Consider the following 121,896-nt stretch of genomic DNA (forward strand, 5'->3'; position numbering starts at 1 on the left):
ATTACTTGCAATGTGGGTGGAAGACCAGATGCAGAAGTGCATGCAATATAGTCTCTTGATGACACAGTCTTGGGTAAGATATCTTTCCCATGAGCATGCTGGAGACCCTACAAGTTTGCCAATATTTGTAGAAAGTGACAAATGATACCAACACTTCAGAAGGCATCAGTTTAATTTTCTTAACGTGAAGGTCAGCAGCAAGCAGCAAGGTGCTAGTCCTGAAGGTGTTAAGGGAGAGCTGCATGGGACAATTGTGTATGAGAAATATTTGCAAGACAAAATATTTAATATGGATGAAATGAGCCTGTTCTGGAGACACATGATGAAGCATACATATATTCATCAAGAGTCCCAGACGATGTCAGATGTCTAAACATTCAAAGACTGTGTGATGCTGCTTTGGGGGAGAAATGTTGCAGAGTTCACATTAAAGTCATTCCTCATCTACCACTGAGAACCCTAGAGCATTCAAGAATATGAGTCATTTCGTATTTTTTATGACCACACAATAAAGCCTGAATGACATCAGCATCGTTCTTGAATTGGTTTTTGGACTATTTCATTATACAGGTGAAACCATAGGCAAAACAAACAGCTATTCAATCAGCAGGGCATCTGCAGCACAGGGCAATGTGCATCCTAATGCAAAGGCTCTGTATTTGTCCCTGGACACGATGGCACTCATTCAGCCAATGGGTCAAGTTGTGATAGCAGAGTTCAAAGCATACTATTTATGCCTAATGTTTGCTTGAGTTAGTTGTCAAAGTGACTGATTCTGGCTGAAAGCTCACAGTTTTGGAAAGTTTTTAACATTCTAAAGGCTAACCAAAATATTGCCGAAGCCTAGGGAGAAGTCATACAGCGATGCATGAAGGGCATTTGGGAAAAAAATTTAAAACATGAATGCATTCAAAAGTTTTGACAGATATTCTGCTGTTAATGAAATAGTAACAAGGTATTAGAGCTTGGGAGATAATTAGGATTGCAAGTTGATGAAGAGGAGACTCATGAACTTATTACAGTGGAGGCCAAAGAGCTTTTCCATGAGTAATTGATCAAACTGGAAGAAGAAGTAAGTAAAAAAGTTGAAGCAGAAGAAAAGTACCCAAGGAATCAAGAGTATTCATGGCAAAGAAACTTTGTATATTATTGAGAGACAGGGTCTCACTGAATTGCTTAGCACCTCACTTTTGCTCAGACTGGCTTTGAACTTGCAACACTCCTGCCTCAGCCTCCTGAGCCACTGGGATTACAGGCATGCACCACAGTGCCCAACTCTACTTCCTATTCTTGAGCCTCATCAAGAGAGAAGTGGATACCCTGTCACTGAAACATCCCCATCAACCAGCAATGGATTTTAATTTAATGACTTAAACTTCCTTCAGGCTCAGTTATGCTTTCAGTTAATGTATGTTAATAAATTATATGAGTTATTTAACACTTTATTATAATATAAGGCTGTGTCAAACAATTTTGGCTAATGTGAGTATTCTAAGCATGTTTGAGGCTAAGCTATGATGAGTGACAGGCTACTTGTATTTAAATGCATGTTTAACTTACAATTTTTTCAACATAGATTGGCATATCAGGTTGCAATGCATCAGAAGTTAAGGATCATTTGTAGTTTGTCATACTTACTAACACTAGAAACCCTTATTTCTGCAAAAGAAATTTTCCAAAAGGACCTCAAGAGCTTTTTAAAAATTGAACTTTTGTGACATCTAGTGGTAGTATAAATTATTACAATTTAAAACAATTAGAAACAAACTTGGCTCAATGTAATATTAATATCTGAATTTTTGGTTTAATTGGGTTTTCATGGAAATTTAATATGAATTTTAAAAGCTTGTGCTTTTGTTTTTTATTTGCTATTTCGGGTGGTACACACCTGAAGGTTTTTATGAATGTGAGACTTTAAAAATAAGCTAATTTTCTTGTATACATTAACTAATGTGGTTAGACACTGGCTTCTTAGAAAATTTATCAATTATATACAGATGAACCCCTGCTGTCCAACTCTCTAGGTCATAGATAGCAACAGGAAGAAGTTTTTCCCATTATACCTGCTACACACCAGCTGGGACAGGTGTCCCTCCCAACCCAGACCTGCAAATCTGCCTCACCTCCTGAGCTCTCAAAGCCCACCACTGTTCCAGAAACCAGGCTTTTCTTTGTCCTTCACTTCCATCCAGTAAGCTGCCAAGCCCATCTTTGAAATGTATCTTACCCACTACTGGTTTTCTTTATATCTTCTACAAATTTTTAATTACTTGAGAGCAGGGAACATGTCTTGCACACATGCTCCCCACAAGAACCTAATACAGTGCATTTTCACCACCATCACCTGGGTTCAGGCCTTCACTACCTCAACCCTGGATCTCTACTTTTTAATGCTCTTGGTATATCCAAATACATTTAGTAGTTATATGTCAAACAATACTAGGTAACAAGACCAGTTCCCACCCTTAGTAGTCATATGACTCTTAACATTAATTTCTACCACCATAACCTAGGTTCAGACCTTTACTACATCAGTCCTGGACCTTGACAGACAACAGCTTCCTAATCTCTAAATACACCATTTGAGCTTCTTAAAACATCTTTTTGCTCTGCCTCCCCTGAGCCACATCTCCAGTCCCTACCTCTTGACTTGCCTACTTTCTTATTACCAGAACACTAAAAAACAACTTTCTCCACACAAGGAGAATATCTTCCAACCTTGCTACAGCCTCAAGCCACTCACTCTTCATCACCAAACTTCTCCACATAACAGCTTTACCATTCATTCCCTTCTTTCAGAATTCATGACCTTAAACCCACATGATGTGAATTTCACCCCCCGAAAATAGTGAAAAGTCACCAAAGGACATCATGGGTCTCTGCACACACCCCTCCTATTCTTCTTGCCCTCTGCGACATGTGTCGCTCTCACTAACACTTTTATAGGGAGGTTGAGAGTCTCCTTTTGTCCATCCACTTGAGGCTTCTTTTCCACTAACTCCCCTTTAACCTGTTTGCTGCTCCACTGCCCCCACCCTACCCCTCCAAATTCAAATAGGCATAATTCCCTTCAGTGATCTCTGCAAGTAGCTCCCACACCATTACACCCATTCTCAACTTTCTCCTGAGTTACATTCTGCCTTTCTAACAGCTTACTAAATGAGTTTACATACATGTCAAGATGACTCATTAAACTTAGTAAATCTAAACTGAAACTTTAGCCTCAATATCCCATTTTTCCATAACAATTCTAAAGTGAATATTTCTGGCTGGTCTCTTTCAGTACACTGTTTCATTCCCCTGTATATCTTTGCCAAAAGAAAATTTAATTCTTATTCTCCAAGTCACCAGGGTTCCAATGAGAGTCGGCAATGATTGCTCTCCTTGGCCTCCTTGCTGAATCCTCAAGTTCTGACTATTCATCCTTTATGGGAACACGGGCATCTGACTCTTCCTTTCCATTTGCATTGCCACATCAAAAATCATTTATTGAACAAAAGAAGATTCTGTCCTAAGTCTCTAATCCATCTGACTCACTCCCTAAGGATTTGGTTTTCCTATAAAACCAGTTTGATCCTATGGACAAAACTTTCAGTGCCAGGACAACACGCCTTCACTCAAGCCAAGACCTTTGGAGCTCGTGTTCTGATCCGCCATGATCTGTTGCTAACAGCCTGTCTATTCCTCTTTTGCCACTCCTCCTCATCCCCATAGGTTTCATAATACTGTGAAACCATGTCTAAAGAAATAAAGGGAAGTATGTTGATGATGTGTTATCAGAAGAAAAATGTCAACAAAGAGAATCATAAAAATGCAAATCAAAATTCTAGAACTGGGTTCAATCCTCAGCACAACATAAAAATAAATGAAATAATGATTTTGTGTTACCAATAAAAAAAAGATTTTGTGTTCATCTACAGCTAAAAGAAATCCTAGAACTGAAAAATTTACAAGTGGGACTCAACAGCTGGTCTGAGCTGGCAGAAGAATCAATCAGTGACTTCAGAGACAGGTCAAATGAGATTATCCTTCTGAGAACAAATGAAAGAGTAAAGATTTAAAAAAAAAAAATCTCAGAGCCCAGTGGGACACTATCAAGTGTAACAAACATATGCATAATAGTTACAAGAGAGAGAAAAGAGTAAAAAGAACATTTGAGAAGACCCAAAACATCCTCAATTTGATCAAAAACAAGGTACAGCTGCACAAGGAGACAAATCATATTCGATCTTCCTGAAGAAAAAAACAAAGACTGAATTTGACTAAGTAAAGAAGAGACAAGACTCAAATTACTAATGAAAGAAATGGACATTACTACTGAATTTACAGAAATACAAAGGATTACAAAGGAATATTATGATCATTGCATGCTAACAAGTGAGGTCTCCTAGATGAAATAGACTAACTGCTAGGATGATACAAACTACCAAAACTGACTCAATAATAAAAGAAACCCTGAAAGTAAAGAAAATTAATTAGTAAATCAAAAAGCTTCCAAAGAAGAAAACTCAAGCCCATATGGCATCAGAGGTGAATTCTATAATTTTTTTTTATATTTTCAACTTTATTTTATTCTTGGCTGTCATGAAACCATTGTCTGGGATTCTAGTTTCTATTCGTCATCTGTGTTCGGTTTTATTATATCCTGTTAGCATTGAGAGCCAGAAGAGAGCATCCAACTATGCCATGTGAGCCCACCATTTTTTTTTACTTTTTTTTATTGGTTGTTCAAAACATTACAAAATTCTTGATGTCTCATATTTCATACATTAGATTCAAGTTGGTTATGAACTCCCATTTTTACCCCAAATACAGATTGCAGAATCACATCAATTACACATCCACATTTTTACATAATGCCATATTAGTAACTGTTGTATTCTGCTACCTTTCCTATCCTCTACTATCCCCCCTCCCCTCCCCTCCCATCTTTTCTCTCTACCCCATCTGTTGTAATTTAATTCTTTCCCTTGTTTTTTTTCCCTTCCCCCTCACAACCTCTTATATGTAATTTTGTATAACAATGAGGGTCTCCTTCCATTTCCATGCAATTTCCCTTTTCTCTCCCTTTCCCTCCCACCTCATGTCTCTATTTAATGTTGATCTTTTCCTCCTGCTCTTCCTCCCTGCTTTGTTCTTAGTTGCTCTCATTATATCAAAGAAGACATTTGGCATTTGTTTTTTAGGGATTGGCTAGCTTCACTTAGCATAATCTGCTCTAATGCCATCCATTTCCCTGCAAATTCCATGATTTTGTCATTTTTTAGTGCTGCATAGTACTCCATTGTGTATAAATGCCACATTTTTTTATCCATTCATCTATTGAAGGGCATCTAGGTTGGTTCCACAGTCTAGCTACTGTGAATTGTGCTGCTATGAACATCAATGTGGCAGTATCCCTGTAGTACGCTCTTTTAAGGTCTTCAGGGAATAGTCCGAGAAGGGCAATAGCTGGGTCAAATGGTGGTTCCATTCCCAGCTTTCCCAGGAATCTCCATACTGCTTTCCAAATTGGCTGCACTAATTTGCAGTACCACCAGCAATGTACAAGAGTACCCATTTCCCCACGTCCTCTCCAGCACTTGTTGTTGTTTGACTTCATAATGGCTGCCAATCTTACTGGAGTGAGATGGTATCTTAGGGTGGTTTTGATTTGCATTTCTCTGACTGCTAGAGATGGTGAGCATTTTTTCATGTACTTGTTGATTGATTGTATGTCCTCCTCTGAGAAGTGTCTGTTCAGGTCTTTGGCCCATTTGTTGATTGGGTTATTTGTTATCTTATTGTTTAATTTTTTGGGTTCTTTGTATATTCTGGATATTAGGGCTCTATCTGAAGTGTGAGGAGTAAAGATTTGTTCCCAGGATGTAGGCTCCCTATTTACCTCTCTTATTGTTTCTCTCGCTGAGAAAAAACTTTTTAGTTTGATTAAGTCCCATTTGTTGATTCTAATTATTAACTCTTGTGCTATGGGTCCTATTAAGGAATTTGGAGCCCGACCCCACAATATGTAGATCAGAGCCAACTTTTTCTTCTATCAGGTGCAGAGTCTCTGATTTGATATCAAGCTCTTTGATTCATTTTGAGTTAACTTTTGTGCATGGCTAGAGAAAGGTATTCAGTTTCATTTTGTTGCATATGGATTTCCAGTTTTCCCAGCACCATTTGTTGAAGATGCTATCCTTCCTCCATTGTATACTTTTAGCCCCTTTATCAAATATAAGAAAGTTGTAATTTTGTGGATTGGTCTCTGTGTCCTCTATTCTGTACCATTGGTCCACCTGCCTGTTTTGGTACCAGTACCATGCTGTTTTTGTTACTATTGCTCTGTAGTACAGTTTGAAATCTGGTATCACTATACCTCCTGATTCACACTTCCTGCTTAGAATTGCTTTTGCTATTCTGGGTCTTTTGTTTTTCCATATGAATTTCATGATTGCTTTATCTATTTCTACAAGAAATGCCGTTGGGATTTTGATTGGCATTGCATTAAACCTATAGAGAACTTTGGGTAATATCGTCATTTTGATGATGTTAGTTCTTCCTATCCATGAACAGGGTATATTTTTCCATCTTCTAAGGTCTTCTTCTATTTCTCTCTTTAGGGTTCTGTAGTTTTCATTGTATAAATCTTTCACCCCTTTTGTTAGGTTGATTCCCAAGTATTTTATTTTTTTTTTGAGGATATTGTGAATGGGGTGGTTGTCCTCATTTCCATTTCAGATTTATCACTGATATACAGGAATGCCTTTGATTTATGCGTGTTGATTTTATATCCTGCCACTTTGCTGAATTCACTTATTAGCTCTAGTAGTTTCTTTGTAGACCCTTTTGGGTCTGTTAGATATAGTATCATATCATCCACATATAGTGATAATTTAAGTTCTTCTTTTCCTATTTTTATGCCTTTAATTTCTTTTGTCTGTCTAATTGCTCTGGCTAGTATTTCGAGGACTAAATTGAATAGAAGTGTTGATAGAGGGCATCCCTGTCTTGTTCCAGATTTTAGAGGGAATGCCTTCAGTTTTTCTCCATTCAGAATGATGCTGTCCTGAGGCTTAGCATATATAGCTTTTACAATGTTGAGGTAAGTTCCTGTTATCCCTAGTTTTTCTAGTGTTTCGAACATAAAGGGATGCTGAACTTTGTCAAATGCTTTTTCTGCATCTATTAAGATGATCATGTGGTTCTTATGGTTAAGTCTATTGGTGTGGTGAATAACATTTATTGATTTCCTTATATTGAACCAGCCTTGCATCCCAGGGATGAATCCTACTTGATCATGGTGCACAATTTTTTTGATATGCTTTAGTATTCGATTCGCCAAGATTTTATTGAGGATTTTTGCATCTAAGTTCATTAGAGATATTGGTCTGTAGTTTTCTTTCTTTGAAGTGTCTTTGTCTGGTTTCGGGATCAGGGTGATATTGGCCTCATAGAATGAATTTGGAAGAGCTCCTTCTTTTTCTATTTCTTGAAATAACTTGAAAAGTATTGGTAATAATTCTTCTTTGAAAGTTTTGTAAAACTCTGCTGTATATCCATCCGGTCCAGGGTTTTCTTGGTTGGTACTCTTTTGATGGCTTCTTCTATTTCCTTCTTTGTTATTGGTCTGTTTAAATTGTGTGTATCTTCCTGACTCAATCTGGGAAAATCATATGACTTAGGAAATTTATCGATATCTTCACCATCTTCTATTTTATTGGAATATAGGGTTTCAAAATAATTTCTAATTATCTTCTGTATTCTGTAGTGTCCATTGTAATATTGCCTTTTTCATCCCGTATGTTAATAATTTGAGCTCTCTCTCTCTCTTCTTCTCTTTGTTAGCATGGCTAAGGGTCTGTCGATCTTATTTATTTTTTCAAAGAACCAACTTTTAGTTTTATCAATTTTTTCAATGTTTTTTGTTGTTGTTGTTTCAATTCCGTTGATTTCTGCTCTGATTTTAATTATTTCTTGCCTTCTACTACATTTGCTGTTGTTTTGCTCTTCCTTTTCTAGGGTTTGAGATGAAGTATGAGTTCATTTATTTGTTGGTTTTTTCTTTTTTTGAGGAATGAACTCCAGGAAATGAATTTCCCTCTTAAAACTGCTTTCATTGTGTCCCATAGATTCTGATATGTTGTGTCTGTATTTTCATTTATCTCCAAGAATTTTTTGATTTCCTCCTTTATGTCTTCTGTAACCCATTGATCATTCAGTAACATATTATTCATTTTCCAGGTGATGCAGGATTTTTCCTTCCTTCTTTTATCATTGATTTCCAGTTTCATTCCATTATGATCAGATAAGATGCATGGTATTATCTCCACACCTTTATATTTACTAAGAGTTGCCCTATGGCATAACATATGGTCTATCTTTGAGAAGGATCCATGTGCTACTGAGAAGAAAGTGTATCCACTTGATGATGGTTGATATATTCTATATATGTCAGTTAAGTCTAGGTTATTGATTGTGATATTGAGTTCTATAGTTTCTTTATTCAGCTTTTGTCTGGAGGATCTGTCCAATGGAGAGAGCAGTGTGTTGAAGTCACCCATAATTATTGTGTTGTGGTCTATTTGACACTTGAACTTGAGGAGAGTTTGTTTTATGAATGTTGCAGCACCATTGTTTGGTGCATACATATTGATAATTGTTATGTCTTGTTGGTGGATGGTTCCTTTAAACAGTATATAGTGTCCTTCTTTATCCCTTTTGATTAACTTAGGTTTAAAGTTGATTTTATTCGTTATGAGTATGGCCACTCCTGCTTGCTTCCAAAGACCATGTGAGTGGTATGATTTTTCCCAACCTTTCACCTTCAGCCTGTGTATGTCTTTTCCTATCATATGAGTCTCCTGAAGGCAGCATATTGTTGGATTTGTTTTTTGAATCCAGGTTACTAGCCTATGTCTCTTGATTGGTGAATTTAAGCCATTAACGTTTAAGGTTACTATTGATATATGGTTTGTACTTCCCATCATGCTTGTTTATTTATTTATTTTAATATGGCTAGTTTTTCCTTCCCTTTACTGAGTTACCTCCCACTGTTAGTTTTGGGTGCTGTTTTTCAATTCCCCTTCTTGTAGTGTTTTGCTCAAAATGCCTTGCAGTGCTGGTTTTCTGGCTGCGAATTCTTTTAACTTTTGTTTATCGTGAAATATTTTAATTTCATTGTCAAATCTGAAGTTTAATTTTGCTGGATAGCATTGATCCTTCACTACCTGCTTCAAAAGTAAAAGAAGGAATACTTCCCACTTATTATATAAAACCAGTATTACTGTGATACCAAAGCCAGACAAGAAAACAATTCCAACATGTTTTGAATATAGGTGAAAAAATCCTCAACAAATCACAATTAAACTGACTCAAGCCATATATAAAAGGATCAGATATCAAGAACAAGCAAAACTCTCTAGCTGCCATCTTGCATCCTCGCATGTGTATGCCTAATCTCAGCTGGTCTGCCTGAGACCCCTTGAGTGCCAACTCTAGTCCACCCCCAACCAAAGTATTGAAGAAGTGAATATGTTTACATGTGATGTATGTACAGTGATTCACCTTAACAACCCTAAAGTTCAGGCATCCCTGACAGCAAACACTTTCACCATTACAGGCCATGCTGAGACAAAGCAACTGACAGAAATGCTACCCAGCATCTTAAACCAGCTTGGTGAAGACCATCTGATTAGTTTAAGGAGACTGGCTGAAGCTCTGCTCAAACAATCTGTAGACGGAAAAGCATTAATTGCTATTGAAGAGGATGATGATGATCAAGTTCCAGATTTTGTGGAGAATTTTGATGAGCCTTCTAAGATGCGGTAAACTGAACTGATCTACTTCTGAAGAAGATAAACTTGAAGAAGTTACTTTGAGCTGCTATTTTATATTATGACTGATATTTAAAATTGTTTTTGTTTCTGGAACTCATAAAATTGAGATCTCTAATATTTTTAAGCCCAAGCTCCTTGAACACTGCAGCTCTTTTCAGTTTTTGCTTATATACAATTGACTCTTTGAAGCTAATTAAGCTGAAGAAGCCTGGGAATAAAGTTTGAAACAAAGTTTAAAAAATAACAAGCAGAACTTACCCCCAAGACATCAAGATTTGTTCAAAAACTAGAAATCAATCAATGTAATACATCATACTGATAGAATAAAGGACAAAAATAAATAATCCTCTTAGGGCTGGGGATGTGACTTAGTGCTTTCCTGGCAGGTGTGAGGCCTTGGGTGTGATCCGTAGCATCACACACACTAAGAAAAATGATCATCTCAGTAGATACAGAAAATGGATTTTGTCAAAACCCAACATCTGGACTGGGAATGCAGCTCACTGGTAGAGCACATGCCTAGCAAGTGTGGGGCCCTGGGTTCCATCCCCCGTGCATGTGCACACACACAAACAAAAATGAATTTTGTATGCAAACCAACTACCTCAATTTGCTTAAAAGCATCTATAAAAATATATATATAGTAACATCACACTAAATGGTCAAAGACTTAAAGCTTTTTCTATTAAGTCCCTCAAATCAGAAACAAAACAAGGATGTGCACTTTCAACACTTTTATTCAACATCATGCTGGAAGTTCCATCCAGATCAATTAAGAAAAACTGTGTGGGGAGGAGAGAGGCAGGGCATACAAAGTGGAAAAGAATCAGGAATGTATAAAAATAAAGAATAAAATATAAAAATAAAGAATCACATATTTTTAATATTTATAAAGGACATGAACTTGAATATAGAGAATCCTAAATCCTACAGAGAGAGAGAGAGAGAGAGAGCGAGAGAGAGAGAGAAATAGAGATACACACAATTAGATCTAATAAATGAATTCAACAAAGTTGCAGAATACAAAACTAGTTTTATTTCTACACACTAACAATGAATGATCTGAAAAGAAAATTTTAGAAAGTTTCATTTATAAAAGCATCAAAAAATACCAATAATTTAGGAAAAAAATTAATCAAGGAGGAGCCCAAATTTGTACACTAAAAACTACAAATACTGCTGACAAAATGGAAAAAAAAAACCTAAATAAATGAAAAAACATCCTATGTTCATGGATTGGAAAAACTTAATATTGCGCAACTACCAACTACTCAAAGCAGTCTAGAGATTCAATGTAAGCCCCATCAAAATTCCAATCACTTTTTTTTACAGAAATGAAAAAAAAAGCAATTCTAAGATTCATGTGTAATGGCAAGTGAGTCCCAATAGCTAACAACTTTTTATTGTTGGAAGAACAAAACTGGGGGACTCACAGTTCTCAATTTCAAAATTAACTACAAGCTACAGTACTTAAATTATGTGGTGCTTGCATAGGAATAAACATACAGGTCAATGAATGGAACTGAAAATCCTAAAATAAATTCATTTGTCTATGGTCAAATGATTTTCAGTAAGAATGCCAAGATTATTCAATGGAGGAAGAATAATCTCTTCTAACAAATGATGCTGGGAAAACTAGATAGTCATTTGATTACCTCACATAATATGTACAATTACTTTCTGCTATAGATAGAAATTAACTAAAAGTAATCAAAGAGCTAAATAAAAGCTAAGATGTATAAAACACTTAAAACAAACCATAATGTAAATCTTTATGACTTTGGATTTGGCAATGCTTTCTTAGAGATAATGTCAAAAACATAAGCAACAAAAAAAAATGTAGATAAGTTGAAACTGATCAAAATCAAAACCATTGAGCCACAAAAGATCACTATCCAGAGTGTGAAATGACAGATCATAGAACAGGAGAAAATATTTGTAAATCATGTAACTGATGATGGTCTATTATCAGAATGTATAACTGAATAACTCTTATAATTCAAAAACAAAAAGAGAAACAAATTTAAAAAATAAACAATAAACTGACTCTCCAAAGAAGATACAGAAATGGCCAAAAAGCACATGAAAATATGCTTAGCCATTAATCATTAGGGAAATGCGAATCAAACCACAAAGAGATACCATCTAACAGAAAGTCTATCAGAATAAAAGCCATATCCCTCTGTACCCTTGGGTGGGTCCATAATGAATCTTCCTGACATCAGCAATAAGTCCTAGGATACTGAAAGACAGCTCAGGGTAGCCAATCTAACTGTGACTCATCTCCTTCAGAGACAGGAGTCTCTTCCACCTTCTGCCTCTTGTGTCTGGCTATGGCCAGGAGGGCTTTAAATAATAGACTATAATACCCAAACTAAGCTCAGATTCTCTTGCTGCCACATCCCAGACCCTAACCCATACCCCAAAGATGACCCTCCCAAGACTGCGTCCTCCTCCCAGCCTTTCATAATGGGCCCCTTGTAGGCTGAGGCTGAGGTCTGGAAGGAAAAGATGCTCTCAGACTCTCATGCCTGAGCAGATATGAATGTAGGTCATCCATGGGTCACAGTGCCTTGCAGCCAGACTGTCATAGAAGTCATTTCTCCAAGGTCCATGGGACTTTATTCTGAAAAATGTACATGGAACTGATACAGGATAACATGTATTTTTAACAAAAATGAACATTTCTCCTATTTTTTTCTTTTAGTCTTTCCATTTAAGCAGTGGGCTGTTCAGTTGTAATTGTCTCAGGAAAAGCAAATTATAAGGAAAAAACACAATTGAAAAAAAATCTCTGAAATGGGTGTTTTCAAACCAGTGTCCTTGAGAAAACACTCATCCCATAGGCTTGGATTTGGAAGAATTTTGTAAAGGAAGTAAAGTTCTCTCCAGAGTCTCAAACTAGGCCTGGAGTTGAAGGAGCCAAGAGCGCAGTGCATAGTCTGAACCCAGGGAGACCCGCCCTTCAGCAGTTGCTCTCATACCTGAGCCTACTGATGGGTCCAGAAGAAATGATACCTTCTAGCACCCTAAGACTTTGCCTAGACTCCACTCAATTCTTTCCATACGGACATTCTATACAAGGTCCCTGGACTTCATAAACCCCAAAGAGGAAGGCAGGATCCTGGACATCCCACTGGGCAAAGAAGTGAGGAAGGAGAAGTTCCTATGCCTGTTCTTGAGGGGGCTGAGCAAGCTAAGCTTGAGAAAATTCCCCAGCAGGACAGTGGAGAATGTTCCTTCCCCAGACCAGTCACAACATGGAAGTGGGGATTCAGAATTCCCAGCTCCCAGCAAACTGGAGAAAGCCCTACAGTTCCCTCCCAGGAAGAAAGCCATATCTAAGGCATGCTGAACTGTGCTGAGCTCTCCTCAGTGGCTTCCTCCATTTCCTGCAGACAGCTCATCTTTTTGCCTGTTTTTGGTTGTTTCAGCAAACTCCATCCATCCTGTTCTCTCAAAGTAATCACACAAATAACCAGATGCATTGGAATATCCAAACAATATTTTAAGGTACCCCTTTGAAGCCCATTTATAAAGTTGTCCTTAGAGGGAAAAAAAATGTAGAGTTCAAGATTGAAGGTAAAAAAAAAAAATTCTTACAAATCAAGAACTCATAATTTGGAACTTAAAATAAGCAAACAATTTTTATTGTTCTTAGATTTATTGATCCTGCAAATCTTGATCAATGTTTAATGCGACCTAGAAGCAAAATAAAAGCAAACAGACTTTAAAACAATGAGAACTGTGAAAAGGTACAAGACAAGGAAATAGAGCTTACATAATTGCTATGTAAATGAAGCTTTTTTGTGAATTTCAGATGATTTAGAAGAGTATCCAAATAGAACATGATAATGAATGTGTTCTCCAGGTGGTTTATCTCCCTTCCTTTCTTCTACTTTTCTTGCTTCCTTTCTCACTCTCTTTGTGAGGTCCTCTTTCTGTGGCCCACCCCTAAAATTCTGGAATTTCCCGAGCTTTTCCCCTGAGCCCTCAGGCTTACAAACACTCACAGCACACTCTCCCGGGTGCCTTGCTCACTCTCCTTGCTCACTTGGCACCTCTGCCCATGGCTGCTGAATTTGAATCTCCTGCCTGGACTCTTCCCTGTTCTTCAGACCCATACCCTACATCACATCCAGTGGCCATTTTCACCTGCATATCTCAGAGCTGCCAGAAAGTCAACCTCTCCACACTGAAGCCCTCTTGTTAAAAAACCTTCCTTTTCTTATACTCATCAACTCATTAGATGGTAACACTCAGCTGAGTTGCCTGAGGATAAGAGTTTGGCTTTCTTCTGGGATCCCTCTTCCCTTGTCCACTCAGCCAATCTCGAATTCTATCAGGACTCAGCTCTACCTAATCCTGGTTGCTTTGCATCTGGATAATCATAATAGCCTCCTAAATGGTCACCCTTATCCACTGCTGCCCATTGCAAACCTCTCTGCAGTTTATAAAAAAAACAGATCTAATCCCTAAATCCTTTGAATAACTCCCACTGCATTTAAGATCAAAATCCCTTACATGAACACACAGAACCCAGTATCATCTGACCTTTACCACCTCTCCAGCTTTAAATCTTCCCATCCTCCTAGCTTCATGCAACTCAGCCACAGTACTGAACTGTTTCAGTCCATTCTCAACATCTTGTGCGCCGGAGCACTCTCTCTCTCTCTCTCTCTCTCTCTCTCTCTCTCTCTCTCTCTCTCTCTCTCTCTCTCCCTCCCTCCCTCCCTCCCTCTCTCTCTCTCCATCCTCTGGCTCATCTCAGGCTGAGGCTTGATCTTCATTTCCTCAAGAAGACTCATCCAGCCAGGTCTTGTGGCACATGCCTATAATCTCAACAACCCGGGAAGCCGAGACAGGAGAATTGCAAGTTCAAGGCCAGCCTCGGCAACTTAGTGAGAGCCTAGGCAACTTAGCGAGACCCTGTCTCAAAAATAAAAAATAAAAAGGGCTAGAGATGTCTCTCAGTGGCAAAATGTCCTAGGTTCAATCTCTAGTACCAAAAAAATAAAAATAAAAAAATTTAAAAATCTCTGCCTAGTCCCTCAGAGCACCTTACTCACTGGCCCAAGGCCCACAAAGGGCAAGTACATTGTTCAATCGTGTTTTCTAGCTCCCACCATGGTGTCAAATAATAGCAGATATCCAATAAAAATATAGCCATAAATTGACAAGCACTGAGTCTTTCTAGCCTAACTCTTTGAACAGCTCTTGAAAACAACATTCATGTCCAGCCACGGCTGCCTGTCTCTAGACTACTCGCAAAGCTCCTAACAGGTATCGCACATTCCTTCCCCACAAGATAGCCAGCCTGGCCTTTCTGAAATGCAGCTCTGGATATGTCAGCCTCCACTACATCAAACTCCACTGCCTGTAAGGAAATCTGATTCTCTGGGCAGCTATTATAGTCCTTTCAGGGCCTGGCCCCTGCTTTGTCCCCTGCCTCATCCCTTACCCGCCCCCGCTAAATCACTCCACTCCATACTGTCTCCTGCCTGGATCTTCACACTTATTGTGCTATCTGGAACTCCTCATCCTCCACCTTACCACTGAGTAACAAGTAGGTGACTTCCTTCTGGCAACTTCCCTGACCAAGGTTCCCAATCTGTGCTGGCAATTCCATCTCATCAAACTAAAGTGCTCCAATGTGCCCTTCTACCAGTACCGTCCAGGTCCACACCTGCTAATCTAGCTCAGTTACTGAAAGCTCCTCCTTTCATTCTCAAAAGCATACTAGTTTGGACAATAAATTACCTGGTCATTCTACCAAATTTTGGCCTATTTCCCCTCTAGAGAGTAACCTTGTGGACAAGGTCAGAACTCTGTCTTATTCACAAGTGCATCTGGCACAGAGCCTGGCACACAGAAGACATGATATGTTTGCTAAACAAACAAATGTATTTATATACTGAAAAACTATGCACTCTCATTAGGATGTGTATGTGGTTCCAGGGCTTGTTAAAGAGAAGCAAAATGGTGTGCCTTCCCAAATATAAAGATTATATATTACCCATGTGCACGCATGCGCGCGCACACACACACACACACACACACACACACACCTTTTGAAGAGATTTTGTTATTTTCAAAGTCTAACTCCAAAATAGACAGATGACATATAAAGATAGGCATAGGCAGATACAGATATAAGTATGGATTTTCCAATGACACACTTCATTAAGTAAGATAGTGCCAATTATGCAAATGGTCAGCAATCAGGGAATTGACTTTCTATGAAGGAAAAACAGCCTATTTGCCAACCAATTCTGGACTCATATGTATTAGGCTTTATCAAAGTAAAGAAAAAAAAAGAAATAATCTGCTTTTTAAAAAAATATTTGGGGGCTGGGGTTGTGGCTCAGTGGTACAGTACTTGCCTACCATGTGTGAGGCACTTGGGTTTGATTCTCAGCACCACATATAAATAAATAAATAGAATAAAGGTCCATCAACAACTAAAATATATGTGTGTATATAATATATATATATATATATGTATATATATAGTAAAAAATTTTGATACTTACATCAGAAAACATTGATTCATCAAGTTCTTCTACTCTGCTCAAGTTAGGTGCTCCATATCTATCACTAATTTCAGCAAGTGTTTTGCTTGTGTCTAGAAATCCTTCCTATAATCACAAAATTCACTTTCACTTTTAAGTGACTTGAAACTAATATCTTTCATTGTTAATTAGTGGAATTAACTAAATACCTGCTGAGGACAAGAAAAAATAGAAAAACTACATTCAGAAACTTAAAATATGTAATTCTATGGCCAATATTTCAAGATATTCTAGTTTTTAAGTATATAAACACACTCTGAATGCACAATTTTTGTTTGCTTTGAGATTTAGCTTCAAAGTGCATCACACTTGTGATCTATAACAAGAACATATATTTGTACTATTAGTTTTGATAATACCCCTTTAGCTAATGATGCATCAAAATTAAGATTTACATCCTAGCATAGTCATTCATTTCACATAACATAGATAACTTTTTCTTCTCACCTCTGAATAAAAAGTATCCTCACTCTTAGGCATACTTTCCACACTTGTTCTCATCTCCTAGAATATATAAAAGTTAATAAAATAATTTAAATATAGCCCATTTGATTTCATGTTTAATTTTCAAGCATTTTTATTTTTACATAATGCTCTAATCAAACTAAGAGTAAAAACCCATCACTCTCTAAGGTGTGGTCTCTACATACTTCACACTCAACTGCAGATCACAGTTTAATTGAAATACTAGCAGAAGACAGCTATGCTTTATTTATAATTAAGTAAAACTTTTTTAAAACTAAATGAGCTAAAACATTAAATCTGAAGCCAAGTTATTAGCAAATGTAAAGAGTGACAACATAAAAGTTCTAATAAAATCTTAAGAAATTTTAAAGAGAACTTGCAGGTAAGTAGAGTTTTACACATAGTATGAAAGAAATAAGTGGGGAAAACACAAACACTTATTTCTTTCATACTATGTGTAAAACTCTAAGTAAGTATGTAAGTATGCACTAAGTAAGTATGTAAGTATGCACGAGTCTTCCTCATAGTGTGTAGGCAACATTCTCCATAAGTCTACAATAGAAATGTATTGCCTAACAGGGGAGGCCTTTTCCTGAATGACAAAGTGTTCTCCCAACCAAGCCAAACTTTGCTTACCAGCCACCTTTTCATTCTAAAACAGCAGGGTGACCTGACAGATCATTTGCTATTGTTGCTATTGGAAGACAATAACCTTGTACTCATAGTCACCCTAATTATAGGAACATATGTGATACTATTTTCCAAAGACAACTCCATTTTCCTATGTTCTTATAGGACTATAGCCCCCAACCACAGAAATAGATATTTAAAACAAACAAAACCAGTCAGAACTTTCCCCCAAATTCTTTTCTTAACTGAAACCAAAAGAGAAATCCATTCCTCACCAATGGTGTGAGCTACACACACATAAAACCCAGGAACCATTAAAGACCACATTTCTCAAGTGCTGCAAACCAGACCATCAAGAGAGAGACTGGAAATAGCAACCAAAGAACAGCAGAGGTGAGAGCCCTGGCAGCAATTGATTCTCTTGCTCTCAACAGTCTGGAAGGCCCAAATGTACCAGAGTTCTTCACAGTTTAAGTGTTCAATACTTTCTCCAACTGGCAATCCTTCCTATAAACTTCCTTTGAGAATGATAGTTTAAATTGTGTGTCTGCAGCCACAATAAGGCCAGAATAAAGAACATGAATGGACTAGTCTCTGAACAAGGGAGAGGCAGAGGTACTTTGCAGGGGAGAGATAAAGGATGATAATCCAGAGGAGAGATTATTAAAATTACCATCACTCTGGTCACACAGAATGCTGATACCAGAACAGAGTGAAATAACATGGGTGTGAGGCTTTGGAGCCATAAAATGATCCCTCCTATTTTTAGGCACTCAAACAGAACCATCATTTCACCTCAATAAAAGATATTTTAAATCCCTGATTTTGATTGTTATCTTCTTGATATGATCCTGTTTTTCTCCTTTCATTCTGCGTCACTAACTCAACTAAAGAGAAAGGGTGTGCTTGCATGTATGTGTACATATGTGCATATCCAGGCACTCCTCCTACATAGACTAACTTAACACCCGCATCTATATTTTATAAAACTACGTAGAGGGGGTTTAAATTTATACATCAAAATCTCATCTTTTTGATTAAATTCATTCTTGACACTTTTAAAAACACCCTTTAAATAGCGATGCTCTCATCTGAGCCATTAATAAACATTGGACATATTCTATAAAACCTCCTTCTGACCTTATTTTTAATTATGGAATCAACATGGGAGTAACATGTGAGTATGAGATAGTAGCCACAAATTCAGTCATTCATAAGTTTGGTCTGTATGATACATACTTTTCTGATACCAGGAAATATTAGTAAACTGGACATTTGACATTCTATAGACACAATCAATGAAGACGGGCTTTTAAAAAATCAATTGTGCACAATTTACCTTTGTAAAAGTCATGAAAATCTATATAAATGTATTTCAAAATGCAAATTATTGTTAATCCATTTAACCTGAAGAAAACAGACATGCTGTTTTCTTCAACAAACTTAACTTTCAACAGTATCTACCACCATCAGAAATGGTAAACTCTTTTTTTTTCCCCTTTTCCTACATTTAGGTTTGTTTGTTTTTAGAGCATTGTAGTTATACACAGTATTTGGGTTCTTTTTTTTTAGGATCATAATCCACATGTTTATTAGTGCATTACAGTTGATAATATTTGGTTTAATTTTGACATAATTATGGAAGCATGGAATATAATTTTTTTCACAGAATACAATTTGCTTCAATTCAGTCCCCAGTATTTCCCTTTGCCCTCTGTTCTTCCCTACCCGTTTCTTTTCCACTACTCTGTCTTCCTATAATTTATTGATAGTTTGTTTAAAATTAGTGCTTAATATACATAATATACATATAAGGGTGAAAATCACTGTCACATATTCATATGTATACAGAGGAAAGTTTTGACAATTTCATTCCATCATTCCTCTCATCTCTCTTTCTTCTTTTTTTTGTATTTTTTTTAGAGCATTGTAATTATACCCAGTATTTGGGTTCCTTTTGACAAAATTATATATACAAGGAATTTGATTTCAATCCCCACCCCCTCTTTTCCTCCCTTCCTCCCTCCTCCTCTTTTCCCTTCTCTATTGATCTTCCTTTCACTCCTTTATTTATTTATTTTTGATTGGTACTTTCTACATACATATAAAGGTGAAATTCCCTTTGGTGTGTTTTTATATGTATATAATATGATTCTGTTAGATTCCTTCCATATTTCTTCCCCTTTCCCTCCCTCCTTCCTTCCTCTCATTCTCTGCTTCTACTCCACTGATCTTCCCTTTATCTTCATGATATTCGATACCCTCCCACACCACCTTCTTTCCCTTATTTTGCTTTAGCCTCCGCATGAGAGAAAACATCTGACCCTTGATTTTTTGAGTCTGACATATTTCATATAGCATGATTTTCTCCATTTCCATTCACTTACCAGCAAATGCCATATTTCTTTCTTCTTTATGACTCAGTAAGACTCCATTGGGAATAGCTAGCTCTTGACAAAAATGTTGACAGAGAAACTTGCTGCTCACAAAGCGGTTTCACATACATGACTGTATTTGATCCTCACAATAATCCAGTGAGATATTACCCATAATATTATGTTTCTATCCATATATTTTGAAACAGGTAAACTGAGATGGAAAAGGTGATGATATACTTAAGTCACCCAGCTAAAGTCTGACAGGTCTTTAGACAAACCCTTGATCTTTTTGCTATGATATCAGTTTGAGGATTCCAGAATATTTTAAATAAACATATTTATAAAACTTAAAATTACCTTCTCTAATTGTTCTTGAGTTCTCTGAAGTTCTTCTAGTCTCTCTTTCTCTTTTTTTTGCATTTCCAACTCCATTTGTAATGCCAGTTGTTGCTGAATTTTCAGAAATATGTAAGCCATATTACAGTCTGATTAATCACCAGGAAAATACTCTATCACTCTTAAATGCCCCAGGCTAATTTCATTTATACCTACCTGAATTTTAGAAACTTATAGAAATAAATGATCACAGCCACATAATATTTAGTTTCTACAAATATTTCCTGAAGGACAAAAAAGAGGGAAGATTTCTAATTGCTAGTTGTAGGAAGAACAGTTTGTACAAAAATCAAGTCATTTTCTGTTTATCTTGGAGCTACAAATGCAATAGTGATAATTTTTTCAGATAAAACCTCTTTAAGCATAAATGGATCTTCAAGTAGTCAAAACTTGGATGCAAAACAATGGGTGAGAAAAATCTTAAGATTATCTGAAACCATGAATAATCATCAGTATATTTGCTCCCAACCCAACACGTATACACTAGAATCTGGGTCGGCTATAAGGATGGTTGGGCTAATTTGATGCCACTCATTCTTTTTATAGCTTGGAAGGTAAGAATGCTTTTTACATCTTTAAATAATTGGTAAGGAAATCAAAATAATGAAATTTCATCACACCTGAAAGTTATATTCAATTCAAATCTCAGCATCCATAAATAAAGTTTTATTGAAACACAGCTGTGCTCATTCACTTATGTACTGTCTGTGACTGATTTTACCCTGCAACAGCAAAGCAGAGTAGCTGCAACAGAGACCATGTGTGGGCCTCAGAGTGCTATGAATCACAGTGACAACGTTATAACTTAACAGGGTTTGGAGTGTCACGGTATCACAGTAACATAACATTTAAAAAAAATTATTTCATCTATCATGTCAAAACAAGAGAAGAAATGAACTTCAGATGTTGTGCTTTTAAGGTACAATGGACTGTGGATTCTTTTGTTATCAAATTGAATGGCAAAATATGGTTTGTATTATACAATGACGTTATGCTAAAAAAAATACACTTAAGCATCAACATTACCACTCTAAGCCTTCACCATGATATTCTTGATTAACATGAAAGCAAAGTTCAGATAAAATAAAATAGAAAATTTAAAACAGAATTATCACAGCAGAATTTTTTCACCAAAATTATAAATGAAAGCAAGACTACAACAAATGTAAGTTCCCAACTAGTTCATATCTTATAAAAGCAAGGAGTTATTAAAACTCATTTAATTTCAGTGGACAAAAGATGTGTCCAGGAAAAAAAAAAAAACTTGTTGGATTATTAGTCTTTTGGTGAGGACAGTTGTGAAAAGAGTTGATGTTGGGAACAACATCCACAGTCAATTAAAAAACAGGCAAATGACTTTGTTTTTCCTTAATGTTTGATGTTAGTCACATGTTCCTAAGGCTGCCCAGTTGTTATTCTAAGAGTCAATTCTGGGTTGGGAACAAATTAGTCTCCATGAACAGTATTCATGGAAGAATTATAGGTAAGAATATTTCCAAAAAGTTGAGAACATAAACACATATACAACCTGAAGTGAAGTCTGATATGTTACAACTGATAATGATTAAAATATGTGTTGTATAGAAAAAGGCTTAGTTGAAAATGCTGGTTAGACACATAGGTGTGTAAAGCTACTACAGAAAATACTTGTATCTCTCATGTGTAATTGAGCCAGCATTGATAATGGTGACTCATCCATTCCTATAAACTTTTTTTTTCTTTACTACTAGAGATTGACCCAGGGACTGTTTATCACTTAGTTACATCCTTAGCCTTTTTTTGTTTTTTTCTGACTTTTGATTTTTTAACAGGGTCTTGCTAAGTTGCTGAAGCTGGCCTCAAACTTGTGATCCTCCTGCTTCAGCCTCCTGAGTACCCTGGATTATAGGCATATGCCACAGTGATGGGCCCAATCTTATATACTTAACCATCATGGGTTCTATAATTTTTGTCAGAAATAAAGCTAAATATATCTTGATTTGTCCCAAGTCAAAGCAGTTCTGCAGCTTAACAGTGCTAACATGTTATTGTGAATTTTTAGCTTGGAGCCAAGATTTAAATGTTTTACTATATAAATTTAAGGTATACAACATGATGTTTTCATATACATATACATTCAGAAGTGATTACTAATGGTAGAGAACTTAATATATCCATCTGGTTGCTGTTTGTGTGGGGGGGAGGGGAGATAAGAGTACCTGAAATCTACCATCTTAGAAAATTTTCCATATACAATACAATATCATTAACTACAGTCCTCATCCAGGACCTTAGATCTCTAAATTAGTTCATCTTACCTGACTTCAGTTTTGGACTCTTTGACCTACATCCTCCCATTTTCCCCTCCCACCTCATGTATCCCACCTCTGGTAACCACTTTTTCATTTAAGAAAAAAAAAAGATTCCATAAATAAGCCACCTACCCCAGGGCTGTTCTTTTAGTGGGTATAATATAGGAATATCAAGGAATTGCCTTTAAAAGTCTTTTGTAGATAAAATATAACTATTAGTTACCTTTGTAAACATGTTGTTTTGCTAAATATGTTATTAAAATGTATCTGTAAAATGTTCTGAATGTGAGGAGCTTAACTTTACTAGACAGTGCTGGGCTGGTGGTGAGAAGTTACTTTCTGGCTTAGGAATGGGTAAACTTATTTTGTAAAGGGTCAGATGGTAGATAGTTTTGCTTCACAGGCCTAGAGGCAAAATTGAGGATATTATAGTATCTTACACAGTTATAGAAAGAGAGAAAAAAATTCCACAATATTTTATTGATGAAATTTAAGTAATAATAATTCTTGAATAGATTTTTTATAATACCAGCTTACTATTAAGAATTTTAAAAATTTAAAGGTAACATTCCACTTAGTTGTATTTAAAACTTAGTGTTCCTTATCATCAAAATTGAAAATGTTAATGCTAATCTTTCATCTTTCAAACTGTCTTTTCACACAGATAGTTACTGTCAAATAGTGATATAATCCTGTGTGCCTGTAGTTTAAATTGAGCATATTTATCTCTTAGAAGGCATTTACAGAATTCTATTAGATTTTTCTCCTGATATTTGCCAGCTGAAGTCTGGTAGAAGCTTCTTAATGGCATAGTTAAGTGAATTTTGAAATATGAGAATTTTCTTTGAACCTACAATGTGGTCTAATGAACACTCTGGAACTATAATTTGAGGGTGGAAAATACATCTAAGCCAATCATCTGGGATAAAGATGTGATTTCTCATTTCAGTTTCTGGAGGCACTGGGAAGTACATAATGCTGGTTGACATTTCTTGTGATTCACGTAACATGAGTTGTTGAAATGATATTACTACAGTGTAAGATTCATATATGAGTGTTGTTTGTTTTATAATTCTTAGGTTGAATTAAGAAACATAATCAAGAAATTCAAAATCATTTAACATTTGAAGTAATGGTTGAGTGTGATTCTTCTTATTCCAAAAACTTACAACTTGTATACCAATAACCTATCTACAAAAGAAATGTCATTTATGATAGCCTCAAAAAGAACAAAGTACTTAGGAATAAATTTAACCAAGGAAGTGAAAGATCATACACTGAAAATTGTAAAACTCCTTTAAAAAATGAGGATGGCACAAATAAATGGAAAGATAACCTTGTGTTCATGGATTGGAACAATTGATAATATTAAAATGTCCATACTGCCTAAAGTAATCTATAGTTTAAACTTAATACATATTTGGAACCTATCAAAATTCCAAAAAAAAAAAAAAAATATATATATATATATATATATATATATATATATATATATATATATATATTACAGAACTAGAAACAAAATGTACTAAAATTCCTGTGGAATCATAAAAGATCCCAAATAGTGTAAGTAATCCTGAGAAAGAAAACAAAGTTGAAGACATTATACTCCTTGATTCCAAATTATGTTACAATGTTATGGTAATTAACAGTGTAAAAACAGACATGTAGATGACCAATGGAATGGAATAGATGGCCCCCAGATAAGCCCAAGTATATATGGTCAACAAGTCCTGCAAGATACACACAGGGGAGGGATAGTCACTAGAGTCCAACATGCAGAAGAATGAAGCTGGACCCTTCCTTTTCTTGCACAATACTAGAAAGTCAACTAAAAATGGATTAAAGATCTGAACTTAAGACTGAAACCATAAAACTCAGAAAATATAGTACTAGAAAATCTCTTTAAAATGCATCTGGCTATGACATTTTGGATAGAGCACTGAAAGCACAGATAACAAAAGCAAAAATAAACAAGTGGAACTAGATCAAATTAAAATTCTTCTTTCTTCATAGTGAGGGAAACAGTCAACAAGAGAAAAGGAAGCCTGAGGATCGGGAGAAAATATTTGTGAATTATACAGCTGATAAATAGTTCATAACCAAAATATATAGGAAGCTTAACTCAATAGCAAAAAAAAAAAAAAAAAAAGTAGCTGAATTTAAAAATGTGCCAAGGTCCTGAAACAGTCGGCCACAGTGTAAAAACAGACGTTTCTCCAAGGAAGCCATAAAAATGTTGAAGAGGAATATGAAAGCTGTTCAACATCACTAGCATCAGGGAAATGGAAAAAGGAACCATTTTGTACACTGCTTGTGAGAGTATAAATTAGTAGAGTCAATATGGAAAAAAAAGAGTATGGACATTCTTCAAAAAAATTAAAATATGAATCTAACAATCCCTCTTCTGGGTAAATATCCAAAGGAAATGAAATCAGTATCTCAAAGAGATGACCTGAACTCCCATAATCATTGCAGCATTGTTTAGAATAGGGCAAAATGTGGAAGCCAATGTCTACCGGTAGATGGCTAGATAAAGAAATTCATATAATATCCCAGGGTGACCAGCACCTCACCAGGGAACTTTTGCCTGCTCAGAGGGATAAGCCTCCAAAGAACTTAAAGTCTGAAATCATAAGTAAAGAACAAAAGACAGAGACAGAATCCCTGTCATTCTGACAGGGGGCAGATTCTAAGCATAGGAGCAGTCAGAGGAGGACAGATCCCCCAAAGTTGCGGCTGCTGGAGAGATGGCTGGCCTGTTTGGATGAATGGTTTGACATCCAGCTCAACATGCTGCCACTTCCCCTCAAGAATAAGCCAAGTAACTGAGGGTGAAGACTCAGAGCAGCAATGTTCTCAACAGCCCTATTCATCTGGACACCTTGGCACCCAGACACTTCTCAGCATCGAGGGAGATTCCGGCAGAAAAGCTGTTTGTTAGTCTGTATTTTTCTTTTTATCCACACATCCAAGTAGTGAGCTTCTTTCCCTTTTTTAGGTGTGTAGATCTGAGACTCTAAAGTGAAGTCTTCTGTGGTGGAACTACAGAGGTGGCTTACATTTAGTTCAGAAGTTCTCTATAAATTGTTAGTTCAGAGGCCACCCTAGAGCTGTCCATTTGAGACTCCTTGACCTCTCCCATCACTCATTCCCTTACCAGCATGTTCAGCCCCCAGTCCTGCTATCCCAGTCCTGCTAGGTCAATTTTAGTCAAGGAGTCTGCCTCCTCTACACTTGCACTAAGTAGGGAAATCACATGATCACACAACCAAACCAAAGGGCACCACTATGAATGTGTGATCATCCATCAACTGCTATCAAGTACCAGCTGAGTATCCCTTATCAGAAATGTTTGGGACCAGGATTATATCAAATTTCAGAGGTTTTTTTTTTTTTCAATTTTGACATATTTGCATATGGATAATAATATATTTTGGGGACAAATCCTAAATCTTAACACAAAATTCATGTATGTTTCATATACACCCAAGTAATTTCATATAATATTGGACAAGAAACAAAATTTCATGATGTGGTATCATGTTGCCACTTAAAAATCTTTCGGGTTTGGAGAATTTCAGATTTAGGATTTTTTTTTTTTTTTAGTTAGGAATTTAGGAATACTCCATCTATAATGCTAAGTTTCCTTGGTCAACTCTCTCTTCCATTCCCCAAAGCCACCTGCAACCCTTCACATTCCCACTTGCCAATTCATTCTTGGCAGATGGTCATGGTCCCTACTTCACAGAGATGGAAACAATCACACAGAAACTGCTTCCAACATGTGCCATGGAAAACCACATGTGCCTCTCCTCTCTTCTGTCCTTCCATTATAATCAAAGAAGTGCCTTCCACTTGCCTCACCATCTTATAGACCTCATCTCCTCGGTCTCCAAGGGAAGCTGACTCTGAATCATCCAGTTTCGTAATGTCACCCACTCCCCGTACTGTGTTCCTAAATCAAAACAAAAAACCCATCTCCACTGAAAATCTCCTTGAAAATATTATGTTCACTCGCCATCTCCTACTTTACTCCACCCTGAATGAACACTCTTCAGTTCAGCAGAGACATGGTAGACCATTTAGATCCTGCTCTCTCTCCTGTTCTTCCACGATAGCGAGCTCTCTGGGTTTTCCCAGCTGCACTGCTACTGTTTCTGCAACAAAGAGGATGCACAGGGGCAGCAAGATGGATCTATCAGGAAGCCACATCCATGTGGCCAGAGCTGAGGAGTTTGCCAGTGTTTGGGTTGTGGCAGAGGAACTGAAGTTGACATCACTAATTCCTGTCACCACCGAGCTCCCTTTCTTGCTTACCTGCTGCAACAAGAGCTCCTCTGCCTTGAGCCGCTCCATAATTTCCTGCTCCCTCCGAGCCAATTCTCTTTCATGCTCCAAGTCCACCATTTCTTGTTGCCTCTAGCATGATTAAAAGCAATAGTATGTGACTCATTAGAAACCAAACAATTAAAAAATGATCTGGAAAACTTCACCAACAATAGGAAAACGGGCAAGCAAATTATAGTCCATCCATTTAGAAACGATATAGTAATTTGGGGAGATGTGTGTTTTATTTGAACAAAGAGCACAAAATTAAAATTATACATTGAGAATGACCACAGGTATGTAAAAAGAAAATCTACAGGCAAACGTAGAAAAAAGACTACCTGTAGAAGAAAATACCTAAAAAATGTAAACAGAAATCTTATTTGGGTATTTTTTCTCCTGTTTTCACATGTTATTTTTTATAATACATACTATTTTTTACAATAGAAATAACATGTATGAGAAATAGTCTGGTGGTCCATTTTCAGAATAAAGTATTCAGTCTCAATTGGATCAAATTATAGTCCTTCCCTTTTGCCCACCTGAATTTTAAAATTAGCCAATAGCATAGGTTGTACCCTGGAGTCCTCCAATCAAGGTGAAGGGCAGTGCTGCATTAGGTATATAAACCTACAGAGCCAGCCCAGGTGCTCTTGCTAGCCAGGTTCCTGTAGCAAGCCCTTTTGGCAGAAATAAAGGTTTGCCTTTCCCACCCAGTTTGAGCATATATTTGATTTCTTATTGCTAACACATGGAATCTTTAAAAAAAAATTATTTTACATTTCTTATTTCCTAAAAGGAGATTCATACTTACCAGTTGTTCCATGGTTAAATTTTCCTTATACTTGTAAATCCACAATGCTAAATATTCTATTGGATCCGCTGGGCGAACTCTTGCTACTTCTGCAAGACCTAGAGTTAGACACATTCCAAGGTGCTTTTGAAGATATGACGACTCCATTTCTAACTCCTAAATGAAAACCTCTAAAAAATAAACATTTTGCATTAGTGCAGGCTTTCAGTTACAATGCAATAGGAGTAAAGTCAAATAGGCCAACAAAGCACTCTACCTTACCATGGGTACTTCCCAGTATGGGTGGCATAAGCAAACTGCCCCGAGGAAACTTCTAACAGCTTCCAAAAGGGCTATTCTAAAATCACTAAAGCTAAAATAGTTAAAAATCCTGAAGGGCTTTTAAGTCCAGTGCATGAGACAGAAAGGGATTATTGACTTCAAGTTGACTTTATGCCAAGCAATACCTGATTCATTTAATCCTCACAACATACCTAAAACTTTGGGTATCATGATTCCCCACTGAGCAGATTAAGGAAGTCCAGGCAAAAAGAGCATAAGTGGACAGTTCAGATTGAAGAGTTGGTACCCACCTCTCGATTCTAGGACTTCACCCTACACTCTACTAAGATGTTCCTCCTACACCATGTATGCCATCTTTACAAAAAGTCTCAACATTAAAATTCCATGTATTTCCAAGGTTAAGAGTATAAAAGAATAGAATATGAGGCTCTATTATGGTTTAGATATCAGATGTCCCCAAAAGCTGGTGTTTGTGAGAAAATGCAAGAATAATCAGTGGCAAAATTACTACATTATTAGAGATTTAACCTAATCAGTGGATTAATCCATGGATGCTGATTAACTGGGTGGTAACTGTAGGCAGGTAGGTCACTGGAGGTGTGCTTTTGTGGTATATATTTTGTCCTTGGTGAGCGGAGCTCTCTCTCTCTGTTTCCTGGTTGCCATGTCTTGAACTGCTTTCCTTTTCCTTTTTACCACACCTTTCTGCCATGATGTTCTGCCTCACCTCAGAGCTACGGAGTAGGCTGACCACAGATTAAACCTTGAAACCCTGAGCCCAAATAAACTTTCGTCCTCTACTTTGTTCTTGTCAGGTCCTTTAGTCACAGCAACACCAAGCTGACAAAAAAAAAAAAAAAAAAAAGGCTCCTCACAACCTGGCCCCAAATTTCTAATTTCTTTTCAGGTTTGATTCCAGGCAACTCTCCTGCCCACAACACACCCTGGGCTTTTGCTCCATTGAACATCCTGCCACTCTGCTGATAACACTTTGTGCTTTTCCATCATTGTGATTTTTGTACACAAAGATGATCCCTTTCTCTCAACAGGAAAAAGTATCTCCTCACCTGCAGGACAGAGATAATTTCTCATTCCCTGAGCTTTCCCATGCAACTCAAGGCAGTTGCTCCTTCTCCAAGCAGCTCACACGGTCACAGAAGAAGTTCTCTTAGGGGTAACATCTCAGCTAAATTTGAAGTTAGCTGAGATGTCACCCTAGGAGAACCTTTCCTAAAGGGACAATAAACTTCACAAGGCAACAAAGAGAAGGAAGAGCCTTGGTAATGACAGTAGACAAAATGCCAATGTGTCTGGATCCATCCCTGGACAACTGCACCTAGCATTTTGCATAAAATTTCAGAAACACTGACATCTTGAGGTCCATCTATAGGCCTCAAGGCTTTTCTTCTGTCATGAGATGTTGGTCCAAGAGCAAAATACAATCCTACAGACGGGAATTGGCAAAAATCTAGAAAATCACAGGTTTGATCCACCAATCTCACTTCTTGAATACAATCTCAATGATATACTAGCAAAAATATAAATGGCATATGTACATAGTTACTTGTACTTTCATTTACCATAGTCAAACTGGAATACCATTCAGATGTTCATATAATAGGGATCAATGAGATACAGCACCCTGGATTCTTGTGCAGGCATAAAAGAGAAGGACAATGCTCTCTAAAACAAGAAATGTTCTCTAGGACCTAAAATGAAGTGAAAAAAAAAACAAGGTCCAGAAATGACATATGTTATCTTTTGCATTCGCAACAGCAGTGGGAAAAGAAGGAGTATGTGTGTATGCATAAACATAGTCCTAAAAACTCAAAATTGAAAACAGAAAAGTGACTCAAAAATGGACCTAATTTCCTAATAAGTTGGCATTAGTGTCCTAATTATTGCTACTGACTTGGAACAGTCTTCACTGTGCTTCTTCAGTGGGATCCACTCAAAAAACAGTGCTACACAGACGTCTCAGGTCATTTGAAGTGAGTAACATGAAAAAGGGAAGGGAGTCCTGCTGCTGCTCCAGAAGGATAACACGTGGGAAGGGGAGGACCTCTGGCCTTAGAGTATGCCAAGTTCATTGTGTGTCCGGAATCGCTAGAAGTTGCATAGCCTTATCAGTGGAACCTAAGGGTGACATCTCAGCTAAATTTGAAGTTAACTGAGATGTCACCCTAGGAGAACCTTTCCTAAAGGGACAATAAAATTCACAAGGCAACAAAGAGAAGGAAGAACCTTGGTAATGACACTAGACAAAATGTCTTCTTGGGCCTCTCATTTAACATGTGGTCCCTGTCCATGAACCTACAATAGTGCCCATCTCTCCTGCACTAAGTAATGTTGTTTTTATATGCACCACTAGGGACCTAGGCCACTAAAGCCCCTTCTAGAGAAAGAGCTAATTCTGGCCTGAAGAAGCTTCTGCAGCCATTAAAAGGTGGGAGAACCAGCCTGGGGAGAACCAGCAGCTGAATAAGAAGGGAAAGTACTCAGGCAGAGGTACCAAAGTTAAATTAAAAAAGAGCTGGTTCAATTAAATTTGAACTTCAGAGAAACAATAAATAACTTTTATACCATTTTCCTACTAGAAAGTAATCCGTCTATCTGAAATTCAAATTTACATAGCCTTGCAGTATTTTATCAGTATTTTATCTGGCAACCATCAACCTGGGGCTTTTAGGTCACTTTTCCTATTCGGGTCTGCAGAAGAGTCTCTTCCCTTCCCGGGACCCAGGGATCCTGCTAGGAAGCGGGGAGGTGGGTAGGGATAGAGGGAAGAGGAGGAGGAGAAAAAGAACCAGAGGGCAAAAGGAGAAGCAGCGGGAAAGGGGGCCTAGAGGGAGGAGACTGGGGTGGGGAAGAGGACGGAAAGGAAGGCAGGGATGGGGAGGAGGAGGAGCGGATCCACAGAGTGGCGACCCACGGAGCTCCCAGGAGTGAACCAACTCTCCCTCGGCCTTGGGGGGAGAGACCTGTGCCGCTCTCTAGGTCCAACCGTGAGAACCGCCTCTGCTAGGCCAGAGGAACCGTTCTGAGAAAAGGGCTCCTCCCTTCTTGGTGCGCGCACCCGGCGCATGCGCCCCTCCCAATCTGCTAATCGCGTCCCAATGCTAGGCAACAGCGCTCCCCTCCAGGGCCGGAGCTGGAGTCCTCCAGGCAGGGGCACGCGGAACGGTGAGCTGAGCGAGCGTCGTGGGGGATGGAGCAGAAACGCGCGCATGACGGGAGGGGACTCTCGCGAAGGACTGGGGGCGCGCGGAGGGGAGAGATGAGGAGGCTTGCCACCCAGAAGCTGGGAGCAGGCACTTGCTGAAAAGAACCCTCAGACCTGGCGGGTGAACCGGCTCTGTGTGGGAGAGGTGGAGGGGCAGCGGACTTTCGGGAAGGAGCCTTGAGGGACTGCCAAACCTAGAAAGTAGGAGACCACAGACCCCTGGGAGACTCGCTGCATGCTGCGTGGTCTGGCAGTGTCACGCCTCCGCACTTTGGTACTTCCTGGTGACCTCCGGACTCTCAGGATTGCACTCTAACCAGGCCCAGGCGTGTGTGCAAAAGACTCTGCTAACATTTCCTATTTTTTTGTTTGTTTGTTATGTCTGTTTTTACCGTATTAGGGATTGAATCCAGGAGCGCTTTACCACTGAGCTACATCTCCAACCCTTTTTATTTTTTATTTTGAGCCGGAACCTGACTAATTTGCCCAAACTTACCTCCACCTTGTGATCCTCCTGCCTCAGCCTCCTCCTTAGTTAGTTTCTGAGTTTACAGGCATGCATGACCAGGCCAACTTCCCGGGTTCTGTTTTAATTTATGGGTGTAGCATTACCTGGTAGGAGAGGCATCAATAAAAGCTGGTTGAGTAGTAATTGTCAGAGTGGGCACTGATGGATCAAGGAAACAGAAGCTCTGATCTGGGCCCACACACATCAGAAGATGTATTTACAGAGCACCTAGTGTGTGCCAAACACAAGTTCTCCCAGTAGGGTTTGTCACACCTAAGCAGTGTGGCAGCTACCCAATGAACAGGGAATGGAGAGTCACCCTGGGAATGCAGAGTTGATGGCTCTGCGTCCTGGTGAGGACACTTCTGCAATGACAAGGTGGATTTCTAGGTACAAATCACTTGGGGATTCTGTTAAAGTGAAGATTCTGAATCTGTAGCTCTGGGTGGGACCTGAGAAACTGTATCTCCACAAGCCCTCAGGTGATAGAATCCTGCTGATCTTTTGTCATCAGACACACTGAGTGAAAGGGGTGCAGAAGATTGTTAATCCTCATTCATTAGTTTAGTTGGGCCACAGATTGGCAGAAAGAGACACCATCCACCCTCCTTCCCACCCTCCACCCCTACACCAAACTCAGTGACTTTAAACACAAATTTATTCTTTTAGTTATTGAGGTCAGAAGTCCAAAATGAGTCTTCAGGGCTAAAAGCAAAGTGTCAGCAGCCTTCTGGGGGATCTGGGGGAGAATCCATTCCTGACAACATCACCTCTTCTCCCTCTGCTCTCTCACCATGTTGCCCTCCCTGTCTGACCTTGCTGATCTGTCTTAGAATGAACTTTGTGATTACATTATACTCACTTGGATAATCTACTTCCCATCTCAAGATGCTTAATTTAATCACATTTACAAAGTTCCTTTTGCCATATAAGCTAACATATTTATAGGTTTCAAGTATTAGGACACAGAGACCTTTGGGAGACATTAAATTTCACTTATTCACAATAAAGTTAATAAATTCTACTGTATAATCTACAGTTTGCATTTTATTTATACAATTTTCCCAACAATATCTTTTACAGAATTCTTTTTTCTGTAAAAAAAAAAAAGCCTAGTATCATGTGTTTAGTCCCCTTTTCTCTATTCATTCCCTATCTTTTTTTATGACCTTGACATTGTGGGGCAGGTCGCTTAGAAAACACATCAATTCCCAATTTTACCCAAATTGAAGAGTCTTTATTCTGACCAACCAGGACTGCTCCCTGCAGAACCAAGTTGTCTCTGCAGGAAACAGCCTACAGCCTCAACATTTTAGGATATTTAAAGGCAAAAACCACATCCAGGTTGACATAGCAACCAGCAAGCAAGCAAGCAAGAGTACAGAAGCTGAATAAAGCCATTAGCGAAAGAATGCAATGTCCTTAATCATATTTTCATTCTCATTCAGTATTTCTCGAGGGATTTTCCATAATCATAATCAAAAGAGAAATGGATCAAAGTGACCCATGGAGACCAAAGAGAACAATTTTACATTGTATAAGAATTGCTATTTTTTGTTGCTAAGTATACTATGCTAGGCAATTAATAATGGGTACAGAGGTGGGGCTTTCCCATGGGAGAAGCATTTCTTACATGAGTCTAGTCATTGCCCATACAGCCTGGCCCATAATATTTTGAAGAGTATAGTCCAGTTGTAGACTGTTTCTCAATTTACTTTGCTTGATGTTTTTCTCAGTTGGATTTAATTTTACATTTGGACAGGACTTCACAGAAATGTATCATGTGCCATAGGAAGGGCATCCCAGCAGGAGGTATGGGATGTCTATTCCTTCACTGGTGACACTCAGTTTGATCACTTGGTTAAGGTTGTGTTGACCAGATTGCACCACTGTTAAATTTCTATATTTCCCTTTGGAAAAATTAATGCATATTTTTGGAGAGAAACTTTGAGGCCATGTAAATATCCTGTTCCTTATCAAATATTATTTACCTTCTCAGGCAGGATGGTGCATGGCTATTTTCTCAGTGACTCAGGAGGCTGAGGCAAAAGGGTTACAAGTTTGAGGCAATCCTCAGCAACTTAGCGAGCGCCTCAGCAATATAGGGAGACCCTGTCTCAAAATAAAAAGGGATGGGAATGTAGCTCCGTGGTAGAGTACTCCTGGGTTCGATCCCCCAATACAAAAAAAAATTTAAATAAAATAAACCAATAGTCATTCACCCATTCATGATGTGTTTTAGCACTACAGCTTGATTCAGTTATACAATGGTTATAAAATAGCAATTTTGAAACTTCCATTATTCTTTCCACATATATTAATCAGCATTCTACTCTGGGAAGGAACTTAGTTTTTTCCCTGTTCATCTACATTTGTTTGGGATGGACTTATGGATACTTTTTTTATTCTGAGTTATGTGTGAAACTTATCAGAATAAAAATACAGCCACTTGTGCTAAGTCTAAAGAAACAAATAATAAGTCAGGCTCTCAGGCCGTGAAGGACAGGATCTCACACACATGTGCCTGATAATAGGAACTATGGCAAAAGACTGCCAGAGCCACAGCCTTGCACAAACACCAGTGCAACCTGAAACAGAGAATACCTCTGCAGGGACATTTGCCCAGCAACAGTCTAATCTTGCACTGATGTCACCCTTGCTATGGATTCTTCATGGTCAAGGATTATTGTTCAAAATATTGATAAAATCCTCCTCTTTTTGCATTTGTAAACCTCCCCTGGACCTGGGCACTGTTGTGCCCAGCGGTTTGGGAGACCAATACAGAAGAATAGCAAGTTCAAGGCCAGGTGGGTCAATCAGAGAGCCTGTTTCAAAGTGAAAGTAAAATGGGTTGCAGCTCCAGCTCAGTGGTAGAGCACCTCTGGGTTCAATCCCTAGTCCCACCACCAGCAACCACCCCCTCCCTGGCATCAGCCTGTATGAATGCACAGTTTGCAGGTAGCGTATGTTTTCCTATTGCAGTGCTACTTCTCTATAAACTTAATTTTTTGGAGAATCTGTTTGTTATTTAGGTTAACAAATCTATTACACTCATTATTTATTTTAGTGATCAACTTGTCCCATATTTGGCTGGTAGGAGCCACTTGAACATGGCTCCAGGGTCCTCAACCTTTTGGTTCTTTAGAACTCCTTTACTTTCTGGCACAGTGAGTGATCAGGCACTTTAGGCTTTTCCTGTACCTGGCTTGGAGCCAGCTGTTTCTTGAGGAGCTCCAACTCCCTTTTCATGATGAGGGATGTTTGAAAACACTTTCCCAGTGCTCAGGGCTCTCCTTGCTGCTCAAGCACTTGGCTTCTAGGCCCTGCAGCCCCCAGAGCTGGTAAACACTGGGTTTTCCTTTTTAGCTCCACATCTATCTCTGTCTCTCTCTCTTTCCTTCCTTAAACTTAAAAATGGAGGGATAGCGTTCCAGGGAGGAATAAACTAAAAAGTGCCTCCAGAAAATGTGAAGGCTGGATCTGACCCTCTGTTATTCCCTGGATTCTTCTGGAGTTTAAATATGTAACTTTCAGGAACACGGAGTTTGTCAGGGAGCCAGGTGCTGGAGAGCTTTAGAACAAAAGTCTACTTGAACATAAGGCCTACTGGCAAGTATACATTTGTTGGTTCTTTTGAGAAGAGTGGTTCCTATGGTTTGGATTTTAAATGTCCCAAAAAGCCAGATGCTGTCATTTCAGTCTCTAGCCTGAGATGCTATAGGGAGATGGTGCAGCTCTACAGGGGTGAGGCCCAGTGGAAGCCCTTGAAAGGGGACTGTGAGACCCTGACTGCTTCTTCTTTTTCTGTTTGTTTTTGGCCACTATAAGAAGAGCTTCTCTGCTCCACCTGATGCTCCCTGCCATGGTGTTCTGCTGAACACCCGTAGACTGAAACTACTGGCAAATATAAATTCATCTTTATGTGTTGATTACCTCAGGTATTTTGTCACAGCCATGGGAAGCTGATGAACACGGGTGGGACCAAGTAACATCTCATATTTATCCTAAAATAAATCTGAATTGGTTAGAATGAATCTGTTTTTAAGATATGATTACCTATGTACAAGAATGTGTCTGTTTGGATGCTTCCAGGTCCCCAGGATGGAAATGGAATATCTGAAGAAGTGCTTTGGAAATTCCTTGTCCCAGGCACTGGCAGAAGTGGCAAAGGTTCGGCCCAGTGACCCAATAGAGTACCTGGCTCACTGGCTTTACCATTACAGGAAAATAGCTCTAGCAAATGAAAAGGTGCGTGTGTGTGTGCAGGTGTGTCTAGGGAGGGCTCAGCTTCCCCAGAGAGACTGGGATCCAAGGCAGAGTCCTGGAGTTGGCCAGGAGGGTTTTGGTTCATCCACCTTCCCAGGATGACTTAGTCTGCAGCTGGAATCCAACTCGGGGGTGTGGAGTTGGTGGGTTTGGAGCTGCCAGCAGGCTGAAGCTAGTTACAGGAAGAAACTCCACAGGCTTAAAGGACCCAGGTCCAGGATTATCCCCAGGGAGGGTGGGCCCCCTTATAAGACCTCTTGATGCTGACCTGACTTGAGCCTGTGACATTACCCCAGAATATTCGAGAACAGATCCAGCTGAAGGAGGAATATGAGAACAGCCTCAAGGAAAAGGAAATGGCAGCAATGATGAAACAAGAAGAGCTTCAGATTCAACAGAAGTGTAAAGAGTGTCGCAAGGTAGGAAGGAGGAACTCACCATGGCCCATTCCCATCCCAGTGACAGACTCCAGGAAATCCCCAGGGCAGCCGCCACCACTGTGCTGAGCACACTGAGGCCCCCTTAGTCAACTTTCCCTCCCTGTCACACATTTATGTCTGAACCAGGTCTTGTCAATGAAATAGGGAAAGTTCAAAGGCAAATTCATGTTAAATTCAGAAAATACCACTGACGTTACTGACATACACATCTAGATTTTTTTAAAACAATCTATTCACCTGGAACAAATTTTTTTTCATGAAATTCTTGAGCCCTTTTTCAAAAATTAATCAGTATTTTTCAGAAACCAAACATGATTGTTATCAGTGCATACCTAATGCATATGATTACATTAACTATTTGGTATATTATTATTATATTCTGCTTAGGTGTCAAGCCTCTGGTGCCTCCTCTTTGAAGCTATAATAATGAACATAAATTCGTAGTTCAGAATAGTTGGACAAAACTGTACATTCATCACTCTGAAAAGCAAATATTTTATCTCCCACAATCTTTTCTACAATTTCCTAAAAGATGTCCCCTGCCATTTTATGCTTTCCACAAATTACATTATGCCAGAACAGATAATTCACTTAAATGGGGTTGTCAGGCTGGAGATCTGAATCTTATTCAATTATTACTACATCCTGTGCATTTGAGTCTTTAGTGCAGTCTGGTACAAGTCACTAACTTTTGCTGGTTTCCAAAACCAACTTTGAAAATATGCATATATTAAACTTATTTTCATTTATAATAAAATGCTCAGCAACCTCATAAACAATAAGTAAATTTATTTTAAAGGCTGAACATATGTAAATAAATTAAAAGAAAGATGGTTTTATGCTATTTTTTGAGGTGATCTAAGGAGCTCTCCCTCAGGAAGGGGTTCATGCTTGGAGCAGTTTTGGGGGGATGGAAGAAATGAGGCTCAGTAAGCAGAAGTCACCATCACCTTACTGAAAACCCAGTCATTTTCTAACACCATGTTTCACTGGTAATAGAAATAAAAATACAAGATGATGGATTCCCGAGTCTCCACCCTAGTTTTGTGGTAGCTTTATTGAAGAAAACTTTGCGCACTCCGGTATTTTGAGTCACACTGAGGATATTTTGCACCCTGCAAGATTTTGAAAAGCAACAGGTTCACCTTTCTTTTACCAAGTGTGAGACAAGGAAATTGTAAGGGACTGAGAGATAATGCCTGGGCTGTGTGCAAGTTCTCACTTTTAGGAAAGAGTTCATGTGCAAGTTGTGGTTATGAAAATTGACTCTACTTGTTAGAAGGGAATAAACAAAGAAAACCCAACAGGGATTTAAAATAAAGCTGAAAGGATCACCACCCTGGCAAGGGAGAAGCACATCATTCAGTTCTGAGTTAATTTCCAAGTAGAAGTTGAAAAGGCAAAGAGGTAGTGGGAACCAAGATCTGGTTCCAAGTTGGCTCAAGGTGGATTATGGACTATCCCTTGCTATTGGCTACCTGCAAATTTCACATCATTAGTACTGGTAAATCTGGTTTCAAACAGGCCCAGGAGGGGTTTCATGAAATTTCAGCAGTCCTGCTGGTTCACCTGATTGTCTTATATGCACAAACTCAAAGCTTTGCCAGATTTTTTCCCCTTAATCCTTTAAAACTATCTTTGCTTACATCTTAGCAAGACTTTGTTTCTTGAGTACCCCAGACTGAATACTATTCTAGTGGAAGTGTCAAAAGAAGAATAGAAACAGAGTGCTCAGTGTGGCAGAGGTCATTCCAATTACAGGAATCAAGAAGAGCTCCATAGAGTAGGTAACAGTAGAGTCCAGGCAAAGAGAGCCAGCAAGGCTTGACTTATATGGGTTTCTCTTCACTAAGTAGAGGAGCTTTGACAATATAAACCATAATTTTGTATATCAGTCAGAAAGTGATTCCTATTGTTTATAAAGCTCCGAAGCATTCATGTTTTAGGAATACATTTCCATAAAAATCAATACAGGTATTTGCTGCACAGTCTCAATACTTTGAATACAGAAGGGTCTTAGAGATCATGTGACCAAGTGCTTCGCCCAGAGCTCTCTGCCCGGTCCCTTAAGGCTCAGTATGGAATGAAGTTCTGAGACTTCTAGGCAAAGATGGAGTGGAAGTAGCCCATAGGGTTTAGGTTCCAAGGACTCCTACTTCAGCCAGAGACTACAATCACCTGAAATTGTTTCATAGGTCCCTGAGGGCACTGCTCATCTTTTCCCCTCTATGCTTCAGTTTGGACAATTTCTATTGATCTGGTTTCAAGTTTGTAGACACTCTCTTTTGCAATGTCCAATACACTATGTTAGGATTTTTAAAAAAAATTCAGATATTATACTTTTCAGTTCTAGAACTTCTAACTGGCCCCTGCCCTTTTTTTTTTCCCCTCATTTGTGGTACTGGCTGGGGATTGAACCCAGGACCTCACACATGCTAGGCAAGTGCTCTACCACTGAGCTACACCCCCATGCCTTTTTGAAATTTTATTTTAAGAGTCTCACTAAGTTGCCCAAGCTGGTCTCAAACTTGCAATCCTCCTACTTCCACCTCCTGAGTGGCTGGGATTACAGATATGTGCTACTACACCCAGCTTAGTTCTCTTATTTAAAATAATTTCCATTTTCTTTGCTGATATCCTCTTTCAAACAATATGTCCATTTTTCCCCTTAAATTTTTGAAAAGTTTTAATCACTGTTTTAAGTCCTTGTCAACTAATTCTGGCATCTGTGTCCTTTTGGGGTCTCTTTCAGTTGAATACTTTTTCACTAGATTATGTCTAGTAATGTTTACTCCTATGCTGAACATTGTAGGTGGTATTTTCTAGGGAGCCTCAACCATGTTGCATTTCCTTTCAAAGGTGTTGAGTTTTGTTCCCGAGGCAGTTAGATCATTGGTGGGTCATTTGATCCTAGCAGATTTGATGGTCTGCTTTGCTATGGCAACTGTATTTCAGTTTTGTACTTAGTCTTTGGCATGATAATAGCAACATTGTGTTCCTGCCATTCTTGAGAGTGTTTCCAGAGTGTGGTTAGCCTCTACTAATGTATTAGTCTGCTTTTTGTCACTGTGACCAAAATACCCAACTAATTTAGGGGAGGAAAAGTTTATTTTGGGCTCATGGTTTCAGAGACCTCATTCTATGGTCTGCTCAGGTTATAGTTGTGGGCATGAAGTTAAGCAGAATATCCTGGCAGCAGGGTGTGATAGGGAAAACTAACTGGACTTGTGGCAGCTAGAAAGCAGAGAGAGTGTGAAGAACCAGAGACAAAATATAGAATCCCCAAGGCATGTCCTCAGTAACCCACCTTCTCTAGCCATGCCCCACCTGCCTACAGTTACCATCCACCAAGCAGTCCATTCAAATGATTAATCCATCAAATGGATTAATGCACTGATGAGGTCACAGCCCTCATGATCCAACCACCTCTTAAAAGAGACACCTCTGAACCTTGCCACATTGGGGACCATGCTTTAACATGAGCTTTGCGGAGGACATTCCTAATTCAAGCCATGACAACTAATACCTTTTTTGCTTTTTTTGTCTTCTATTTAGAAAGTGATTTCCCCTGTTTTCAATCAGGAACGAACAGAACCCTTTGAGGAGGAGGCCTTGGAGCAGGAACCCCTGCCCAGTACTGCCAGTAGGATTCCAGCAATGCCTCAACAATTTCCTCCTTCAGAGCTAGCTGAGGAGATTGAGCAGAACTTGGAATCCCCATAAGATCAAATCACCAGGAAGCTTTGCCCTGTGAAGTTGCTGATTAAAATGCCTCCTGGAGGCTGGGGTTGTGGCTCAATGGTAGAGCATTTGACTAGAGTAAGGCACTGGGTTCAATCCTCAGCACCACATAAAAATAAATAAATAAAAATAAAGTCATGGGCTGGGGATGTGGCTCAAGCAGTAATGCGCTCACCTGGCATGCACGGGGCACTGGGTTCCATCCTCAAGACCACATAAAATAAATAAAACAAAAGATGTTGTGTCCACCAAAAACTGAAAAATAAATATTAAAAAATTCTCTCTCTCTCTCTCAAAAAAAAAAAGGCATTGTGTCCACCTACACCAAAAGAAAGAGAGAGAGAGAAAGAAAAGAAAAGAAAGAAATGCCTCCTGGCTCCAAATCTCCCTCTTTAATTATCAGAATGGGAAGAATTTGAGTGACCTTTCCCTCAACACTGCAATCCAAGAAAATAGCCCTGGAGGGAAAGCTCTTGCCAACCAAGATTGGCAGGACTCTGAAAGGCGGGATCTGCAGGGCCTCTCTAGCATGGACAGGCAGCTAGCCATAAGAACCCTCATCATGTGTAAATCAACTCAGAAAATAAAGATTTTTAAAATAAGGAATGGAACTGAGTCTTTTACCTCTTGTTTTATCATTTATTTGGAGACTGCCCAGTGAAAGCACATCATCTCTTATGCACATGTCTTAACTGTAGCTGTACTTTGCAGTCAGGCCTCCCAGAATATTTACACATACCCTGGAGTCTATCTGTCATTAATAACAGGTATTTTCCCTCACTGTATATGCCAGTTTGTCTCATGTTTTCCAATTTTTTATTGTAATCAAACACAACATAAAATTTACTATTATAACCAATCCTGAGTGGACTAAGTGTATTAAGTATGTTAATATTGGTAGGCAAACATCACCAATCAGCACTGAGTCTCTTTTCATAATGCAAACCTAGGACTCTGTGCCCATTGAATGAAAACTCCCATCCCCTCCAGCCCCCAGAAGCCACCATTCCACTTTGTGTATCTATGATTTTGACTATTCTACATGCCTCATCTGAGTCACACAGTATTTGTCTTTTTGTGGCAGGCTTGGTTCATTTAGCATACTGTCCTCAAGTTTGATTCAAATATCATCAGAATTTCCTTCCTTTTTAAGGCTGAACGATTCTACCTTATTTGTGGAACACATAAAATGCCAGTGTTTCTGCACTTAACCACCACACTATGGTGTCTCATGTGATGTAAGAATTAAGAAGGAAACCAAAGGGCATTTGGTCCCCAAAAGGGTAGAGAATGGGTGTGGGAAATCCAAGACAGCTGCCAGGTTTCTGGCTTGAGTCCCAGGGGTGGATAGTGGTGGCTCTTCTTGCAATAAAGGACACAAGAGAAAGAGCAAGTAAGGGCATGCTGGATATATCATACCTATGAAGGGGACAGGCAGGGGATACCACAAAAGGGGGCATCTTTGAATTATTGTCCCCACCCAAGCTTCAGGAAAGACCAAAGCCCCTAGCCCAGCTGTGGCTTTTCTGTAAGATCCCAGAGCAGAGGCTGGATTTTCTGTTCATGGACTGAAGGGGGCTCAGAAGTTTTTCATTTCAACTCTGTGAATGACAATGTTCATTTTCAAGTGTAACAATTTTAAATACCTGAGATCCTATAAGAGATACTGTCCTGACATTAGGAGATAATAATGCTTGGCTTAGACGTGTGTCTTTATGGATTTCTTCTACTCCAGAAGCAAGTTTACCTTCTTAGCTATGTTTTAAAACTCATCATAAATTGGGTGATGCTTGGCGGTAGCACTTGGAGTTAGAATACTATTACAAATATTCCTTAGAATTATTTTTAGGCTTTATTTCCCACAAGACAGCAGGTTTGCTGTGAATGTGTTCATTCCTCCTGTTCTCCAAGAACCCAGAATACTTCAGTGTGTCCAGGACCTACGTAGGACAGACCCCTAAACTTAGAATCCCTTCTGACTTTCTAAGGATGCTTTAGCTGAAATTGTGAAACATGATCATCATGCTTTCTTTAAAGATTGTAAAACTGCATATGAAATACAAAAAGAGCTTGGAATCCCAACGATATGGTAATGTAAATGAAAATGTGGACTGTTTTAAAAACAACTAAAAATCATTGTGACACTGTTTTTATCTTCCATTTTTCCAGTGATCCTGGCATAAGTTTATTTAGCTGTTGTGTAGTATTGATGAGCTCAGCTATATCAAGTTAATTCTTATGAGGGACACAAACCAGCCAACTCAATGGGGAGCTGAGGCAAACAGCATACAGGCCATATAGGAAAACTTCATTATTCAGGATCCATATCCAAGTGATATGGGAATAAAAATTGAGGGTCATTAGGGTAAAATCATTTTAATTTTGTGTTTTGTGCTTAGTGAAGAGGAGAGAAAATACCTGAGTCATTTGCATTAGTGCTTTACCAAAAAAGTGAATAGGGTCAATGGAGGTCCCTTCAGATACCCCTCCCATCCCATGGGGACCCTCTTCTCCTAATAGTTTCTTATCCAGTTCCTTCTGGTATAGCAACAGAGAAAAGAGTAAGGGTCCTCTGTCCTACATCTTAACATGGAAGACTGAATTTATTAGTTTTCTATTGCTGAAACAAATTACCACAAACTGGCAGTTTAAAACAACACCTATCTGTCACAGTTACATAGGCCAGAGATCCAGGCATGATTCACAAGGTATTCTGTTCAATCTCCAGGTAAAAATCAAAATGTTGGCCATAGCTCATTGGTTGTTGGTAGAATTTAGTTCCTTGCAGTTGTAGGACTGAGGACCCCTCTTTCTTATCGGCTTGCAGTGGAGAGGCAATATCAGCTTGTAAAGGCCATTCCCACTATGTGACCCTATCCACAACATGTTGTTTGCACATTCAAAGCCAAGAAAAAAAAAATCTCTGCTTTGAATCTCTCTGACCTCTTTTAAGGGCTCATCCACATGGATCTCTCTATTGATGAACTTGATCATCTCCCTACCATAGCCATGATATCCCATCCTAGTCACCAGTTCTATACACACTCAAGGTGGGGAAATACGCACAGGAGGTGAGGGTCCTAACAACTCTTCCTGCAACACACATCTCTTCAGAAAGAAGGCTACATTACAGAAATAATGCAAAATAGTTCATGATTAATTCAAAGGCATTCAGCCACCCAGAGTCAATGAGGTTCAAGTAGTGGAGAAAGCCCCCAACCCAGCATGAATGAGAGGAAACCCCGGTGGGCTAGAACATGAATGGAGGAGAGGGATTGTCACTGGAGGAAAACAGAGTTCACCAAATGTCTGACTGCTTGGCCAGGCAATGGGAAGTAGAAATAAGGAGAGTGGAGACAGAGGAAGAAAGAAATACAGATAAGAAATGGAAGAATATTTTCATTGAGAAACATCCCCATCTTGTGGGCTTTTAGAATAAGTACTAATGTCTCAAACTAAATGCCCAAATACTTCTTTTACCAAGCGCTATAAGTGAGATAACACCTTTATGATTCCCAGTTTAGTAAAAGTTTAAAGACCACAATCCAATCTCTTCATGTCAAAGAAAGTGAAGGTCTCTTGTCTGGCATGTGGTACCCATCCTTCTGCATGTCTCTGTTCACTCAGAATGAAGTCTGAGTACTTTGGAACAGCATAAAAAGCTATTCATGATGGGAGAGGGGATGGGGGTCCTACCAACCTTTTCTTTTCTTTTTTTAAAAATTTTTGTTCTTTCTAGTTAGACATGACAGTAGAATGTATTTTGACACCTGCCAACCTTTTCAATGCCAGTGCCCACCCCATTCCCTGAGGGGCCCTCCAGCCAGCCACACAGAATAACCTGCAAATGCCCAAAGACACCTTGCCTTTTCCCAGGCCATTTCCTCTCCCACATTCTGGTCCCTGTTTTCATGTGCTGATGTGTCACTTACCTGGGCATTTGTTAACAGGCACCACAGGCCTTCTGCTCACCAGGTTTTCCTTTGGCCTGCCAGGACTCTCTTCCCCTGCCTTGACAGAGGGAAAGGCTGGAGGCGGGGGAGGACCGGGGCATTACAGCAGAGGGAAGATGAGCACAGGGTGCTTTGGCTCCTCTCCCACCCCAAGGGGAAGCCCTTGTGGCAGCAACAGCCCTCCTTCCCAGCCTGACCTCTGCTCCCTTGGGCCCCACATCCTGAGACACAAACTCTCTAACATATTTACACCCTCTTTTCTGCTCTTCCCTCTGCTTCCTGCCATCACAGAAGCCTGCTATTTCCCCCTTTGCTTTTACCTTTCCCACATTCTCCCTTCCAGACAGCCAGAATTATTCTGGTCTCCTTCAATTGCTGCTCCCAAAGCATTACTCCCCACCTTCATTTTCACATGCTTCCTGGAACATGTCATCTATCCAAGAAACTCTCTTCCTCTGATAATTCTTTTTTTTTTATGAAGTGACAGTTTTTATTTGTTCTTTTTAGTTATACATGACAGTACAGTATATTTTGACATATTTGTACAAACGTGTAATACATCTTATTCTAATTAGGATCCCAGCATGACAGTTTTTAAGACAGTGGGAATCAGGCAATGAAGGACTGTAAGCCCTGAGAGCCAGGAAAGAAATGAGATAAATCATTTGGTGGTCAGTTCATTGCCTAGAGAGTTTCCAGGCCATGGAGAAAGAAGAGAGAGACCCTAGGTGAGCCTGGTGGACTCTGTGAGTTGAAGAGACAGAGCTGAGAGACCAAAGAAACCAAGATGGATGGAATTTACACTCTGATAATTCTTAATGAAGTTGTATTTTCTTACATATTTCATTGACTTTGTGAATCTTGGATATATTTACATATTGCTGAGAGAGTTATTATGAATTTGTATGCAGACTTTTAAAACAATGAAGTTTGAAACAAAAACTACATGATAAATGTCATCAGTGCCTATGAAAATGAAGGACTAGTGTCAGGCCAGATGTGGTGGCTTGCATCTGTAGTGCTGACTACACAGGAGGCTGAGACAGGGGACCTCTTCAGCAACATATAAATATCCCATCTCAAAACAAAACAAAACAAAGAATATTAGGGTAAAATGCAAGAACTTGTGTTTTTCTTCAATTATTCCTTCCATTGCTTTCATTCCTGATTCTAGAGGAGCCTGTACTTACACTGAGAGAGTGTGTGTGTGTGTGTGTGTGTGTGTGTGTGTGTGTGTGTTTATTTGTTTTAGGGAAAGACAGATTTCTTTAACCTCTTGCCTAACGTCCTAGTTCTCTGATTTCTCTGCCTCAAATGCTTGGATGTACAACCCCCTATAGCTTGGTTCAGGTATCTTGATTCTATTCTCCATAAAATGCACCAGGTCTCTTCAGAAAGAAGATTCTTTCTAGGGTCCAGGAGAGCAAAAATGACTCTGGGACATTATGTAGTTATTATCAAAAATTAAGAATGCTTTCATGTGAGAAGGATCAATCTGGGCCTTGGTAGAACTGTGGTGACACCAACTTTCAACGATAAACCTATATTTATAATTCGTTGGAACCATTTAAATCCATGCTGATGCTAAAAGAGAATCAACAATAAGAGCACCAGAAGAGTACTTCCTAGGTTGTAACGTTCATGCAACTTTCCTGGGGAACTTTCCATGCAGCTGTTAATCATCAGGTCAGTTCTCATTCCCTTGATTTGGGGTAGAACCAGAGACTCTGCATTTCAACAATATTCTAGGTAATACTTAAACTGCCAATCCAAAAACCACATTTTGAGTAGCAAAATGCTAGAGGGTAATTTCTGGACCTTGGTACTACTAATGTTTTAGACATTCTTTGTTGTAGTGGGCTTTCATATTGTATATTTGAAAGATGCTCATTAGAATTCAGTCTGCACACTGGATGCCAGTAGCACATAACTTACCTAGATGTTAGAATTTGGATATGAGGTGTCCTCCCCAAAGCTCTTGTATGAGACAATACAGGAATATTCAGAGGTGAAATTATCAGATTATGAGAGCTGTAATTGAATTAGTGGGTTGATGCATTTGATAGATTAATAATTCAGATGGATTAGTGTGTGGTAACTGTAGGCAGGTAAGGAGTGGCTGGAGAAAAAAGTGATTGGGGGTAGACCCTTGGGCATTATAACATCCATAACTCCTTGTACTCAAGGTCTCTGCTTCCTGGCTTCCATGGCCTGAGTGGCTTTCCTCTGCCACATCCATCATGATATTCTGCCTGATCTTGGGCCCAGAGCAATGGAGTCAGCCAATCATGCACTGAACTTCTGAAACTGTGAGCCAAAATAAACTTTTCCTTCTCTAAGTTGTTCTTGTCAGGTATATTGGTCACAGTGATGCAAAGCCATCTAAAAACATTGAATGATAAGAACCAAATATTACCACATGCCCCTCTGGGTAGGGTGACCAACCACCCCAGCTTACCTCAGACTGAGGGGATTCCCAGGACACAGACTTTCAGTCCTAAAAACCAGAGAAGTTCTGGACAAACTGGAATGGTTAATTGCCCTAGTTGGGGGTAAGGAAGAATTACCCCACTTTGAGAGCTACTATGCTAGAGAAAAGCCAGATTTTATAAAATGGCATAATTAGTAGTAGCCCTTTTTAAAGTTGTCACTTCTTTTTTTAAAAATACATATTCTTTAGTTGTAGGTGGACACAATACCTTTTATTTTATTTTTATGTGGTGCTAAGGATTAAACCCAGTGCCTCACATGTGTAGGCAAGTGCTCTACACTGAGCCACAACCTCAGCCCAAGTAGTCACTTCTTTTACGTGTGTGGTTGGGAGAAAATAAACCATTTGTTGGGAAAGATATGTGAAATGCTATAATTTGCACAATTAATTCCGTACTTACTTCAGGTAGTTACTATGGTAATGGAAAGATGGTTTGTTTATTTGCTGCCTGAGGTGTAAGATGGTGCCTGAAGAATAAGATATTCTTATATCTTATTCAAAGAATTTTACCTACCAGGTTACTAGTGAAAAATTGTCAAATCTTAGGACAGGAATGGCTTGCAGAACTAGGTCCTAATGGGCCTCAGGAGTGGTCTTTGCTAGGAAGGATGTTGTGTCCATATATCAAAAGGGAACAAAGGTTTATTGAGGGAAGAGCAGGATATAATCAAGCCTTGAGAGATCATAGCTTGGAGACTAGCTTGAGTTTGTATTTGATTAGGAGTTAAGCCCAAACAGGAGGTCTTGTGCACAGGAAGCTGCTTTATGATGGAAGGGTAAATCTAGGAAACTGGCCTCGATCCATTCAATCTTTCAGTAAAGCACTGAGGGATGTACTGAGATCATCACATAGAATTTGTACCTGGTAGGTAAGCATTCAGCCAGACTTTCCAGGGTAGCTGGCAAAGACTAGAGGATTTTTTCCTAAATGTATAAAAAGAATTATACATTGAAGAACAGATGGAAGTCTTTTTTTTTCCAGTACTGGGGATTGAACCCAGGACCTCATACATAAATTATTCAATTAAGATTTATCCTAGGTGTGCAAGGCTGGTTTAACATTTGAAAATGAATTAATATTACCCATCAACTCAACTAACTGAAAAAGAAAAACTATATGATCATATAAATAGATGCAGAAAGAAGTTTTGATAAACCCAAACCCATGCATGATAAAATCTCATTGGTGAGTAACTTTCTTAGCTTGATAAAGAATAACTATCAAAAACACATAGCTAATTTTATTCTTAGTGATTAGAAACTAGAAGTTTCCCACTAACATCTTGAAGTAAGCAAGAAAGTACTCCTCACCTCTCATTTTCAATATCATTGTGGAAATCACAGCTAACACAATAAGACCAAAAATATATAAAAGGTATATAGATTGGAAAGAAAAAAATAAAATTGTTCTTTGCTCAATGTCATGATTATATAGGAAAAATGACCAAACAAACAAAACAACTTTTGAAATGAATAAGCAATGACATTAGGGATAAAGGATATAAGTTCAATCAACAAAAGTCCATCATTTTCCTGTATTCCAGCAATAAAAATTTGAAATAATAATGTAACACCATATATATGATCTATATGAAGATTAGTACAAGTCTCTAAGGAATGAAATCAAAGAACTAAATAAATGAGGAAACATTTAATTTTCATGTATAGGAAGACTCAATATTGTCAGGATGCTGGTTATACTCATCTTTCTATATTCAAGGCAATTCTAATCAGAATTGTAGCAAATGATTTTGTGGATATCAACAAACTGATTATAAGTTTATATGAAAAGGTAAAAGTCCCCAAATAGCCTACACAATACTGAAGAAGAACAAAGTTGAAACTGGCACTACCCAAGTTCAAGTCTTATGATAGAGCACAGTAATCAAGACAATATAACACTGGTGGAAGAACAGATGAATAAATCATTAGAACATAGTAGAGAGTTCTGAAATAAACTCACATAAACATAGTCGATTGATTATCTTTGACAAAAAAGCAAAGGCAATACAATGCAGCAAAAATAGTCTTTTCAACAAATGGTGCTGAAACAATTGGGCATCTGTTTTAGTCAGCTTTGGTGTGGCTGTTACCAAAAAATCTGGAAGAACAACTTAGAGGAGGAAAAGTTTATTTTGTTTGACAGTTTCAGAGGTCTAGTTCATGACCTGCTGATTGTACCTAAGGCAAAGATACTATCACGGCAAAAGCACTTGGTCCATAAAAGCAACTCAGACCATGGTAACCAGGAAGCAGAGACAGAGCTCCACTCATGAAGGACAAAATACAAACTCCAAAGGCATGCCCCCAGTGACCTACTTCTTCCAGTCACGCCCTACCTACCTATAGCTACTGCCTGGTTAATCCATATCAGTGGATTAATCCACCAATTAGGTTAAGGTCTCATAACCTAATCATTTCACCTCTGAATGTTCTTGTATAGTCTCACCCATGAGCTTTTGGGGGACACCTAATATATCTAAATAACAACAGCATCCACATGCAAAAATAATTGAGAAACTCTCACAAAAAATTAACTCAAATGAAATAAAAAAATTAACTCAAATGGGATCTCAAATGTAAAACTCAAAACTGTAAGACTCCTATAAAAGAAAATGTAAGTGATCTCATGTACATCAAAGATTTTTAATTAATTAATTAAAATTTTAATTGACAATAAAAATTGTATGCACTTATGATGTACGATGTGATATTCTGAAATACATAAACATATGGAATAACCAAGTAAAGCCAATTAACATATGCATAACCAGACATACAATAGGGATTGTTAAGCAAATATTGAAGATGTCTTAAAACTCAATAATAAAAAAAACAACAACTCAATTTAAAATGAGCCATAGACCTGAACAGAAGCCTCACCAAAGAAGGTATGCAGATGGCAGCATGTGAAAAGAGGCTCATTTCATAAGTCACCAGGGAAATGCAAATTAAAACAACTCTGCGGGCTGGGGATGTGGCTCAAGCGGTAGCGCTCTCGCCTGGCATGTGGGCGGCCTGGGTTCAATCCTCAGCACCACATACCAACAAAGATGTGTGTCCGCCGAGAACTAAAAAATAAATATTAAAAATTCTCTCTCTCTCTTTCTCTCTCTCTCCTCTCTCACACTCTCTCTCTCCTCTCTCACTCTCTCTCTAAAAAAAAAAAAAAAAAAAAAAAACAACTCTTCGACACAACTGTACACACACCTAATTTAAACAGCCAAAATACAGTTCACAGATTAGGAGAAAGTATTTGCAAAACAGCTGATAAGTTTTGGTGTCCAGAAAACATATAAATAACTCTTACAGCTCTGATGAAAAGAAAACCAAATTCTAAATGAGCAAAGAATTTGAATAGGCATTTCCATGAAGAACACATACAAACGGCAAATACATATGTGAAATGATGCACAAAATCCTTGATCAACAAGGAAATGTAAATCAAAACCTCATGAGATGCCACCACTGCACCCACTAAAATCTCTGTAACAAAAAGATAATAAAAAGCATTTGTGAAGTGATTGCTAAGTTATGGAATCAACCCAGATGCCTGTCAACAGATTAATGGATTAAGAAAATGTGGTATATACATGATGGAGTTTTACTCAGCCATAAAGAACAAAATTATGACATTTGCTGGTAAATGAATGGAACTGGAAAACACCATGTTAAGTGAAATAAGCCAGACTCAGGAAGTCAAGGATTGAATGTTTTCTCTCATATGTGAAAGCTACTACAATAAAATGAAAGAAAGGAGGGGAGAAGTAGATGTCATAAGATACAGAGAAGATCAGTAATGTAGAAGGAGATTGAGAGGGAGAGAGGAAGGATGGGAAAGGAGAGGAAATGCAGAAATCAATTTTTTTAAAAAATCATGTTATGTGCATATACAACTATACCATAGGGAACTTAACCTTTATGTATAAGTAGAAAGAACCAATCAAAAATAAATAAACAGATGAGCAAAAGGAAGACAAGTAGAGGAAGGAGAACAGAAAAGAGGAGGGATTGGAAAAGTGGAAGAATGAGAACTGAAACTGAATTTCATGCATATATGACTTTATTGGGATGAACCCCCAACTACTTTTAAATAATTTTTTAAAAGCATTTATGAATATATGGAGAAATTGGAGCCCTCACACTTTTCTGGTAGTAATGTTGATTGTGGTACACACTTTAGAAAAACAGTTTAGCAATTTCCCAAAAGGTTGAACATAATTATTATATGACCAAGTCATTTCATGCCTAGGTATATATCCAAAGGAAGTAAAAATATATATACACGGAAAAACTTGAACATGAATATTCATAGCAGCATTATTCATAACATCCAAAAGATATATAAACACAAATATGTATCAACTGATGAATAGATAAATAAAATGAATGATGTTCATGCATTGGAATATTATTTATCCACTAAGTACGTAATGTCATGCCACATCATGAGTGAATCTAAAACATTATACTAATAAAATGAGCCAAATGCAAAAGGTCACATATTACATAACTATATTTATAAAAATTATTCACAATAAGCAAATCTATAGAAACAAAAAATAGATCACTGCTTGCCAGGGGTTGGGAGAAGGAAAATATGTAGAATAACTGCTAGTGGGTATGAACTTTCTTTTTTGGATGATAAAAACATTCTTAGATTATAATAGTAGCACAACTGTGAAAATACACTAAAATTGATGAATGATACTTTAAATAGGGAAAATTTTATTACATGTGAATTATATCTTAATTTTAAAAGGGAGCCATTTATAGAATACAAAGAAATATTCCATTTTCAAGCTGCTTGGGAGGCTGAGGCAGGAGAAGCACAAATTTAAGAGCAGCCTTGGCAACTTAGACCCTATCTCAAAATAAAAATAAAAAAGGGCTGGGGATTTAACTCAGTGGTAGAGCACCCCTGAGTTCAAACCCCAATATGAAAGAAAGAGGGAGGGAAGAGGGGAAAGAAAAAGATCCCATTTTCAATATAATGGAAATATTAACAATGAATAATATTTTGTGGTGTTGAACCCAGGGCCTCACACAGGCAAATTCTCAACCACTGAACTATATCCACAGGCTGATAACAAATAATATTGATAATATATTAGTAGAAGCCATGACAAATATTAGCAAGAATAAACACCAAACTTAATAGTGTTGTCACAGTGGTAGGGATTACAGGAGACAGTGGCTTTGAGTTATATCTTTCTGTAATAATTCACATTTTCTAATAAACTCCAATTATTATTAGAAAAAAGGAAGGCATACCTCAGTGAAGGCTGGTCTCTAGGCTGCAGTTGCATGCTATATAACATTGCCTCGGTTAGTGACCAACACATATCTGACAGTGTGGTCCCGTAATGCCACAGTGGAGCTGAAAAAGTCCTACTGCTGAAAAGGGGCTAGAAAAACAAAAATGTGAAAGAAAAAGAAGAGCTTGCAAGAAATTAACAGCGAAAAGCTTAGCAACAGTTTTTGTAGACTTCAAGAAGCTCCTTGGAAGGATTGAAAACAGGAATCCTAACAGAAAAGTTTTCACAGACAGGAATGTTCACAGTGCATTACCTGCTTTCAAGCAAATCTTTAATAAAAAAGAAAAACACCAAAGAAATAAGCTAAGAAACCATCAGAGACTTAATTCTGAAAAGGGTAGAAGGTTCCAGAAGGAGGGTTCCAGTGCACTATTGCCCCTGAAGACCTTGCAGGGACAAGGTGTGGAGATGAAAACAGTGAGATTGATGATCCCAACCCCATGTTGGGCTAGGCTAATGTGTGTCTGTGTCTCAGTTTTTAACAACAACAACAACAACAAAAGTTTAAAAAGTGAAAAATAAAACGAAGCAAAACATTTTAAAAATAGAAAAAATATAGAACGAGGATATATTAAAAGGAAATATTTTTGTATGGCTGTAAAATGTGTTTGTGTTTTAAACTAAGTTATTACAAAAGAGGGAACATTTTTAAAAATGAAAAGTCTACAATATAAACAAGTTATGGTAAGATAAGATTAATTTATTGTCAAAGAAAGAAAAATATGTTTTGTAAATTTAGTGTAGCCCAAGAGTATAGTGTTCAAAGAGACAGTGACATCCTGGGCCTCCATGTCACTTACCACTCATTCAGAGTCACCCAGAGCAACTTCCAGGCCCACGAGCTTCATTCCTGGCAAATACCAGTTGTATTATCTTTTATCTTTCATACTACATTGTTACTGAACTTTTTCTATGTTTGTTTATGCTGAGACACACAAAAACCATGTGTTACCTCTGCCTGCAATATTCAGTACAGTTACATCCTGTGCAGGTCTGTAACCTTTTAAAAGGTTATACTTTTTGGTTTATGTGTGTACACTTTCAGATGTTTGCACAATGACAAAATAGCCCAAAGACACATTATTCAGATCTTATCCCCTTCATCAAGGAACACATGACTTGTCTTTCCGCTTAAAGCCTCCAAGAGATTGAATGCCACAGCAGCTTATTATCTCCCAACTAGAGGCCAGAAACTGAGTGTTTACATTCCTTGGTTTCTTATCTAGTACCTCCTTCAGTACTGCATTCAAGCAAATCTGCGATTTAAAAAAAAATTAAAAAGAAAGAAAAGAAATAATACTAAAAAAAGAAATAAGCCAAGGAAACCATCAGAGACTTAATTCTGAAGAGGGTAGAAGGTTCTAGAAGGAGGGTTCCAGTGCACTATTGCCCCTGAAAACCTTGCAACAAGATGTGGAGGTGGAGACAGTGATATTGATGATGCCAAGCCCGTATTGGGCTAGGCTAATGTGTGTCGTCTTCTGTCCATGTATTGAGCACTTACATGTGCTGGACAGGACGGCTTCCTAATTTGTAGGGCCCAAGGTCATATGAAAATGCAGAATCCCTGTGTTCAAAATGTATTAAGAATAACAGGATGATGTGGAGATGGTGGCACTTGCCTATAATGCTAGCTCCTCAGGAGGCCAAGGAAGGAAGAGATCACAAGTTAGAGCCCAGCCTGGGCAACTTAGTGAGATGCTGCTTCAAAATAAAAATAAAAAATGGCTGGGGCTGTATGTCAGTGATAGAGCATTCCTGGGCTCAATACCCATGACTGAAGAAAAAAGAATACCAGAATATCAGGATGATGGCAACAGAGCTTCTCTGACAGCCAGCCTTGCTCAGGGTCAGAAAGTTGTGAAGTAAATGGCCAAGTTTCCAATCCCCTCAGGGCAGTGCTTTGGGGTCACTGTGCATGCTTGCACTGCCCCTTCTGATTGACACTTCCTCTCTAAAGGAAGCTGAACACATTCACTCAGAGTTCAGTCTTTCTTGCCTCTCTCTGTAAGGTGCCATGACATATCTCAGCCCTGCCCAAGCTGGTGTAGCTCCACCAGGTAAACTGAAGGCAGACTGTCTTGTTTTTCCTGCCTCCTTGTTCTTGTGATTGGCAGCTCTTTTCACCTACCTGTCCACCTTTCAGGGCAGCTGTGATGAGCAGGAGAGGTGAGGGATTCAGTGCGGAGTGCACGGGAGATGTTCAATGACTACATCAAGATCCCCAGTATAGAAAGAAATGATGCCATAAACAAGGCAGGTTGAGAGACCACAATGAGCATTTCTGACCCAAGGGCAGGGCATGTGCAAAGGCATGGGGATAGGAGTAAGTACTAGAGTGTGAGTTCTGTGGATGTGAAAGAATTGCCACAGAGGCTGAAGATGTAGAGGAAGGGCAAATCTTAGGGATGCTAGGGAGGAAGAAGCCACAGTGAGAAGGAGAGGTCTAGGAAGGTTTCCAGTTTTCATTTGTTTAGGATCAAATTAAAAGTTCAAGTAAATTTACCTCCAAATAATTCCTGCTTTTAAAGAGATTTTAAAAGAGTAAGAGTCAAGGATGGAATGCATCTTCCCCCAAAAGGACACATGTCCATCAGATGTTCCAAAGGGAATGTGTGGATCCTCCTCTTACTGATTAACTTTATTCCTCCACATGTGTTTAAGGGAAGGAACAGACATCATTTAAATGCGCTATATCTTAGTTTCCCATAATAATATCTGACTTATTCGGGATGTAGACCATATGCCCAGCACTGTGCTAAGTGCCTAATTGCATCATCTTAGTTACTTCTGACAACAAGCTGGGGACTCTTATAATCCTCCCATTTTGGGTGAGGAAACAGCTAAGGTTCAGAGGGGTCAGTGGCTGGGACAAGGTCAAAGGCTGAGAGATGGCACTTGGGTCTCTGTCAGGAGCCGCTGCACTTGACTGCTGAGCTGTGCTGAGTAACAAGTCCTATTAAAGAGAGTCTAATTTCCCTGCTCACAGACTTTTTGAGCCAAGCTGGTTACAGTCCTTTTCTTACCTCTTAGACGAAATGAAATTTTCACAGAACTTTCAAATGACCATTGTTGTTCAGAAGCACTCGAGCTCATTCGGGCATATTTTAGGTGTCTTGGTTTTCAGCCAAAATTAACTGAGCCCTAAGCATTTAAATCTCAAACTTCAAAAATTCAAAGGAAATTTCAAAAATTCATATTAGAGACACTGTTATAATGATAATTGTATAAATGATAAAGTCCATAAATCAAAGTTCTTCTCAGTGAGAGAATATTATCCTCTAGTGAAAACATCCCTTTTGAATAATTAATGAGTAATAATCATTCTTAATTGTTATGGATATTATGCTTTTTCAAAAGATTGAATTAATATCAATGGGTAAATAAATCCCCCCCTCTCTACCTGTAGATAGGGAATAAAACTACCAGGAAACAAATATTAAAGCTGTGATATCAAATATTAGCAGAATATGAAAATGAAATAGCTTTAATCAACTAAAAATGTAACCATCAGAAGATGCTTGTCAGCAAAGAAAAGCTAATGAGTGATTTCTTCAGGCAGGATTAAAGTTTATGACTGAGATGAAGATAGTTGAACATGTGAGCCATCAGTCCTCAAGGCTGGCTTGCCACTGAGTCACATCACGTGCCTACCATGAGTGAAGGAAAGGCCCTCTGGGTCTTCCTGCTTTTGTGAGTGGGCTCCATCTGTCAAGATGAAACTTTCTCTGAAAGTCCTTCAATGAAAATCCAGTCCCAGTGTCACAGAGGGAAGAGAGTCCCCAAAACTGTCCCCAAAAAGCAGCCCTTGGGAGCCATAGTGGGAAATCAAGGTGGCACTAGATAGTGTTTCTTGGGTCTATTGTCCTCTTGGGTGATGGCCAAAAGATACTGATTCTAAAAGAATTATTAGAAATGTAAAAAAAAAATCCTAGGTTACCATTATCAAAAGGATAATTTCCAGGAACATAACGGCAGGACCCAAAACTATCATTGGCTGAAAAACTACCCCTTGTTTAGCCAAAGTAAAGTATAACAATAAAAAAGTCTCAAAGGGCTAGGATGTGCCTCAGTGGTAGGGCACTTGCCTAACATGTACAATGCCCTGGGCTCCCTCCCCAGCACTGCAAGGGAAAAAAAAAAAAAAAAAGATCGAGTACATTTACATTTCCCAAATGACAACTCTGCAGATGTCATGAAGTATAAATATGACTAGGACAACTCCCTAAGCAGCTCTTTCAGGGTGGTTACCATGTAGAAAGGAGGTCAACCAAGGCATGAATCCTCACAAGTACTTTCAAGAGCATTTGAGTCCAACTTACAGAACTCCAGAAGGAAATTGCCCTCTCTCTCAAAAGTACTGTTGGGAAGAAGCATTTTCGGTGCCATTTTTAGAACATAAGTACTACGAAAAAAGTCTCAGAAAGAGAAGTTTCCACCAATAGGATTGACTAGAACAGAAGATATCCCAAAATTTATATAGAAAAATTATGTCCAAAGGTTAAAATGATCAGAACAAAACCACTAATGAAGAAGATTCTAAATGATGATTCAGTCTACAGCCATCCCACCCTGAACGTGCCCAATCTCATCTAAAAGATGATGCATTGACTCAATGAGAAACGATAAAACTAAGTGAATCCTGAAATAGGTAATAGTTTCTTAGGATTACTCTTCAGGAGTAGCCACACCTACCAAAGAGATTCCACAGAGTAATCAGTCACATTAGTACACATCACCAGATCCCTCAAAATAAGATAGCAAAAGAATGATCACTGCTGTGGGTAAAGCTTCCAAATAAAGTACAAATCCCCCTGTGAATGCTACCAAAAGTAACTGTGTGTGTGTGTGTGTGTGTGTGTGTGCGTGGTCTTTTTTTAAAAATATTCAGGTATGAGATTAGTCAGAAGCTGGGTATGGTGGCATACTTTTATAATCCCAACATCTTGGGAGGCTGAGTCAGGAGGATCATCACAGGTTTCAAAGCCAGCCTCAGCAACTTAGCAAGGCCCTAAGCAACTTAGTAAGATCCTATATCAAAATAAAAAATAAAAGGGGCTGGGATGTGGCTCAGAGTTAAGTGCCCCTGGATTCAATACCTGGTACAAAAAAAAAGGGATAAAAATCTTACAAGCAATTCTTCAAGAGAAGAAAGAGTAATGAATACTGTGAGCCAGGGCAATTGTCCCAGAAAATACTGTCAGAAATTCTATGGAGGGGTTTAACTCGATGAAGTTCCCTAGTAAACATTATCCAAAGGGAAAAACAATCTTCAGAGATAGATAGACAAGTGAAAATGTCTCAAAAATCAGGAGCAGTTGGGAACAAGATTGAGCTGAGACTGAGCTCACGGTGCCATATGCCCGTGGCCCTTCAGGAAGAAGTGCTCTGCATTTTCTTTCCTGAGGTAAGTTCTTTGTCTCATTTAATCTCTTTTCAAGAAAAAAAAAAAAAAAAAAACAGAAAACAGTCAACTTTTTCATTGCTGTGACTAAAAGATCTGCCCAGAACAACCATAGAGGAGAAAAAATTTGAGGGCTCACTGTTTCAGAGGTCTTCATCCATAGAAGGCTGGCTCCATTTCTAGGGTCTTTAGATGAGGCTGAACATCATGGTAGAGTGTGTGGCTGAGGGAAGCAGCTCACATCATGGTGATCAAGAAGCAGAGAGAGACTCCACTTGCCAGACACAAATATATACCCCAAATCCACGCCCAATTCCCACCTCCTCCAGCCACACCCTACCACTTCAGTTACCACTCAGTTAATCTCCATCAGGGGATTATTCACTAATTGGGTTAAGACTCTCACAACCCAATCATTTCCCCTCTGAACCTTCTTACATTGTCTCATACATATGCTTTTGAGGAACACCTCACATCCAAACCATAACAAACAGGATAAACTAGTTCCAGATCAAGTATCCCTACAGATGTTATCTGAAAGTTCCGAATTTATGATCAGTGCTACCCCAGCTAAAGCTTTCAAAAGAAGTTTTCTTTCAGGATCCTATGCTGCATTATTAGATAGCCATGAAAATTCCCCACTTCAGGTTTACTTTGTGTGATGGTTTGGATTTTAAGTATTCTCTAAAGGCTCATTTGTCTAAGGCTTGGTCACCATCCTGTGGCACTAACTGGAAGATGGTGGGACTTTTAAGAGGCGGAGCCTAGTGGAAGGAAGTTAGGTTACTGGGGGCATGCTGGTGGAGGGGAAATTGAGACCTTTGCCCCTTCCTTTCACTTTTTCACTTCCTTGTTGCCATGAGGAGAGCAGCTTTGCTCTCCCATGTGCTCACTGCCAAGATGTTTTTTCTCATCACAAGCCTAAAAGCAGGAAAGCCAGCTGACCATGGACCAAAATCTGAAATTTGTAAGCCAAAATAAACCTTTCCTCCTTATAAATTGTTTATCTGAGGTATTTTGTCACAGCAATGATAAGCTGACTAGCACAATTTTCTTACCTTAACTTTTTTTAGAAACTTTTGCAAAACACAACCCCAGACTAAGATTAACAAAGATGATAGCTCTCAAAAATAAAACTGGAAATCATAGCATTAGAGAATGGGGTCAGTCAGGATGACCCACAGAATGATTCTCAAAGCGTTTTCTTTAGAAAGTGATAAAGTTTCCAAAGCTTCTCTGTCTTTGGAGATAAGATGACAGCTGATATGGGATGTTTACCAAACTGTGTTTCCAGGAAAGATAAATGCTAGAGGTAAGCCATGAACAGACACAACTGAAAAGGGATAAAGAATCTGGCCACACTTTCCAAGGAAATTTCAACATAAGAGACAAGTTCTTGGGAAGCTATTAGTCAAAACTGTGTTGTTCTGCTCCCAATCTGAGTCAAATTCCTCTTTCTATTATACCGAGACCCCCAAATAACTCTCAGACCACACATTGCCATTCCAATTAAGCCTTTATTGCTGGCCAGGGGCGGTCACTCTGCTCTCCAAAGAATGAGATAGTCAGAGTGGCGTACCCGCCTTCAGATGGCCTCATATTTAAGCCAAAAAAAAAAAAAAATACAAAAGGGATGTTTGGGGGTTTAGCCAATGTAAGCAAGCAAGTAAAGAAGCTGAATTGGGCAGTCAACGAGACAATGCAGTGGGTACATTGGTATTCCCCACAGGACTTCCCAGGCTGGCATAGCAGCAAGCAAGCAGAAGAGAAGTAGGTCAAAATGACCCTAGTTGAGTACAAGTTAGAGAATGGTTACTAACATCTAGACAATCAATCTCTGACAAGGTACACTGCCCAAGAAAAATGGAAAGCAAATATAACAATTTTACATTGTATAAGAATTACTATTTTGTTTTGCCAAGTACATTATGCTAGGTAACTATTAATGGGTACAGAGGTGGGGCTTTCCCATGGGAAAGCATTTCTTACATGATATGGAGTCTCAGGGTAAAATGGAGTCTGTTTGGTCATTGCCCATATAGCCTGGCCCATAACATTTCAAAGTGGTTATTTTAAGGTAACTATAATTTTTCTACTATGAGGAAGTGATATTTCTTACACATGAAGAACAAGGGTTAAATGATCAAAGAACTGCATCCCAACAGATTATTAATTGAAATAGCAGGCCTAAAGATGTACCAAATACTTCAGAAATTTCAGAAGAAACAGCAGATGTCCATGTGGCTATCTGATGGATAATCAAGGTAGATATAACAATTAGCTTAATGAAGAATGGACACAACATAACAAGAATAAAGAACTAATTATAAAATTCCTATTTGATTTGCCCCTCATGTTCATTGTTATATAACCGGCAGGTGTTATGACCTAATATTTAAAAGCAAGGACATTGGCTACAGAAATACCAGAGTACAAATCCATGCCCAGGTAATTAGTCGGCCATGGGCAAGCTGCTTAACCTTTCTGTGACACAGTCATCTCCCTCCCCTACAGTGGGGATGCTCCTGGGGCCAATTGCTTTGAGGTTTGCATGAAGGAATATGTTACAGTTTTGATCTGGAGTGTCCTCAAAGGTTTCAGTGTTGAAGGCTTGGTCCCCAGTGCATCAATGTTCAGAGGTGAGGCGTTGGGAAGTTACTGGATTATGAGGGCTCCGACCTCATCGATGGATTAAGCCACAGGTGGCTTCATAATTTGATGGAAACTGTAGGAGGTGAGGCTTATTTAGAAGAGTAGGTCACTGGAGGCATGCATGCCCTAGAAGGGTATATCTTGTCCTTTCTCATCCTCTGTCTCTCTCCTTCCTGGCTACCATGATGTGAGCAGCTCTGCTCCACCCCACCCTCTTAGCCATGATACTCTTCCTCGCCTCAGGCCCATAGCAGTGGAGCAGGCAGAGCATGAACTGAAACCCCTGAAACCAAGAATCAAAATAAATCTTTCCTTCTAAAGTTGATTTTTCTCAGGTATTTTGGTCATAGTGATGAAAAGCTGACTAACACAGAGATGTATATATAACTGCTCAATAAACAGTATCTCCTTTCCATGTTTCCAGAGCTCGACACTGACTGCTAGACAGGATCACATTGGGGGATTGCCCAGATTCCATCTATAAATTCTGGTTTTTCTCCATATTATTTTCTTGTTCCGAGTGAATATTTCATGGACACTCACATATGACACCATGCAGCACCTCTCCCACTCAGTGAATTTTCTCCTCAGATCTCTGCTCTCTTAAAAGTGGTTTGAAAGGATTGACCAACGAGAAGTGGTTGCTCCCACTTCAGCTACTGCTGCTCTACTGCTTGGCCCCCAGGACTCAGATAGCACTGTGTTCCACAAAGGCAGAGTCCTGACGCTCTGGGCATTGTGGTAGATGTAGGAAAAAGAGCCTCTTGCCATTTTATACTACCCATTTTCACCTGGCCATGAAAACAGTCACTGTTGCCCTGGTCTCACAGAATTCTCTTTGGAAAGAGCTCTTCCAGCCCATCTGCAGCCCCTCTCTGCTGGAATGTATGGATGGGAGGTTGGAATGCTGCTGAGGAAGTAGGGGATGAGAACAGGCTTTAATTAATTAACTCATTTTTGTACTGGGGATTGAACTCAGCAATACTTTACCACTAATCATTCCCAGACCGTTTTTATTTTTTTAGATGGTGTTCATTAAAATACTTAGGGCCTCATGAAGTCGCTGAAGCAGGTCTGAAACTGGTTGTCTTGCCTCAGTCTCCCAAACTGTTGGGATTATAGGCATCTTGCCCAGCTCAAGGTTTTTTGATTTAACAAGATGTATAAAGATGCATATACACAGTTGTCCACCAAAATATGTTTATAATAATGAAACATCTGAAATAAGCAGAATGCCCACCAATAGGTGAAATGTGGTATGGTTAAGTGATGATTTTTGTGTATATATGTGTATGAGTGGGGGGGCACCGTAGGAGAAAGAAGAGGGATTGGGTTTTCCTACCTTATCCAAAACTATTTTCTTAGTGTCAGCCTCTGAGGAAGTAGAAAGAAAATTTCCCCCACTTTGGTACTTTTTCCTCCTGCTTTAGTAGTGCCCTTCAAATACTCAAGAAAGAAGAAAGACACAACCAGAGATTGCTGGGGCAAACCACCAGGGGGCAGTATGGGAGAGAGGAAGGGCAGGTGTGGAGGAAGGCGCTCCTTTCCTTCAGACTCTCCTCCCTAAGCCGTTCCCTTCATATAACTGGCAGAATCAACTCTAGAATCTTGTATTACATCCCCACCTTTCCTTAAACAAGGTCCTTCTCTTAAAACAAAGATCTGAACATTCCCAAAACAACCTCACAGAACAAAAGCCAAACACACAGACATGGACTGACAAAAACTCGAGAACTAATTTACACTGAGTACTTTGTTTTGGCACTGAATTTCTTGTATATTTCAGATATAGAGGTAGATAGAATTAAAGTCATTACTGGAATTCATCATGGAAACACTTCACTGTAGTTATTATGTAGCTATTAGAAGTGATAATGTAGAAAGTCATGTGTTGACACAGCAAATGTCTTATCACAAGGTGAATGTGTGTGTGTGCACATGTGTGCTCATGCATGAGCATGTGCATGTGTGTGTCTTTTCTTAGAAAACTATCTGGAAAGATGGCTATTTGAGTGGTAAAATTACTACTAATTTGTATTTAGGTTGTTTTTTGTTTTGGGGTTTTTTTGTTTGTTTTTGTTGTTGTTTTGATCTCAGGTCAATTTCTTTACTATTATCCTGAGTCCTCAAAGAAATTTTTTAAAAAGAAAAAAATATATATTTTTTAATTGAGGGAAAATATATTTTAAAGTAAAATTTATAAACATGAGTATGAACAGCTCAATTTCTTCATTTTCAAAAGCATAACTTTAGCTTTTATTGTGACCCTTAGATGAGGAATAAGTACTTCAAAAGGATTCTTCTACACCAGCTTCAGTGTTGGATGGCCATGGAGTAAATGCCTCTGATTTCTTACCCTACTTGTGTTCCCTGTAGGAGGAAACTGACTCCTCTGGTTATTGGGATTGGGAGGTGCCTACTAATCCAAGGGGGTCATATTCCTCTGTTGGGCAGAGGAACTCTGTTAAATGTTACACTGTTCAGTTTGTCCCCCTTGATCTCTTGAATCTGCCACTACTTGTCAGAGGCTCAGCAGGTCTTCACATTCTCTCATCTTCAGCTTTTCTGTCTACAGTTTGAGAAAAGCCATTTTCTTGGAGGAAGATGAGAGACCACGCTTTTCAGTTCAGTGGATTATCTCTCCATCTGAAAATAATCTTAAACAAACTATTACACTATTGAAATACAAGAACCCACTGAAACTGCTCTTTTGTCATGAAATCATTCTCCAGATGATGATTATTATTATTGCCTTTGCAATTACATTTCCATAGCTCTTCACTGGCCTTACGATCACTAATGTAACGGTCATTGGTTAAATACTTTTGCTGTGTTTTAGGAGACATAATCCTTTGGGCATCTGAAACTCCAGAAGTCAGTCTCTGGTTATCCCATCCATGAACATCTGCCCCACCTTCCCCCACTCCCCGTGACATGTAAATGAATGAATTCAAAGAGCACAGAGAAGAAGGTACCCGAGACACAGGTACCCAGCGACATCAACTGCTCCTTGTGCTTTTGTATCATCGTTCTTGTTGTGCTGGGCCCTCATGATTTTAAATCAGAACTAGTTGCTACTGCCTGTCAGCTCAGTAACCCCACGTCTCCCTCTAGTTTTTTATCTACACAAAAGTCACAGCTGTTTTTCCTTCCATAGCCATGGGGTGGCAGCATTGTGTCACAAACATTCATCAGAAATGGCTGTGTAATTGACAGATAAGAATGATATATTTATAGTCATAGCATAATGTTTTGAAATATGTATACATTAGGGAGTGGATAAATAGACCTAATTAGCATATTCATCACCTCATATTCTTGTCATTTGGGGGAGGGTAAGAACACTCTAAATCTATTTCCAGCAATTTTTGTAGACAATACATTAACTATAGCCACCGTGTTATACTATAGATCTCTTGAATATATTCTTCTATCTAATAGAAATTTTTCATCCTCTGACTAACATCTCTCCAAATCCCCAGCCCCTGGTAACCACCATTTGAAATGGCTAGTTCTTAACTTCCAGAGGCCTTTCCACAGGGACTCTGAGATCAAATCTGTTTGCACAGAGTCAACCTAGACAATCAAATCTCCTACAAGCTTCAGAAATGTGTCTTTTTTTGTGTGTGCTTATTTCCATAGAGGTTTATTTAGCACTTAATATTGTGTAAGAATACTCCTCTTTTGGCCTTCATATTCTTCACTAATTATGCTCAGGAAGTGTAAGTAGACTAAAGAGCAACTTATAATAAAGATTATTTATTAAGCACCTGCCAGGTACAGCCAACGCCCTGGAGCCTATAGAGTACCTGGAAATAGAGATAATAGGCAATTGAACAACTGGGCACAGTGTCACACACCAGCAATCCCATCTATTCTGGAGGCTGAGGCAGGAGGAGCCCAAATTAAACGTCAGCCTGACCCCATCTCAAAATGAAATAAAAAGGGCTGGTGTGTAGCTCAATGGTGGAGAACTTGCTCATCACACACAAACCGCTGGATTCAATCTCCAGTACTGAAAAAAAAATAAGATACAAAAATAAGTCTAGAGTGAGGTAAGTATTATTGATAGGGGACAGACAAATATGAGTGGTGGGAACACAAAGTTAAGGGAATGGTTCTATAAGATGGACCCATTGTGCTGACTACCATATGCTTTGTTTTCCAAGAAGCAGTTTACCTGCAGCCTTGCCTGGCTTAAGTGAACAGAATATGACACATTACTCAGCAAACTACCTATTATCTGCAGGAGAAAAGTAGACCCAAAATAATGTCAGTAAGAGGAACCCAAGTTACCCTGAAGGGGAACACTTTTGTGACCCTTTTAACAGATCAGATCCTGGAACTCAGGGAGATAAGGATAATTTCTACTAGCCATAAAAATCTGTAAGAATTTATGGTTAAGAATCTAGCATAGGCCAAAGTGATCTAGAGTTGTCCTGGCAGTGGGGACTTGAAAGTCTGATGTCATTCTACTGTCAATCAAAAGTCAAGAGGTGGACCTGAGCAGGATTCTCTGGAAAGTTCTCTAGAGTACAGGAGAGGCACATTGTCCTTCCCTCTCCTCTCTGAAAGGATTCACCCTCTCCCTTGAGTGTCCCCTCTCCCCCTTTCCCACACCTTCTTATAAACTCTTACTCTGAGAAACATGTCTGAAATCTTCCTGACTTGATCACATGAATTGGGGTTTTAAGGGAAGTCTTTGTGCTGCCTCAGTTTCCCAGAAGTCCCCAGACCTATAATAAGGAAAATAGAGGGCCACATGGAAAAGCCCCATTATTTTATGTCAATCCTGTGTTGTCCAGTCTCTTTTCCTATGATAAAACATGAAGACTGGGTAATTTATAAAGAAAAGTGGTTTATTTTGATTTATGATTTTGGAATCAGATGAGGAAGTTCAAGAGCATGGTGTCAGCATCTGCTTGGCTTCTGGTGAGGGCTTCAGACCACAGCACAACATGACAGAGAAGCAGAAGGGAAAGAAGAATGTGAACAGGGGAAACAGGTACTAGAGAGATTGGACAAAGGACACTGACTCACTTTGGAACAACCAGTAACTAACCCAGTTACGACAGCTGACTCTTTCTTTCAAGGTAGACCTTAATCCCTTGGGAGGGTGGTACCCCCATCACCTAATCACCACACACCAGGCCCTACCTCTTAAAATCCCACTACCTCTCAATATTGTTGAACTAAGGACCAAGTCTAAAAGCACAAGAACTTTGGGAGGCACACTGTATCCAGAACCACAGCAAGTTAATTTTTATGAAAGGTGTTAAGATGTGTATCTGAATTCATTTTTTAACATACATTCATCCAATTGTTCCAGCATCATTTGTTGAAAATGTTGTTATTTCTCCAGTTCTTTGCATTTGTCAACCATCAGTTGACTGTGTTTGTGTGGGTCTATTTCTGTATTCTCTCTTCTGTTCCGTTAGTCTATAGATCTGTGTGCCAATATCATGGTGTTGTAATTGCTATAGCTTTATAGTAAGTTTTGATATTGGGAAGTGAGGGTGCATAAATCTTATTCATCTTTGGTACTGTATTATTATATTATTCTAAATCTTTTGCCTTTTCAAATAAACATTAGAATCAATTTGTTGATATTTACAAAATAACTTACTGGGATTTTTATAGGGATTACATTGGAACTATAGCTCAAGTTAGAATGAATTGACATTTGAACAATATTGAGTCTTTCATTCCATGAGCATGGAATAGCACTCCATTTATTTAAGTGGTCTTTGACTTAGTTCATCAGGTTTCTGTTGTTATTGTTAGTTTTCCACATATAGATTCTGCACATTTGTTGTTATATTTTATTTAAAGTACTTTTCTTTTGCTGTTATTATAAAAGGCAATTTTAAAATTTCAAATTCCATTTTTAAATGGTTGATGTATAGAAAAGCACTTGAGTTTTGTATATTCATCTTGCTGTACTCACTTGTTTATTACAGGATTTGGCAGGGGCGGGGTGTGTGTGGGAGGTGGGTACCAGGGATTGAACTCAGGGGTGCTTAACCACTGAGCCACATCCCTCAGCCCTTTTTGTTTTATTTAGAGACAGGATCTCACTGAATTGCTCAGCCCCTCACTGAATTGCTCAGCGCCTCGCTAAATTGCTGAGGCTGGCTTTGAACTCACAATCCTCCTGCCTCAGCCTCCCGAGCAGCTAGGATTACAGGCATGTGCCAATGCACCCTGCATTACAGGTTTTTTTTTTTTTTTTTTTTGAGGATGCTTTGAGTTTTTTCATAAACAATCATACTACCTATGAAAAAAGACACTTTTTGTATTTCGTTTCTTTTATAATTACATGAGCAAAGACTTTCAGTGTATTGTTGAATACCAATGGTAAGAGACCCATCCTTTCCTTGTTCCAGACCTTAGATGAAAAGCATCCATTTTATCTGCTATTTTGTTGTTGTTGTTGAGCACTTTTGTGTCTTGTAATGTTCTTGAGACATACCAGTCTGCAGTTTCCCTTTCTTATAATGTCTTTATTTGGTTTTGTTGTTAAGATAATGCTGGCCATATAGAATGATTTAGGAAATCTTCCCTCTGCTTCTACTCCTGAAAAGAAATTGTGGACAATTTGGTACTATTGTCTTCCTCAAATTTCTGGAAAAATTCACTGTGAAATCATCTGGTCCTGCAGTCATTTTTTAAAATTTGTTAATTATTGATTCATTTTCTCTCAATAGAGGGTTATTTGGTTATCTATTGTGTCTTGTGTAAATTTTGGTAGTTTTATCTTTCAAGTTATCAGTCCATTTCATGTATTGCATTTTGGATCATAGAATTGATCATAGTATTTCTTTATTTTCCTTTGACTATCCACTGATGGTTGATTTGTGGTGCCCTCCTTTATTTCCAATATGAGTAATTTTCGTCTTCTTTTTTCTTAGCCTGGCTCTAGATATAAATCTAGAACAATTGCCTTGTTCTTTTCAAAGAAGAAAGCTGATAGGTAAATATTTTCTACAGTATTTCTGTCATAAAATTCATTGATTTTTTTTCTCTACTTTTATTCATTTCTTTTCTCCTGCTTCTTTTTAGGCTTAAATTGCTCTTCTTTTTCTGGCTTCCAAAGGTCGAAACAGATTATTGTCTTCTTAATGAACATATGCATTTTAATACTGTAAATTGTCCTCTAAATCCTAATTTGACTGGCTCTCACAAATTTTGGTAAATCATAGTTTCATATTCCTTTAATTCAAAATATTTTAGTTCTTTGGCTTATGGGTTATTTAGAAATGTGTGGTAACTTTCCAAATATTTGGAGATGTCCAGTTCTCTTTCTGTTTAATTGACTTCTTGTTTAATTCTGTTTTTTTTTTTTTTCTGAGAACACATTTGGAATGATTTCTATTGTTTTAAGCTTGGTAAGATGTGTTTTATGGCCCAAAACATGGTCTATCTTAGTGAATTTTCCATGCAAGCTTTGTTAAAATAAAAACTTTAGACAAGTTAAATTTAGTAGAGTTTCTTTGAACAACAACAACAAAAAAAGGATGTGTGATTTGGGAAGCACCCTGAACAAGTGAAGGTTCAGATAGCCCTACTCAGCAATAAGAACAAGCAGTTTATTGCTTATAGGTAGGTCTACAATTCACTATGAATGAAGACAGCTTTAGGTTAAATTTAATTTAACAATTTGAAACGGATATGTATTTTGCCATTATTGAGTGGAATATTCTACAAACTCAATAAAATCCAATTGATTGAGCGTGCTGCTTAGGTTTTTGCCTACCTAAACTATACATTACTAACAGAGAGAGAGACTGAATCTCCACCCCAAATAGATTTGGCTATTTCTCTTTTCAAGTCTATCAGCTGGTGTATTATTTCATTTTTGTGGTGCTATAACAAAATACATGACAAGTTTTTGTAACTTACAAAAGCAGATATTTATTTCTGATGGTTCTAGAGGCTAAGGAGTTCAAGGTCAAGGGGCCTATATCTGATGGGGACCTTCTTGCTATATTATTCCCTGGTGGAAAACAGAAGCGCAAGAGAACTTTCATGTGTCTGTGCTTAAATTTGGAATTTTCTCTAATAATCTAGCCCACCCATGGTAACAGCATTAATCCATTCATGAGGGCAGAGCCCTCATGATCTCATTATCCCTTAAAGGTCCCACCTCAGGACACTGTTGCATAGGACTTAATTTCTAACACATTAGCTTTGGGGTACGTATTCAAGCCATGGCATTCTACATCTGGCTCCCAAAATTCATGTCTTTCTTACATGCAAAACACATTTATTCCACCCCCATATTCCCAAAGTCTTAACTTCTTCCAGCACCAACTCAAAAGTTCAAAGTCCAGAATTGGATGTAGACAAGATCCAATTCTGCTCTAGCTCAGAGCTTGTGATTTTTGTGTGTGTGTGTGTGTGTTTGTGTGTGTGGTACAGGGACTGAACCCAAAGGTGCTCTACCACTGAGCTATATCCCCAACCCTTTTTAATTTTTATTTTGAGGCAAGGTCTCACTAGGTTGCCCACACTGGCTGTGAATTTGCCATCCTCCTGTCTCAGCTTCCCAAGTTGCCACTGTGCCTGGCTGAGCCTATGAAATTAATAAGCTTCCAAAAGATATAAGGCATATAACAGATATTCCCATCCCAAAAAGAAGAAACAGGCAAAAAGAAATGGGTAACAGCTCCCAAGAAAGTTTAAAACTAAATAGGAAAATAATCTCTTCTGAGTCCAAGTTCGGTAATCTAAGCATGCTAGGGCCAGGGTTGGGGCCCCAGGGCCTCATGCCACCTTGCCCTTTTAGCCTTGCTAGGCTCAGTCTACCTAGCAGTTCACGCGGTCTAGAGATTCATGCCTTCAGTTCTCTGAGGCTGCAGTTCTACACTAATGGCCCTATGGTCCTGGAGTTTTGGGGGCTGCCCACTCCCCTGTCTTTACCAGGCATTGTCCTAAATAGGACTTTCTGTGGTGGTACATTTTTATTGAATTCTTTATGGAATTTCCATCTCTCTGTTTACATTACCCATCAGTTCTTATATGTGGTCCACCTTTCCATTAACATATCCACCGTAGTTATATTGCATTCCTTTCTTACAATTCTGATATCTGTGTCACGACTGAGTGTGATCATTATTTCATCTTTTCAGACCATGCTTTTTCTTGCCTTTTGGCATAATTGATCATTTTTGTAGAAAGCCAGACATGTTACATCAGGTCAATAGAAACTGAAATGAGTAGACATTTAAAGTAAGAATTTAAGGTAATTTTAGTAGAAGTTGGGGTATGTATAATATTTGCTGTAGCTACAGGTACAGGCTTTGGGTCCCCCTTGTTTACATCTCTCCTTTTGACTCTGGGTTTCCCTACCTACTCCTCCTCAGAGACAGTCTTTCAGCTGTCATCCACTGTTATTATCTGGAGACCTGCTGATGCAGTGGTAAAGTAGTAGAGGGGAGCACTTCAAAGTCTTTCCACTAAACCTCAGGTTTTAGTGGGCTTGTGTCTTGGGGCTATCAGCTTCGCAAGTGTTTCTCCAGTGATGTGGATGCTTCCCTCCTCATCTGTACTCCCTTCCCTGGCTGACGTACTCCTAGTCCATTTTCCCCCATCCCACAAGACAGGAAGGCTAGAGAAAACTGGAGCGAGAGGAATGTACTTCTTCCCAGCTGAGATAAGCTTCTAGCAAAGTCTTTGTCCCTTAACTGCAGGCTGAAAGTTCTCTGGACATATTTCATGCGGATTAATCTTTTCCTTCCCAACAGAGCCCCTAAGCCATGAGGGGAGTTTTCCCATATCTTCACCAGAAGAACCCAGTGTGGCACAGCCCTTGGAGTTTATCCCTCTCGCACTGGTGCACACTCTGCCTGCAGCAGTCCTTCAAAATTACCACTGAAGTGTCCAGATAAGCAGATCTTAGCTGGTCCTCTCCGGATGAGCTTTTCTCTTTAGGTGGGACTTGCCCCACAAACTCAGTTTGCTGTGGTTCTACAGAAATATGGATCTTCGATTTTTCCGTACTTTTCTTGCTGTTAGAGTGGGAATGAAGTCTTCTAAGCTGTTTGTATGTCAGAACTGAAACCGATATCCTCCAGGGATGCTGGTTTGAATAGTGGGATAGGAATGATGAAAGTAACAGCACGGTGAGATCTAAAAGTACCAGGGACATCGTGGCCCTACCAAGTAGATTATATTGCCATTGTACAGGTGACACTCCCAGGGTAAGAAAGGGTCAGGGCCCCAGGCTTTAAACCAGAGCCCATCTAGTTACAAAGTCACCCTCTCTTAACTCCACCAAACAGCCTCAAATGCACAACAAAGATGAGACTGGAGAAGTTATTTTGTCTTTGGAAATGCTCTATATTTTTCAGAGATTTGAGATTGTGTCTTCCTTTAAACAGTCTTGCCCTAAACAAGCAAGACTATAGCAGATTTAAAACTAAGCAACTGCAGTGGTCGTGGTTAGAGTTCTGATCCATGAAGCCAGAAGACTTGAGCAGTAGCCTGGTTCTAGCAGGAACTTATTGTTAGACCAGGACGCAAGAAAAGACCACTGACTCCAATTAAAATCAAATTAAAGCAAGCTTATTATTTCCACCGGCCGGGCTGCCTTTCCCTCCCAAAACGGCGGGAACAAGACAGCCCCGAGGCTTCTTTGTGGCCCAGTTTTATAGCCCAAAAAGTTACACAAAGGGGGGGTTACAGATAACAACACTCTGAGGAGCATAACACAAGTTTACATTTTTGCTGGCCCCGGCATCAGAATTTATGGAGATCTTAGAGACTCAAAGAGGGTCATTGTCTGGCCAGGGAAGGCCAGAATTTATGAGGCGTCACTAAGGTTTAGGAAAGGGTTGTTATCTGGTCAGGGAAAACCGGACCTGGGTGAGTTCAGGGCACGGGCAGGCATTCCAATCAGCTTTACAACATCAACTAATGGCCAGGCCATACAGACATCCTGATATTTTTACAGAAAACAGAAATGAATCCTTCATAACTTGTGACAAGCTGGCTTCTAATCTAATGAGAGAACTAGGCTAGGTATATCACTTATTGGTGACATTGGGGAAGTCACTTGTTCTCCCTGAATCTCACTTTCTCATACATAATATGAAAAATCATAGACACATCACAGAAATTTCTGAGTAGCATAAAAATATTTTCCATTGAATGTCAACCCCCCTGAGCTGTCTAGAGTACGAAGAGATCTCATCCTGATCCAAGGAAGAGATCATTATGTGAAACTCAGCTCTGGTTCAAGTGCTGATGAAGAGTTTAGAACAAGTCAGGAAGCCATAATGATGCCAGACCAGGTTGTCTGGGGGAGTTCAGATATGAGATGAAAAATTTTCAAGTGCAATGCTACTCTACCTTTGTGTTTCTCTTGGCCATTTATGTGGAGATGATAAAACCCCAGCTTTACCTTTTCCTTTTTCTGTGAACTTAACCAATTTACTTAACTTCTCAAAGCCTCCTACAGTCCTCACCTTTAAGAAGACAGTGATGTTTTCCTTACAGAGCTGATGTGAGGATTAACTGAGATAGTATACATAAAGAATTTAGCACTGTGCCAGTCAGATCACCAGCATGTGGTAATTGGTGGTAGGTTGACAGAGAACTATTGAGTACCAAGCATGAACCAAGTCCCATACTGGTTCTGCACACAAAAGAGAAAATGGCCCAATATAATTCCTACCCTAAAGGAGTTTCTAATCTGATGAGGAGCAGAGCATGCACTAAATAATCATCACACAAGGTGTGCTGGAGTTATGTCTCAAGAAAGGAACCACAATTCCTAAAAATTTATGGTAGAAGCATTGGTGGCGGGTGTAGGAAAGAATTAGCTTAGACCTTGGGATCTAACACAAGCAGAAGATGGACAGAATGGTGCAGCCCCAGCACCCAGAGTTCCATTTACTGGATACATGGGAGCACAGCCCACCAGGGGGACCCTTGCAATATCCTCAAGAACCTTCTATAAATAGCGTGCCCTTCTTCCCCAAGGCTTGCAGGAGCCCATAAGACCACTGGGTCTCACAGTCTTAATGTGCAGATAAAAACTGTGGAATCTGCTCAGAGTACTTTCCAACAGGCTCAGAGAGAGCCTAAACACTCAGATTCTGAAGCCTCCTGCATTCCATGACCAGCCCTGAGGGCCCCTTCAACACAACCCAACTGTAGCAGTTTCCCTAAGGCTATGTTATAGCCCAGAGATATAATCACTCACTAGAAGCTGTAAAACTCTGCTCACACAGATACCTCCTGCAGGGAGGTCAACTAAGCTTTCAGGAACAGAGTGGCATTGATCTGGGCCTTGGTGGGATTTAGGAAAGATGCTCTAGGAAGGGGAAGGGGCAGAGCAGGGCAGAGGCAGAGGTTGGAATGGCAGATCATGTCCAGATTGGGTAAATTAGACCACCATGGTGGAGCAGAGGGCACCTCTGCCCATGACAATGGCTCTGATTTCCAAGTACTTTAAAGAGTGCTTATAATGCACCAGTTTCTGGGGCTAAGATCTGGAATGCATTGTTTCATCAAACCCTCGAACAATGGATACTGTTATCTTGTTCTTCTTAGGAGAAAGCTGAGGCTAAGTGAGATAAATGACTATCTATGGTTACAGAGATAAAGCCTGTTAAATGTGGAATTCAACCCTGACTCCAAGTCCAAAATTTAACTTCCATGTGTTATTGGGCAGATAGCTCAGAAAACACACCAAGTCCCAGTTTTGACCGAATTGAAGAGTCTTTATTTAGCTGGCCGGCCAGTGACTGCTCCCAGCAGGACCCATAAGTGTCTCTGCAAGGAACAGCCCCAAGCCTGAGCATTTTAGGATATTTAAAGGCAAAACCCACAAAAACTACATCCGGGTTGACATAGCTGCAAGCGAACAGGTACAGAAGCTGAATTGGGCAGTTAGTGAGACAATGCAGTGGGTACATTGGTATTTCCCACAGGACTTTCCAGGTTGGCATAGCAGCAAGCAAGCAGAAAGGAAGTAGGTCAAAATGACCCTAGTTCAGTACAAGTTAGAGAATGGTTACAAATGTCTAGGCAATCAATCTCTGACAAGGTTCATTGGCCAAGAAAAATGGAAACCAAAGAGAACAATTTTATGTTATATAAGGATTGCTATTTTGTGTTGCCAAGTATGTTATGCTGAGTAACTATTAATGGGTACAGAAGCAGGGCTTTCCCATGGGAAAAGCATTTTTTACATGATATGGAGTCTCAGGATAAAATGGAATCTCTTTGGACATTGCCCATATAGCCTGGCCCATAAAACATGCAACTTCAGCTTCTAGTGAGATATGATCAGAAAAGTAGATTAGGGTCAGGGCACAAAGGACTTGAATGCTTCATGGAGTCCTGCATTCAGTGACACTGAAGCTCAGCTGTAAGAGCATTTTAGAGGCCTCCAAGTTTATAGAAGAGACTCCTTTACCCTGAGCAGAAAGTTGCATGCAAAGAGATCCAGGCCAACTAATGACCCAACTGAGAGGCCAGAGAAACTCTGACCTGAGATAATAGATATATACTGGGAGTAAGACTCCAGATCCAGGGTCTGAAGCTCCCCCCAGGTGCTGGTCTGCTCAGTCTGCCATTCTTTGACAACACTCTAGGCTTCTCTTGCTGGCAGGACCCAAGGTAGGGCTTACACAGATTTCTATCCAGCAACCTAGAGGCTGATGAGAGCATAAGGAAGATGAAAGCAAGGTTGGTGAGATGCTAGAGCTCCACAGATCCTCTCCCCACTCCCCTGGTTTGCTTAGAAGCACCACAAGGCCAAGGACTTCTCTTGTGCCCCATGGAGAAGGAAGGAAAGCCCATCAGAGCCGCTGGAGGGGCATCTGCTAGAGCTTAATGGGTATCTAGGTGTCAGTCAAGTCACCTTGAATAAATAAATGATGGCATGGGACAAGTCTCTATGCTATCAATAAAATAATAGGAGGTACCAGGTGATCCTGAAGACCCTTCAGAGTTTTGTTTGTTTGTTTAAGTTTTTATTGTGGTTAAAAAATAAAACGTAAAATGTACCATCTTCATATTTAAGTGTACAGTTTAGTAATATGCAGTATATTTACATTGATTTACAACAGACATCCAGAAGTTGTTCATATTACAAAGTTGAAACTCATTCCTTGTTAAACAACTCCCCATGTCCCCTGCCCCAATCTGTGGAAACCACCACTTGACTTTTTGTGTCTGAGACTTTGACTATTGTAAGGACCTTACGTAAGTGGAATCATATAGTGTTGTCTTTGTGTAGCTAGCTTTTTTACTTGGCATAATGTCCACATGGTTCATAGATATTGTAGCATATGTCAGAATTCCCTTCCTTTTTAGGAATATTCTACTGGATGAATATTACACACACAAACACACACACACACACACACACACACACGCATGCACGCACAAACATGCACACACACACCTTGGAATTTCACACATTGGACTTTGTCCATCTAGCATAGTGACTCAGTGGCTCGAGGGGGACTGCTAGATAATTAATGTTTGAGCATAGGTGTGCCTGCTAAATAATTAATTACTAATCACTTTAGAGAAAACTGTAGCAAAAACTTGGACTGATTCATCAGAACTTTCTGGATTCACTTCCACATCTGAATGAGAGATAGATAGACTAGATATCTCATACTTACATTGTCCTATCTAATTAGAGAGATTCCTCACATTTTGTTTCTTCATTTGCTGATGGACATTTGGGTCCTTTCCACCTCTTGGTTGCTGTGAACATGAGTGTGCTGCTATCTCTTCAAGACCTGGCTTTGCCCTTCAGGTTTAAGGTGCATGCAGTGTGTTTAGTTGTGTGCTTTATTACTCCTTTGTTAAAAATAACAACCACCAAGAGCCTCTCAAGGAGTCATCGAATTGAAGTGAATACTTCCAATGCCACAAGGAGACACTCATTTTAGGAAATTTGGACACTCAAAGCTAAGATTTTGCATTCAAAAACTCCTAAAGCTGTATCACCAAAAGGAACTAGAACAGGGCCTTGCAGAGGAAGTGCTGTCATTGTGCAGTATAGTTATGACTTCGGTCTCAACAGTATCTAGGAAACCCTTTCCATGGAGATTATGGGAGTCTGTTAATATAAATTACTTGCTGAATAAGCCATGCATTAACTTGTTGGAGAATACATGCTAGGTATGCAGAAAAACATCTGCCAAACTCAGCCATGCATATTGTCCCACCCAGGGAAAAACATTTAGGATCCATATGTATCCCTTTAAAAGAAAGGCTTAGTGTTCTCTCCTAGGTAGCGTGGTTGAAATATCTGGCAGAGGTTCAGGCTTGAAGGTGTGTTCCTAAACACTGGAATCGGCCCCTCCAGCGAGGTGACTCAGTGGAGCGTTGGATGATTGTTAGATGATTAATATTTGAGCAAAGGTGTGACTACTGGTAGGGGTGCAGAAGTAACTAATCATTCATTGTAGAGTCCTTTTTAAAGGAAACTATAACAAAAACCCGATTTGATCCACCGAAACTTTCTAGGTTCACTTCTATAATCTGAATACCTATCCCATTCAGAATGAGGAGAGCCCAACAATTCCTTTCCATAAGAGTCACCAAGTCCTTGTCTGGGAATGTGAACAGGATGATCAAAGTGTCTACCCCTGAGATCTTAGTGCAGGGGAGAAGGCAGGGAGAGGCACTAACCATGGAATCTCAGAAAGCAGCTAACTCAGGCAGAGTGTTAGGGAAAGCATCACGCAGCTGACATTTCATGGGGACATTGAAGGAGAAGGAGTTTTACAGGCAAAGAAACCTAAGAAAGAGCAGTCTATGCTGGGGGGAATAGCACATGTGCTGAAATACCTGCAATCGCTACTAACTCGAAGTTCACTAGCATCCCTGAGGTGCAAAAACACCATCCACTGAATCCAGTGATCTCCTTAGACATCTTCACAATGTGCCAACAGGGGCTGCTGCTGGTAATTGATGGTAGAGAGAATATCCAGCAAGAAGTCTGAAGGGAGGCAAGAGCCTTCCATCTGTTCTCAGCTGGTTGCATGGTTTTGTCCAAAGCAGGTTACCCACGGTTTGGGGGACAATGCTTTTTATTGTTACAACTAAGACTCTTCTATCTGGAATCATACTATACTGAACAGGACACTGGAAAAAGACAAAAATTTGGACTGTATTAAGCAAACCTAGACTCTCCCTGGGGTGCTCTTTCCTCTAACTATCTTTAGAAGGAAACTGAGAGTCTCTTGGGAGATTCTCTAGTGAATGGAGCAGCTGGCTTTGCTGGACAGGTTTCTCTTTGTCTGGGAGCTCTGAGTGCCTCCCCAGCCTCAATGAAATTGTAGATTATTTTTAAGGCAATAGTTAATAATTAAACGAGAGACAGAGCTAGGAAAAGCTACAGAATTCTTCCTACAGCAGGGGAACCCAAGATATGGAGGGTGAGGACATTGTTAATTTTAAATATTGTACCTATTTTATTTTTAATTACTTTGCTTTTAAATGTTGACAACATACAAGTCTATAAACTACAAAAAGAGCCTTTCCCTCTGATGAAAATTTGGGGTTTTTACCCCTGCACATCCGTCTCCCAGAACCACTGTTACCAATGCACACCATATTCTTCTACATCTCATGCCATGCACAGTGTATAGGTAGGGACTTACTTATACTTTGATGCAAACTTCATCAGAGGCAGGACAGAACTAGGATAGAGAAAGTGGGGGGAGAGATGGCTGATGTCAGCTGTCCCTTCCTGTTCAGCAGAAACAAAGAATCCAAAGAGCTGACAGGAGTACAGTTTTCTGTTTACAGCCAGCTGAGAGCAATAATATGGGAGCCTCCCCAAAGGGAAAGAGAAACAAACCATGATTGAAAGCAAGGAGAGGCTTATGGGAATGTTGAGATTTCTAAGATTAACAGAAGAGATGGATGAGTGAACGTGACATGATGGAGAGTCTGAGTTCTGTCTGTCCTTGTATAACTGCAGCATTTTGTAAAGATGGGAGTACACGAAGTAAAGCATTAACTGGCTTGGAGGGTCTAGGGGCAAGTAGCTATCAGTGGAGAATACACAGGGAAGATGGACAACACTGAGCACTGGCAAGGACATGGGGCTGCTGGATCTCTTATGCATTGCTGGAGGGAATGAAAATGATACTTTTAGGAATTTGTATTTCTCTATGAAACTTATATTCTCTTTTAAGTCACACTTAGCTGTAAGTAATAGAAAATTGATTAATGCTGGTTTAAGAGATAAAAACTTTTACTATTCACCCACCAAAATGCTTAGAGGTAGACAGTCCAAGATTAGACCAATATTTCAAGAATGTCATCCATGAAATAGACTTTGTGCCTCCTTCTGCTTCAACAACCTCAGTTGTTGATATATTACTTTTGCAAACAGTTTGACAGTATCTTGCAAAGTTAAACATACATTTACCATATGACCACTCATAGATATTGAACCAAGAGAAATGACAACATAGGTTCAAATGAAAGTTCTACCCAAATGCTCCTAGTAAATTTATTCATAACTGCCCTAAACTAGTACCAATTCAATTACATCTATTAACTGACAGATAGATAAATGTTTGCATATCTATACAATGGAATATTCTCAGTAATAAAAATGAAATATAATTATAGAGTTTTTTTTAAAAATCTATGGTGAACAACTTTAATAAGATATTTCACTTATAAAGAACAATGTTTAAAAATATATAATTTAATAAAGTGAACCTACATCAAAGTTCTTGGCCAGGCATGGTGATAAACACCTAAAATCTCAGTAAATCATGAGGCTGAGGCATGAGAATTGCAAGTTCATTGCTAGTCTCTGCAAGTTAGCAAGACTCTGTCTCAAAATAAAAGTAAAAAAGAGTTTGTGTTATAGCTCAGTGATAGAGCACTTGCCTAGAACATGCAAGACCCTAGCACCACACACACAAAAAAAGTGAATGAATGGATGAATGAAAATTCTTAATGTGCATTATTTTGCTAGCATCCCAAAGGCACCACACCGATTAAGGACAGAGTTAGAGGAAGTATGGTCCATAAACAACCCTCACTTCTGAGACCAGTGGGGAGTTTTGGATCCCTGAGACCACTTTTAGTTTTGATATTTCACTAGAGAGATTCCCAGAACTCACTGAAAGCTGTCACAGGGAGACAGATTAAAATCAAGCAAGGGAAAAGGTACATAGCAGAGTCTAGGACGGTTCCAAACATAGCACCTCCAATTGTCCTGTTCCTATGAAGTCATGGACAGTCTTATTTCTCTGACATCAATGTGTGACAACACACACGAGGGCACTGGCAACCAGAGAAGCTAACCTGGGCACCTAGTTAGCTGACCATGTGGTCCCCCACCGTCTCCAACCTCTCTGGAGGTCAAGCTAATACTGCTTGGTCTCTACCCTAAATCACTCTGTTGGAATAGCTCCAAGCCCTTACTCTAAATCACATTATTACTATATGACTATAACAATGCCATGTGGATTTGAATTACAGTGACTTTCTAGTATTTTGATATGTGGTTAGGTAAATTTCACATGACTATTCTTTCGTATAATATTCATAACTATTCTTGGATGTGTATGTTTCTTTATAGAACTTAAATTCTTTGTTAGTTTAAAATTACATTTGGCTTCAAGTGATAGAAAATTGACTAATGTTGGTTTAAGTAATATAAACCTTTTCTATTCAACCAACAAGATGCTTAGACTGTTCTGGATGAGACCAATAGTCCAACAATGTCATCAGTGATGTAGACTTTGTGCCTACAGCTGCTTTACCACCCTCAGCTTGCTGATAATATATATAATTGTTGTCTCATGGCTGTTCCATGGCTGCACAGATCTGGTCACTATAACCACATCCAAAGGCAAGAAATAAGAATTGGGGCTGGGCTTGTAGCTCATTGGTAAAACACTTGCCTAGCACCTGTGAGGTACTGGGTTTGATCTTCAGCACCACATATAAACAAAGGTATTGCAATGAAGTGTAACTGATGTGATTCTGCAATCTGTATACGGGGTAAAATGGGAGTTCATAACCCGCTTGAATCAAAATGTGAAATATGATATATCAAGAACTATGTAATGTTTTGAACAACCAACATTAAAAAAAATAAATTAATAAATTAAAAAAACAAAGGTATTATATCCATCTACAACTGAAAATATTTTTTTAAAAAAGTAGGAATCTTCTACTTGTGACACAGTCTTTTTACTAAGAATAAAAACTATTAGGAGGCCTCAGTAGACTACTTGTACCTATTTTAGCCAGATCTGAATCATACATCCTTTCTTGGACAAATCATTGGTCAAAGAGAATAGGAAATAATTACTGATTGGGATCAATCATAACTCATTGGTCTGAGGTAGGAACCAACTCTCTGAGAATAAGGCCTTTCTACCCATTTCTTATAATTGCAATTCTGTTTGAAAGAAACTAGTGGGGAATAACTGTTGGGTAGGCAATTGTGTCTGCCACACCTTTACATTTAAGAATAATCCATATTTTTTAATGAATACTTTGAAACTCTTATGTTGAATTACATTTAGCTTATATATTAAATTAGACTTAATATTTCATGGTTTTCAAGTTTTTTCATCAAGAACTATTATACTATTCCATTTATTTTGTTCTTATTTTAAGAAATTTAATAATATTTTCAGTTCCTTTAATAAAAGTCCTGAAGCTCTCTGCTTCAATATAGGCCCACATAAATATTTTACAGTATTTGTCACTATTGTGAATGTAATATTTTGCTATGTCTATTTACAGATATGTATAGGTATTTGCACATATCCCTTGAATCTTGCCATCTTCTAAATTATCCCATGAGATGTAATATATCACCACACACACTTAATATTAAGAAGTCAAATTATCAGACACTTTATTTCAACCCTACCACTTTATACTTGCGTGACCTGGGGAACTTCCTCTCTCTGCTCACTTTCTTCATGTGTAAAATGGGTAATAGCAACACATAGGAAAATTTAAAATTTAGAATAGTCCCTGGTACATGGTAAATTGTATTAGAATTTTCAATATTAAAATATAATTTTATTAATTCCATTTTTTTAATTTGAGATGCTTTACCACTGAGTTACACCCCCAGTATTCCCAATTCTCTCTCTCTCTCTCTCTCTCTCTCTCTCTTTTGAGATAGCATCTCTCTAAGTTGCTAAGAGTTTCACTATGTTGCTAAGGCTGGCCTCCAACTCACGATCCATCTGCTTCAACCCCCTGACTCACTCTGCCAGGCAATTTCAATGATTTTAATAAAATATCTTGGGTTACTTAAGGATAGAATCACATCATTAGCAAAAACAAATAGTCTCCTTTCCCAATGTTTATACTAAGTATTGAATTTTTATTGAACTTGCTAATACTCTACTACTATGGAGGTAAATAAATAGTTCCTTATTTAATTAAAATTAGTGGTTGAGTCAGGCATGGTGGTACATACCTTTAATCCCAGCTACTTGGAAGATTTAGGAAGGAAGATCACAAGTTCAAAACCTCAGCAACTGAGACTCTGTTTCAAAACTTTAAAAACAAAATTTTTAAGTGGCTGGGGATGTTGCTCAGTGGTAAAGCACCCCTGGGCTCAATCTCCAGTACCAAAAAATATTTAGCATTTTACCATTTAAGGAATTTCTTTCAGGTCTTAGTAAAGAATATTATATGCAAGTGGTAGCTAGTTGCTTTTATTTCTACTTCACTTAGGATTGTTACTGGGAAGGGCTGTGAAATTTTTACCAAATCCCTTTTCATCATCTTCAAATATAACAGGCAGTATTGTTGCATTTAATTTGCTCATATAGATCAGTAGACTTACTAATGTTGACACCCATTTGCATTCCTACACTAAACTCAACTTGGCTGTAAGATAGCATACATCATAATTTCTAAGTTTTACATTTTATCATCTCTGAAATTGGGTCATACATTTCAGTCAGTGGCCCCCTACACTTGTTGTTGACTAGACAGCAGGTATGACACAGTTGCCAGGGCATGCACACATGTCAAGTGCTCACAGATGTTAGATAATTGACCCTTTGAGTTATGTACATTGGGTTTTACTCGAGGAGTTAAGTTTAGTTGCTGTATAAAATCTAAAATATTACATTATGATTTGTCACCAAAATGAACAAGTTATTAAACGTACAGAAATTCATGGAATCAGAGAAGTGGGACATAACTTGGATAATCATAAAACAAATTTTGTCATCATAAATGACTTAGTTTTCCCATTTTCTCACAAAGCAGCACTTGAGAGACATGTAGAACTAAGTAACCCACATACACGTTTTCCTATTGAGTTACACACAAAAGAGTTGCAGTGCTCTAGAAAAGTTGCCAAATGTTTTGAAATGGGTAAGAGAAATTCCAAAGCAATGTCATCAATTCATGTGTTTTGAAAGACCATCAAAATTTCTTGCTAACTTTGAACAGAAAACTATTATAGAGAAAGCACCCTTTAAAAAAAATGCCGCATCACCAGTGCAACTGATGGCCAAATGAGTATATCGTGTGCAAATCCAGAAATCAGTGACTCTGAGTCTACGAATAGTAGAGTTGGGACTTCCAATGTGAAGCTATCTAAGGAATTCCCAAATGTTTGGTTTGTTTCTATTTTAAATTTTAAGTGTACACATAGTGATAGATGAGATGGGAACAACCCCCATATTTAGATTAAAGGTCAGCAGTAGCCTGGCTATAAGGAGTAGCCAATCAGAGTCAGATTCTGAGCTTTGTTCATTCCTTTGTCTAATCATTCCCCTCCCTGTGCTGCATTGGAGAAGCCATTCTATGATCACAAGGAGAACCAGCCTTAACATTAAAACCAACACATGAATAACATTATTCATGGACTGTTGATGACATCATGGAACTGCAGGTTCACCTCAAAGCAATCTGTTACTTGCAAACCAAACCTTAATTGAATAAATACTTAATAAATGTTAGTTGATAGTGCAAACAATAGTGAGTGAGGACACTGGAGTAGCCCTGCTTCCCTAACCTAGGAATGATCCCACGACTGGGCCCTTGTGATAAACTACTGTTCTCATCTATGGAGGGTCCTAGAAAGAGTCCTACAGATTTTGCTATGGGGAACACTGTGGAAGTAGAACATCTTTATGCCTGAAAAAAAAATAAGAAGAAGAAAAAGTGGAATTAAGAGAAATTGGTAAGTAGGGAAGGCATTTGAAGTTGATCTGTGCACATCTATTTTTGCAGTTCAGAAACAATTCTTGACTTTTATCAGCCGCAGAATATTTTTGCAGTTCAGAAACAATTCTTGATCTGGATTTGACTTTTATCAGCCACAGACTGGGAATCTGGGCCTAACACAATGAAGCTGAGCACCAATTTTTGCTTCATTTTCACTTCGATACTAGCTGAACTGTTCCCAGTGAGCCAAGATATTGCAGGGTCATCAGCTTAAAAAATCATGCCATGCTGCTGGCTTGGGTCACCGCTGAGTAAGCAGATGAATCCAGCTGAATGTAAAGGTGATGGACACTGAAAGAATCACAAGTGTCTACTCAGATCTGTCTGCTGCTAGTCATGTTTTCTGACCAATGGATTTGAGAGGGACAGGTAAGTTTCCCAGGCCCTGCCGGGTGGTAACATATCTAAGTTACCCAAGTTGTCACGAAGATTCTAATCAACCTTAACTTCAAAATCTAAAGCTAGTCTATAGTCTTTACAACACCAGAATTACTTTTCTCTTTAAAACTTGGTATGTTGTTGAGGTTTTTTGGTTTGGTTTTCAGGGTTTTTGTTTTTGTTTTTAATTTTTATCCTTATGTTTTATAAATAAGTTTTCCTGTGCCTGCTTGCCCCTAACTTCTTCTTCTGTCTGATGGCAGTTTAAAGAGTTCAGCCTGTGCTTTCTTGTACAAAGAGAAACTTGGGAGCATTAGGAGCATACTAATTCACCACCAGATCTAGCCTAGCTTCTGAAGTCCAGAGCTTGAGGGTGTTGCAGAAGTGGAGTCACGGCTTTTTTCCATTTGATTAGTAAATATATTCTAGCTGAAGCCTAAGAGCACTTTCTTCTCCAGAATTCTGCTCTAATTCCTGAATGCAGTTGTCATTAATAGTCAATTTCTGGGTGCCCATGTCCCAAGGAAATGGCTTCTTCTTTTGTCTTAAGTAGACCTCCCTGCAAACTTTCCTTATCTTTGACCATACCTTCTATGTCAGAATGAAGAAAGTAAGCCTTTTCTCCCCCCTCTTCACAGAGTAGGGAGAAATTAGGCAGGCAGGAGAAAGGTTGGGGATGAGGGGTGGAAAATTACCTTTTTATGACTACATCCACATTGTAGCAAATTATACCAAATATTTTATGACCTTCAAATCTGTTGGCTACTAGTTATGGTTTGGATCTATAAATGCCAACCCTCCCCACAAAGCTCATGTCTTAGAAGCATAGTCCCCAATACAGCAAGGTTAAGAGGTAGGACTTTTAGACAATGATAAGAGGTATAACCTGATTAGCAGATTAATCCATTTGATGATTAATGGACTACTGGGTGGTAACTGTAGGCAGGTGGGGGCATGAATGGAGAAAATAGATCACTGGAGGTGTGCTCTTGAGGATTATATTGTACCTGGTTCCTCTCTTTCTTTCTCCCTTGCTTTCCTCCCAACCCCACATTTCTGCCAGGGTTTTCTGCCACACCTCAAACCCAGAGCAAATGTAATCAGCTGACCATGAACTGAACCTCTGAAACTTTGAGTCCCAAATAAACTTTTCCTTCTTTAAATTGTTCTTGTCAGGTATTTTGGTCACAGCATTGAAAAGCTGACTAACACACCATCTAGCAAGAAAATTGCATGTTCTCTCTGGTTGACTGACTCCTCTCACTACCCAACTTAGGCCCACCCCTCTTTCACAACACTGCCCAAGTACATCTGGATGCTGGTCCTAGGCCAGGCTCTGGAGTCTCAGAGGTGGAGCAAAGAAACTCAGAATTTTATTAAGAAGAATGCTTGAGTAGATTCCATGGGTCCAAGAGCTGCCATAAATTCATCTGAAACACGGAGTCTGAGTGGGAAGTCAGGGAAGTGAATGAAGGAGCTTTTGCATCTCCACACCAGTAAGTGCTTCCCAGGTGAAGGGGGAAGGGCACTGCAGGCAGAGACCTCCTCTCACCAGAGGGGTGTCAGGCTGCTTTGCTACTTCTTTGTGAGCTGCCCAATGACTGGCCTCATTGTTTCTCTGATCTTCTAAGACTTCTGCTGTGAGTCAGCTAATCCTTTCTCTGAAAGGATGTTCCCCCAACCACTTACTTTTCTAAATCAGTGTGGGTCCTTAATACATGAGTAAAAGAATGAACGGGATTAATGAGTGTGGGCCAAACTAACCCATCTTCCTCAGGCTGAGAGAAACAGGCAAAAAACATCCCAAGAGTCAGTGTTCTTGGCTGCCACAGATAACTCTGCCTTGCAAACAGCATTTCAAGGATAAGTTGGAGGCTGGCAATTCTGAATTTGCTCCCAATGCTTGACAGGATGTTCATTAGTACGAGTCCTGAATATTTCCATCGCCATACCAGAAAAAGTAGGGTGAGAAAGTAGTAGTTTTAAAACAACAACAACAACAAAAACACTATTCGATCGCGGAGCGCTGTGGCACACGCCTGTACCGCCAGGATCTTGGGAGGCTCTGACAGGAAGATCACAAATTCGAGGCCAGCCTCCACAATTTACTGAGACCCTGTCTCAAAAACAAAAGGGCTGAGGATGTAGCTCAGTGGATGAGAACCTCTGGGTTCCAACCGCAGTGTGTGTGTGTGGGGGGGGGGGGGCGAGCGGGACTATTCCCGAAAGTGCTTAAAACTGGAAGGTGACCACCCTTGGCTACACGACAGGTGCTTCTACATCCGATTGGGGCAGTGCGCTAAAAAACGCTTCAGGAGTTGAACGCTTGTAATCCCAGCCATTGGGGAGGCTGAAGCAGGAGAATCGCACTTTGGAGGCTGCCCTGGGATATTTAGCGAGACCCTGCTTTAAACAATAAAAAAAAGGGGGGGGGGGCTTGGGATATAGCTCAGCGATAAAGCACCTCAAACCCTAGTACCAAACAACAACCAACACAAAACGCTTCAGGAGCTCGCGTTCACTGACTTCCGGAGTTGTGAACAAACTAGCGCTGTGCGAACCAAGGACAGCCGGGAACGCAACCGGAGAAGCGCGGATATTCAAGACTGTCCGCTAGAGCAGACCTGAACGGAGGAAGCGGAGCAAAGGCCGAACAGCGGCTCCGCCGGGGGCGGGGCCCGTCACGTGTGAGTGGCGCGGCGGCACTAGCGCGAAACTGCGCAGGCGCGGGGCCGCCCCGGAATCCCCGAGGGGTAGATCTCAGCGTCCGAGTCCCGCGCGAGAGGAGGGCGGGACGGGAGTACTGACGGCGGGCGCTGCGCACAGGGCTCTGTGAAACCGGTGACGTCCGCAGAGGCGGGGTGGGTCGCTGCGCAGGTGAGGAGTCTAGCGGGGCCGGGTCTGCGGCGCGCCAGGAGCACTTACAGGGTTTACCTCCGCGCTCTCGGCCGGTCCGGCGCGAGCGTGCAGTCCCTTTAGTGGCTGCCCGACCACCCCCGCGGGAAGGGGCTCCTTCCTGTCGCCGAGGCACCTCTGCGTGGTCGCAATCAGTGGGAACATTCCGCTCCCGAGCCCACGACTTGGCGCTGATCTGAGGACGAGAACGCTTGTCTTCCCGCTCTAAGCATTGAGTGAGGCTGGTGGCACCGACCTGCCAGAATATCTGGGACAAAGGACTACGGCGCCCCCCCCCTTCCTGGGCTAAGCCTGGGGTGAGCGGCGCGCGGACCCCTGAGAGGAGGCAGTGAAGGCAGGGTCTCCTGACGGTGCGTCCCGTCACTGTTGCTTGCACACCCACCCGTGCCCCTACAGTCTCAGGCACCTGTTCTCCCTCTTCCAAAGGCTACAAGCCCATGGTTTACTGTTGGAAGGAGTCCAAGTGTAAATTTCAAAACAGTGCAGAGGTGTGGGAATGAGAAGACAACGAAGGACTAGCCTGTCTTCCCCGTTGTGCAGGAGCTGGCAGAGAAGGGGTCGGTGGTCAGAGACAGGGCGAGAAAAGTTAGGGCCGCGCCTGGCGCTGTCAGGAGGTGCTGAGCTGTGCAGTGGAAAGCACCCGCGAGGCCAAAGGATTGACCAGAGTTCCAATCGGGCTGACTCTGCCTCATATCCCACTACACCATGCTGTTTCCTCAGCCCGTTGACCTAGACCTCAACTTGGAATTTGGGTTTTATTGTAATGAATTTTCCTTTCAGCTGGTGGATTATTTATTAGAAAGGAAAATAGTTAGGATTTAGTTTGAAAAAAGCTATCTGTACAAAGTCAGCTTGTATGCAGTCTTGGATATACCTGTTTTAGCCTGTCCCTGGAGACTGAGAATTGGGAGTCAGATTGCAAACCTTGACTCCTCAGAATATACACATTGATTAGAAACATATGGATAACATTTTTGGGGCAGTCATTAATTGGGAAACAAGGAAGAATTATATATCATATCAGTGTCACCCTTTGTAAGGCAGTGTACAAAGCAGCTCCTATGTGTTTAATCTTCTTATTGTTTCATGTCTGTGGGAAGTTATTCGAGAGTCGTTTTCATTTTACTGATTCAAGACAGTGCCTTGCCCAGGTTCATACAACTAGTGGGAATTATGTCTTGGGTATTCTTGACCTGGCCTCCTTTATAAGGGTGTACCATGTAGTTGAGACTATTGTTTCTGAGTGGGTACAAAAGGTACAATAGCTTGTGTGGTATTGAGAAGGTTTAGTGGAATTCCAGGACTCAAGCTCCAGGCTTTGTTAGTATCTCAGAAATAAGGCAACTTTCATGTCTCTTTGTGAAAGGTTGGGCAGAGACTCTAAGTCTCCCTTGACTGAGGCTTGTGTGGCAAGAACCGTCCAGAGTTGCTGTGGAGGGAGCCAGCCTCATCTCTGAGCTCAGTGACCTCTGGCACAGATTACAGCTAAGCAGTGCCTTTTACCTTCTCTGGCACTATGGGTGCAGAAGGCAGTATGTAGCTGCCGCAGGGTTTGCATGGAGTGTGTGTTGCACAGTGGGCAGATAGCAGAGAGGTGAAGCTAAGCCAGGATTCTTGCCAGATCTAAAACCTCCACCTACAAAGCAGGTCTGCAGTGATAGATCTGGAGCAGTTTTTCAGTGTTTTGTGTCCCGCTTCAGATGTCTTGCTCTCATGGGAAAGTAAATGAATCTGAGCCCTGCAAAGAAGAGAAAGATGGCTGCCTCACAATGCTCTAGTGCATTGCTGCATTTCACATTGTTTTAAAATATTCTTTATGATAGCCTTTCAAAATACCCTTGTTTTTAAGAAGGTACTGAGGTACAGAGGGATAAAATGACCTCAGAGTCAGAGGAAGAGTTTAGGTTTAGGGTCCTGAAGCAGTGTCTTTTGAAATATAACCCCTGCCTTCCTATCTGCACCCATATAACTTGATAGAACAGATGTTCTGTCCCTAGACAGGAGACAGCAAGTGAGGTACAGAATGGCTAAGTCATTTGGGGTCTCTGCAGCTTCAGCCTCCTTTCTCAGAGGAAAGGACCTCTCCTAGTTTGTACATTCCTCAGTTTTAGCCATATCCTAAAGTTTCCTGGTAGCTAGTTATGGCTTGTTCTTTGAGCATCTGTTCAAAACTTTCTGAATCTAGCATTTGAGAGGAGGGCTTACCCAGAGCTAGGCAGACAGGCAGGCAGTCCAGAGAATAGAACTGAGAGTTGGAGACTGCAGCAGGTAGGTGAAAGCTCTTTGCAAGTGGCTATGGTATTGAAGACACTAGTGAGTGGGAGGGCATCTTCTATTGCTAGTGGGGCCCAAGGTGCCCATGTTAACATGTTGTTAAACTAGCATTTTCAAGCTCTTTAGCATCTAGAATTGTCAGGGCCTTGTTACTGTGAGTAGGAAAAGTGTGGATCAGCTTCTTAGCCAAGAATGGGCAGTGTGACCCTTAAGAAAACATTTGGCATTGGTTTATAAGTTATTTGCCAAGGATTGGGCCTGGCAGAGTCTCGTGTTCTCTCTAAGTACCAGGTTTCCCAGGCCCTATTCAGGAGTAGTCTGACATTCAAATTTCTCTTAGCCACCAATCAGGTTTCAGGCCCTGAGCCTCTTGACTAGATCCCTAACCCCTACATAGTTCTAGCTCTAGAGACTTTTGGCCAATGGTTGGCTGTTTAAAAACCAGATAGAATAAATGCAGAATAAACAGTCATGGACTGGGATTTGGCAGACCCAAACCCGAGTCACCCTTGTGATCTTGCACTACCTAGCCCCTTCTCTGAGCCTTAGTTCCCTCATGAACTTAGTAAAGGAGGGGCTGAAGTAGAATTTTAAGGGAAGGAGAGGAAGATGAAATATCCTTCCAGCCTGGCACTGAGGGCCTGAGGCGAGGAGGCCCTTAATTTCCTTGTCTCCTGGTCTTCTCTTTCTTCCTTCTGTGCTGTCTGCCCCAGGCTAGCTCCTTCTGAGAAGGGAGGATTCCCTGGGTAGGCTGGGCTAAGCAGGAATACCCTTGATGATGCTGTCTATACTTGTTTTGGACATGAATTAACCCACCCAGTGCTGATGCTTTATTTTATTAATACTTTATCCGTTTCTGCCTAGAGGCAGCTCTTTGAACAGGCAGGAGTTTGGCCTGGGGAAGGAAGAAGTGAGGATGCATATCCAGCAGGAGAGCACTGGTGGCAAGTGCCCCTGTGACTTTCTGAAGTGCCATCAGATCCTTGTAACTGCAGTCTTGGGGTATTTTAGAGTCTGGATGTTCAATGTACACCCAGAATGTCTACATAGATTACGTGAGACCACCCTGCCAGCAAGCAGTGTAGTAGGACTCAATGTAAGTTCACCTAAATCATAAGTTTAGTGGCTTGCTGGTTGGTTTGTTTTTGGCACTAGGGATTGAACCCAGGGACACTTTACCACTTTGCCACATTCCCTTTTTGTTTTGAGACAGAGTCTCACCAAGTTTTTGAGGCTTGCCTTAAACTTTCAGTCCTCTTGCCTCAGCCTCCTGAGTCACTGGGATTACAGGTGTTTTCCACCCCACCAGGCTTAGTGCTTTCTTTAACATCAAGCCATCCCCATCCAAAATTACCTTCCATACTGCACTGAAATTGAATGGTTTCAACCTCACCTCACTGTGGAGTTTAAAATTTAGATTCTTTCATTAGATATGTAACACCTACTAATTACTAGGCTATATGTTAAGTGCTAGTGATACAGGAATGAGTGAAACAATAGTCCTTGTCCTTAGATTGTGCCATAATATCGTGGAGACAGATGTAAGTAGGTAAAATACATGAAATCCACTTGTGCAATAACCATGTACATGTGTTTATGTATGCATGTGCACTATAATCAGAGGTGAGGGAGCAGTCAAGTGGCAGGGTTTTCAGGAAAGAATTTAGAGGAAAGTATTATTTGTGCTTAGCCTTAACAAATAGATAGGCGTTTACCTCATTAGCAAGAGTGGGGAAGGCATTCTGAGTAAAAGAAATGGCATGAGCAGTAGCACAGCCTTGCTTGTGGAGTGGTCTGATAAGGATGCTCTAGTGGCCTGGGAGGAGGCCAGAATGGTGGGCTGAAGCTAAGCTGTGGAGGTCTGTGCCAAGAAGTTTATTGTGAGAGTCTGAAACCAAGGGAAGGATATGGGCGGGTCAAGGTGTATTAAGATTGCTCTGCTACAACCTGGAGAAAAACTAAAAAAAAAAAAAAAAAAAAAGAAAGAAAGAAAAAAGCAGAGTCAGGCCAAGTTCAATTCTGTAGCTATTGAAGTAGACTGGGTGCAAAATAATTCAGTCTTGGGGTTGGATTGTAGCAGTGAAGTCAAGAAGTGGGTAGTAGATACATTTTATAAGATGAACAGAACTTCCTAATTAGGTATAGGGAGGGAGGTTGAAAGGAGATTAAAATGTGACTACTAGTTTCTGGCTTGAACAAATGGGCTAGAAGCTTGTGCTTTTCCCCAAGAGACAACTCCAGAAGAGAAATTAACATGAGCGTAGGTCAGTTTTGATGGGGTACAATAGAGATACAAAACTTGCAAGTGGAAACTTTGAGTCAAAAGCAGGATTGGGGATTTGGAAGTCAATACCAAGGTAGAGGCTAAAGTGCTGAAGTAGGTGAGATCACTCAGGAAGGAAGTATGAGTTGAAAAACCACTTGCATGGCAGGGAAAGCAAAGGGAGGTAATGAACAGATGCAGGTGAAGGTCCTCAGTGATGCTAGCTGACTTCCTGGGCATGGTGTGAGGAATGGGCAAAGAAGCAGGCTGCCACAGAGAAAAGAAGCTGGCTCTTTGATTCTGTTCAAGTGACATGTGGGCTGTATTAAGGGCTTTGCTTCATTAGTCTTCCCTGGATAGCAGAGGGGGAGTCTGTTGGCACTTGGGAAATGTTATAATCTGCATGACTGTGAATGACTCAAAACTTTGCTCAACTTTTTGAAGAGCTAGGGGGGCCTTGGCGGCTCTCCATTTTTTTATTTGCTGAAGATTAACTGTTGGCAGCTGGGGGAGCCCCAGGGTGTCTGTGTGGCCTGGTCCTGCCTTTGGAGTGACTGAGCTTAGGGGCGTAGGCTAGACTCCAGGGCCCCACCTCCAACCCTCCCTCCCTGCCTTCTCTCCCTGCCTGTTCACTGTGGGTCAGCCTTTTTGTCCGAAGAGACAGGGGTGGATGCTACACATGGTGAGTGCCTGTTCTCAGGTTTAACCTGCCTGAAGTTTGGGATAGGGACCGTGTAGGGAGGGGAGGTGCCTTGTGGAAGGAGGAAGGTTCAAAGTTGTAAACTGAATGGGCAGGGTTGGGGGTGTGGGTGAAAAACCAAGAATGTTCAGACTTCAAAGTGAGCTGTTTCTGCTGGAATCCTAGGATGTTACCTGGGAGCTTTAAGTACCTGGGCACCCCCTCATTTTGGAGTTGTGGAAAATGGGGCCTGGGAAGGGATCAGCCCAGTTTGTCCTGAAGCACATCTGGGTTGTGCTCTCTACCCCACAGCTTCTAGACCTGAACTGCCTCTGATCTGCCACATCTGTTGTTTGTTTGTGTTCTTATCAACTTCACCTTCTGTGAGAGGAGGATCAGATAAACTCCATGGGGGGGGGGTGATTGAAGACTGGTGGAGGCTGGCTCTCCAATAAACAACTTTGTTATTCTCTTTTAGAGAGACTGACCCTTTTTTAATGGAAAAGGGATGGGGCCTGGGAGAAGGAACATCTGGTGTGTGGTAAATTTCCTTTAGAAGATCATGATTTGACTGTCTTTGATGATTGAAGAATAAGTTTATCTTTTTAATTATCTTTAAAGACAAAGAAGATTATACCTCTTGACTTCCACAGACCCATTTCTGAATGCAGTAGGGCAAGGTGTGACAGAAAGATTATTGAAGTCTTATTTCTGTTGAGCCTGATCCAGGTGGCATTTATCACTACCTGCTGGCTCTGTGACAGTGGGGAAGCTAATGAACTTCTCAGTGCTGGCAGCTATAAAACAGGAGGATTTCTGCATCATAAGACTGTAGAGTACATTAGCCATGTGTATCAAGTGACTCTAAGGAAGTTCAGAGTTACTGGTCTCCTTTCTTCCAAAGTCAGTGGTCTTAGAGGCCCATGTGGAAATATGTTATTTTATTTAGATATTAAAGCTCCTCCTGCCCACCCTTTTCCTGTAGGTGGGAATAACTATGATCCAAGACTCAGGATCTGCTCAGGCTGTGCAGCAGGCTGTTGCATACACGCTCCAAGATGCCAGGACGGGGTTGCTTTGTAGTTATGGGAGCTTGGCTGAGGGGTTGAACCTGTGCCTTCTCTGGGTATTTCCAGAAATCATTTTTCACGCTTATCATGGGCAGAAGAGCCAGCTGCTGGAGGTCCACTTGGCACAGTGTGTTCATGGAGAGACCTGACTGACCAGTAATCCTAATAATGCTCTGACAGCTTAGTGCTGCAGGGACTGAGGATGCAGTCCACCTCCCCAGAGTGGTGATGGTACCTTCAGCCCTGACATCTGCCCCAGTCAGTCTCCTTCCCAGGTTTAGTCAGCCCTAGAAGGTCCAAGCCCTTCCATCCTGCTTCTTGTGTCCTACTCTAGCTCCAAAGCCACTTCTCCATGCATCTGTGGCTACCCAGACTGACTCTCATCCCTGTACTGCCATAGCCTCATGTTCATTCCCTGACTCGACTGCTTTACCTTCTAATCTACTTTTCTGTTATTTGTGTGCCAGGCCTGCATCTCCTTGAGGATTGTTTATCATTTCATTTTATATTGTTCCAAATTGTCATATATTAAATAAGGTCAATGCTGTATAAATGTTCAGAAATAATTGTTAAGTCTAGTTGAGTTGAATTCCCATGTTGTACTCTTAAGAAGACAGGCTAAATGCCTATGGATGGGCAATAGGGGAATGGAGCCTGTTTGCCTCTAAGTGCAACTAGGTTGTATCTTAAGGATGTGGAGCTGACTCTAAGGGTCTCTGAATTTCTGAATTCATTCATGTACCAAGTCAAAGCAAGTCTATTTGTAGAGTAGATTAAAGCTGGCCTTTGCATTCTGAAGCAGAAATATTTACATCTGATCAGATACTACTCATGATCCTGGATCCTACATACTTGTCAGAAATCCAGAGATGTTTTAGAAATGTGTAAATATATATAGACATTGTTCCAGGCATTGTAGAATCTCAGCAGGTGGTTGAGAACTGTGATTTTCCTCCTGATTATTCTGTGAATTATAATCCAGTAATGTGTAACTTTGCCACATAAAAGAATTGGAAGCAGGCCTGTGAAAGTTTCTTTCCTGCTTGGTCTAAGAACTTGATTGTTTGTGAGTTGTTTTCTTCACCATTCAATTCTGTTGAATTCATTTCAGCACACATTTGTGGTGAGTCCATGTCTGTGGACCACATTTTGAGTAGTATGGTTTTAAGAAACTCCTCTCCAAGCAAGAGTCTCTCACATCAGAGATACCACAGCAGCAACCCCCTCCATAATTCACATACTGACCTCTCTGCTGTTTTTTTCTTCCCAAGTACATAGATGCCAGATCGCCTTTCTGAAATGCCGTTTTCATTTAGTCACCCCTTGTCTGGAAGTTCTCTTTCATTTCTTAATTCAAAATCTGGACTTCTGAGGCCGACCTTAGTACTAGTCTGACCTACTCTTTCTTTCCCAAAGTCATTACCACCAAGTTGTAGTGCCTCCCTTACAGCCCCATGGATTTCCAGACTTTTGCTTGGACTTTGGAGAAATTCTGTATGAGCCAAGTCCTGAAGGGGCAAGTTGAGGTTGAGGGTAAGTGAACCACATATACCCCAAGGCCTGTTCCTAGCAATCTAAGTACACAGAATCAGGCTGGGATATGGGAGAAAGGCAGGAGAATAAGTCAGATCCTAGGATGGCATGAGAAGTAATGGAATGGTAGGTGTTTAAGTGGTTGTCAGGAGAAGGAAGGCTTGATAGGGTCCCTAACACTGTTACAGGTGTGTGCTGCTTCCAGGGTTTTCTACCCAGAAGCATAAGGATTCCCAGCTGAAGGGAATTTTACTACTGAGTGTCCAGGCCCTGGCTGGGAATAAGACAGTGTTCCAATAAAATCTCCCTGGGACTCCAGTTCACTTGCAGAGTCCCATACATTGTGTAGAGACACCTTTTGCTAGGCTACTTCTGAAGCACTTGCTTCTGGGCATAACACATCCCCCCTTAGTTCCTTATTTCCCTCATTCAGCAGACACCATGCAGTTCTGTTCACAGTGGGAAAATGGCAGGTTAGACAAGGTATTTAACAGTTGCTATCTCTTGGTAGTAGGCTTTGGAGGATGTTTGCTTTCTTGTCAACCATAATTTTGTGTATTGCCTCTTTGCTATTTTTTTGTTTTGTTTTACTATGAGCCTATTGTATTTCTACATTAACTAAAAAATAAAGCTATTCTCAGTTGGGAGAAGTTTGCTGAGATTGTCTGCCTACCATGAGTGGGTCCTGCTGGGGCCTTAATGAATAGAATATTGTCCTTGTTTCTGGGGGATTTTCCAATTAAAAAGGAAAAAAGGTAGGGTAACAAAGCAAGTATCCTCTAATCATGGAAGAGAAAGCTGTCCCTATCTAGGTAGGCATAGCTGAGCCACTTGTGTTGTAAAAGAGTATCAGAGTTTGAAGAGGAAAGGAAGGAGTCAAGGGGTCACAGCATGGCAGAGCACTGCAGAGTTGGAGGCCACCACCTTAGACTAAAGGAGAGGAAACAGCAACAGAAGTCCTGAGAATGCTGTCATTTCTCTGTCATTACTTCTGACCCCCTGGTGAGTTCCTTGGGGCACTAATTACACATCTGTCATATCTTCAAGCTCTAATAACTGGCAGGTGGTTAGCAGACCTCATTCCACATTTCTGATCCTGCTTCCCCTCCTCCCTTGGCTTCCTGGCCAGCTGCCTGCCAGAGCCTTGGAACCTTACTCAGGAGATCAGATTCCAGCTGTCCTGTGGAACCAGTAACATCTTCCTTCCTCTCAATCTCCAGAGATGTCTTTCCTCCAGGACCCAAGTGTCTTCACCATGGGAATGTGGTCCATTGGTGCAGGAGCCCTGGGGGCTGCTGCTTTGGCACTGTTCCTGGCCAACACAGACATGTTTCTGTCCAAGCCCAAGAAAGCAGCACTGGAGTATCTGGAAGATATAGACCTGAAAACACTGGAGAAGGGTAAGTAGTCACCCTGCTGTTCTCAGTACTTTTCCAAGGTACTGGCATGCAGGCTTGCTTATTTATTTATTTATTTATTTTTTCTTGAAGAGACAATATAATAACATTAGGGAAAATTTAGTAAACTTTGAAATTACTAACAGTTCCATTTTCCTAACACAGTCATCATTTTTATTCCAGCATTTTCCTTTCCATATGTACATGTTATCATAAAGTTATGATCTTGATATGTTATTTTACCTTTTTATCAAAATCATTGTTCACTCTTAATATCTAATTATAATGATAAATCACTTCATAATGTTTAATCATGTGTTATGCCATCACTTGGTAAACCTTCCAGAGAGTTTTCTGAGCAATTCCAGGCTTGTGGAATCATCAATGTGCCACCCCTCCCCCCTGCAAAAAAGTAATTAAATAAAGAAGTCTCTGGGTCAGATAAGGCTGAGAAACATTGTGTATCTAATTCCATGTTCCTGATGCTCAGCACAGGACCTGGTGCACAGAAGGAATTTGCTTATTGAAATGGGGAGGTCTGCTTTGCTGTTGATAGAGCATAATCAGCCCCCAATTAGGCAGTACAAGAGAAAGCATTTTAGTGTTCAGAACAGACATACCTCTCTACCTCCCTCTGGAACACTTTTCCCTCTGGAGTCCATTATGGGCAGCTGAGAGCCACACACTCCCTGTGTATTCTCAGCATTAAAGCTGTAACTCTGTGGGGATTCAGTTGTGCCCAGATGTAGCAAGGAAGTTTGGTAAACACTGGGGCTCATTGACTGTGTGGTCTCCAGATTAGTGTCCTGAGAGGAAGCCTTTGTCATCCATTCAATAAGTGAGGAAGCTTGCAAAGGAAGGCAGTTGTGTGGTTGTGCAGACTCATGGAGGGCCTCTTCAGTAAGGTGTGAGGAAGGCCTGATAGCCATTGTTTACCCCAGGCTTCCCAGTCTCACTTGATTATGGACAGTCTCTCCCACTTCCCTCTTCCCTTTTTTGTTCACATAGCCCCCCCACAGGAACATGGATGCCTCTGGCACACTAAAGCATAAAGGTTCATACTTACTGAGCCCCCACTAACTCTATGACCAGACACCATGAGTAACACTTTTATATTCTCTTTTTAATAATCCCTGCTGCCCAAGGTAGAACTGCATATATTTATATGCATTTTGCAAATGAGAAAGCTGAGGTTCAAAGAGGAAAAACGGCTTTCCCATGATCACACAGCTCTAGATTCAAATTCAATCTGATCTCAGAGACAATCTTGTACTACAGTCTTGTACTACAGTACTATCTACCCTAAACACTTCCTTGTAGGACATCTACCCCACTCTATTAATAACATTGCTGTTTACATAACTGAGGTAATTTTTAAAAAAATTTCTGTTGTCTTAATTCCTTTGAATATTTTTATAAGAGTATGTGTGTGTGTGTGTATGTATGTGTGAGAGAGAAAGAAAGTACAAGACATTTTCAGTTTGCCTATTTTTCTGACCTACAAAATTGTTACAATGTTAAGTGACACTGGCCATAAAAGGAATGCCATTCTGCCACAGCTTGGAATATTTGAAAATGTTTTTATGTGGAGGGGCCTTTGAGTATGTAATAGGATCTGTAAGTGTTATTAACTTTCTTCAGGAAGATGAATAGTCCCTGTGTGAGTGTGGTTCCCCCTCTCAAATGTGTGAAATGCCTGTCCTTGCCCTCTCCCAAGCCTGGTTTCTGACCTTGGCTTGGCTTAGTGCAGATCATGAGCTGCTTAGGGGTCAGGGCTGGAAGGCCAGGAGGAGATACTGAATTTCCTTTTATTTTCCCCTTAGAACCAAGGACTTTCAAAGCAAAGGAACTATGGGAAAAGAGTGGAGCTGTGATTATGGCTGTGCGGAGGCCAGGCTGTTTTCTTTGTCGAGAGGTGGGTACCTTAGAAGATCAATTCAGAGAAAAGAATCCCTTCAAGTGGGGACCAGAGCATTGCCAGCCAGGATCAAAGGCCTGTAGGCCTACTGTGGCCTTTTGTCAACTCTGGGCTGTTCTGTTATTTGCTCTGGGTATTTCTTTTGATGTAGATTTTGTTCCTGCTTTTTAGCAACTTGCTGTCTCTTACTGAGATTAGCAACACATCTGTCTTCCCTTTGATACTTGCAAGCCTTTCACCTTGTGTTGTGACATCTGTGTTCTCCCCATTTAATCCAAGTTGAGGTATAGTTCAGTGTTCACAGTGGGCAGCACAGACACAAACTTCTTGAAATGGGAGGTCTACATTGCTATGGGCATGGTTAGCGCCCATCTGTGATAAAGCTGCAGCACCTGGAGAAGCTCTTTAAGGTGGTATAGAACAGATCTGCTTGACAGCCTCTCATTAGGGACCCACTTGGAGTCCTGTATGGGAACTGTGGTCTCACAGGATCTGTACTTTGGCAGGGTTTTAGTTAGGCTGATGGTGTGGGTGCATTTGACATGAGAAATCCATGAAAGTTGGGACTCGCTGACTGGATGGTCTCCAGGTTGGCCCTTCAAAGGGAAGCCACTGCTGTCTGCCCAGTAAGTGAAGAAGCACAGCAGGGAAGGCAGGAACTGTGATTTCTAAGTCACAAAATACTAGTATCAAAGGAAACATTGCAGTGACCTAGGCCCCTATGGGTAAACTGAGAGCCAGAATGGTTTGGTGGCCTGCCTAATCTGGTAACAGAAGCACCAAGTTCTGAAATCACTCCTTGCCTGGAAGAAAACTGGGGATGACAGTACTCCTACTCACAAGACCGCCTGGCTTCCCAAGCTGTGGTTTTGGCCCTGTGAAGATTATCATCCTATTCCTCTGGCTGCCGTCTTCAGCCCTGAGGGATTTCCTTTTCAGCCCTGTTGGTCTCTCTCTTAATTGTGTGGTGGACCAGTGGAGAATCCACTTATACCCTGATGCACAGGCTGTCCTGCAGAGTCTCCCCCTCAGGGCATTTTTTGCCTGTCATCCCATTGGTTTCTCCTCACATCTCTTGAAAATATAGCTGGTTGTTACTATTCCCATTTTGCAGAGGAGGAAACAATGGTGTAGACATTGTAACAAAGTCATGCTGTCTAAGGAGGTGTATTAATGTCCTGTTGCCATAAACTTGGTGACTTTAAACAACACAACTGCCTCAGAGTTCTGGAAGTCAGAATTCCAAAATGGAATATGCATGCATTCCTCTTGGAGGCTATGAGGGAGAATCCATTTTTTTTTGCCTTTTCCAGCTTCCTGTATTCATTAGCTTATAACCTCCTTCCTCTGTTTTAAAAGTTAGCTGGTCAGGTGGTTGTATGTCATTGTATTCCGATGACAGTCACTTTTCTGCCTTCCTCTTCACACTTAAGGACCCTAGTGATTATATTGGGCCCAACCATATAATCTTCTTACTTCATGGTCAGTTGATTAACAGACTAAATTTTATCTCAGTCCCCCTCCCCCTTGCCATGTAATGTAACATATTCACAAGTTCCAGGAATTGGGACACAGATATCTTTAGAGGCTCATTTTTCTGTCTACTACTAGAGGTGGAGTTTAAACTAAGAGTTTTTTATTCCAAATCTGCAATGCCTCCACACACCAACATTGAAGCCTGTTATGACTTGATCTCTTGAGGCCAGTGAAACCCAGAAGGTTCCAAGAGCAATAACTCTTGCTAATTGCAGCCTGTTTTCCTCTATGCTGGTCTGTGCCCTGGCAGAACATTTTTGTGGAAACTTAAATTTTCCAAAAAAGATGGGTGGGTGTCAGTATGAGTTATTTGGGGAGGCCTGAGGAGAAGGTATTTGACTCAGTTTCCATTTCACAGCTTTGTACAGTGACATTCCCAGATAAAGAGCCCAGGAAAAGCAAGTGAAAAAAAAGCTTCTCTTCTCCAACAGGTGATCTTTGACCACATCAGACACTATAGTCCCTCCTCCTGGTTCTTGAGCAAAATTTGCCACTCACTGAAGCTCTTGATAAATGTATTATAGTAAATTCTGCTTCAACTTTTTGTTGTTGTTGTTCTAGAAAATGTAAATGTAGTTGCCACCATACAGCAGTGCATTTGTATTTGAAGCAAGCAGGCTGCATTTAAAAGAATTTCCTGCTAGTCCTTTAATTCTGGCACTCAAAGTGAAAAAATAATTTGTTCTTAAGGTTAAAGCTTTACCATGATCTGTGCAGTATTTACTTACCCACATCAGTTCATGAGGGTCAAGGATGTCTGAACTGCTCAGCTCAGCTACGTTCTCCACCTTCAAATTTTTCCACCTGGTATTTAGCAACCTTCTTTATATTCAGTCATGTTCTATGCACTTAGGGATCAATAAATGGAACACACAGTTTCTGAATATGAGATATATTTGGGAATTAAGTGACAATCGTCACCTTAGTGGTATCCCACAGACTCAGCACAAAAAAATGTAGCCAAGCAGGGAAGCTATAGAGGACATGCACAGAGCCAGTTGTGGCTCACACCTATCATCCCAGTGACTCAGAAGACTGAGGCAGGAAGATCGCAAGTTCGAGGTCAGCCTCAGCAACTTGGCAAGTCCCTGTGTCAAAATAGAAAAAAAAAAAAAAAAGAATTGGGGAAATAACTCAGTGGTAAAGGGCCCCTGGATTCAATCCTCAGTACCAAAAAAACCAAACCAAACCAAACAAACAAACAATAGCAACAAAAAAGAACATACACAGAGAAACAGAAATAGAACGTCACTCCAGACTGGACAGGCTTAGCCAGGGAGATCTTTCTAGATCAGGGATGCTTTTCCAGAGAGTCCAGTTTGAGCTGAAAAGAGAAAGGAGGTGGTAGCAGGGGAGGGGAGACCACTGAGCACAAGTGTAGAGGCCCTGGGAGGGTGGACTGTGTGGCATGTGTCTGATGGTCCCTTGTACTAGTTTGGTCTAAGGCCAGAGAGCAGCTGGAAGATGAGATAGGTGAGAAGTGTCATGGCTGGGAGTAGAGACGACACTGTTATGGCTGCCTACCCCAGGCTGTGGTTGAAACACCCATGAGAGGAAGCTAGCTGTTCTTTCCACAGTGAAAAACACAAGAAGTCTGGACTGAGGATGGCTTCTGATGCCCTTTCCTGAGGCCTAGTGCCCAGCTGAGACAGGCGCATGCTGGGCTGCACAAATACTTCTGGCATTTTGTTGCCTCTGGTCCCTACGTTCAGAGCCAGCCACACTCTGGTGCTATGTAGAGAGAGGTTTGTTGGCTGCAGAACATCAGGAGTTCATGCCCCTGGACCTCCCTATCTTCCACAGGAAGCTATGGACCTGTCCTCCCTGAAACCCAAGTTGGATGACCTGGGTGTTCCCCTCTATGCGGTGGTAAAGGAAAAGGTTGGGACTGAAGTGAAGGACTTTCAGCCTTATTTCAAAGGAGACATCTTCCTGGATGAAAAGGTACATGTCCTGTGAGCTTGTGAGACACATACTTATGGGGACTGTGCTCAGCTATGGAGAGTTCTGTGGCTCAGGGTCAATCTAGCATGGAGCTGGAGGCCAGCCTCCCCTTCTGTTACTCTGGACTTGCTTGGGCTCCCCCAGCCCTATGAGCCAGAGCATCAGATGCTTGAAAGTTGCCTTCTTCATTGATACTAAAACTCTTTCATGCAGTGTGACCCAGGAGGTGGACAGTAGCCGAAGCCCACTTGGGTTCCCCCATCACACAGGTGGACCTTAACACAAACCCCCAACCCTTAATGTATTGCAGCTCTCTTGCTTTCCCCTGCATTCCTCACCTGCAGAATGTAGCATCATTGCAGGTATGAGAATAGTGATAAGGTCGAGTTAGAGTTATTTCTCTAGGTTGGGCCTGTCTTGAAATCAGAAGCTGAACCCAGGGCTGGGAGTTAGAGTACTTGCCCAGCATGTACAAGGCCCTGGGGTTCAATCTCCAGTACTGAAAAAAAAAATTAAAAGATGACAAACCTGGCAAGTTTCTTCATGTCCTTGGCAGTTGAGGCTCATTCTGGTGGAGTTGTGTGTGCTAAATGGGGAGAGGACAGGAACTATCAGTCTTTGTGTCTTTGCCTGAGAACAGATACCCTGTAGGGAAACTTCCTCCCTGGAAGGGTAGGCATAAAGACTCTTCATATGAGGTCTATCTTTCTTGGTCCCTAGAAAAAATTCTATGGTCCACAAAGGCGCAAGATGATGTTTATGGGATTTGTCCGTCTGGGTGTATGGTACAACTTCTTCCGGGCCTGGAATGGAGGCTTCTCAGGAAACCTAGAAGGCGAAGGCTTCATCCTCGGGGGAGTTTTTGTGGTGGGACCAGGAAAGCAGGTACATTCTTAATGTTTCCTTGGGCATCTCTGGGTATCTGTCTCTGATCACAAGGCCCTGATCAGGGACCTAGAATGGGGGTTTACTTTCCCTGTTTGGGTTTTCCTGGCTTTCATTCCAGAAAACCGGGGAAGGTAAGGAAGGGGAGGGAGGGCAGTGGTCATTTGCCACACACCTGCTGGCTCCTCATAGATGAGTCCATTCACTCTTCACCTTGTGAGACTCTGATCATGTTCCAGACAAAGAGCTTCGACCATGAGGGGATGAGCAACTGTACCAATGAACACAGCTCAGTAGTGGCACTGCTGAGGTCTGAACCCAGGATTTTCTGATTCAGGTTCTGTTTTCTGTGTTCAAATGAAAATATCATTTTATTATCCTTATAAATGTACTTCATTTGCATATTTCCAGGCCATCAAGGATGGAGAAAACTGAAGAGGAAAGAAGGAATAAAAACAGGCCTGATAAGGGAAGGGGCAAGGAGGTTTTGTTGGAGAATGTGTTTTTCCCTCTGAGGGTCTTGGTGTCAGGGCTGTGCATAGAGAGGTCACTGACCCTGCTGTAGATGGACTGTTATGGGCTCTGATTATGAAGATCTAGAGTCAGCATGGAGACCCCAGAAGCAGGGAATGGAAAAGATAGATGAGGAGTCTGTGGGCCCAGGAGTTAGGTGGGTGGGTGCTCCATGTTGGACCCTGGGCTGTTGTGACATCCCCCACCCCACCCTGGAAAGTGGTACCAGCAAAGGCTGGTATTTATATGGAGGGATGGGGCAGAATAGATGCAGTCAGGGCATGGGAGGAAGACCTGGAGACTGGTGGTCTGACTTCTAGGCTGGTCCTTGCCCAGGGGCATGACATTAAAATTTATAGCAAGTGTTGTTTTCTTTCTGTAGAAAGACAGGATTGGTCTACATGGTTGGATCTTATTATCAATATTGATAATTGCATACTTTTCCCAATTTAGAAGAAATCAAAGAAGGAATAGAAATCCTTGGATTTTAGGCTTTATTTCTGAGTTCTTTTATACTTCAGTAACTGTTCTCACTTGGCTTATTAGAACTTAACAGTAAGTGTAAATTTAAAAGATAAAACCCAGGAACTCACATTTCTCTAGTTCCAGAGACCCTGCTAGTCCCTGCGCATAGACTAATCTACAAAAGTGATTCCCACCAACCCTGGCCAGATACCCTTATCCTTGGGCAGACCAGGCTGCTTCCTCACGGACTGCCCCTCCCGTCCCACTCTGGTACTGGGGGTTTCCTGCACTCCTCCCTCCTTGCTTTCTCCTGGCCCCTAGGGTAGGGTTTGGCATACCTGCCAGCCTTTTCTTGCCTAGTGATGACTCACCTGATGCTCACAGGCTGGCTGGCACATTCCTGATGTTGCCAGATGTATTGTTTGCCTTTGTGGGCACTCCCTGGAGCTTCAGGCCCTCCCTGCCTGGTAGAAGGTTAACTGGATTGGCTGAGCATCAGAACCTTGCTCAGTTGTTCTTGGGAGTAGTTTTTACAGTCCACTATGCCAGGTACCACTTGATGGGAACTTTTTTCTTTTTTCCTTTTTTTGTATTATTAATACATAAAGCACTCAGTGCCACTTGGTGGGAATTTTTAAATGTTTTTGTAATAATAATCTATAAGGCATACTTTAAAGAAGCATATGTGTGCTATAGAAAATTTGAAAACAGCCAAATAATGGAAGGTGCAGGGAACCATTCTATGAGCTTGACCACCACAGACAACCCATTGGAACAGAGCTGAATGGTCTTTGGCTTTATTTTTGTTCTTCTTTTATTTTTTAATCTTTGGTACTGGTGATTGAACTCAGGTGCTCTACCACTGGCCTACATCCTCAGCCCTTTTTATTTTATTTTAAGCCAGGGTCTCACTGAATTATTGAGGCTGGCCTTGAACTTGTGATTGTCCTTCCACAACTTCCTTAGTACCTGGGATTACAGGCATGTGCAACCATGCCCGGGTGGCTTTGTTTTTTTTTTTATTTTTAGAAAATGATGCCTTAACTAAACTAGATTTTTTTTTCATTTAGCAGTATATCCTTAGCATTTTTCCATGTCATTATATATTCTTTCCCAGGGCAGATGCCAAGCCTTATTTTTACTACCTGCTTTACTCTTTATTGAATAGCAAGTAAATATAATTTCCTGATCTATTCACCTACAGTCACTACACTGAGGTGGGACTTCTAATTTTTTAAGTCTTTCTAAATAATGACAACATATTTTCAGGGGTTTTTTTGGGGGGTGTTGCTTGTTTTGGGGTGTGTATGTGTGTGTGTGTGTGTGTGTGTGTGTTGTGCTAATGATTGAACCTAAGCATCCTCCACCACTGGGCTGCATCCTTAGCCCTTTTTAAAATTTTTTGTTTTGAGCCATGTATTGCTAAGTTGCCAAAACTGGCCTCGAATTTTTGGTCCTCCTGCCTCAGCTTCCTGCATAGTTAGGATTACAGTTTTTTGCCACCATGCCTGGCAATGTGTTTTTTCTTTTTTTTTTTAACATCTGAGTTCTCAGGTGTAATGGGTTAAATAACTTAAGCACAGTAACATACCTCTATAATCTCAGATATTTGGGAGACTGAGGCAGGAAGATGGCAAGTTTGAGGTCAGCCTGGGCAATTTAGTGAGACCCTGTCTAAAAATAAAAACGGGTGGGGATGGAACTCTTGGTAGAATGCTTTCTTACCATGGATTTTACAAGGCCTTGGATTCAATCACTAATGCCCTCTGTCCTCCCAAAAACCTTTTTTTTTTTTTTTTTTACCACTTCTTTAGGATTACTTTGGGATATCCTGGTCTTAGTGCATTTTGTTTCATAGTACTGAAAGATTGGCCTCCAGTTTCTTATGAATACTAAAGGAAACCATGGGTCTCCTGCTGAAGACCTCTGAAGTCTGCCGTCTGAGTTCCACTCTGTCGGGTTTTTCTTTTATCTTCATTCAGTTCTCTTCAGCTGCTATGTTCTTTTTCCTGCCTCTCTGTCTGTGGACACCTGAGTTACCCTCTCTGCTTTATACCTTTATCATAATTAGCAGCTCCTGGCTTCATGATCCCAAAGTGTTCCTTGCATACTCCAAATCATGTGATGTGGCTTTTCTGAGTCACCTTCCCCCAAAGTCTGAATTCCTCTAGGGCCGATGCCAGGCCTTATTGGGATCCATGTTCCCTGAGCACAAGGCTGGATGTACAGCTGGTGCTCCACGTCTGTCTCATGAATGAATGACTTAGAATGAGGATTGATATTCCCTCTCGTTTCCTTTTTAGGGCATTCTTCTTGAGCACCGAGAAAAAGAATTTGGAGACAAAGTAAACCCACTTTCTGTTCTGGAAGCTGCTAAGAAAATCAAATCACAGGTTCCAGCCTCAGAGAAAAAATGATCACATGAAACTGCCTGGCTTATCCTTGTTTCCACTGATGTCCCTGAAAAGTTAGGAAACTCACTTATACCACTATATTCTCACTATAGAATATTAACATATTTTAAAATAATTTTCTGTTTAGGCCCATTGAGGCAAAATAGGCCCAAAATATGACTGATAAAAAATCCAAGAAACTAGTGCAGATCATTTTAGGTAAGACCTGGAATAGATGAGGCTTAAAGTTGGCTGGTGCACCTCATTACAAACTTATGTGGTATTTGAGTACCATTATTTGAAATGATTTTTATTTTCATGTCTTCAAAAATCTAAGAAAATTTGGGGCTGAGGGTGTAGCTCAGTGGTAGAATGCTTGCCTATCATGTGGGAGGCCCTGGGTTCAATCCCCGGTGCTTAAAAATAAAATAAAAAGATGTAGGACACATTGATAATGGAGTTAAAGATTAGAGAATGTAAGACTTGGTGTGTGTGTTTTCTATTAATGGCTTATTATATAATGTCAAAGTAATACTCAAAGAAATTATGTGTTATGGGATAGTTGGATGAAGGTAAATTATAAATTGAAATCTCTTTTTTCATGTTCTCTATTCTAACCTCATAGATTTGTTTTTCTAGGAGTGATCATCTGTGGCTCTAATAAATTATGCATCAATAATCACCTGTACAAATTTTTCTGACAAAACCAATAATAAAAATACTTACCATAATGTTGTCTGAAAGTGAAAAATTATATTCCCCTCCCTTACGGAGGCAGGCTGTAGTTCTAATAATGTAAGAGGTTTGAAAATGACCAGAAGTATTCATCCCATCATTCATATTAGTCATTTATGAGGAATGACTTTGATGTTTAAAATCGGTAGCCACTTTCATATTGGTCTTTTAGTCTAATTGGGAAAGTAAGGAAGAGAAGGAACATAAGATGAAATGTGACTTAATACATTAATTTATTATGTTTGAATTTTTTTCTTGTGGGGAGCTCTGCCCCTAGAAGTCTCCACTAAGGCACCAAATGAGCCCAGGAGTATAAGTATTGAAATGAGAATCAAGAAAAGAGGATTTATTCAGGGGACCAGCCCAGCCTGGAGGAAGAGAGTGAAGTATGTCATCTAGGAAAGCAAGAACAGAGACTGAGGCTGGGAGTCAAGCTGGGAAAGTAGAAAAGTGGAGACTGAGGATATAGTAGGGCTTGTAGCTCAGGGCTAAGATGAGGTTTGGGTCTAGCTTCAGGTGGGTGGCAGTGCAGAGTTTGTACAGGTCCTTACTGGGCTGGGTTTCTGCAGTTTGGGGGGCAACACCCTTAAGTATTTGCTCAGGAGCCTGATCCATGGGATTCCAGCTCAGAATAGAGTTCTTTGATGCCCAGAGGACACTTAACTCTGAAATAGTTCCCTTGCAACTGAAAGAGCAAAGCCTTAAAGCATGCATCAATGGATGCAAAAGTAGAAACCTCATTGTGATCCCTTTTACCGGCTGTTTTCTCCTGGGTCCTCATATGCCTTGTATTCTCTCTCCTGTTAGTATGGCATCCTGGAAAGAGCATTGAGTCAAGGTGGGTTCAATTTCTAGTATACTGTGACCTTAAGCAAAGCTCTGGCTCCAGGCACCCTCATTGCTATCAAGTGGGCATAAAAATTCCTGCCTATTCTTCGGAGCTATTTATTAGAAATCACTGAAGGGGCTGGACATGGTGGTGCACACCTGTAATTCCAGCCACTAAGGAGTCTGAGGCAGGAGGATCACAAGTTCAAAGCCCACCTCAGCAATTTAGCGAGGCCCTTGATAACTTGGCAAGACCTCGTCTCAAAGTAAAAAATAAAAAGGGCTGAGGATGTGGCTCAGTGGTTATGTGCCCCTGTGTTCTATCCCTGGAACCAAAAACATTATTGAAGGAATGATAAATATTACAAGACAATGCTTCTCCAACTTTAATGTACACGAAAACCACCTGCAAAGCTCATTGAAATTGAGACTGTTGGAAAAGGTGGACACGGTAAAGACATTTTATTCTCAGGTCAGAAAGGAGTTCAATTCTGATCTGTGCAGAAGTGACTGGGAATTTTAAAGGGTGAATGAGGGGGTTAGGAGGGAAATGGGGGGGGCAGTCAGAGAAGTGGAAAATTACAAAGAACTGGTAGGAGGGGTCAATGTGATCAGAGCTTCTGTGACTCTACTGACTGGCAAGTTTATGAAGTTAGGTTTTCTGCCTCTCACAGTGTCTGGGAGTCAGTCCTATATTTCTTGATAATTACATTTCAAAGTGATGTTCCCAGGGTTTTAAGAAATACTCTGGCTCCTGGTTAGTAAAAGATGCATATGTGCCTTTGAGGTATAGAAAGGATTTAAACTGAAATTTTATAAAGTAAATTGTTCCAAGAAAAGGGGAAGTTATTGGCCTGTAGTTAGGTGTTGACTGGAACAAATGGTAAATTCTATTGGCAGCCTTGAACTTCCCCAGACAGGTACTCAAGAGAAGACAAGGCCTTGAGACAAGGCCTTCCCAAGCTGGTGTTTGTTCGATTCCTTTCATGTATGCATAGTAAGGGGCTGGTGGACAAAATAATTTTTGCTAAAGGTTTAGTGGTTCTCAAGACTCTAATATCGCAGCCTGAGCTAGGGCCTGAGTTTCCAAATTTCTAACACATTCCAATTAATCTTGATATCTTGCTAGTTCATGCATAGTACTTTAAGAAGCAAGACTCTAAAAGAAGACTGTACAAAGCAAAGGCATTAACCTCTGTGGGCTTTGGGCTTGAAAAGCTTCAGCAATGTTTACAAACATTAGCAGTTTTCCCTTTTAATTTATTTGATAAAAGAATTGGAAATCCACAATGCAAACTATTGAGAGAATCCACGACAACATCCTTACTATAAAGCTGGACAATTTTGGACATAAAGTAGAATTACCTGGGAAGATTTTTAAAAACTTCTGATGCCCAGGCCCACTAAATCAGAGTCTTTGGAATGGGACTCAGGCAACAATATGTCTTTAAGCTCCTGGGTGATTCTAATATGCAGTCAATGTAGAAAAGTGCTTAGAATATCAAGTTTGGAAGAATAGCAGTTACATCTGAAGAGCTTTTTCTCAGAACCAGGCTGCCTCTGATCATCCCTGATAAATTCAAAGAAAAACCTTTGGGTGGCAAGTACTGGGATGATGTGGTCATGGAATGGGGAAGTGGGAACTTTAACTGGATCTGAACCTTCAAGGTGAAAAAAAAAAATAGAAAAGAGTAGAGATAGGAAAACGAGAAGAATTCTGGTAATTTTTGTTATGCAATTCTATGTTTTTTCCCCAGTATACTGATTTATCAAAAGCATGCCTGCGTTTATGTTCTCTTCCCAGAGTAAGGCATTCCACTGTGATATCGAGGCATTGGAGAGGTGGGTTAGGAAGGACAAGCTGTGGGAAAGAGGCAGTAGGGATTTGTTGAGTACAAAGGATGGAAATCAGAGAGCAGACTGAACACTTACGCCCATCCTCTGACTGCCTTCCTTCCTCCACTAATGTCCAATGGGGCAAGCAGGCAGGTGGATATTTGTGAGGGGAAGGGAAAGAAAATTTGCTCATTCTGATTTCACTTTCAAATACTTAAAGGAGAAGAGTTTGGGGCTGGGGTATAGGTCAGAGATGGAGAGCTCACCTTGTGTATCTGAGGCCCTGGGTTCAGTTCCCAAGCATGTGTATGCACACGTGCACATACACTTTCTTTTTATTTACTCATTTATTTATGGATTGATACTAGGAATTGAACATGTTAAACAAGCACTCTACCACTGAGCCACAACCTCAGCCTAGTTAGTTTTTAAAGTATTATCAGAAAAGATAGTATTTGATGGGATCCCTGGATTTGGGGAGGAGAACAGGAACATCCTCCTTCCCAGGAACATCTGGTCCACTTCCATGTTGCATGGTGGTCAGGGCTGACCACACACACTTTTAATGGAAGGAGTCAGCTCTTTCTACAGTGCAATGAAGGCCCGGGGAGTGGCAGTGTGTGTGTACTGCCCCAAACAGGTTGACGGGATGGGCATCTCTCAAAATATGACATCTGAGCAGACATCTGAAGGAAGTGAAAAAGTGGGTCTTACAAATATTGGAGAAAGAGCCTTTCAGGGAGAGGAAACTGCAGGTGCAAAGGCTCAGGGGTGGTACTGGGATTGATATGTTCAGTGGAGAGTTAAAAAAGCAAGATGAGCCAAGTGATGCGTGGACAGTGGCAAGAGAGGAAGCAAAGGCGGTGAGATGGTTGGAATGCAGGCCATGTGGTTCTAGCAGACCAGAGTAAGAACTTATAAATTTTACTGAGATATAGGAGTCCATTGGAGGGTTTTAAGAAGAGTGACATGATCTACTTTTTATTTTTCTGGCTACTTGGAGAGAATAGACTGTTGAGGATCCAAGGTGGCAGCAGTGAGACCACTTAGAGCTGTTGTAATGATCCATTCAAGAGATAATGTTAGCAGGAACCAGGTAGAGCAGGGAGGCCTGAGAAGTGTCAGATGCTGACGAGACCTGAAGGAAAAACTAAAGAGGATTCCTGAACCATTTGATGTGGAATGTGAAAGAGATGGATTAAGGATGACTTCACTATTTTTGGTCTGAACAGCAACTACATGTGAATTTTGCATTAAAGGAGAGCAGAAGATGATGGGATAGTGGGAAATTTTAGTGAGCTACAACAGTCCAAAGAATGAACCAGAGGTCTCAGCTTGGATGCACTGAAACAATGCTAAGATAATCAGCCAACTCCCAAATGATACATTCAATAGGATGCAATTTGCATGTTTTTTATGACATGGAAACAGCATTGTTGGGAGGGGGGTGTAAAGTCCTTACACACACACACACACACACACACACACACACACACACACACACACACATATATATGATGAAAAGACAAGTATGGGATGATAAACAATGTGCAGCTTGGGTTGAGCCCTACTTGGGAGCTTCACACTTCAATCAACAATCCCATTGCTTAAGCCAGAGTCTATTCCAGTTAAAGTAGAATCTCGGGATTAATTATTACTTTTTAACTCCCTAAGGGATTCTAGTATGTGGGCAAGGTGGAAAACCACTGCCTTAAAATGGAAAACAATTGTGAAATCTTTTAGAAGCAAAAGGAATTTTCCCCTTTTATATCAAAATCTTGGTCAGTGTCTGTTTTGGATTTAGGCAAGAGATACCCATGCTCTAATTTCCATGATGTTCATCCAGGAAACATGAGTAAACACTCCCTAGGGGCAGCTGAACCCAGACTAGCCTTCCACCATCACTTTCCAGTAAAAGGAACTCCTTAGAGAAATGGCTGATTGCAAAGTTGGGGCAGAACATGTACAAGATGAGTCTATAACATCTTGTCACATCAGATAACAAACAGGCTCTCAAAGACCACTGAGCACTTGTAGAAAGGACAGATTCAAGAGACAAAAGAGGCTCTTGCTGGGCAATAATGGGATGATCTGAGCATAACTGCACAAACACAGGAAAGCTACAGAAATCCATAAATTTGATGATAATTTTAAGAAGGAAAAAACCTCCAGTTAATATTGAACCTAGCAAATAAAAACAAATATGATTTACCCTGCCTTTGCTACTTGAAAGTAACCAAGGGTTAATAATAGAAGTTTCTTACTATAGAAGTAGTAATTCAGATCCAGCAATACCATATTAGAGTGGTAGTTGCCAAGAGGCAGCCAGTGGGAGAGGCCTGAGTTCCTAAAAATGCCTGAGAGTGTCCAAAAGGCAGCTCGATGCAGGGCTCTGCCCCAGCAGTGATGCCTCTAAAGGCACTCTATCCAGCAAGAGGTTCTGGTACCACTTCCTACTCAAAATGTTCTTCCAGCACAGATCAAGTCAGTCAAAATCTGGATCCTATGTCTTCACTTTAAGAGGAGGAAAGTGTTCTCAGAGAATGATGTTTCAAAACTCCAAGTTAGGCAGGTCTATTGGCACATGCCTATAATCCTAGATAGAGACTTGGCAGGAGGATCACAAGTTTGAGGCCAGCCTCAGCAATTTAGTGGCACTCTGTCTCAAATTTTTTTTTTAAAAAAAGCAGGGTGGGTGGTGGAGTTATGGATGTAGCTCATTGGATAAGTGCCCCTGGGTTCAATTCCCAGCACTAAAAGAATAAATAAAAACATAAAAATACTCAAAAGCTGGTCAGGAGCAACTTTTGTGATAGAGGGCAAAGAGCTCTGAGGTAAGCCTTCAGAGTTGGGCCACCTATTGCCATGAAATCTTGGGGTGGTGGCTCTCTTCTTTGGGTCTGTGTCTCCATCTGTATCATTCAGGAGGTTCTAGATTTGGCAGCTACGGGCACTATGGATCCTTCATCAGTGCCAAACCTGGAGTCTAGTTCTCTGTTCATATCCAGTGCTGTTGTTACTAATCTTGTTTTGTGGAACTGGATATTGAACTCTACCACTGAGCTCATCCCCAGTCCTCTTTATATTTATTTTGAGACAAGGTCTCACTAATTTTATGAGGCTGGCCTTGAACTTGTATCCTGCTGCCTCAGCCTCCCAAGTAGTTGGCTATTACTATGCACCACCATGTCCACCAACCCCATCCTCTTTGGATCAGTGGACTGAACATTCCAAGAAAACAGAAATGTTGATCTTGGTCAGGTGTGATGGCACACACCTCTAATTGATGCACTGAGACTGCACTGGGATAAATCTCTCCTTCCAGATCCAGGGAAGCTGTTGAGTATAAAATATAGACTAGATTTGCTAAAGAGGATATTTGGGTCAAGGAAGTAGACTTCAGGACAATTCTCCAAGTAGCCTTGGATAGACTCAGCTCTCCCAGAATGTGCTGGGATTATAGCATCTTGAGAGGAGGAACTGGCCACAACAGATTGGGCTCTGTTCCTATCACCCCTAAGGATGTTAGGGGGAAATTGCTTCCAGCCAACATAGCTTCTCCCCTGAACCCAAGTACTAAAGATTGATCTCAGAGGCACTCTACCACTGAGCTTTATCCCCAGTACTTTTTATTTTTTATTTTGAGACAGTCTCACTAAATTGCAATCCTCCTGCCTCAGCCTTCTGGTTAGCTGGGATTACCGGCATGTAGCACTGCACCTGGCTAATAATGTCTATTCTGACTGGAGTAAGGTGAAATTGCAAAATAACTACCCCATGATGCTGCTATACCACTCCTGGGTATAAATCTTAAGTATTTAAGCACAATATATGCTCGTGTGGAAATGTCACAGAAAAAACCATTAATTCACACAATTAATATGACTTAATATTTGTAATTTAAAACCACTACCATTTGTATTAGCATCCCCCAAAAGAGAGAAATATTTAGGTACAAATATAGCAGAATAGGTACAGGATTTATATGCAGAAAACTATAACACTTTAATCAAGGAAATCAAAGAATGGACTAAACGGAGAGATATTCTATATTCATGGATAGGAAGACTCAACATCGTTAAGATGTTAGTTCCTTCCAAATTGATCTATAGATGGATACAAATCCCAGAAAGTCATTCTATGGATATCAACAAACTGACTCTGAAATCTGTATGAACAGACAAAAGACCCAGAAAAGTCAACACAATATTGAATGAAAATAAAAAAGTTGGAATACTGATGCTATCTGACTTTAATAGGACAGTATAGAGAATCAAGACAGTGTTGTATTGACAAAACAATAGACAAATAGATCGGTGAAACAGAATAGAGAGCCCACAAATAGATTCACATAATTATGGTCACCTGAGTTGGGCATGGCAGTATATGCCTGGAATCTCAGATACTTGGGAAGCTGAAGCAGGGAGATCCCAAATTTGGGGACAGCCTGAGCAATTTTTCAAGATTCTGTATCAAGAAAAATCAGGGGAATATGGGAAGCAAGGGATGGGGATGTAGCTCAGTGGTATAGTACTTGTCTAGCATGAATGAGGCCCTGGGTACTGATCCTCAAAACTGAAAGAAAAAAAAAAAAGCCCAAGGACATGAACAGATGCCTTAACAAAGAAAATGTACAGAAGACAAGCAAATCAAGATGTTTCACATAATATGTCATTATCAAGAAAATGTGAATCAAAATAACAATAAGATACCACACTATTAGAATGGCCCAAATCCTTAATACTGGCAATAAAAATGATGCCAAGAGCTGGGCCCAGTGGTGCATGCCTGTAATCCCAATACCGCAGGAGGCTGAGGCAGGAGGATCAAGAGTTCAAAGCCAGCCTCAGCAACTTAGCGAGGTCTTAAGCAACTCATTGAGTGTTAGGAGCCACAGCAAAAATATTGATACAGGCACCTTTGGATTTAATAACTGCCAGCCAGCAATTCACATTCATATGGTATTTGGACTCATGCTGTTCAGCTGGGCCCATTTCAGGACTCAGGTTACTCATGTCACTCTTGTAATGGGGGACGCACATGGCCTCTCTCTAAATAAAACTTTGTCTCAGTTTGACTGGCTTGTGTTTTTGTGCCCAACCGGGCTGTAAGATTGCAAGCCGGCGTGCACTGATAGCTCAGCAGGGGATCGCTCAGCAGGGGTGCCGCAGGCAGTGATTGGCGAGCGGCAGGAACGGGGCTCAGCCAGCTCGCTCGACCCGGGCCCGGGCAGCCTGCGGCATTTTGGTGGCCCTGTACTGGGAACGCCCAAAACTTAAAGGTGAGTAATATCGCTCGCCCCTAAGGAAAGGCGACAGAATGGGTATTTCTGTTTTGATTTATTCTGCTTTTATTTCAGGCTCTCTAGCCTTACAATTTTGTCAGGCAAATTGGGAAAAATGGCTAGCTCAAGGTTTGAAGTTATTCGGCCCTGAGAGAGAGAAAATTGACATAATCATTTTCCTCCTCTCCGTTTCTGTTTCATTCTGTTTTGGCTTTCTTCTATCCTATCTTATTGGGTTACGTTACCTTTATAGTAGATTAGAATCTAGTAAAAAACAAACCGAAAAACTGTTAAGTAAATTGTTAGAGGTCCAAGCCATGGCAGAAAACATATTAGGTCAAGCAAAACAAAAGGTCTCTCAAGCTAGTCAGATAGAAGAAAATTTGAACAAGGCAAGCTCAGGGAAAAAACGGTCGTCAGATAGGGAGGCTGCTACTAACTCCGTTCCACCACCAGAGGGCATAGTTCAACCAACAGCTTTACCTGCCTCCATAGATGATGAACGGAATCCTGAGGCGGGACCCCAAAAACTAGCATGCCCTGTAGTTGAGCAGGGAGAAGAAAAAGAACGAGTTTACCGTGCCTTAGATTTCAAAATAATAAAGCAATTAAAGGAAGCTGTAGCAGCCTACGGCCCGGCCGCTCCCTTCACAGTCAGTATGGTCGAATCTATTACCGGCTGGAACTTAACACCAGCAGATTGGGCTAACGTGTGTAATTCTGTGCTAAATAGAGGACAGTATTTATTATGGAAAATTGCCAATGAGGAATTTTGCAAGGAGACAGCTAGGCAAAATGCAGAAGCAGGTTACCCTGAACGAGGCCTGAAAATGTTACTGGGAAAAGAGGAGTTTCAAGAACAAATGCAACAGCTCAGATATGATCCTGGCGTATACGCTCTAGTCGCTATAAATGCAATTAAGGCATGGAAAACTTTAAAGGGACAAGGGGATTTTCAAGGTCAACTATCTAAGATAATACAAGGAGTTAATGAGCCCTACGCTGACTTTGTAGCTAGACTTATTGAAGCAGCCTCTGAGACATTTGAAAATACAGAACAGGCAATGCCATTTATAAAACAGCTGGCTTACGATCAAGCAAATCGTTGCTGCAAAGAGGTCATTAGACCGTGGAAACAGGAAGATTTAAACACATATATTAAATTATGTAGAGACATTAATGAACAAGGACAAGTCATGGCAGCTGAAGTAAAACAGGCTTTAAGTACCAAGCCAAAAACATGCTATAATTGCAATCAAGAAGGGCATTTTAAAAGAAATTGCCCCATAGGAGGAGGGTTTAACAAAGCTAGGTATCAAAAGAGTAGAATCCCGGGTATTTGCCCATGATGCCATAGAGGGAGACATTGGGCTAATGAATGCCATTCTCAAACCACCATAGAGGGTATTCCGTTATCAAAAAATGGACAAAGACCAAGTGTCTACCCACGATATCGTGGAGAAAGGCATCAGGCCCCGTTGTCAAAAAACGAATTGGAGGGCCCAATGCCCCGGGGCCCAAAACCACAAATATACGGGGCAATGGAGGAACCCAGCAGCACCATCAAGGTGGTGCCCAGGACGCATTATCCATCAGATCCCTCATCAGACAGACTAGAGGGAGCGCAGGGTTGGACATCTGTGCCTCTGCCAGAGCAGTATTAACTCCAGAGATGGGAGTTCAAATCATTCCCACAGGAGTAAAAGGACCTCTTCCCCAGGGAACAGTAGGCTTATTATTAGGACGCAGTTCTTCTACACTTAAAGGACTTATGATAAGTCCTGGGGTAATTGATCCCGATTATGAGGGTGAAATAAAAATCATAGCTAGTTCTCCAAGAGGTATATCAGTAATTTCATCAGGAGATAGAATAGCACAGTTATTAATAATACCAAGCCTACATGATAAATTTTCCAGTTGTAATGTAGAAAGAGGTTCCAAGGGATTAGGCTCCACAGGTGTAGATTGGGCTATGCTATCTTTAAATTTAGATTCTCGCCCTATGCTAAAATTAAATATTCAAGGGCATGATTTTAATGGACTGCTGGACACAGGCGCTGACCTCAGCATCATATCTCGCCAGGAATGGCCTAAACATTGGCCATTACAGCAAGCGACCCAAACGCTTAGAGGCCTAGGAGTGGCAACTAATCCCCATAGAAGTGCAATGGTATTAGATTGGAGGGATCCTGAAGGATGTGAAGGAACTATACAGCCCTATGTATTGGACCATCTCCCCATAAATTTATGGGGACGAGACGTCCTAGATCAATTAGGATTGACATTAACAAATAACGTCAATCCTAACGCGCCCACTACTAGGGCAAAACAAGGCTTTAAAAAAGAAAAGAGATTAAGAGATCAAGAACAAGATATAACAGCACCAATTCAAGTAGATCAAGAGATAGATAAACATGGATTGGGTTTTCAAAAAGGGCCACTGAGACAATCAAAATTACTTGGAAATCAGAAAGACCAGTGTGGGTTCCTCAGTGGCCCCTAACTAAAGAAAAGATACAAGTAGCCCATGATCTGGTCAAACAGCAATTAGCGGAAGGACATATACAACCTTCCGTATCTCCCCATAATACTCCCATTTTTGTTATTAAAAAGAAATCTGGTAAATGGAGATTATTACAAGATTTAAGAGCCATTAATAATGAGATGGTTATTATGGGACCTGCTCAATCAGGGATTCCCCAACTGTCTGCTCTACCAAAAACGTGGCATGTTCTAGCTATAGATATTAAAGATTGTTTCTTCTCAATTCCAATTCACCCCGAGGATAGTCCACATTTTGCATTTACTATCCCTGCACTGAATCATGAAGGTCCTGATCAGAGATATGAATGGAAAGTACTCCCTCAAGGGATGGCTAACAGCCCAACTTTGTGCCAAATTTATGTTGATAAAGCAATCCAGCCACTTAGAAATCAAAACCTTGAACTACAGATATTTCACTATATGGATGATGTGTTAATGGCACATAAAGATAAAAACACATTGCTAGAATGTTATGCCACGCTTACAAACTTATTAAAAGATTATAATCTAGAGATAGCAATAGATAAAGTACAATTAAATCTTCCAATTAATTATTTAGGAGTTCTATTATCCTCAACCATGGTCCATCCACCAAAAATTCAAATACGAGTAGATCAACTCAAATCACTTAATGACTTTCAAAAGTTATTGGGAGATATAAATTGGATAAGGCCTTATCTAGGCATACCAACAGGAGAATTAGGACCTTTATTTGATATTTTAAAAGGTCCATCAGATCCAAATTCACCCCGCATGTTAACGCCTGAAGCTAGAAAGGCATTAAAAATCATTGAAACATATATGGAAAATATGCATTTGGATAGAATTGATATAAGTTTGCCTTTATTATTTATTGTATTACCGACAAAAAATATTCCTACAGGGGTATTTTGGCAAGAAGGTCCATTATTATGGATACATTTATCTTATTCTCCTAATACTATTCTTACTAGATATCCTGAGGCTGTAGGGCAATTAATACTCAAAGGAATAAAAGCAGCAAAAGGAGTGTTTGGGATTTCTCCCAATAAAATTATTACTCCATATACTATGGATCAAATTGATGAGTTAGCTAATGAGTTAAATACTTGGGCAATAATCGTGTAAATCTAGTGTTGCATTTGATAATCACTTGCCATCTAATCCTTTGTTGTCCTTTTGGTCTAAGCATCCTGTAGTTTTTCCAAAAATGACAAGAAAAACCCCTATCATAAATGCTCCAAATATATTCACTGATGGGTCAAATAATGGTACAGCAGCAGTAGTTACTCCTGATCAAACTTTTACATTTTTAGTACCCAAACAATCAGCTCAAAAGGTAGAGCTCAATGCAGTATTGCAAGCTTTTATGATGTTCAAAGATTCTACATTTAATTTATTTTCTGATAGTCAGTATGTAGTTAATGCTATCGTATCTCTTGAAGATGCTGGTAGGATTTCTCCTTCCTCTACTGTTTTCTCTTTGTTTTCTGCTATACAAAGTCTAATCTGGGATAGAAAGGATCCATTCTTTATAGGACATATCAGAGCACATACAGGATTGCCTGGAGCCCTTAGTTTGGGTAATGAACTAGCAGATAAATCTACACATGACATACATATTTTCTCCACAATAGAAGAAGCTATAAATTTTCATAAAAGGTTCCATGTCAATGCTAATACTTTACAAAAACGTTTTAAAATAACTAAAGAACAAGCCAGACATATAATAAAACAATGTCAAAATTGTGTGACATTTTTGCCACAAGTTAATCTTGGAGTCAATCCTAGAGGACTGATACCTAACCATATTTGGCAGATGGACGTCACACACTTGCCAGAATTTGGAAAATTAAAATATTTACATGTTACAGTTGATACTTCTTCTGGATTTTTGATGGGCTCCCTTCATCCCGGAGAAAAAACTAAAGATGTTATAGCTCATTGCTTACAAAATTTTGCCACTGTGGGTGTTCCTAAACAGTTAAAAACCGATAACGGTCCTGGTTACATCTCCAAGTCTTTTAAACAATTTTGCTCATCATTTGGCATTACTCATATAACAGGAATCCCATACAACCCACAGGGACAAGGCATAGTTGAAAGAGCTCATCAAACTATAAAAATGTACTTATTAAAGCAAAGGGAGGGAATTAGTAAGGGGTATATATCCCCCAAAGATAAACTTAAAATAACCCTTTTTACTCTAAACTTTCTAAATTTGGATTCATCAGGACTTAGTGCTGCGGAAAGACATATGTATCCGAAAAATGTACATAAGCCTAAGGTACTTTGGAAAGATATTCTAACAGGACAATGGAAAGGTCCGGACCCAGTAATAGTCTGGAGTCGGGGCTCCGTCTGTGTTTTTCCACAGGAGGAACAGCAACCAATTTGGATTCCAGAGAGATTAACTAAAACAATTTCTACAGAAAAAGAAGATGATTTGACTCAAATCCATAACAGCTGATATCCAGAGTTCCAGCCTGGCTATTCTTGCATCTGTGACAGTGATTTACCACGGTGCCTTTTTCAATATCTATTTTATTATTTGCATTTTTCCCACATCATAAAGTTCTATTTTATTTTATTTTATTTTATTTTACCTTATTTTTTAAGCTCATACAAACCTAGGTTAATGTTTTTCTGATCAGTTTTATTTTTTTTTTGACTGTGTTTTATTTATTTATTTTTTTTAACTGTAAAGTTTTTAAACATTGCAATGGAGATTTCACCTAGCTATAGCTACAAGGCCTTTATTTACTATTGTCTTATATGTTCTATGTTATGTATGCTGTTTTGTGTTGTATGTCTGTATGTGTGTATGTCCATATTTCATTTATAAGGAGCGCTCATGTATATATAGATACAAGTATTCAAAAAAAAAAAATTTAGTCACGTGACTTATATGGTTTAATTTACTTTAGGTAAACAGCTGTTATTAAATTTTGTTTTTAAAGGTGGTTAACAGATATGTTTGTTTACTTTCACCTTTCCTTTTCATTATATTTCATAATTCTGTTCAGGATAATGTCTCTTTAGCAACATGGCCATAATTCCCATCTCCATCCCAGTGCCGGTGAAGACTAAGACCAAACTACAACTTTTATGATAGCTATCACTATAAACTGTATAAATTGATACATCAATCAAAATAACTCAATAAGACTGCTCAATCAAGGACTTAATTTACTTTGGGAGGAAATGGACATATTGATAGACTCCTCCAATTTGAACTGCTCAATCAAGGACTTAATTTACCTTGGGAGGAAATGGACATATTGATAGACTCCTCCACTTTGAACTGCTTACACAACTTGCCTGGACTATGTATCACCTGTATGCATTGTGCTCTATTTGTTGATACAGCGAACTGGTAGTGCTAAATATCTTAGCCGATGTGTCACCAGTGTTTCCAAAGGAGCCGTCAATTGGCTTGGTGTCGTGGCAATTCTGCGTCTTTCTCCCTTCTGCTAGTGATGGTCTGATTTTGGGGGCCAACAGAGGTGAGGCAAGAACCTCACCCCCCCACTGGCACCAAGGTTAAATTTGGGGGCCAACAGAGGTGAGGCAAGAACCTCACCCCCCCACTGGTGCATAGGCCTATTACACAGGTATGGCTATATACTGGACCGGTAGTCAGTGACGGGTATGATTCGGTTACAGTGGTATCAACCTAAGCCAGGAGACTGACGCAATAAGGTCAGTTTTCCCATGACGGGTAAGAACCATATGTGAATTGGACATACCTAACAGGCACGGTCCCTAGCCACATTTGCCTGTTGTTTATTTAAACAGAAGGGGGCAGATGTTAGGAGCCACAGCAAAAATATTGATACAGGCACCTTTGGATTTAATAACTGCCAGCCAGCAATTCACATTCATATGGTATTTGGACTCATGCTGTTCAGCTGGGCCCATTTCAGGACTCAGGTTACTCATGTCACTCTTGTAATGGGAGAGTTCCCATTGGTTGGAAAAGATTGGTAGGAGGGTGTTCCGGGGGAAGTGGAAGCCCCCCCCCCCCCCCCCCCCCCCCCCCCCCCCGGCTCAGGTAGACACACACGTGTGGACCCACTTGTTAGGGGACGCACATGGCCTCTCTCTAAATAAAACTTTGTCTCAGTTTGACTGGCTTGTGTTTTTGTGCCCAACCGGGCTGTAAGATTGCAAGCCGGCGTGCACTGATAGCTCAGCAGGGGATCGCTCAGCAGGGGTGCCGCAGGCAGTGATTGGCGAGCGGCAGGAACGGGGCTCAGCCAGCTCGCTCGACCCGGGCCCGGGCAGCCTGCGGCAATTGAGACCCTGTGTCTAAATAAAATATAAAAAAGGGCTGGAGATACCACTCAGTGGTTAAGCACCCCTGGGTTCAGTCCCTGGTACCAAAAAAAAAAAATGCTAAAAAAATGCTGCCAAGAATATGAATCAGCAACAACTCATATTCACTGGGGTGGGAATGCCAAATGGTACATCCACTCTGGAAGATAACAACACTTTTTTATTTGGTACTGGGGATTGAACTCCAGGGTATTTTACCAACACTACCTCCTTTTCAAAATTTATTTTGTTTTGAGATAGAGTCTTGCTAATTTGCTAAAGTTGGCTTTGAACTTGTGATCCTCCTGCCTCAGCTGCCCCAGCAGCTGAGATTCCAGATGTTTGCTACCATGCCAGGCAGTTTAAAACTTTCTTACAAAACTAAATATAACCCTTTCCAAATGCTTCAGCAATTGCATTCCTTGGTATTTATCTCAAAGAGGTGAAAACTATCCATACCAAAATCTGCACATATATGTTTATAGCAGCTTTTATCAATTGCTAAAACTTAGCAACAACCAAAATGTTCTTCAGTGGATAAATGAATAAATAAACTATGGTATATCCAGAAAATGGAATATTAGTCAGCATTAAAAAGAAATGAGCTATCAAGCCATGAAGACAGAGGAAAGTTAAATGCATATCACTAAGTGAAAGAAGGCTATGTGAAAAGACTGCATACTATGATTCAATTATATTCTGGAAAATGCAAAAGTATGGAGACAGTAAAAAAATTGTTGACTGCCAAGGGTTAGGGGGAAGATAGGTTAGGAATAGATAGGACACAGAAGATTTTTAGGACAGTGAAACTAATCTGTGTTATACTTTAATGATAGATACAATCATTGTATATTTCCATCCTACAGAAGGTTCAAACCACTGATAGGATTTGGAATGTAAATGTTCCCCAAAATCTCATGTCCTCAGTTAATAGAACTATCGGGAGGTGACAGAAAGTTTAGGAGGTGAAACCTAGCTTGAGGAAGGTAGGTCACTGGGGGCATGTCCTTGAATGGAAAATTAGGACCCTAGTCCCTTCTTTCTACATTCTGGCCACTGGGAAGTTAGGGGCTTTGGCCCACTATGGTTGCCTGCCATGATGTGATGCCTCCTCACCGGCCCAAAGCAATGGTACCAAGCAATCATGGACTGAAACCTCAGAAACTATGAGCCAAAATGAATCTTTTCTCCTTTAAGGTTGTTTTTCTCCGGCATTTTGTCATAGCAAGAGGAAGTTGACTAATATAAACACTAAGATTAAACCCCAATATAAATATGGACATTGGGGGATTCTTATGTGTCAATGTAGGTTCAATTATAACAAGTATACCAGGTAGGTAGGGGATGTTGATAATGGGGAGGCTATGCAGGTACAGGGTAGAGATTATATGGGAAATCTTTTTACCTTACATTCAATATTACCATGAACATAAAATTGTTTTAAAAAAAATAATCTAGCTGGGCATGAAAAATACAATATATTAAATAGGAATACATTGGGGGCTTTTGTTTTGTTTTTGAGATGAGGGTCTTATTATGTTGTCCAGTCATGAACTCCTGGGTTCAAGCTATCCTCCTGCTTCAGCCTCCTGCGTAGCTAGGGCTACAGGTGCACACCGCCAAACCCAGTTTACCAATACATTTGTAACACAAACCAAAATACACTGGCAAGTGTAAATACATTGGCAAATCAAAAACCAAGGCATACAGAATCCCATTTATTCTGTCCCTATCCGTCTATATGTATATTTGTTTGGCTCTAACAAGATAGATGTTTATTTCTCTCTTAATGGAATAGTCTATACCTAAGCTATCCAAGTCTGGGCAGGTGGCCCCACTGGGTCAGGGGTCAGCTTTCTTCTGAATTGTTACTCTGTCATCTTACCTCAATGCCTTCATATTCCACGAAGTTACCCACTAGTTCACCAGAGCTGGTGGGGAGGAGATGTAGAGGTCGCACTTCTTTCCCTTAAGTCACAACTTGGAAATAGCACACCTCACGTTTGCTCACATC

At 40.3% G+C, this 121,896-nt stretch overlaps 3 protein-coding genes across 4 annotated transcripts; 2 read left to right on the forward strand and 1 right to left on the reverse strand.

Moving 5' to 3' along the window:
* Nucleotides 1–13,484: 13,484 nt before the first annotated feature.
* Nucleotides 13,485–85,833, reverse strand: Dydc1 (DPY30 domain containing 1). Its single transcript, XM_026406655.2, has 7 exons — nucleotides 85,508–85,833; nucleotides 27,697–27,866; nucleotides 26,874–26,975; nucleotides 20,224–20,316; nucleotides 16,841–16,897; nucleotides 16,355–16,459; nucleotides 13,485–13,523 (listed from the first exon to the last, which is right to left on the reverse strand). Exons 2-7 carry the CDS (start codon nucleotides 27,841–27,843, stop codon nucleotides 13,485–13,487), a joined length of 543 nt encoding a protein of 180 aa, XP_026262440.1. The 5' UTR covers nucleotides 27,844–27,866; nucleotides 85,508–85,833.
* On the forward strand, nucleotides 31,105–40,291 carry Dydc2 (DPY30 domain containing 2). The gene is made up of 4 exons (XM_026406663.2): nucleotides 31,105–31,161; nucleotides 35,802–35,957; nucleotides 36,272–36,394; nucleotides 39,971–40,291. The coding sequence occupies exons 2-4, from the start codon at nucleotides 35,811–35,813 to the stop codon at nucleotides 40,136–40,138; spliced, it is 438 nt and encodes a 145-aa protein (XP_026262448.2). The 5' UTR covers nucleotides 31,105–31,161; nucleotides 35,802–35,810; the 3' UTR covers nucleotides 40,139–40,291.
* On the forward strand, nucleotides 85,317–104,916 carry Prxl2a (peroxiredoxin like 2A). 2 transcript variants are annotated; one of them, XM_026406661.2, is made up of 6 exons: nucleotides 85,317–85,450; nucleotides 94,529–94,708; nucleotides 96,529–96,620; nucleotides 99,963–100,103; nucleotides 100,824–100,988; nucleotides 104,270–104,916. In XM_026406661.2, exons 2-6 carry the CDS (start codon nucleotides 94,531–94,533, stop codon nucleotides 104,381–104,383), a joined length of 690 nt encoding a protein of 229 aa, XP_026262446.1. In that variant the 5' UTR covers nucleotides 85,317–85,450; nucleotides 94,529–94,530; the 3' UTR covers nucleotides 104,384–104,916. The 2 variants fall into 2 exon arrangements, with proteins under 2 accessions (XP_026262446.1, XP_026262447.1); XM_026406662.2 differs by having other exon boundaries at nucleotides 94,546–94,708.
* The last annotated feature ends 16,980 nt before the right edge of the window (nucleotides 104,917–121,896 follow it).

The sequence above is a fragment of the Urocitellus parryii genome, chromosome 5 (assembly GCF_045843805.1).
Source record: "Urocitellus parryii isolate mUroPar1 chromosome 5, mUroPar1.hap1, whole genome shotgun sequence".
Lineage (NCBI taxonomy): Eukaryota > Metazoa > Chordata > Mammalia > Rodentia > Sciuridae > Urocitellus > Urocitellus parryii.

Bases quoted from the DNA above. Each gene is read 5' to 3' on its own strand.
- Dydc1 (XM_026406655.2), bottom strand. From the start codon at position 27,843: ATGGAGTCGTCATATCTTCAAAAGCACCTTGGAATGTGTCTAACTCTA. The intron at 16,898-20,223 runs GTAATTTTAAGT...TATATATTCTAG, and splicing joins CTCAAGAACAATTAGAGAAG to GAGATGAGAACAAGTGTGGA. The intron at 16,460-16,840 runs GTGAGAAGAAAA...TTGTGATTATAG, and splicing joins AGGATACTTTTTATTCAGAG to GAAGGATTTCTAGACACAAG.
- Dydc2 (XM_026406663.2), top strand. From the start codon at position 35,811: ATGGAAATGGAATATCTGAAGAAGTGCTTTGGAAATTCCTTGTCCCAG. The intron at 35,958-36,271 runs GTGCGTGTGTGT...ACATTACCCCAG, and splicing joins TAGCTCTAGCAAATGAAAAG to AATATTCGAGAACAGATCCA. The intron at 36,395-39,970 runs GTAGGAAGGAGG...TCTTCTATTTAG, and splicing joins AGTGTAAAGAGTGTCGCAAG to AAAGTGATTTCCCCTGTTTT.
- Prxl2a (XM_026406661.2), top strand. From the start codon at position 94,531: ATGTCTTTCCTCCAGGACCCAAGTGTCTTCACCATGGGAATGTGGTCC. The intron at 94,709-96,528 runs GTAAGTAGTCAC...TTTTCCCCTTAG, and splicing joins CCTGAAAACACTGGAGAAGG to AACCAAGGACTTTCAAAGCA. The intron at 96,621-99,962 runs GTGGGTACCTTA...TATCTTCCACAG, and splicing joins GCTGTTTTCTTTGTCGAGAG to GAAGCTATGGACCTGTCCTC.